This window comes from Opisthocomus hoazin, chromosome 9 (assembly GCF_030867145.1).
Source record: "Opisthocomus hoazin isolate bOpiHoa1 chromosome 9, bOpiHoa1.hap1, whole genome shotgun sequence".
Lineage (NCBI taxonomy): Eukaryota > Metazoa > Chordata > Aves > Opisthocomiformes > Opisthocomidae > Opisthocomus > Opisthocomus hoazin.
In genome coordinates this window covers 641864-785341 of record NC_134422.1, presented here as the reverse complement: position 1 = coordinate 785341, position 143478 = coordinate 641864, and the positions used below count along the sequence as shown (strand labels likewise).

The following is a 143478-nucleotide window of genomic DNA, read 5'->3' as shown; positions in this document are numbered from 1 at the left end:
CTCCCACAGGTTTCTGTGGAGGGAAAGCAGAAAATCCTCATGTTCCATCCTCAGACCCCAGAGAGCTGCTCCTCTGGTCCTCCATGGGGAACTAGTCCTTGGTCAATCCCCGTCTCTGGCCCTCCAGTTCAAGAGCTCACAGCCTCTTTACAAGCATCCCAGTTCCCAAAAGCATCTCCAGTGCTGGTGTTCACAGAGGGACTCCCCATCGCACATCAGAGCAGACCCTGGCCTCTCTGGCACTTCCCCGGAGCAGCACTGGTCCATATCGGAGCTCGGGCACTGCTGGCACTGCTGGCTCCGCTCATCCCCACCGCCCTGCATCAGCTCCGACTCGTGCCCTCAGCCCTGGACTCCGGGCACTGCTCCATCCCGAAGGACCACAGCCTCCGTGGACAGACCCGAGACAGCTTTGGGACAGCTCGTTCACGATGAGTACCTGCTGCTGTCAGACCATGCTTGCTGCTTCCTCGGTGTCGTTATCTCCACAGGCTGGAGATTGCTTTCCTCATCTTTAACATGGCACTCCCGTGGGCTGCAACCTCTTCGGCATTTGGGATTTTGGGTTGGGGGGGGGAGAAATTTTCTGGTGTTATAAATTAAGTTCTTTCACAGGACTCTGGCATACCTGCTCCCTGACTTCGGCCTATAGTTCATCCACATTTCTCAGCCCAAAAAAACTACTTTCAATACTTTTTTAACTTTGCTTGGCTTTCCCACGCGCATTCAGGTCGTGCGCTTCCTTGCGGACATCCTGGCTCTGCTCTGTGTTTCTCCTACTCTTTGTACAGCTTCTTTGAGCTATGGATTTCTGGCTGTTTTGAAAGGAAACCAGAACAGTTGTGACACTAAGGGACTGATTTTGCATTCAAATAATTGGATAGACGATCACAGATTAGGAAGGATTGTATGCATTTAATGAAAAGAGAACTGGGTTCTCGCGTGGTCTGGCTGAAAAGGCAACACGAGGATGCTCCCGTGAGCAGGTCTAACCTGAGCAACTTCACACGTTGTGACACAGGCTCGTTGTCTGACAGCGCACAAACCTCCTCGGGACCATGATGAAATCTGCTGCATGATTTCAAACAAACAGCCTCTCTCCCCACTTTTTGAATACGGTTTTGTATTGTCACGCTTCGACATACTGACAAACCACACCAGCTATTTTAAGTAGCTAATCCTTTGTATCACCAACTTTTCCATTTGAGAAGTAGCTGGTGAGCCATGCGATGACTCAGAGTAACGGTCTGAGTACCCGAATGAGTGTCACCCTGTACGCCTTTCAGCATAGCTGCTAATCTGTGCCCTGTGCTCTTCTCTGCTTTCCTAATCAGAACATAAATTTCTCAGAATTCAGAGCAAATCTTTCAGCAAGTCGGTAACCGTTCCCTTCGGTGTGCACAAAGCAGCCCTCCTCCCCCCCAGATGCTTCACTGAAAGGTTTAGCATGCAGCCAGAGAATAAGGCGTTTGTCGGATATATACCAGGTCTGGAACATGGGCTTAGTGAAGTATTTTAAACAGACTTCAACACAAAGTCCATTGCAATGCTTTGGAAAGTCATTCGCAAAGAAAAAAACTTCATAAAGATATTGCAAGGAAAAATCCCAGCTTCCTTCAGTTTCCTTTGCATTTACCTTGAGCCCAGATCCTAGTGACAGGGCAGACCCTGACTCACGCTGGCATTCAGGATAGCAATATCTAAAGTAAGTTCTCTAATATTAAAGCGACAGAACCTTAAAATACAGCCCCTTGCTTCCAGCCTCCCAAGCAAGGCCAGTCCTCAGACCGCGAGGAACTGAGCTGTGAATTCAGCTCACGGCACGACAAACGCAGACAGGGAACACCGGCTGCAGAGCTCGGCGAGGAGTCGCATCCTCACGAATAAAAGAGCAGCCGTCTGCGTCTCGGCCAGGCTGTGCGTTTGAGCTCACTGTTCACCAACCCAAGCCTCACAGAAAATGACAGGAGGCTCTCCTAGGAGCAGAGCTCACAGAGGAAGCTCTCCTAGGAGCAGAGCTCACAGAAAGCTACCCGCTTCAAAGCATCCATCCTGCTAAGGCTGAGATGCCCACAGGGCGTCTGCCCACGCTCGCCATACCGGGCAGGAGGAAGGAGCGAGGCGTCCTCCTCGGCAGGACACGAACTGCGGCTCCAGGGACTCGTCAGCTGGCTCTCCTCCTCCGCCGCCGCCAGGTTCGGACCGATGGCTCCGGTGGAGCTGGTTTCCCTGAACACAAGAAAATGAAGAATTAGCCTTTTCTCTTTCAGACTCGCATCCTCCACCGAGCAGTTTCACACCTCTCCCCACGCGAAAGCCCTTGGTGTTTTGCCGGCGTGCCGAGCACCGCGCCTGCCGCCGAGCCGGGACGTGACGGGGCCAGCACCGCGCAGGAGAGCAGCCGGCCGGCTCGCAGGGCGAGCTGCAAGTGGGGAGCTCCGAGGACGCGGGGATTCCTCAGGCTGCTGGAAGTGCAGTTTTGCTCTCCCCAGCGACCGGCACCGGCACAGCGCTGCCGGGGACGGCAGCCGACGCTCACCAACGAGCCACAGGCTGCTGCTCTTCTGCTGGGGACCCGCTCCAGAGCCACCGCTCGCCCTGCAGCGATCAGAACCTGCACTTCGTAGCCAGCATCAGACCTGGAAATTAAAACTTTTGTGAAATGTGCAGTTACCAAAAAGTGAGCATGTTTATGGTCCTGCCCTCTGCTGCAGAAGGACCAAACTCGCAAGTAATTGCCTATCATGCAAGGGTCATTTTGAGAAGAAAATAAAAGTCCACACTATCATCCTTCCAAAGCCGTGAAAGTCTTGATATTGTTCGGTAGTAGTGTGGTGGATTTCATTTTGACCTGCCTTAAATTTGATTAAAGCCTGCCTTCAGTCCCTAGGTTACGGTTATGCTCGGGGGTTTCAAGCAAGCAAAGAGTTCAGAATCAAAGCCCTCTGCGTGAGCAGGTCTCACTCGGATTTACACCACTGCAACCCCAAACAGCTGGAAGAGTGGGATCCAGGGACTTTGTATGAAAGGTTGCTCGGCCAGAGTTGACAGCAGCAGCAGTGCAAGAACCTCATGCTCGGGCCGAGAGCAGGCTCTCCTCCCTGCAGGGCCAAGATGTCAGCCCCTTACCTCAGGAAGGTGGCTCTCCGGCACGGGAGGGAAGCGCCGTTCCCCAGACAGGGAGGCACAAGGGTACCAGGAACACTCGGGCTCAGCACCGGTGCTTACCAGCTGCTCATCTCCGTTATAAAACCAGGGTTCGTCCCAGCCACAAGCAGAAGCTGGGTGTTTTGTCTGCTACACCCGAGGAAGAGCATGTGCAAGGAGGAACAGCAAGGCAGAGCCAGTGCCCATCGCTCCCCCCCAGCACAGCAGCCCCGAAAGCAGGCAGGACGCGGCTGTGGCACCGACGCTCCTCCACGGATGGCATCGGCCGGGAGCAGCGATGGGAGGCTGAGGAAGCTTTGCCCAGCAGGATCCTGCCCCTTCCCGGTCCCTGCAGAGCCCCGAGAGCCCTGTGCCCAGCGGCAGCGTCCCCTGCGGCCACGGCCGGCAGAGGCACAGGGGCATGCGCTGCCCCAGAGCTGCCCTCAATCCTTCTCCCCTCACCAAATGAACATAAAAAAAAATAAATAGTTTTACACTTGACAGGAACACAATGGCAGAGTGTGCTTAATTTATTAAAATTGCCACCTCTTTCTGAAAGTATACCGGTACGTAAAATACGCATACAAAATACAACATTTAAACAAATTATTTACATCCAGGAGCAGCTGCAATACCAAGCAATAACTTTAGCAATAATTTTAAAAATAACTTGCTGCAGGGTACACTAGATTAAGTATTTCACAATATGAAGGTTGAATTTTAGCATTGTACTGCTATTCTAAGTTCTACAATATTACAGTACCTCCAGAGAAAACATTAATGCTTCTTTAAAAACCAGACAGCTCAGAAAGTGGTTTGAAGATTGACAAAACACTACACATTTCTCTTTGGGGACTGAGAACCACAGCAGATTTAGACACAAATGCAATAGCTACATTCAAAATACATTCAGTCTATTTATGCCAAAAAGACTTTCAGAGCCTTTGGTTACAATTTATTGCACATTTCTTGTACTCTGTAGAAATATATTGTACCTCTCCATGCTTATTTCCCCACACATTCATAAACTGTGCTGCCCGTTAGAACAGAACACGGCTGCCCTTCCCTCCAAGCCCCGCACGGTTCGGGGTCCCCCAGCGTGTGGGGTCGACCCCCCCACCCCGCTCTGAGTCACAGAATCACAGACTCACAGAATGGTGGGGGTTGGAAGGGACCTCTGTGGGTCACCCAGTCCCACCCCCCTGCCGAAGCAGGGTCACCCAGAGCAGGCTGCAGATGACCTTGTCCAGGTGGGTCTTGAATATCTCCAGAGGAGACTCCACAACCTCCCTGAGTCGCCCGTCCCGACGGGGTGACAGCGGAGCCGCTCCCCGGAGAAGACGGCTCCGGGTGCCGCTGCGGGCAGCACCCGCGGGCGGTGGCACGGGGCTCCGCGTGCCGGCCAGCGACAGCTCTACGAGCCCCGCACCAAACCACAGCAGGAATTGTCGAGCCGCGACCTCCACCGACACGCGCCGCCCCGCACCACCCCGCCGCCCCGTGCCAGCCCAGGCAGAACCCCCGCGCCGAACGTGTCCCCGTGGCGGGCAGCCGGCCGTAGGGGACCGCTCCCAGCAGCGACGAGTGGGACACAGATCCTCCTTCCCGTTAGCACGGACGCGCTGGGGACCGAGGGCGGGCAGAGCCCACCGACGGCCACCGGAGATCCAGGGAGGCGAGGAGATCTCGCTCTGTTCAACGTGACGACCTGTTGTAGGGACTAGGCATGTTTCTGAACAAATTTATTTCTAATTCCCCAATCTGTTACCAAAAGAAGAGGTGACGTAATGATGACTGAAGTATTACAGGCTTCATCGCAGGATTACAGGAGGGAATGATCTCGATTAAGTGCAAATGGCCATAAAAATAGCAAAGTGCAACGAGATTACAGTGTGAGTTTCTCACAGGGTATTTGGGGAGAGCAGGTAAGGAAGCAAAAAAAAATTAGGTGCTAGAGAAAATGTTAATTAACTTTCCCTTTCAGTTCATATTAATGCATTACGTTTTACGTTGTTCTTAAAAGTGAATTTTAAAAAAATTACTCATTCTCCCAAACTAGAAGCATCACTTAGGAAAGGCTAAATGTGGTGACTGATCCTGAACATCCTCGAGCTTGGAAATTTCTATGAGATTCAGAACTTGTGCTTTAAACGAAGATCAGCAGCAACATACGTAACCTCTCCACAAACCTCAGCCTCCCTAACACCGCAAAGAGGTGTCTCGGCACAACCTCTGTTTTTAAATTTGCACAGGACAGATCTACGTCAAGGGAAAGGGCTCCTAAGCTCAGGTTTGGGTTCGGTTCAGAAGGAGCGCACGGTTTACAAAGACTCTAAAGCCTCGCACGACGACATCAGCAGCCTGGCTCAGTTATGCTTAACCCTGGTTTGCTAAAACACACACCTACCTCCCCACAACAGCAAGAAGAAAAGCACCGAGCAGAGTGACAAGCTAGGGCACACAGACCATGATGTCTCACGCCATGAGATACGCACAGGAAAAGATTTAAAGTATTCCCGGGGCTGGAGCTGCGAGCAGAGAGCTGCGGCCGAGCCAGGCCAGCGTCCGGCCGCGCAGAGCATCCTCCCCCCGCCCAAAACACCTCCCCAGCCTGGCACCAAAGGGTCTTTTTCAAATTTCAGGGTCGTTCCACAATTTTCAGAGACTCCAGGAGGGAAACTGAAAAAACAGAGTGTCCTGGTTTCGGCTGGGGACTCCAAGTCACAGGGAACGAATCCCCAGGAGCAGTTATCAAGTACACTTCCAGGGCACGGGTACTTTCAAAGGATAATAAAGAATGCATAGGACTGAATTTAAAATGGAAGAAAACTCCCTAGAAAGGCCATCTTGCACGGCAGCTGATCAAGTTTTCACTAAGGAGCCTTCATGCACCAAGACTGCTGCAAGCATCAGAGGCTTTGCCATCGCGAGGGTTCCTTCACACCACTCAGCACACACCGCTCTTCCCCCCGCTCCCCCGAAGGACCACGAACCTGCCCAGCCACGCACCCCTCTGCCAACAGCAGAGACCGAGCCTGCTGCCCGCCTCGGGGCGGCTGCGCCTGGGAGGGACTCGCTTCTGCTGCATCCTCCCTTTGAGGCCACAGGACTTCTTGTTTGAAAGTTATAGCACAAGGGGTGATGGCTTCAAACTATAAGGGGGGAGATTTAGATTAGATCCAAGGAATGAGTTCTTCCCCGTGAGGGTGGTGAGGCCCTGGCCCAGGCTGCCCAGAGAAGCTGTGGCTGCCCCCTCCCTGGCAGGGTTCAAGGCCAGGTTGGACAGGGCTTGGAGCAGCCTGGGCTGGGGGAAGGGGTCCCTGCCCAGAGCAGGGGGGTGGAACTGGGTGATCTGTAAGGTCCCTTCCAGCCCAAACCATTCTATGATTCTATGATTCCATTATTTCCTTCAGTTATTTCAGCACTATTTTAAACAAGTACCCGTGTTTGTTGTTGCTCTACGGCTCCAGCACGGGCAGGCAGCGCGGCGACTGCGCACCCGCGTCACGCTGCGAGGAGCCGCACTCGGCACACGCCGGAGCCGCTCCCGGAGCTCCTCGGGCTACGGCTGCTCACAGGCACCCTGCGCCGGCCGGTCGCCCGGGCCGACGGCTCTGCACCTTCAGCAGGCGTCACGCCGTGAGATGCTCTTCGTGCTGTTCACTGCTCGAAAGCACTGGCTTCAATGCCTGTTTGAACAGACTGCTCTGGCTGGTCACACACATTTGATCCTTTCTTCTCAGAAGAGGAGCTAACCGGGTCTGTAAGCGCCAGCAGCTCTGGAGAGACGGACTGTTTCCTTTCGGGCGCCTTCCCGAGTGCTCAAGCAATTCTGAAAAGTTCATCTCCCCTGCACAGTTTGAACACTTTTGAAGAAAACGCCTAAATCAGCATACTATTTAAAGTTACTCTTACTCTGATTTCAGACACCTTATTCTACAAACTCAGCAAGAGCTCATTTCAATGGATAAGGTATCTCCTTTTCCCACTTAAAAAAAAAATTCCTTGATTGTCCCTTTTTAATACAAGGGGTTTTCTCAAGTTACAGTCCACAAGAACAGATGCTGGATCTGGCGTTTGCACACCCTTTGATACTCACGTCAGCGTCGCGCTTTGGATCATGCAGTTGCAACGATTACCCCTCAAACAGCTTAGATAGTTTGCATCTCTCGAGCTCCCTGGTGCAGTTTGTGCAGTTAAAGCACATAAGAATTAAAACTATAAGATGACTTTGATTATATCTCAGAAAGCACACTGGAGAAAAATCTGCTAGCAATCTAGTAGAAATATTCTCCACCATTCAGCCAACAGACCACAAAATGAGGCAAAGAATTCTCCACCATAACAGACCACAAAATGAGGCAAAGAATTCTCCACCATAACAGACCACAAAATGAGGCAAAGACTTGCATTATTTAACACGAGCAGGAGTGACGATAAGTTATGCAAACAGGGAAATGCCATTAGAGCCTATTTACGGGGCAATTAACATCCACAAAAAGTCCATGATGTCCTAGAGTGTGCGTGTCAGGATGAAACGTGGAGTACTGACACTACTGACCGTCCCACTCAGTACAAGTTTAACCCATCCTTCCACGGAAGAGCCCCAGTTCAAGAGGTTTCATGTCAAAGATTGTCATCTGAAATACCGTAATTAGCTAACAGCTTACTCCCACAGAGCCGCACGTGCTCCATCAGATTTCTGCAAAGCTTCGCTACTCTGGAGAAATGTCTGAGCTTAATTTCTGTGGACTGCCTGGATTTAGAAACACTGAAAGAACTGTATTATTATGAAGTATATAATTTTGGCTATTAAAAATACTAGAATATTACATTCAGATGTGTGGACCACAGAACGGGGCAGAATTCACAAAATGCGCCAGAGCATCAGTGAATTTTGAAAGAACACCCCACCTTTTACAGCCTGCAGCGTTATGGAAACACGATTGGAGACGTTCACACTTCTCACCAACCTGGTGCTACGACAGAAACCCACACGAAACCTCCGAACAGGCTGCACTGGCTTCGTGCAAGGACATCAGCGCTTTGAATGTACCTTTTCACAGGTCCCTAAGCCGCGACAGACGACAGCGAACAGAGTCCAGAGAGCCGGCGCGTTTGAAACCTCCATCTGAAGCGCCCGAAGCCAGGCTGGCAGCAAGCCCACGGACCTCCCGGGGTCGCAGCACCGCTCCCGCACACAGCCTCAGCAGGAGCTCCGCCGGTCCCCAGCGCCGACGCCGCGGCTCCCGGTCGCGCGGGCGTCCCCGCACCCTCCGACGCAGCGAGGCGGGCTGCACGGGACGTCACCGCGGCGAGAAACGGACCTGTCCGCCAGGTTTCAACTGCTTTCCGAGAGTTAATTTTGTTAAAGCTTCCCCCTAGAACATGAAAAGGCACTAAAAAAATGTTACCAACAAGAGATTGGCAAGATGTCTTTTAAAAATATATGTATTTCCTCAGTTTAGGTTGAATTTCTCCCATTCCATCCCTACGTATCTATCGGAAAAGTATTGCTCCTCTCCTTTTTCCTACTAACTGTTAAAAAGAAAAATTGTCCTTTGATCGATACATTCAATGAGCCAATGAACAGAGTGAAGTAACTCCAAATCCTAACTATAATACTGTATATGAAATCAAGACAATAAAAATAAAAGTTCATAAAAAACTGACTAGATGCTTTTGTTCACAATACACATGCCTAGTGGAATTTTCATCTTTATCTGCTTAGATAAATATAGTATTTAAAAATGCATTTTACTGACACTTTCCTTTTCAGATTCCTGCGTAAAAATATGTAAAAAGCTGGACTGAAGGTGGTGTCTTCCTTGGTTTGAGGCTAAAACCTGCGGTTTCTCTTGCGAACAGGCTTTAACCAATACCAGCTCTTTCTAAGATGTTTGGGGTTTGACGAGAACAAATACCCCGACGGGAAAGGAACCGTTACAGTGTCGCGGTGCTCTGAGCCCCGTTCTGCGGTTAGCTTGGTGCCTAGCTCCCTTCAGCCAAGCCAAGCAAGCCGTCGGCTTGCTGTACGCACCATGCGCCGCGAGCCAACAGCTGCCCCGCCGGCGGCCACACACCGAGCCCGAGGTCAGCGCTCCGCTCTGGGCGCTGGAATGCTGAACCGCGTTAGCTGAGGTAGACCAAAAATAAAAGTAGTATCACATGTCAGCAGATGAACAGCAGAATTCCTTCCCCTCTCCTGCTGCCGGGAGCCCGGTCAGGCTTTGGAGTCCTCCTGGACGCAGAGCTGCGAGATGGTCTTCTTGACGCGCAGGGCGGTGAGCCGCGCTGCGCCGTTGGCGTGCCAGCACTCCCGCATGATCCGGCCCATCACCCGCAGCGCCTGCCGAGCAGAGAGCACAGCCACGGGTCAGGAACAGAACCCTCCCCTCCTGCTTTTCGGGCTTTAAGTGCCATACTGGAAGATGAAACACAGCTCTCACACACCAACACAAGAGCAATATCACAAATCCAGACCAACGTTCCGGCCAGTCTGGTGCAAAGGCAGCTTGCTCCGTCCTGATCCGGGAGCCGAGAAAGAGTCGGACATCTGAAACACACCTAAATTCAGGAGGGGCTGGACATGGAGCTCCCTTTGGCCCACTGAAACATTCCATCTTCATTTAAACATGCTTTGTAATAAACTGGAAAACTGCTTTTACCTCACAGCTCTGCCACTGGTTTGGGATGTTTGGCCGGAGCTTCTGCTCACAAACCACCCTCTTCATGTCTTCTATCGAAGGGTCAGAAGGCACAACGTCATAGTAAGGCAGCTGGTACTCCTCAGTGATCCCTAGGAAAGATTGATTGTGGAGGTGACACAAAACCCAACGTAGCTGCTCCAGTATCAACTGTAATTTTCTGGTTTTACAGGCAAGGAGAGAGAACAGAGGAACATTCGGGGCCACCTTGAACAACTGCTCCACAACAGACTTCTGCCACCACACCCTGCCAGGACAACTGCGGGCGCAGGGGCAGGGACACTGATCCGTTGGTCGACTTTGTTTCACTTACGATCAAGGCGGTCTGGACTGCAATAGGAAAAGGCCAGAAACCTCACCTCCGACCGAGCACCTTCGGGCTATCTCCCAGTACACCAGCCCAAGAGAGTAGATGTCCGCGCGCTTGAAGGACTCGAAGATGTTCATGTTCATCACATCATCAAGTATCTCCGGAGCCATGTACCTGTAAAGCACACAAAGGTCACTTTGCTCAAGGGAGCTGGTACCAGAGCCCACGGCTGCACTGCTGCACGTCAGGGCCAGGTGGCAACTGGTCCTACTGGGAACCAGGGGAAGGGGGACGCTCCTTTCGCAGTGATTCCCAGTGAAAGCAAGAGAGTTGGCCTGGGTGATGAATTCAATGCTGCGGCTGCTGCCGACGGCCACACACATCACCGTGACTCCTCACGGCGTGGGGAGCGATGCCCTGGCTACCTAAACCTGGACGGAGGGTCTGGGTCTGTCGCCGACGCTCGGCAGACGCGAAAAGCAGCGAGGGGAGTCACGGGCGGAGGACAGGGCTGAGCGGAGCCATCACCCACCTCCGGGTCCCCACCCTGGGGTTCTGGGGAATGTCGATGGTGTTCAGCACCGAGTCGTGCTTCACCGCCAGGCCCAGGTCCGCGATGGCGCAGCTCTCGTTCCTCTTCACCAGGATGTTCTTAGATTTCAGATCTCGGTGCGCAATTGCTGGCTTGCCTGTTCACAGAGGGAGAAAGTGCCATCAAATTACAGAATCACAGAATCACAGAATAGTAGGGGTTGGAAGGGACCTCCGTGGGTCATCTAGTCCAACCCCCCTGCCGAAGCAGGGTCACCTACAGTAGGCTGCACAGGATCTTGTCCAGGTGGGTCTTGAATATCTCCAGAGAAGGAGACTCCACAACCTCCCTGGGCAGCCTGTTCCAGTGCTCCGTCACCCTCAGAGGGAATTCCATAACAACAGTATGGATTTTAACATAACGAGCAAGGAGGCAAACCCAGTTTTATTCAACATTCATAGAATCACAGAATGGTTTGGGTTGGAAGAGACCTTTAGAGGCCATCCAGTCCAACCCCTCTGCAGCGAGCAGGGACATCTTCAACTCGATCAGGGTGCTCAGAGCCCCGTCCAACCTGGGCTTGGATGTTTCCAGGGACGGGGCATCTCCCACCTCTCTGGACAACCTGGGCCACGGCCTCACCAACCTCATGGTAAAAAATGTCTTTCTTGTATCTAATCTAAATGTCCCCTCTTCCAGCCTAAAGCCATCACCCCTTGTCCCGTCACGCCATGTCCCAGCCCCTCTCCAGCTCTCTCGCAGCCCCTCCAGGCCCTGGCAGCTGCTCTAAGGTCTCCTCGCAGCCTTCTCCTCCCCAGGCTGAGCAGCCCCAGCTCTCCCAGCCCTTCCTCCCAGCAGAGGGGTTCCAGCCCTTGGATCGTTGTTGTGACCCTTGGTTGCTACACCCTGTAGAAACCCACTGAAGTCTATTCTGCACCAAGTAAAGCTCTGCTCAATGCCAGTGAACCTCGAGGGCATTTTTGTTCCAATAGCTGCATTTCAGGAACAAAACACAAAATGTAAAAAAAAATCCCACCCTCGGAACCCACTGAGAAACCCCTCGGCGAGCGCTCCCCTCGCGCGCAGCCGCTCCCCCGGCCCCCCCCCAGGGACGCGGAGGCAGCCGCAGGGTCTCACCCCTCCGCCCTGCTCACACCGCACGGGCAGCGCGACGCCCACGCTGCTTCTCGCGGGGCGACAGCTCGCCGGACGCCTGACCGCGCCGCCCGCCAGCCCCGCGGCCGCGGCGGGGCCGGGAAGCCCTTGCCTTGCGTGCCGACGATCTCCATGTGGAGGTGCGCCAGGCCGCTGGCCGCCGACTGCGCTAGCCGCACCATGCCCGCCGCCGTCACCGCGCCTCTGTTCAGGTAGTCGAACAGGGACCCGTGCTCGTGGTACTCGGAGACCAGCCACAGCTGAGTCCACGTCCCGTTATCTGCCCGGAGGAAGCAAGGTCGTTCAGATCTACGGAACGCGAACCAGCCTGAAGAGCCGTGCGGGTCTGGCGGCCGGCCGGGGCGCAGAGGAGCGCGGCGCTGCCGCCCGCCGGGACCCCGCAAGGCTCAGCGCGCGGCTTCGGGCGGGAGCCGCAGCAGCTCCGAGCAGACACCCCGCATCCCAGGCGCGGCTCCCACCGTACCCTTGTTGTCGGCAGCAATGAAGCCCAGGATGTTTTCGTGTCTCAGCATCACCGTCTGATAAATCTCTGCCTCCCGAAACCAGGACCGCTCGTCTCTGGAGGAGAAGATTTTCACGGCTACGTCTTCCCCGCACCATTTTCCACGCCAGACCTCGCCGAACCGCCCTTTTCCGACGATTTCCTGCAGGACAATCGTCCTCGCGATGGTTCTCTGCACCAGCAGAGGCAGCCCTGGTTCCAAAAGGAGAGACGGGCATTCGTGAAACAGTTCAGCGGTGACCTTCAGACCCCACAGCCGCACGCCCTCCAGCGAGCCGCACTCGTGGCCGTGCTTCCCAGGCGTGCCGAGGGAGAGCTCTGCTGCGAGGCGTGCCGGCGGCACCGCGGCGCACCGGGAGCCTCGCGGGGACGAGCCGGGGGCTCCCGAGGCAACAGGGGCCAACACCAGGGCAAAACCTCAAAGGAATTCAATAAAAAAGCAGCTTAATTTGGTGTGATACGGACTACAGGTTGTTTCGCAGTCAATTAGTTGACCTGTTCCAGCTAAAATTTTCAAAAAGAAAAATAAATTATCACAGCGGTTTCATTTCGTTTTGCTAGACATAAACCCCCACCTCATTTGATTTGATACAGTATTTGTTTGGGGCTTAAAACAAAGAAATTACTTTTTTTTTTTTTTAGGATAACCTTGCTTTTAACAGAGCAAAATAATCAGCAGGAAAATTTATAGTTTGAAGGTCAGCTTATTCAAATTTATTCAAATTTTCCCTCTGGTTTCCTCGACAGAGCCCCCCTACAGCCTCGACTGCCTTCACCGGGGCTGGTGCCGGCTGCCCGTGGGCACCCCCCAAGCCACCCCCGGCAGCGGGGACCGAACCCGCTCCCGGGCTGCGGCGGGAACCGGCGGCCCCGGCGCGCGAGGCTCGTCCTGCCTGCGGGCCAGCCCCGTTCCTGCCGCGGGGTCCCCACGGACAGCTAACGCTGCTCACCCTGCCTGTGAGCAAACACATCCCGAAGGGTACGCAGTCCGTGGAAAATAACGTAAATTAAGTTGAGCACCATTTGTAAATTTCTCACTTATAAACAAAAGCAAGCACGGCTCACATATTCCGATGTAAATAAAAGTTCTGGTTGCAGAAAGCTGGGCCGTCCACCTGCCACCAGCCTGCTGAGCCGGAATTCCTGAATTCCCGCCTTCTTTCTGCATTTCTTGGATTTGACAAGCTCTCGGTAGCAACGGATGCGTCACACCAGACAGGATATCAGACATGGGAAAAATACCAAAAAGGCTGGCGTTCTGCTCGAAACAAGAATTTGGAGTAACGTTATCTTGGCACCGCTATAAAAATTTCAGGAGCGGCATCCCGAGTCAGTCGGTTAAATTTAGTAGCTTTTATTACCAGCGAGGCCACATCAGCCAGCAATGTTTTGCTTCACGCTTGAAACCAGTTTGTGAATGAAGTCTTTTAACTCTTCCATTCAGACAGAGCATCCAACCTTTGTAATTTGACAGAAAATCAGCAAACAAAGCCCTGTAAGGGCTGTAAGCTGTGGCCAAGCCCACGGGCACGAAGCCTCCCTTGCCATAAAACTTGCCACCGGCGCAGGAGCCTCTGGGCTGACACCCCCACCCGCACCCCACGAGCAAGGTGCCGCGCTCGCCTTCGGTTTAAGCATCAAGAAAGTTTGCTCCGAAGGCCGGGAGCGCAGCGCGGCAGCCGCGCCGAGGGCAGGGCGGCGGGCAGCCCCCACGTACCGGAGCCGGAGCCAGAGGTGGTCATGTCGTAGATGAGATCCTTGAGCGTCTTCCCGGAGCTGCCGAGGTTGCACTCGGAGAGCGGCTCCTCCACGCTGGGCTGCTTGGCCCCGCCGCGGGCGCAGCGCCGGCGTCGACAGGCGCACGCTGCCATCGCCGCCGCGAGGGACAGGACGCAGACCGGCACCGCCACCGTCACCGCCAGCACCACGGGTCCCGCGCCGGCCCTGCCCGCAGGCTCTGACGCTTTCGGGAGACACAAGGGAGAGTGGGGCGGAGGGAAACAGACGGTCAGCGGAAGGCTGTGGAGCAACGCCCTGCCAAGGCTTAATGGTGTCCCGCAGTTGTCCTGACTGGGACCAGCACCAACGGGACAGACAATGTTTCCGTAAGTCATGGAAGCTTCCCCCCATCCCGACACCTTTTTTGAGGTACCTCAGGCTCGGTTTGGCCCCGTGACCACAGATGGACAACACCGTCCCGGCCCCACCAGCTGCTCCTTCAGCAACACCCGTGGGGACGGGCGGCAGCGCGCGGCTGGAGGCAGGGGACTGCAGAGCATCCAGAGCATCGCCGCGCCTGCCCCGGGAACAGCCCCGGGGAAGCTGCCGCGACGCGCAGAGCCCCCCGCGCAGGGTGGGACCGCTTGTGGGACAGCTCCTCTGCCACTGAACCCCTGCAGACCCCGCACAGCATCCCAGCCTCCCAGGGTACCACCCAAGGCGGCGAACGCCCGAAGAACGTCGCGTCACACCTTCCCGGCGCCATGACCGGCGGGTGCAGCGCCCTTCCCGCGCTGGAAACCCGGTGTGTGAATTTCTGAGCGCGCTGTCCCTGCTGAAAACAAATCCTCGGGAAAAGCCATTTCCTAGCACTTCAGGCACCCGGGACGATAAAGTTCTAGTGAATGGGGCATTACAGGGGTTTCTAAGTCAGAACACGTGCGGAGCTTGTGTTCATGAGGAAGAACTTCTTCCCTCTGAGGGTGATGGAGCCCTGGCCCAGGCTGCCCAGGGAGGCTGTGGAGTCTCCTTCTCTGGAGATATTCCAGCCCCGCCTGGACAAGGTCCTGTGCAGCCTGCTCTGGGTGACCCTGCTTGGGCAGGGGGTTGGGCTGGGGGACCCACAGAGGGCCCTGCCCACCCCCACCATGCTGGGATTCTGTGAAGCTGCATGTCACAAGGGTCAGGAAACGGGACTGTCCTAGATCATTCTCCATTTTAAAACTACAGGAGTAGAAAAAGCAGCAGCTATAGGAATACATTACTCAGGTATTTACTTGCACATGCACACACACACAAACCTCTTGGTGCCCCCCAAAACTGCAAATAAGCTTAAAAAAAAAAAGAAATCCACAAAACCAAGAACAAAACAATCCAACAACATCCCCACCCCCAAAACAAAGCAAAGCAGAAACATGACCCAAAAACCCCCTCAGCACTCAGAATCACAAGCACCAAACGGCGGAGCTAAGGGTTGCCAAGGACGTACAACTCCTGAACTCCGCACCACGCAACGTCGCCCTTCAGCCCCTCCAGCAGCCCCTCGCCCTCCTCAGGCGAACACCAAGCAACGTGTGCCCTGCAGTCCCAATGTGGGCAGGACCGGAGACTCCACGTCACCGAAGCGCAGGCGGCAGCAGCTCAGCGCTGACGCTCGCTCTCCTCCGGTGAACACTCACAGAGCCCTTCTCCCTGGCCAGGCACGCCATCGTCCCCAGTGCCAGCAGCAAAGGACAGCGAGGGGCCAGCCGGCAGGCTCGGAGGGGGTCCGCGAGCAGAGTCCCACCTCGCAGCTGCCATGGTCCACCGACACGCCCCGGGTTCCTCGCTGGTTTTGACTCCGTCTCCGGGCGGCAGAGGTTTCCCCCGGGGCGGGTGCGAAGCGTGGCAGGTACAGGAGCTTCGGGGGTGCCGCTGGGCACCACGCCTCGCACCGCACAGGACCACTGAAACGGGTTTTTAGCAAAATTCTAAGGGGCTCATAAAAAAAGCCTAGTGTATCTTCAAAAAAAGCAACAAAACCATTCTTATCAGAATGTCTGCAATTTTAACAGAAAAGTGACCTGATCTGTCTTTACTGGAAGCGTGCATGGTACAGTTTGTATCGTCAAAGACGTGTCCAGCAGGCTCTGTGCGAGAACCGCAGTGGAACTCCGCGTTTCCCTCCCGCCGGCAGCGCGGGAGCCGGGCAGGCAGCGGGGCAGGCAGCAGGGCAGGGCGGCGGGGCAGGCGATGAGAGGCAGGCGGGGCAGGGCAGGGGGACAGGCAGTGGGGCAGCGGGGCAGGGCAGCGGGGCAGGCGGGGGGGGCAGGGGGACAGGGCAGGGGGACAGGGCAGGGGGACAGGTGGCGAGGCAGTGGGGCAGGGCAGGGGGACAGGCAGCGGGGCAGGGCAGCGGGGCAGGGCAGCGGGGCAGGGCAGCGGGGCAGGGCAGCGGGGCAGGCGGCAGCAGCTCCAGCCAGGACACGGCCAGCACAGCCAGCACAGCAGGCCAGCGCGCTGGGGCAAGGCGCAGGAGAGACCCGGGCTGGGGCGGGAGGATGGTGGAGGGCCACGGAGACAAAGATGCTGCCGGCCATTCTGGGGATGCAGAGGGAGACGGCAGAGCGAAGCAGAAGCAAAACTGAAAGACTCTGCCGCGCGCCCGGGAGGGTGACGTCCGGCGTTAGGAACACAAACAGACGCCAGCTTTGCAACTTCGGCAGTGAGAGTTGTTCAGAACAAAGTCAAGCTGAGTGATGCTGACAGGTCTCCTCTGAGATGCCGTTACGTTGAGAGAGCTCAAGGGCAGGAGGCAAGCTAGCAGAGAGACGGGATGCCGAGGGGTCCGGGCCAGTTTGCAGGGGGTCTCCGCCGAGTTCCTGGCAAGCGAAGAGATCCTGATGGTCTGGAGAAGTTTCTTGGAAGGAGTCCGCCGGAAACCTCCTTTGTCATCCTTCGGTCTACTGGCTGTACCAGAGACGAAGCGCCGAGCAAGGCTGGAGGCAACTGCTCAAACCCTTTCCAGTTCTTCGCAGAGCACACGCGGGAGACTCGGGACGCACCAGCGCTGTGATTTCCGCTTTACAGTTGGTTGTAGGCCATCTTCAGTCCTGACCCCTCGCAGCACAGTGTCCTGCAGCCAGGACCACGGCCACCCCCGTCTCGGGGCTGGCACACCACGACCCCCTGGAGATCCTTGGGGCTTCCCACAGCACCAACCACACGCCGGCGGAGCGGCAAACAGCGCGAGTGCAAAACACACGACACGCAAGGTACAAACTGTAACTGCAGGCCACATTCCCAAGTAAGTGTGGTAATGTTTACAGCAGTTGTGCAATGTTAAACTCTTTGGGAAACAAGAAAATCCCTCATGACTACCTAAAACCATCAAATCAACACCATTAATCATAACATTTTGCAATCTGATTTCAAATGTACTACTCAATCACTTGCTATTCAAGAATAGAAGCTGAAGACATGTTGCCATGTATGAAACAAAAATAGCATCTCTGGCAATATTTAGCAGTTTCACAATATGGTATAGTTATAATTCCAAGTTGTGTAAACAAAAGAGGACTTTCAGGCAGCCCAAAAAAAAAAAAAAAAAAGGAAGGATTTTTTTTCCTCTCCAACCGAAAAGACAGAATCACAGACATTCTCACACACAACGCTCGCCTCACTTTTGACATATAATGGGCACCGTAACACTTCCAATAGCCCCGAACCACATGTGTCTAAGTTCCCAAGTTACTCGTGGTAAAAATTATGTCTTCTTTCCAGTGTGGTAAGAAAATGTGTTGCATCTAATGGTGGGCTCTAGTCAGACATACAGAATACTTTAACACAATTTCAGAAACACACAGCTTGTTCTAGAGTCTAAAATTAAGCTTCTCCAGCTTCCACCAGCACTACAAAGCCCATCACCCCTTTCAGGACATTCAGAAACCAGCTGGGAAAGGTCTGCTGAAGGATCCAGAGGTTCAAGCAGTCCCATCAGGGACACGGCTACGAGACAAACGGGCACATCACCTGAACTGCCGTCTCCCCCCTCCCCGCCTCTTCGCACGGCTGTGTTCCTACCAGTCCCTCCAGAGAACACCAATCTGGGACGGCCACGACGGACAAAACCATGTGAAATCTCTGCAGAACGAGACACGCACAGAGCGGCTACGAGGGGCTGGAGGCTTTTGTCGGGGGGATCCTCAGGAGCGCAGCGCAGCCGGGGACGAGCCCAGGAACCGCGCCGGCGGGGCAGCGCTGGACGGCACCGACACGAGGAGGAGACGGGCTCAGCGCATCCCAGGCGGCCGTCCCAGCCCCGAGCAGCTCCGCAGCGCTACGGCCCAAGCCGACAGCCCGCGGTGTGGGCCGTGGGCCGCTGACCCCCGACAGCCCCAGCGCGAGCGCCCACCATGCAGCGGCTGGCGCGCTCGGCCAGCTGTCACTGCGTCGAAGCGCTTCTCACGCCGGCCCACGCAGGTCCCGGTGACCGCATCCTCCCCAGAGCCCCCGACCAGGCTCAGCCCACCCTGGCAGGCACTAGATCCGGGTGGAACTGGTCACGGGCAGCTCTTCCTCCCTCTTTTTTTCGAGTCCCAACCTCCATCTGAGGCTGTCCATGCCACAGCAGACAAACTCATCGTTGCAATTAAAAAAACATAACAGAAAAAATTCAGCTAAATGAGGTTTCTGCCACTGCTTTGCAGCAGCGCAGTAACACAAACTGCTAATGCTGGCCGCTGAACTCCAGCAGTGGCTTTCAGAAACCGTCAGGTAAGAGAAAACAAACCGGCCACACAGAAGAGAGAAACAAATACACTGAAATACTTCCCCTCCTCTTCTTATTTTGGTCCATTCCCCATTCTCCCTGTTTTTATCCATCACTAAAATGTCACGAGAGCTAGTGAGAAGAACCGTGTTTCGTCTCTTCGCTCACCGCCCAACCTCCCTTCTAACTCCACGCTTGGCCCGAGCCTGCGCTGGGAAAGCAGAGCAGCCCTGGTCACCCTGCCCAGCAGCACCCAGGGCAGGAACGCCAGCGCCGACGGGAGGGAGGGCAGAGCCTTGCCCTGACCGGCACCCTGCGGCGCAGCCTCGCGCCTCTGCCCCGGGACAGCTCTCCGGGTCCGCAGAGAACTGAAGAGACCGCCCTGACAACACGTATTCAAACACTGGCTTTTATTCAGAAAGTTATCGGCTGAAGGCTGATTTTTCTCATTTTCTGCAGTAGCGTGTACCTTATAAAACTTCTGGTACAGGAGTGTTCAACTTCTTCAATACCAACACACCCGCGTACACCGTTCTCCTGAAAGGGTTTTAATGTCTTTAGGCATCTTCAGACAGGTCCGTGAACAGTAATTACTTGTTCATGCAAAACCTACAGACAATATTAAAAAAAAAAAAAAAAGAGAGTCTTGCCCAACAATTAGTCTAATTAGTACCATTCATCTCTCTTGGCAATACGAATATACCCAAGGGATTTTTGTCTTAGGAGTTCTATTACGTTTCCCTCTCTTTCATCCCAGCGTGTGCCACTGCAGGTGACATGACAGCCATCTGCGGCTTTGTGCAGTTTGGGCAACAGGAATAAAGAAGAGCGCTGGACATTACTTATTATACCGTTTATTAATCCCACTATTAGCCTAATCTTGTTCCATAAAGCCTCCTTTCTCCTCTGACTCATTTACCATTATGCAAATACAGACCAGAAATCGTATGCTTTTTATCTCAAGTTCTGGAGATGCTGCTGTGCCAGGTCACCCAAAACAAAGCAGAGAGGAGACCGTTCTTGCTGCGTGCTGCTTTTTGCCGCAACCACAGAGGTACCTTTGAAGGAAAAAACCCTAAACCCTTTAGAATTAGAACTTTCACACAGAGAATTCTTTGCTTTGCTGAACTTTCCCACCAGCTCACAGGCTGTACGTACTAAACACATCCCCATGTTTTCTCTCAGAGAGGCTGGTATCTTTATCACCAGTCCAGCAAGCAGCCTGGTCAGAAAGCCCGGGATCCTGTGGCAAATTTGCAAAGCCACCTGCACGAATCCAGCCTCAATCTTCAGCATCTGTAAAGATGGAGAATTAATATCCAGCATCTCCAGGTGTCTTGAGATCAAGAGGTTAGAACGAGTAGCAGCATGAACTTTTCCCCATGCATCTACAGACATGCTGCCAAACTGGACACCAGAGAGCAGCATGAACTTTTCCCCATGCATCTACAGACATGCTGCCAAAACGGACACCAGAGAGCGAGAATGTCCCGTTTACCAGATCTGGCAACAAATGTGAAGTGTTCAGGCTCCAGTTCAACAGCTGCTGAGCCGCTGCCTCCACCTACGAGCTCACTGAAGCCAACATCAGCTTCACTTTTTTGGAGAAGGGATGGGAAACAAGATCCCCAGCCTGTACTCGCTCTCCCTGGAGCCGAACACCACCCTCCACCACAACCAAATGTAAGCACCAGCCTGTAAGCAGCTCCAGCTGCTCGCTCCAGGGCGGGACGTCGAGGTCTGCCATCTCTAAACAGGCTTGTGAGTGGGCCAAACCCTGCTCACGAGCTGGCTGGGGGCAGAGATCGCAGGCACCATCTCCCAGATCTGAAACACGGCCTGGCAACCCTGTGAGAGACAAGCCTACAGCTGGAAGAAGCTTTCCAGATCTTATTAGCAACTCCTCCAAACAGCCTGCCGCACGCCGAGCTGCACAGAGGCAATTTCTGGGACAGAGGCAGATTCTCAGCACGGCCGCTCGAGGAAGCAGCACGCAGTCGCCTCCCGCAGCCCCGTTACGACGTCCCACTGGCAGGGAAGGTCACCTCCAGTCACCCACTGCGGCAGAAAGTATCCTCGCTAAAACAGGAGAGACCTGGAAATAAAGTCGGGGTAACACAGAAAAACACGAATTACTGCAAACTAATCCTGCAATCCTGTAATGAAACCCCTGCCAACAACAATGCGCATATAAAAAGCAGGTATCTAGGTTGAATCGGTCCTTAAAAACATGTGTTTTCACACAATGATAAAAAACAAAACCCCACACCCTGACAGCTCGGCAGAAGAAGGGGCTCCCCTGGCAGCAGGCAGTCCCCAGCGCGCTGCCGCTGCCGCGGCGGGCAATGCCATCTGCAGTTCCGTTACAGAAACCCACGCGCGGGCAACCCAGACCAACTGCGTCCTGCTCCCAGGGATCCGCAGGCTGCAAGGCACTGGATGCCTCCCAGCGCCTCCAGAGCCGTTCACAGCACAAGCCCCCGATAACCCACGCACAGCCGAGCCGGGCAGGCAGCAGAGCTGAGGGACGGGCTGGCTGGAGCGGCAGCGACCGGAGGGAAGAGCCAGGGACGTGCACCATGCTGGACCTTCCCAAGGCTTCTCCTCCTCAGCGAGATTCGCCCCTGCCCAAAGGCAAGCTTTTCACGTCCACATGCTCCATTTTCAAACTAGAACCTGCGTAATGGAGATGTAAGTTCCAGACGAAGGTGCTGCACCAGGTGTCAAGCTGCATGTATTCTTACTCCTGAATAGAGAGGGAGGTGGGATGGCTTCAACAAGTACCTTGACAAAGCAGGGCTATTTTAAAGACCAGGGAGCCCAGGTGCTAAATGAGGCACCACCAGCCCCAGCGGCTTGCTGGGTTCCCAGCCACGGCCGGCAAGGGACAGCCACCACGCGACGAGCCGTGCAATGCCCATGGTGACGTGCCGGAGGAAGAGGTGACGTGACACACAGACCTCTGGGCCAAGCAGTTCTGTACACCAGCACGGTCCGAGTCCCCGCTGCCTCAGTCCTGCCCTAGCCCGTACTCAGTGACGGGAACCAGAGCCCTTACACTGCCAGTAAGATAACGGACTAATGGCTGGAGCTGGAACTGCCCCCACGCTTTGTCCGACCAGCTGACAGCGCCAGTGCTGCTCACTTGCTGTGGTGCCTCCATTTTACACTTCTTGCTCTGACTCAGAGATGAACCCAAGATCTAGACCTGGATTTCCGCGTGCCATACAGGACCAGAAGCGAAAGAAGAAAAAATGCAAGCTGAGCCAGGAGCTGCCTAAAACTGGCATGGAAACCGCCGCTTCCTAAGCGCAGGAACGCACCCACGAAGGCAGCCTGGGTAACAGCACTCAGCGCGGCTCTCCCCGCGGCAGAGCCCACCGCTGCTGGCACGGAGCCCCCCAGCACGCCTCCGGCGCGGAGACCCCGCACGCCGCGCTCGGGTGCTGCGGAGCCGCCCGCGACAGCCAGCTCGGGCAGCCCGGCTCCCGCACCGGCACACGCAGCAGTGCCCCTGGGAAACTCCGTTTTCTCCGGGGCCCAGAGGAAGCTTTCCTGTAGCATTAATTAATGCAAAGAAGGGCTCTCAGAAAAGACCAGCAAACAAATAACACCGGCACTGCCACATACTCGACTAACACGAATTCCTCCAAATGCTCAGAGCAAAGGGCTCAGGCTAGAAATTTAGTAATTTTCTCTGGTACTGAAATATGAAACCAAAGGTTTTGCAACTACCAGTTCAAGCGCCAGGACGACAGACGTGCCTCCACTGCTCCTCTATAAATAGCGGTTTTCTCCCAGGATTCCAGCATCTCCTCTTAAAAAAAAAAAAAAAAAGGTATGGTATTTTATTTCTACATTTCTAGAGCATGACCACTACTAGTATCTCCCTTCTGTTGTCAGCTGAAAGAAAAATACTGAAATAATCCTTACTCCTGCCAGAAGCAACAGGCGAGATCAGGTTCCTGGGCAGAGACGTCCCCGCGCCAGGCTCCTGCCTAGGCTGGCTCCTGCCGAGCGGCTGCCGGGAGCAGACCTTCCTCTGGCAGCACCCAGCATCATCCGCCCGTCCGCACCGGGAGACGACGGGCCCCGAGGCTGCCGCAGCATCTCCCCCACCCTCCAGCACCTTGTCTGACACAGCGAGGGCTCCCAGTAACAGCCTTTTAAATTCTGTTCAGGGCTACATGACAGCAGCTTAAGTGCAAGTTATAGTCGTAAATTATGTATGAATTTCCATCTTTCTCACCTGCAACATCTCTCACTAGTATAAGCATATAAAAAGGTATTATCTGATAAAGTAGTACATTCTACAGCTTCTTCAAGAAAGCCTGGATTGAATGCAAATCTTGGAAAGAAGAGTCAAATAATTAAACCTAAAAATAGTGTAAATATTTATTTTTAAAAAGCACCGAAACAACTTCATTACACAACTCTGAGCCTGGCAGACTCACGCACTGCACCAGCTGTGTCACACACAGAGCTCCTGGAAGTGCAGTTCTTTTTCCTCCCTCTAATTGGGACCAGGAATCTCGCACCTTCTCCTCCCTGCTGGGCAAGAATCAATGGCACCAATCTCACACCGAAGAAGAGCTGCCTCACAGGCTGCTGAAACGAGCTGCAGAACCCCAGAGTTCAAGACAGACTAACGAGGCTGCCGAAACGGCATCAGCCAGAGACTTCCCTGGGCAGCGACCCGGTGCCCCCGACCCCTCTCAGCCCCCACCAGCAGACCCCACGCACCGCACGAGCCCGTGTCGACGGACGGGACGCGTCTGCCCACCACGCAGCCACGGCAAAGCCCTCGCCTCCAGCGCGCAGACGTGCCAGCAGAAGCTGGGGTAACTGCTCAGCAGCCCAGGCCACAAAGACGCGGTGCTCAGGGACGCAGACTGGCCAGGGACAGCGAGCAGAGCGGCTCCTCGCGCGCCGGGGGGCTGCCCCGTCGTGGGTCCAACCTCGCCGCCAACCCAGACGCTCGTCTGCCCGAAAACACGGGTGCATTTCCCACGCACGATTCCCAGTCGGCACCTATAGCTACCCACCTTCCTTCCAGACCTCCCCGGCCCAAATTCTCACCCCAGCCACCTAAAGCAAGTCTTTTAAATTGTTTGCAGAGATGTCCAAGACTGTAAAACTTCAGCCAGTGCACAGTCTTCGTTATTTCCCTGCGATGCACCAGTTAACAGCTCTCAGCTCCTCAGCTGCTAATGCAGAGCCGCTACACCTTGCTGATTCATGCCCCATGGAAAGTCCCCCGCACAGCAGGCACCCTCTTCCTAACACCTAGACTAATGCCAATTCAAATCACCAGCTCCCTGCAGATGTCCCAGCCCATAAAACCTGTGACGTTACCAGTCTGTTCCCTTCAGACGCTGCCTTTCATCTTCACGGTTAATGCCTCGTGGGTATCAAAGACAGCATCTGGGATATCTTTAGGAGATGCAAGAAATTCACTTTTCCCCAGATAGCGCTGCAGTTCAGATTTTCCTGTCTGAAACAAGTAGGGAAGAAAAATAGCTCCTGTTTTACAGAGAGCCTTTAAAACCCCCGTCAGCTGGCTCTCACGGGCGCGTCCTCCGCACAGCATTTGCGCGCTCCCCAGCTGTCGCACAAGCGTTTGAACAGCGTTCTGCACTCGGATGGCACTTACCGACGGGCAGGCGGAGGGTGATGTTGTTGCAGAAGTCGGTGTAGCAGCACTCGGTCTTTGTGATGTTCTTGGAACTGTGGCAGAAGACCTGGGCGTTGAGCTCCGGCAGGGAGACGCAGGACTTGATCACCTCCTCCCGCCCGTTGGTCAGCATGACCGAAGCCCAGCAGGCCCCCTCCGTCTGGCACGTGAAGTTGGTGTGCTCGCACAGCTGGCACACGCACTTCAGACCTGAAAGAGAGGTTCCAGCTTTCGTGAGCAGAGGCTGGGAAGACAGACCCCCCCACGGTGACCGTGCCAGCTTGCCTTGCCAGCCTACACCGATGGACGGGCTCCGGGGCTGCGGGAGGCAGCTCATTCCGGGAGGCCGCCGACAGCACGGGTCCCCAGCACCCCCAGACAACACGTTTTTAAAGCAGGTGGTCCTCAGCCACAGGGAAGTGCACAGCATCTGTCTCGCGTGGTGCGGAAGACTGACCACCCAAGGAGCTCCTGCCTGTTGCCTAGGTGGGCAGACGGAGGTTCAGGTCTTCAGGTTTACACTCTCAGCTCCCACGGGCTCAGGACAACACCCCAGACAACACTCAGGACAAACACGTGGGCACGTGCTCCATCCCCAGATGTGCATTTAGAGACAGCTACATTCATTATGTACCAAATCTTAAACCACCTCAACAGCCGCTGTCTCGGTGGTGACCCTCGAAACTCGGCCAGCCCTCACCTAGCGACACGCACGCCTTGCCAGCGCCGGCCGGCCTGGGGCAACGAGCCTGAGGAATCGCCACCACCCACAGCCCCGGCACGCACCACCCTACAGACAGACACGGGCAGTAACCACGGACTTTCCTTCCCCCCCCCCCCCCCCCCCCATCTTCTGAGATGACGCGTCTTTGTCAGGCACAGAAATGGCTGCCCAGTTTCTTTTGGCGCAAAAGTCCGGTAACTTCTAGGTTTTGCATGGTTTTAACCATATCTGCATGTTTTACCCAATCAAATAGAAACCCATTGAACGACTAGTACATTTTTCAGGCTTTATGGACTCTTGGAAGAAGAGGAGGAAACCAAAGCCACATCATCTCACCAAAACACCAGATGCCGACAATAAATCTTGTTGTCTTCCTTGTTTTCCTCACCTGCTTCATAACAAACAATTTTCGCTTGCTTCACGCTGAGTTTTGGAGCCCACGTTGGCGGTGACACAATAATCAAGATGTCTTAACCTTGTGCTGAAATAAATTTCTAGAGGAAACCCTTCCTTCACTGCACTTTATAGGATTATTCTGTTTCTGTAAAGATCCCTCATTTTAGAGCACAGAGACTTGAACTCTCTGTGGTTTGACTTCAGCAGTTCGTATCCCACCGCAGGGTCCCCAGAACGCATTCTGCACACCTTCCCGGGTCGGTCAGACCTCTGCAAGACTGAACACTGCTCTTATAGGAGCTAGGATATATATAAAAAAGTCATTTTATCCTTAAATCCATCCTGTTTCTTGGGGGGAGGGGGCTCTTTCTTGTACCTGAAGATAACAGACATCTAAAAAGTAACATCCTGAGAGGACCAGGATGGCCCCAGCACAGCAGAGCTTCCTTCTGCGCGCTGGCCAGCCCCCCGCAAGCCCGCGTTCTCCAGTGGCTGCCGCGTTCCTCCCCGATGCCCTTCCCTGATCAAACCGGGACCGAAAGCAGCCTCTGCCATCACCCGAGCTGACAGCCAGCAACAGGCTTGTCACACGCGAGCACCCCGGCTCTCGGTGCCATTTGCCGTGTCCCACGTCCACGGCCGAGGAGGAAGAACGCGATGACCGGTGGCAGCAGCCGCCACGTGGCAGGAGCAGCAGGGACTCGCGTCTCAGAGCCTCCGGAGGAGCGGAGAATCCTGACAGACGTCAGCGCAAATCTCATTTATGTTTCTGTGACACTATTTGTTTTCTTTGCAACAATCCTCATCCTGTGCCACCCTTCTGAAATAACAGCTTGTAGTATTTATCTTCAGCTCAGGCCCGCAACAAACTTCCTTGGCACCATATGTTCGTGTTTATCCTGGCTGCAGGGTACGCCAGGAACCACATCGCTGTCTGCCTCAGCTTCTCTCGGTACGGGGAGCGAGCACCATCAGTCACCCAGCCCCGGAACAGGGGAATCTCTTCCTTAAAGACATTACTGTCATCCTAGAAGAGATGCCAGGAGCAAGACTCATCAGATCTAAATAAATAAGAGATCTGGCAGGAGAAAAACAGACACATCATCCCCAATGCTGCAAAATAAAAGCATTACTTGAGGAAATGAATGTAAGACTGTCGCAGGTGTCTTCAGTGTTTCAGACACGTCATTACAACGATTTTCTCCCCCTCCTCATGATCTAAAAATAAAATGGGAAACGGTCTTTACGACGTCATCCGCAGTAGATAACTGACAGCTCTATCCATATTCTGGTATTTTGCAGATTGCTGGAGGGAGGAGCTGATCAGAACTGTCACTGCAAGTCCTGACCAGCTCCAAGGGTCCTGCTCCGAGCACCGTGGACACGGGGCAAGAAAAGGATGGCAGAGGAGCCATCCTCTATTTCTAACCCGAGCTGGCGGGCAGGGCGGATGGTCGGCAAGGAGCGCTACCACTTGAAGATCGGTATTTCCTACCATTGTATTCAGAGAGTTTTATTTTGCTGGATGTCCTTTTTCCTTTCTACATCGCTGACAGAAAGATTCTAACCCCATTTTTCCTATTAGTTCCTAGTGTGTTGCTTGGAACCTTCTTGTCCGGTCTGCTGCCCACAACTGAAAGTCCACAGACCTATGGAAGTCAGCTCCGTTCCCCACAGGGCTGTTTCTGCGAGAAGCCATTATGCAAAGAAGAACAAAAACAAAAAAATTGGGGGTCAAAATTCTCACACAACTCAACCACATTATTATTGCTTCTGGAAGCGGAAGCATTTCGCCACCAGGCAACAAGCTGGGAGGAGCAGGGAAAGGAGCACGTTGAACTCCATACTTGAGAGAATTTCATGCCCAGTGGAGACTAGAAAATCCTGGAGACCAAGATGGCTTGACAAGCATTCCCTCTCCTCCTTCGGGAACACTGAGCTCACAGAAGTCATGCGAGACACAAACGTCTGAGCAGAACACTTTGTTCAGTTTGGAAGAGGCAGAAGAGCACACGAAGAAAAAGCATGTCCGTACACCACTGCGTTCTAAAAAACTTCTTAATGTATGTTTCTCCTGCCACGCTTGGACTGCTGCCTTTTCAATCATTCCTTTCAAACGAGAGCCACTGCCCCAGCGGGTACAAAGCCTGCAGCCTATGCTTTGCAGCCCAGCTCCTTCCTGCTGTCCCACCCCAGTCCTGACTCTCACCCTCTCCCAGTTCCCGTCTCCCCATCCCTAGGCAGCTCCAGTCTCCCACTGACACCTGATCCCAGGAACTCTCCCCAGGAGCACCCGCAGCTCCCCTCCACCCCATCCTCCCTCCACCTCTTCTCCTCCCATGGCAGCTCACACTCTCTGCATAAGCTCAACACGACCCAGCAGTGTACGCTGGCAGCCCCGAAGGCCAACCGTGCCCTGGGCTGCATCCCCAGCAGTGTGGGCACAGGGCGAGGGAGGGGATTCTGCCCCTCTGCCCTGCTCTGCTGAGACCCCCCGGGAGTCCTGCGTCCAGCTCTGGGGCCCTCAGCACAGGACAGAGCTGGAGCTGTGGGAGCGGGGCCAGAGGAGGCCCCAGCAATGATGCGAGGGCTGGAACCCCTCTGCTGGGAGGGAAGGCTGGGAGAGCTGGGGCTGCTCAGCCTGGGGAGGAGAAGGCTGTGGGGAGACCTTAGAGCAGCTGCCAGTGCCTGGAGGGGCTGCGAGAGAGCTGGAGAGGGGCTGTGACAAGGGCACGGGGTGACAGGACAAGGGGTGATGGCTTCAAACTATAAGGGGGGAGATTTAGATTAGATTCAAGCAAGAATTTTTTACAATGAGGGTGGTGAAACACTGGCATGGGTTGTCCAGAGAGGTGGGAGATGCCCCATCCCTGGGAACATTCAAGGCCAGGTTGGACGGGGCTTGGAGCAGCCTGGGCTGGTGGAAGGGGTCCCTGCCCAGGGCAGGGGGGTGGAACTGGGGGATCTGTAAGGTCCCTTCCAACCCAAACCATTCCATGATTCTATTTGCACCTCGCCAGCTCCCAAAGCCTCACTGAGGCAGCCTCCCAGTCCACACATGTCCTCCTTCACCCTCTCCCGGTTCCTGCTTTACTCCCCTGCTCTTGGTCCCTCTCTCTGTCCCACAGGGCTGCCAGCACTAGCCCCCACAGCCTCTCGGTCCCAGCTCCATCAGCCTCTTCCCCACCCCTCAGCCAAGGCTCCGTCCTCCATCCTCAGCACTGAGGCAGAGAAGCACCATCCTGACAGCTCCTCTGCTCTCCATGGCTTCCAACAGCCCTGAGCTAGCCTGCACCCGAGATCAGCTGCTCCAGCAAAGTCTTCCTAAACCGAGACTTTCTGGGCTGGAACAAATTCCGGCTGTCAGGTGATGTGTGGCAGAAGTCAAACGGACAACACCATGAGAGCTGAGAGTTACACGCTGGTCAGCAAGAACGAAGACCTCACACGTCCCTGCTGCTAACAAGATTCACAGGGGTCCTACCAAGAGTTGAAATCCGAATTCCTTCCCCCCCAGACACGTATTTCAGATTTTCCTAGTGTTGTGTCTTCTGCCATCGTTCACCCAAGGTTAAACGCTGCCAAATTTCAAGCCCTTATGCAGGAAAAAAACCCAGAAAACCATAGCGGTTCAATCTATTCAAAGACAAGATTAGAGTTTGAGTTGCGGGCAAGACGATGCTCTCTCTTCCCAGAAGATTTACATAAACCACTTTTAAATATAATTCTACAAAAACAGAAGCCCAGGGTTCCCCAGATATCTGCCTGTGCTACTGGCTAATTTCTCATTTACAAAAAAGGATAGAAAACTCAAAACAGATACAAATATCTGACCTTGTTTCCAAGAGCATTTATGTCCATCAAGAATTCTTTGTTAGAAGAGCAGAAATATCACCCAAAAATACACCCACAGAAGTACGACCTTCCCGCAGCGTGCTGTTCCAGCTGCCGCACCGCCGTGGATCGGGCGCAGCGGAGCCCGGCCGTTACAGACGCATCCGTGGGCAGATCCGCGCTCCCCTGCTCCCAGCCCCGCCGAACGGGGGACGTGACAATCCCCATCGCTCTCGCATCCCCGCACTGAGCCATGGGAGCTCAGCCACGACGGGATCGCCGTCCCCACCGACATCCCCAGGGACATGGGACTCGCCAGAATTTGCCGTTTATCCACGCTGAGCCACCAGGCACATCCCAGTGCTGCTCCACTTTATTCACAACAACTATTACCCTTTTCTTTTTACGGAAAAAGCTGTCCATATCCAGCTCTACCACCTGGCAATGTACTTTGAACTTTCGCATTACACATCTGAACAGTTTCCACGCTAATTTGACTCCACTGCTGTCCCAGAGAAGCTGGCAAGATGTTCACCCCCGTCTGCAGAGCCGGGGGATAACAGCACGACGACGAAAGATCGTCCTCAGTCTCTCACGATGCTCAAGCCAACACCACCCCTGAACCATGCTTCCCCTCCCGAGCGGCCATTCTGCGGCACGAAGGAAGAAGAAGGATCTGCAGCTACTGATGGAAGTTCTGCCAGCCCCGAAGCAATGCTGCTTCCCTCCCGGGGAGGGCACGCTGCACGGCTCCAGCTCTTCCCAGCGACGGTCCCGGCATCGCCACCGGCAACGCCGCGTCGTGGGGGGACGCTCGGGACTGCCACTGCCCTGGAACCCGGAGAAGCGGGATAAGGTGACTGTGAAGGAGTTCACGGGAACAGCCATCAAAGGGGCAGGAGGAAAGCGTGCTCCCCAGGCTTCAAAACAAGGTGTCCTGTAATCCAGCAGCGAACACGACTCCTTTACTTACTCAAGAACAACAACATTTCCCTTAAAACGCTGCATTCTCTGGTTGAGAAACTAGGAGAAAGTGAACAACTGAAACACGCCATGGCCTCAGAGAGCTATGTCAGGCACCCAGACTTGGTTGCCCACGGTTACAGCTCCCTGAGCACGTAACTCTCCATCAGCCATGAACAAATCTGCCCCAAACCGCCCCAAAGCGCTGCAGCCCCGCGGAGGCTGAAGATGAGGATGAGGAGCAGGGCGTCCCGCCGTGCCCGGCCGCGCAGCCCAAGGCAGAGCTGGTGGGGACGTGCCGCGGGCTCCCCTCGGCAGGGACGCGGCGCACGGCACAGGTGTGCGGCCCCTCTCGCTGCCGAAGAGAAGCGTGGCACTCGGCCCGACCCAGGGCAGCACCAGGAGAAGCCAGCAGCCAGCCGAGGCGGCGGGGGGGGCTGGCTCACAGACCCTCCTTAGGGACACAAGGAAAGCAACCTGTAGATACAGAGAGCACAAGGAACACGTCTTCCCTGGTTTTAGCACTTCTGAGACGTAAGTAGCTTTCAAGGATTATTTTTTTGCTGTTATTGCAATAGCAGTTGAGACTATATCCCAGTTTCTTGGATGAGACCCACGATGAATCAAGGACAGAATGACTTGCTCTTCAGAGCAGAAGAAAACCGACATGACTTACAGAAAAAGTAACATTTTCTTCATCTTAGTTTTCAATGCAACCATAAGAAAACGCGCAGTACAGGCAAACACGCCGCGCGTTAACTTACACAGCTGGAAGAACTGAACCAGCATCCGATCCACAACACAGCAACACGAAGATGTACCACAGAAATTTGTTTTTTTAAAAAAAAAACCAACTTTCACCAGTTTTCCTGAGTTGTCAGCTTCAAACCCATGAATCACTAGACACCTAAGGAACAAGAATGACGCTTCAGGTGAACAAGAGATGGAAGAATGCCAGTTTAGACACCAGCTTAACGAAAGCAGCCAACAATTAAAACAAGTAGATCGACATAGTGCAACCTCAAAAGCTAAATGGAAGGAATTGAGCATATAATGGCCATAAGCTGTCCAGTACTGTGGGACTAAAAGAACATACTAAAAACTCTGGAAAAAAAAAGCGCAGACTTGCTATCTGTCATGCACCACGCAGTATTCTACATTTCAACAGGGACTTCTTACTACACAGATTAATGAGGCATTAATCTTCCATTAAGCCATAATCCACCGCTACCCACAACAGTTAGCAGTTTCTTCTTGTGATTACAGGGCAGTAGAGCATTTCAAAATTAAATTGGAAAGCAAATACCTAACTGGCCTTACAGCAATTAATTGTCTTTAATCGCGATGGGAAGGAACGCTGAACATCCAGAACGCTTCCACCCTCGATCCCTACAGCTATTCTGTATTGTGCACTTCTAGATATATTTTCATTTTATTCGCAAATCCAGAGACCTCACGTGAGCACGGGCACCGTGTTGCCCGGGACCCCACCTCGGGCGCAGACCCCAGAGCTCGGCAGGACGCGTCCCCGGTATGAGCCAGCAGCCGGCCCGTCCGCCTCGCCACCGGCAAAACCTTCACGGCTGCGCAGAGGGGGCTCGGGGGAGACCCCAGAACTACCGACCGGCCGTCCCCCGTCGTCCGGGCCATCGCTCGTGGTGGAGCCAGCACAAGGACCGGCGCAGGCGCCCGAGAAGGGGCCGTGGGGTCGGTGCGGGTCTGGCACAGCCCGTCGGCAGCGCTCTCCGACCGAGTCCGCTGACTGCTGGTACCTGGCAAAGCAACTTCTGCTGCGAGGCAGAGCTTCGCCAGCCCAGGCAGGCTCAGCCGGCGTGGCTGGCACCAGCCAAGATAAAACGTCAGGGGAAGCCACCAGCGTTCACAGCGAGAGACGGCCGTCAGCGGAGTTGCGCAGAAACATCAGCTGCGTGCTCCAGAGACCTGGAAGGGGAATCGATGACGAAACACTATGATTTGCTGAGGATAGAAAAAGTGGAACTGACCTCAGAGCGTCACAAAGGAATCTCACCACGCTGAAAGATCAAAAGCCAGAGGGGAGTAAAACCATACAGGAGAGAAACCATCTTCATCTGCGTATGTGCCATAACCAGCCCCACACCAGCCATCCCCACGCGGAACAGAGACGCTGTGCCTTTCCGGGGAGCTCCGGAGAACATCAGCTCGGCTCATGGAGGGGACACAGTCAGGAGAACCAGGAGGAGCTCCAACACCTCGATCTGCCATCTGGGACCGGTTCCCATCACCCACTTCAAACAGGGACAGGAGAAGCAGAAAGCATTGCAGGACAGACGGCAAGGGTGACTGGACACGGATTAAGAAACCGGGCTCTTTCACGTCAAAGGCAACTTTGGGGAGATGTGAAACTTTTATATAGGAATCACAGGTCAGATGGAGAAGATGAATGGGATGAGCTAATCACCATCTCCCATTAACTCGAAAGCGCCCAGGCTGATATCGTCCCACCGCTCAGGATAAAGCATTAGAATATTCAGAAGGTCCTTGGACAAATCCACCTTTATGTACCAGAAATTTGTAGACATTGCTACGCCTCATGACACAAACACATCTCCTAACCGAGAGCCCTTCACCGAGCGCAGCGGCGGTCGGGGCTGCTGAGCAACCCTTACTATTCTATGATTTGATGATTCTATGACAGGTCTTAAAAAAAGACCTTGATTTTTGGACTACTATGAAAAATATGGAGAAGCACCCTCTGCAGAGAGGGTTCTAGAAAACAAAAAAATGGGAGTAGTAGTAGATTAAAAACTTACTATATAAACATCCTGCAAAAAGGACTGATACCATCCTAGGCAAAAACTAGAAAGATGTAGAGAAGAAAGGAAAAATAATTATTCCAGAACTGAAAAAAAAAGTCTTAGAACAAGCGACATTAAATAGTTTCAGTGTTTTTGTTTCTTAAAACTACGTATGGGAACTGATTTTATTAATACATGCAAGTATCTTAATTTTGGAGGCAGGATACTGGGTACTCAAAATCCCTGTTCTAGAAAAACTCAGCAACCATAACAAAAAACCAGCAGACAGAAACTGAGGCCAGGCATTTAAATTAATATTAACTGAGCAGGGGAAGGGCAACAAAACCCACTGAAATAATTTTTGTCAGAATAAGCTGTCAAAGGACGTTTGCTGATTTCTCATTAGCTTCAAATAGTCAAGGTACCCTCTGAAAAGCGACGCTTTACGAAACGCAAGCTGCGGGGCAAAACACAGGGCAGGCACGACCGTTGTGCAGCACCGCAGACACACAAAGCCAAGGCAGGACCTGCTGGTCTCCGTCCGCAAGGCGCCGAGGGGGATCCAGCGCGGGGCTGAGGGTACGAACTCCGCGATAACGCGGTGCTGACAGCATTTACTGGCTCCGGCTCCGAAACAGCGCGCACAGAACAGCAGCCGCAGCGCTGACAGCTGAGGGCAGCCCACACCCGAGATCAGTCTGACGGGAGAAATCACAGCGACCGCCGTGGCCGTGGCCGTGGCCGTGGCCATGCCGCTCCCTCGCGCGGCACGCAGCCTTTCCGCAGAAAGTACGCGCTGCTGAAGAATGGCGCTGGACTCCGAAGACCAGAATCTGAATGGCTGAGAATCACTGTAGTGAGCAGAGCAAGTGCTTCAAAACAACACCTGGAAACCAAAAATGTCCCCTTTCACTTGGCGGTGGCTGGGTCTGCCCCACCGCGCGTCAGACTGACGGCATGCACTGCCGGAGCAGGGAGGGGACGCGAGTCCGGCCAGCGCTGCTCGTCACCTGCCATCAGCTGCCTGACAAACCGAATCGAGAGAACACCGACTTTCTCATGTACGTTATTCAGCCTTGCCACTGCCGAACTTCAGGCAACCCACGAACAGAAAGACAAAAGCCGGCTGCACGCCGGCAGCTGGACTAGACGACGGCTGCCGGTCCCTTACAACCGAACTGTTCTCTTCCATAAGAAAAACTTCAACTTGCAGAGACCATTTATTCCAGAAAAAAGCACACCTGAGGCTACCCCAGCAGCACGAGGCAGCCGCCTCTGCTGAAGGCTGCCCGGGACAGGGGCGCAGCCGGGCTGACGTCCGCGGCCTCAGGCGGGGACCCTGGCACGGGGGGACACCGGGAGCACGGTGTCCCCGGCAGCGCTGGGGCAGGACCCGCACTGAAGCGACCAAGCCCGCCAGCTGCCCCCAGAGCGACTTGCACGTGTCCGCACCCACCTACACCGGCCCGAAGCCGCCGGGGGTGCGAGCATCCCCCCTCAACAGGTACACACAGCACCTAAATCCCGGGCGTCCGCTGGGACCCCCCTCTCCGCGCGACAGCTAGAGATGATCCAGGATCGTTCAGTGCCTGGCAGCACCTGGGGTAGAGAGAGGACACGGCCTTTGCCAGCTGGGATGGAGTTTTTAGCTCAGCATCTCTTCTTCTCATCATCTGCTCGCTGCTCAACACTTCCGTGTCGCGGTTACGTTAAGTACCAGGTTATCAGAACCTCCACAGCCAGGCAGAAGCTGAATTTCTAGACTGAAAAAAAACGCATGGAAAAAAAATCCCTGAGCCTCTTCCTCCCAGCACCTGACACGGAGCAGAACACGGAAGCAGGCTCCAGCCCTGAGGGGCTTCAGCACCACGTCCGAGGCCCCTTCTTCCAGAGATTCTTGCTGAAAGCTCCGACACCTCGATGCCGAAACCCAGTGCTCAAGACGTGCCTCGGCAGACGCTCCAACACAAAGCTGGCCGAGTCGACAGCTCACCCGACAGCTCGCTCCTGTCCTGGCAGAGGGACGGACGGGTGGACAGACAGATGGACAGACGGCTGCGCTGCCGCACCGCACGCGTTCCAGCAGCACTCTGCAGAAGGGACAAGGTGCGGTGGCCTCATTGAAGCCTGGAACAACCGTTTGCAAGGGACTGGTAAGGATCTAGAGCCTTCTCCAAAAGAGCTACACCCACTCACCCCGCACGCGGTCTTTTATCCACGCGAATTATTGGCAGACTCCTCGTAGCTGTCGGAGTCAGGCCGTTAAGTGCTTATGGGTCTCATCCATGTTGTCTCATCAAAGCTTTTTTACTATTAAAGCTTTTAACTAAAAGCTAAGAAAACGGCGCTTCAGTGACTCACAGAAATTAGAAGATGGCATCACACCGATAATTTGTCACACAGCAGTGAATTAAACTCTGCAGTGAAGTACGGCTTTGCTGCCGCGGTGCTTCTTTCCAGGGACACACTATTCCTGGTGCTCGACAACACGTGGGCTTTTCAATACTACCAGTTAATCAGCACTAAGCAAACCAAGTTGTTAAACTGGAATAAAGATGCTTTTTGCAGAACGTGGCTCTCCGGACCCACCAGCGACACTCACTACACGACGCGCAGCGGCTGGATCACCACTCTCTGTGTGGGCAGCAGCCACCGCCACGCGCTGCGGACCTTGGACCTTTATTCCCAGTTCACATTCTATAGCCAACACTGGCATAAATGGCGTGCTAAAAATTCAGCTTCAGACTGACGGGGCACGTTCAGCGACTGTTTATAACTCAGTACCAGGATATCACACAGCATGGAACCGACACGACGACAGCTGTCTGAAGACGGTACTAGGCATGTAGCAAGAGTCCAATTTTACGCCATTTTCATGCATTTATCCTTATGCAGCAGTTTCCAGCAGCGATCTGTGGTCTCCAACCAGACGTGGCCGCAGGCAGCAGCCGCCGCGCGTGCTTTCCCCCGCGCCGCCAGCCAGGCAGACGGGGGGCACGGCCGCCCCTGCCGCGAAGACCCACGCTCGCCCCTCCACACCTAAGCATCCCAGCCACGCAGCAGGGATAGCTTCTGGGGCGTGTCATTTGCCTTTTGGAGGATTAAAATGCATTTAAGCGGGAAGCAAACTCTCACAAACTTAGGAGAGCCTTTGGACATGTTCTCAGCAATACAACGCACAGTACCAGAGGCGCATGTGCCACCACCACCTTCCTTACCGCAGCCTGCACCGTCAACTCCATTTCTATTTAGAAACGCTACAGGACGTTGCGTGCTCCCTGCTTCCCCTAAATAATGCTGTGAAGAGTACGGAAGAGCATGCGGAGCGTTTGACACAACACAGAGCAGGCTACGCACGGCAAAGGTGGTAGGAGCTGGGGAGGGGAGAAGCAATTCTGAGGAGCCCACGCAGGGTAAGTAGGTAGGAAACAGCAGGACTGTCCACCGTGTCAGCAGCAAAACGCTCTTCCTCTGAACGCTATAAACATTCCTGAACACTGGGGCACAACACGAGTTCCTCAGGAGACCTCCACTGCCCAGCACAGCACCGTCAGACTCGCCTGAGAGAGGACAGCATGCAAGAGGTCTACCAGAGCACGCTTCGTCGTGTGTCTTGACCAGGCAAGTTGTTGGTGGAGCACGAGCAGAGCAGACCCAGCAGATGCACAGCCAGACCCGTGACAACCCACAGCTACCCCTGCCCACAACCCGCAGCCCCCTTCGACGTGCGCAGAGCCCCCCTCGGTGCCTGCCTCTCCTGAGGCCACACGCACACCCACCCTGCCCCATTCAGACTCGGAGAAGACAACTAGCGGGGTGAGAAAAACAGAGGACAACACTACTGCAGCTTCACAGAGCAAAGCAACGCAAGGTCATTTGATATCAACGACCACCAGAGCCACTGAGGCTCGTCAGCGTACTGAACGGTCTCCAGGGGGAAGGGGTAACGGGGTTTCTGGGGGGGAAGGGGTAACGGCCACAGCGTTGGTGATTCCCTTCAAGCACAACAGGCGCAGCACAGGCTGCCCATTTCTGTGGTTCTCTTCCAAACTTGAAGAACAAAGAGCAAGACACGGAGCAGAGCTCGGACAGGTCAGGCTTTACGCCCCTGGAAGGTAACACAGCTGTACAACACCGTGCAGAAGCACTTCACAGCTCAGCAGCGGAGCTTCGCCACTGCTCCCTTCCCAAGAGCAGGGGTCTCAGGAGCACTTTGAGGAGGGAGCCAGCCCAGGGCTGCGACCACCCCTCTCCGCAAGTGCAACGAGCACCACGCCAAGAAACTCCTGCAGAGAAAGCACTGAGAAAAAGGTAAATGGGAGTAAACCTAACGGAATAATTTCAAAGTGTTCTATCCTGCGCTGCCTTACTTTACCTCGAAGGCAGCTGCTGGTTGACAGAGCGCGACTTGAGCACGGGTTCAGTTTTTAAAGGAAAGACGGAGGGGAAGGAGTTTCACACCAGCTCCCGCGTGCGAGGAGAACCTGGACACCCCCCCCGTGCTTTGCACCCCTGCCCAAAGCCCCGCAGCGGGCTGTGAGCTGCGTCCCACGGCGGTGGGTTGGGGTGGGACGGGACGGGCACGCTGCCCCGCACACCCAGGAGGGGCGGACGCGGGGCCCCCCGCCGCGACCCACAGCGCCCGGCCCGAGGATCTGCGAGCCCCAGCGCGGAGCAGCGCTTCGGGCAGACCCGGGACCGGCCGGGTGCCGCCCGCCGAGCCCGGGACCCCGCGGCGCGGTGCCCGCCCGGGCTGGCGACCCCCGTAAGCCCGCGCTGACCCACTTCCCGGGCACGCGCGTCGGTCGCGATTAGGCGCGTTAAGCTCCTCATCCTGCCGCGACACCGCGCTGACCCGCCGGGCCCGGCGGAGCGCCGGGGGGATGGGACCGGGGGGATGGAGGGGATGGGGGTCCCGGTGCCCGGAGCCGCCCGCCCTACCTGCGCACAGCGAGACGGCGGCGCCCAGCAGCGGCAGGGCCGCCCGCAGCGCCGAGCTGGGCGCCCGCCCCATGGCCGCGTACCGGGGCCCCGCACCCGGCCCCGGCTCCGCCGCGTCCCCGCCAGCTGCTCCCGCCCGCCCGGCGCCGCCGGCTATAGCGGGGCGGGGAGGGGCCGCGCCAGGCCCCGCCCACACCTGCCCCGCGGCCGCGGCCACGCCCACGCTGCCCGCGGCTAGAGCGGGGCGGGGAGGGGCCGCGGGGCAGGTGTGGGCGGGGCTTGACGCGGCTCCGCCCACGCCCCTGCGCGCAGCGCTGCGGCGGCCCGGGCCCGAGGACGCGGCTGTGCCTCCGCGGGTCCGGGGCTGGGGCCGGGGACGCGGCTGTGCCTCCGCGGGGCTGGGGCCGGGGACCGGGGACAGGGACCGGGCTGTGCCTCCCCGGGGCCCGCAGCCTGGCCGCCCCCCCCGCTCTTGTCGGCGGGTCCCCGCTCCCCGGGGGGCTCGGAGCGGGGCTTCCAGAGGCGCAGGGCTCACCCCGCAGCCTGCGCGGAGCGGTCACTGCAGGCACGCACAGATCTAGCCCAGAAAAAGCGGCGACTTCTCCCCCCTATCCAATTCCCTCCCCCCATTCCTGTGAGCGCCTGTGGCAGCTCTCCCGCGGCTGTTTCCTCAGGCACTGCCACTTTCTCCACAAACACCAGCACTCAGAACCGTTCGCAGCCCTTCTTCAGTGCCTTGTTATGCTCCATTCCCCATGGAGACCCCCGGCCACCCCGCCAGCCCCCCAGCAGCTCCCTTGCTCGCCCCGGCCCACCACGGCACCGGTTAACGCCATCGTGCCACCGCAGCCCAGCAGCTGCAGCCGTACGTACAGGCACCGCCACAGAATCTGCTGCGTTCAAACCGAGACACCCCCCCCGTCCCTTCTGGAGGCGGCCGCAGAGCAGACTGCGGGGCCTGCGCTGTCCTTGGGAGGGGGGTGTCCCTGCTCCCTGTCACAGAATCACAGAATGGTCGGGGTTGGAAGGGACCCCTGTGGGTCATCTAGTCCAACCCCCCATTTCTCTGTCCTTGTTTTAAAGTAAAAACACTAGCAAGAGCCCCGTTTCCCACGTACTGTTAGATGCATCTCCAGATTTTTAGCACTGCCCTGTAACACCTCACTCGCATCAGGACATCTCTGCTCAGACCTCCCCAGACAAAAGTTTCCTAGCAGTAATTTCCAGTTTTTTGAATACCGAAGTCGGTGACGCTTGTCAAATCAGCCTTTTGCAGCCTACCTTGTTCCACCTGATATTTCCAAACGCGCCGGCCGAGGTTCCGTGATTGCGTTGAAATGCCTGCGGGAGGGGGGAAAAGACAGAAATCACCATCTGCTGATTTTATTGCTGTAATTTTCCTGAAGTGTTTACCCAGGGTTACAGCCCTGGCCCTGTTCACAAGCTCTTTACTACCCGCAGGCATTTCTGCGCTGCGGGAGCGCCACTGAGCCCCCCCCCCCCCCCCCGCGACGCGCTCACTCGGCCGCTCCCACCGCACCGTTTGAGCCGTCGCCGTTCCGCACGCCTCTTCCGAGGCAATTACAGTCGCTGAGGAGTTTCAGCACAGCCCTGGGATCTGGGTATTCCGCGCATTGCGGTGCCTCGCTGCCAGCACTGCAGAACGAGCTCGGGGCTCGGGTCAGGGGAGAGTCTGACGCTGTGGAGACCCAAATCACCCGCGCGAAAACCCACCGGCAGGAACCGCGCAGCACGGGTGTGCTGACACTCCCGCTCCGTCCCGCCGAGCCGGGGCACCACCGCGAGGCATCGCCGCTGGCGCAGGATCCAGGGCCCGGGAGCTGCCGGCATCACCTGTCCTTGGAAATTCAGCAGAGCTAACTAAACCCTTTTGAAACACGGCAAAGGAGGAGTGCCCAGCTGCGTGGGACAGAATCGGCGATGGCAGCCCCACCTGGGAAGGGAGAGAGCTGGGCTTGGTTCCCTCTGCAGCCGAAAACGTGACTGTGGCTGCCAGGGAAGAGCCCGGAGCAGCTGACGCCGGGATGGCACGGCCGGGATGGCACGGCCAAGGGCTGGCTGCGCATCCGAGCGGGGCCCTTGGAGGGAGTGGACAGGACGGGAACACAGCACACGGCGTAAGCCTTACCGGCGACGCGGCACGCAGCTGCAGAGCAACGGGAGACGACCCAGGCAGAGGGCCGAGAGCCCCAGCGTCCCCTCGTCCCCGCAGTGCCCTGCTCCTCTCTGCCTCTCCTCCCTCAGCCCCGGTCTTCGCTCAGCGCCCGACCCGAAGGACGTGGGCCGCCAGCTCAGCAAGACCCGGCTCCCAGCCCAGCCGGCCAAACTGGGCACGCTGTCTGGTTCGTTTCAGTGCTGTGGGTTTGTTCCCTGAATTTTATTACGTGCTCAAATTAATATCACTTGATCTCGGTGTTTCTGCACTACTCTTTCACAAGCAAATACACTTTGACTAAATGCTTTTAGCGAGAAAATGAATGAACCAAGCTATACGGCAAAGATGAAATCCAAATAGTCTAGCATTAAGTAGCCATTAAATAAGACAAAAAAAAACAAATGGTGCTTTTCTACTTTTTTTTTTTTAATTGTCATCCAGATACACTCAGGGAAATTATCTAGAACTTCCATATCACCCCATCATCAGTTAAATGCAATGGGAATTACCACATCTCATTACAACTAAGGCCAACATCTTGCCTGTTTCACAGCAAACGCTATAGATATATGTAATATCATACTGAAATACCACACAGCAGCATATTGTATACCTTGCCGCTTCATAGATAATGGAGAGTGATTAGAAAATACATGCCAAGATCTAACAGGAAAAAAAAGAATGCATATGTGGGTGTCAAAGCAATAAAATAGAGGAAAAATTTGCAACCGCTTCCTTCTGCAAGCAGAGGGTCAGTAACTGTTCCCCCTACGGCTCGCCCAGGCCCTGCTCCGCCATGTCCTACCTTCGCGTCGCTCCGGGGCTGCTCGTGGGAATGCCAGGAGGGAACACCACAGTCCTCACCAACACCCAGCTACTGCTCGTCTTTCTGACACAGGCAGACAATCGTAACGGCGTTCTCGGGAAACCCGTGTTTTCTTTCTTTCCTCCTGAAGACTTACAAATAATTTATTTGCTTGGTGCTACTAGAAAGTGTGAGTATATCTCATTCAGACTCAGCTCTGGTTCATAGCATGTAACAATTTCTGCTGCTTTTTTGTTTGAAGACATGGAATTATGAATTATGCAATTAAAGCAGTTAAGGTTATTCTTCAGTTTAAAAAAAGCATCTATAGAACACATCTGCTCACATTCTACAGAAGTGATGAAGAAAACAGCACCTCCTGTGCTTGTCAAGAACAAAAATGCAGGTTCATAGGAAGCCTGCGCACAGATACTTGCAAAATGTAGTTCCTAGTAAAGCATCCATTCTGGTTTTAAGTAAAAATTTCTGATAAAATAATGGTTAGATATTTATTTTAATAGCACCCCTATATGCACACTTTATCTCATTACAAAAATAAAAGGGAAAGCTTTTGTTCTAGAATCTTCCATTTTCATTACAACTGCTAAAGGGCACCCGCACCCTGCTCCCAGGGGCCAGGCGAGCCGGCGGCAGAGCCGCAGCAAAGCCAAACGCCAGCGGGAACAGAGCCAACGCTCCGCCGGTGCGGGTGCATCGGGCCGTCCCGGAACGGCACGGAGCTGCTCGGCGGCGCTGGCTCCCGGAGCAGCACTGATGCCCAGCAGCCCAGGACCACCCAGATTTGCCCGGAGAAGCAGCAGCAGTGTCCCCTGCCCGGTGGCCAGCGGGACCCGGTGCCCCCGGCATGCCCAGATGGGCCAGCAGCACCCGCCGGCCCCCGCAGCCGTCCCCAGAGCAGCCGCCGCACGCACATGCGCGCTTTCCCACCCGGGGAGCAGAGAGCCAATGCTGGTTACCAGCTCCCAGCTCCTGCTGCCCTCTCCTCCGGCTGCTGTCCCACCGTCAGCAGCCCGGGCCGCTCCCCCCGGTAACGCCTCCGCCGCGCAGCACTCGGCGGAAGAGCCGTGCTCCGCGTTCTCACCAGCGACGCTGAGACCCAGCTCCATGTGTCCCGGTTGGTTTGTCCTTGGCGTACCATGGTTTTTATTAAGCAAAGCTCATGAACGTTAATGTTTTTTCGCTTGATTTTCAGAAATGCAAAGTGCCTGGCCTTGCATTGAAGGCAGTGGGAGCTCAGGTTATAAACAGCTGAAAACACTTGTCTTGTACGTGCCGCCTACAACAAATCACAGAAATTCATACTGGGCATGCTTCTGTCAGAGATTCGGTATCACTAACCCTCCCCTTTCCATCACGCAGATACAGAGCAGCTACTAAATCTTCTGGACAGGACAATGCAGAGCCATGGTTTTCACTCAGAAGTTCATGAAGACGTCAGCCTAACTTTCTGTTCCTGCCCCCTCCAACAGTTTTTTAGCTGCATCTACTTTATTCCTTGAGTAAAACAGCTACCGAGGGTTTTTTCAAGCATTATTTTGTTCTACATCCCGACTTTTGGGTGGGAGTGGGTTTGGGGGTTTTTTTTCAGTATCTCCTTTCCCTCTCACAGCCATTATCATAATTGCCTTTTTTTTTTTTTCCCCCTCGAGAAACCAGAATATATAAACATTGAAGAAACTCTTCCACAATAAGTCTGCCACTTTAATTATGTGTTGTAGCAACCTTAATCCCTTCCTTCCTATTACTCCCTTCCCCAGCACCCCTAACAACATCTGCACACGAGTTTATCTTTACTCACCGAAACCAAGAGGTAGCTCTTGCAGTTACGCAGATCTAGCCCAAGAAACGCTACCTGCAATTAAGTTATTGGATAGAAAAGTCTAATCAAATCGCTACTCCTTCCAAAAAATATGAGGGCTGCTCTAGAATAGATTTTCAAGATAACATTATATATAATGAGCATTGTAGAAACTCATAAAGAAAAAAATTATTTTATCTATACATATTATTAAAAGTTATTTGCAGCCAGTCAGTGATTTTGGTTATGGCACTCCTAGTCACAGAGATCAGGGTATGAAGCAGCTTGTTACTACAGAGTTTTGGTACGTTACTCAGCCGCCAAGTTCTACGTGACTTCTCCTTTGTAAATCTGAGGGCAACCTCTACCCGTAACTTCGTTTCTTGTTCGGACCAAACCTGGCCAGAAGCGTCAGGCTGAGATGATGCACAAAGCTTAAAGATTGCTTTCCACACACGTCAGCGGAGCAGCAGGGCTGCAGGGCTGATCGCTGCCGAGGAGCTGCGCGACCCGCGCTGTGTGACACCGCTACGAACCCGAGAAGCCAGGTTGAAAGCCGGGACCTCCGCCCTCCGAGAGCGCCTGGTCCCGGAGCGGAAGCAGGCTCTCTCAGGTCTGCTCAGGGACCGGCGCTGTCGTGTGGGCCATGTTCTGTTGTTCTCTAGTGCCAGTTTGCAAACCCAGTCCACTTTCGCCCTTGTTTGCAATATTCCCTTTGCATTTTGGCTGCAAGGAATCTCTCAGTTTGCACCCTGGCCGTACAGAGCCAGCAGCTGACGGCGAAACCACCCAGCAAAGGGGCTCCCGCGGCGCGGGGTCCGCGACCACCGAACGGCGGCTGCTGCTGACCCGGTGAGCGAACCGAAGGGCAGAGGGGCCAAAGGAAAAACTGCAGATGCACGCAAGGGCAGCGGGTCGGACTTCAGCAGTCCTGTCCCTAACCAGGACAGCCCCGTCCTCCCCGTTATTCCATGGAGGGCTGAACACAGGACATAAGTCTTGAGCCCGACACTGAAGATGAATGGATACCACACTGCCTCCAGGCTTCCCGTTTCCTACGGCAGTTCTCATCTCAACTTTTCTTTCCTGTTCCCCAGCAATCTCCCATCCCCAGTTCAATCTAACATTTTTAGGGTGAGGAGATTCACAGAAAATCCTTGCTCACCTGGATGTACTCCATGTCAGCACACTTTTGCCTTCGTGCCTTGGCGAGACCTGGGTGGGCAGATCTGCACCAGCAGCAGCAGGCACAAGGGGATGACGACCAAAACCAGAACAAGCTTGAAAAGCAAGCGCTCGCCTAACACCCCCTACTTACCGTAAAGCTGGAACTTTGGGGCCTGCAAACACTATTTTTTTAAAAAACCAAAGACACGAATAGCCCCGACGCGCCTCACCAATGCTGCTGGAAGGGCAGAAAAGCCTTCCACGCTGCTGCCCAGCAGACGCTGCTCTGCAGCGGGCTTTGTGGATGAGTGGGGGGTGTAGCCGCTTGAGGAGAAGCCCCTTCCCCAGGCTCCCCCCCACCCCTGCGAGGATCTCTCCTTGCTCAGAGCCTGCTGAGCGTGAAGCCGGCACTGCATTCGCCTTCCGGGTGCCTTCCTCTTCTATCACGACACCAGCCTTGTAAATGATATGGAAAGACTTGTTAAAATGATAGCTAGATGGAGGGGGCGGGGGGGGGAAGAACCAACCAATCTTTCTTTTTGTGGTTGGAGTTATGATAGAATACCGACGATGCATTAAGGCAAGAAAGTTTCAGTGAAATACATACTTCAAATCTAGTTCCACTACAGCGGACAGCAAAAACTCCACCCAAACTGCAGAGTTGTCCATCTGAAGGTAGCACCCAACAGCTCGAACAAGCAGGAACACAGCTTGCACCTACCCAACCCCCACCAAGAGATTACATTATATTATACACGTGATTTTACACAATTTATGTATACATAGTTTGAAAACTCTGGTTTTACTCGTATCTTTCACACTGGGGGGGAAGAAATACCATGGCAAAACTGACACACCTGTTGATTACTGCAGCTCGCCCCAGGGATTTCAGCCTGCCCAGCCACCAGCACGTTGTCAGGGGCCGGATGCACCCCGCCGGGTTCAGGGACTTCAGCAGCGCTGGCTGCCTTCTAGAACAAGAGATCTGCTGAGCTCAGGAAGAGGTGCCAGACACCCAGTCACTGGAAAACAGTCGGTACTTTTGGCCCCAGCGAGGCGTCTTGTCTGGGCCAGGCGGCCGCATCCTCTGGCAGACTCGACGCCGAGGAGAGCAGCGGGGGGGAAGGAAGAAGCCCCGTGGAAGCTGGCGGCAGGCAGAGCCCGCCCGGCTGGTCGGGACGGCATCACCTCTGCTGCCGTGAGCAAACACCTCGTCAGTAAAGGACGAGGTTACACACCGAGTAACGACAAGTTTGGGGACACGAGCCCCACATGCACAGCTATGAGAATCCCAGCAGGGCAACGGGCCGACAGACAGCGTAACTCCAGCGAGGGAAGACCTGCTCGTGGAAAGCAGGGCTGCAGGTACTTGCCTGCCAAAGCTGAGTGTTTCGTCTGGGACCTCAACACCTGTCTATCCGAAATTTTAAGGCTTGTTGACACAAATCAGCCCATATCCCTTAGAATACAGACATGGGCAGTACATTTAGATATCTGACAAGCCTTTCCACCCGCCCGTCGTTTATATCTGTATTTATGAAGGAGAAGCCGTTTGTCAGAATGCTAATTGCGTTGCTCTATCGTACCTGTCAGGCCCAATGCTCCATCAGCAGCTTTTTCATACACCACGTGGCAATGCTGTCAGTGTTATCCATTTTAAATGAGGCCCCCTTCGCACGATTTAATACTGATCATGCTCTGCGTCTTCAAAACACACTTGGGATCTTTTGTTTCCATCTAGGCCATTAAAAACTGTCCGGGCACTTCACACGCTACTACATTCTCTGTTGTACGATGTCTGCAAAATCTGGAATGACGCATTTCAAACTGTCTGTCGGGTTTTCACCTCCTTCTTCAATAGGTTTCATGTCAATTAATGGCATTATAACTATTATTGATACAGAATTACAAGCCGCTTACATTTTAAAATTGTTTCGAAACTGAGTTTAAAACAAAAAACCACCACTGAACCCATCCATCTTCTCTGAGCCCTTCTCTCCACTTCGTTCTTTGTGTGCCTCCAGCCCCCAGCCTCAGCCACTGTTTCGCAAGTACCTAAGGCTACCACAGTACGTAACAAAGCTCATTGCCACAGCAGCAGTGTATGTGCTTAAATGCCCTTTCCCAAAACTCGTGCTGTGAACATTGGCTGCCTTTTGGATTTTTCCAAAGGCTACCAATGCTGTTTAACTCTACAGCCATGAATTTGGTGAACTGTTTGAGTGCAGCAAGAGTAGACAATCCAACCACCTGAATTTAAATTCAAGTTCTGTGATTTAAAAGTGGAATTCTCTGTGTGTTTTTCATTAGCGTAGAAGTCAGAAGGGAAAGCAGCAGACGGGGTCCGCCGGTGCGGGTGCTGGACGCAGCTCCTGCTGCAGCCACTGGAGCTGTGGCAGAAGTCCGTGAGAACGGGCCACTGGTGGAAACACCACTTCGGAGCTGCTGAAAAGCCCACTTCAGGGCAGAGACGGGGAGGAGAGCCAGCTACTCACCTCTCACCGCGTTTCTAGAGCATTCGGTGATTTGCAGGATTGGGCCCGCAGCTACCCGTGACCACTGCTCTCTCACCCTTTGTCTCTAATCTTCATCAGGCCTTTGACACACCAAATGCCCGCGAAAAACAGAACAACAACAAAACAAGGGATGGAGGAAAAAAGCCCACCATGCTTTGAGGCTATTGTGAGGCAAACGTGCTCCCGAGTCAGACGCTTGCATGGCATGGTTCATCGTAGGACAGAAATAGCGTGTCCTGGGGATTGAAGAGCCTTTGGAAATGGGTAACACCATAAAACCCTCTGCCAACTGGAAGTAGTTCTAGGGTTGGCTGGAAAACAAGAATTCTGTTTTGTAATTTGTTTTGCTCCACACCAGGACAAAACTGAGACCTACTGAAATTTTGCGCAAGCAAAACAAGAGGAGCCCCGCAGCCCTCCCCAAGCGGCCAGGTCAGCCACCAGCACCCACCTCGGCCCTCCGCACCCGGGCCGGTGTCCTGCGTCAGAGCCGTCTGCAGTCTGCCTGCCTCCCACTCTCTTCATCCAGAAACGCCACGAAACCTTCCAGAAACTGCCATCAGAACGACACATTCCTGCAAAAACGTTATATTGACCACGGCAATTAGAAGAAGAGTCAAAAAGTTCCCAAACTGTTCCAAGAACCACTTTACAATTCTTTAGTCCCCACCCCACCCCCTGCTGCTCCCTACAGCTCTGAAATCCATTAAGCAGCAGCCCGTAAATCTACTGACAAGTTCGCACCAATGTGAGTGGACGCTGCTTGGTGAGGCGGGTAGTAATGGAACTTCTCAGAACATTTCAGCATCATTCAGACATCAGACGCGTCCAAAGAGCGAGCATTACTGTAATTAAAACATTAATTCTCTAATGGGACTGCCCCAGCGGCTCCTTACCTCTGCTCAGGGCGGCTGGCAGCGTCCTCCTCTCTCGCCATCCCAGCGCTGACGGTGCCACCTCCTCCTCGCCTGCTCTTGCCTTCCTCCTCCTCCTCCTCATGGTACTGCCCGTGCCGAGACAGCAGTGTAAACAGGGAGACGGCGGCAGAGCCCGAGCAGGACGAAGCTGGCGGCTCCAGCGCTTGGTCCTGGCTCCTCTTTGCAGCAAAGTGTGAAGCATAAGCCAAGCCCAGGCCAGCTTTTTAGCTTGTGCTCTGCTTCAGGCCTGACCTAGCACCGCAGGGACTTGGGGGCTAACCACCAGCGACAAGCAGAAGCAGAGGACAGCTGCTCGAGATGCTCCTGAATTGGGGTCCCCACCGGTCACTTCTACACCGGTGTGGACGCGAATGCGCCATTTCAGTCTTCCCATAGCTCCATAATGCCAGCCCCGGGCTTTGGGTCGGCCGGGGCACGCTGGCCATCGGGCGTTGTTCCACGTATTTTCCACGGGGAGTTGCTGGTGGCCCACGGTGGAACTATCTCCTGGGGGAGCGCGATGAGAGGAGACTCGCCAGGAGCCGCAGAAGGAAAACCGAACCATCCGCTGGGAACTGCTGGGAACGGCCCAAGGAGCAAAGGGCAGCAGCAAGGAAAGGGCCAGAGCCCTTGCCCTAAAGGCTTCCATTTTATTTCAAGATCCTTATAAAACAGAGCAGAAGACACTAATATTGAATTTTGTGAAGTTTCTCAGGCAATTTCTTAAAAAAGTGCTTGCAGAGAAAATACAAATTAAGATTATCTCATTTCAGTGAGCAATTAGAAACAACAAAACACCTTTTTACTGTTATCAATGTTCTGTCTCCTAACGAAGACGAGTAGTCACGTATTTTAAACGCACACAACATCTCATGACAAGAGACCTGACACAGTAAATTTGTCACAGTTCTCAGCTTGTTTTCCATGTAAGTTGAAACACGATCACCTGAACTCTCGCCGCGGCATCGACCGGTTGCCACACGGTTTCGGCATTACGCGAAAGCATACACGCAGTGCTTGAACTCCGGTCGGAAAACACCACCGCCTGTGCTCCACGCTTCTTCAGCAGCTCAAGTCTATGACAAGTATTCAGCTATTTTTAACCCCCTGCATCAAAGGGCGCAAGACCCACCTACAGTACCTAATCAAACCAGGATAAATGGGTACACAAAAGGCATTATTTTTCCTTCCTTGTTTCGCAGCTTCTCCCTACACTGAGCTACAGGGTAAGCTTTTCTTTGTAAGCAGTTCTGCTGTTCTTATCAGCTGCTCTTTAGACCTTTCAGTTCCCTCCTTTTTAGCACTTCTGTTAAAGCTGTGCTCTCTTTATTGGAGGTAGACCATGTAATGTGATCTAGCCATTTTTGCAAGTTTTTAGAATAAAATTCCTGGCTAGCATCCAACAGTTTGCTATTCCCCCCCCACCTTCGGTAGGTATCACGTTTGAAGGGTCCACATCTTCCAGGAGAACGTTCCAAGAACGAAGAGAGATCTATGCCGTGAATCTGAAATATTTATGATATTTATGATATTTCAAGTAGGGATTTTATGGGGTGGTGAAAGATGCAGAAGGCTGCTGCGGAGACCTACGGGGAAAGAGACGGGTGTGACAGGAGGGAGCCCTGCCAAAGGACACCCGGTGCCCACCCCAGCAGCGTCACAGCCCTCAGCTGTCACACGCGTGTCCCGGCGAAACGCTGCAGTGGGGACGGCGCGGCCCCGCTCCCGCAGCCACGCTTCCCTGCGGCCAGCAGCAGCCGGTGCCCACGGCACAGAGCGGCCCTGGGCCCACAGCCCCTCAGGGACCTCACCCCGGCCGGCCACCGCGGCTGCGGCCACGCAGGGCGCTCAGCAGACTCCCAGCACCGCAGGCACCGGTACGACCATCTCCATCGTCGAGAGAGCCTGTCGCGGGCACCCCGTCCCCAACAACAGCAGCGACGCTCCCTGGGCTGCGCACGCGAACAGCCGGACCACGGGCACCCGGCACGCCGAGCCAGAGCAGCGGCTCGGCCGCCAGCGCTCCCACGCCCCGGGGAGCTAACACGGCGTGTTCAAAAGCTTGTGCTGCAGTTAAGCGATTACATGGAAACCAGGTAAAATCCTCAATAACTTCTGAGGTTAGATCTTGATTTTTCACTTCTACACTGACGAGATACGAAGTGGAGCCTTGCTCCACTAAGGCACTCCACTGTCTTTAAACCAGCAGGAAGCACCAACCAAAGCGCAGCATTAACTTCGGACCTGACCCGAAAGCAGCGCAGTCCTGTAACCAGTGCACTCTTTGCCTCTTCCTCCCGCTCCTCAAGTACTGTCTCGCCACAGTTCATCACGTCAGAGTGTGCTGGCTCCTTCTGTGTGCCGTCAAAGTCACCAAAGAAAAAAAAAAACCAACCCCAAATGGAAAAAAAAAAAAAAATTAAAGCTCTCCAAGATGCCTACAGGAAGAAGGAAAACACAGGTGCTGAAGCTGAACGCAGCATCAGCTTTTCATTTTTTTGAAAGGTACAGATTTTGCATAGTAACAAACATACGGAGTTGCTAAAAGTGGTACCAGGATCTGAGTGATGTTGTTTTCAGGAGCTCAAGGCTGCTGCGACAGTGAAACCCTCAGTCGCTGCACTGGAAGAAGCGGTCAGCATTCTGGTGGGGACTGCAGCTGGAAAGACAAATCAGTAGTTATTGATGTCGGGTAATTTTTAAAATCCACCTCCCATGATCTGCGAATCAACTGCTTCATCACTCATGCAGTGCAAAGAGGAAAAGCCCCGGAACAAAACCGCCCGCACGCTTTGAAGCCCCGGTAAGAGGCGACCGCCCGGCAGGGAGGCGGCCGGAGCCGCTCCGGCAGCGGTGGCTGTGGGACGCTTCCCACTCTCCACCCGGCACACCGCTCGCCCCGCGTCCGTGGCACCACACCGCTTGCCCCGCGACCCACAGAGCAGCAGCCTCCGCCTGCGTCGCACCGGGGCAGGGAGAGCAGAGCGCGCGGGCTGCCCAGCGCTGCCCACCCCGGGACCTGCACCAGGCAGGAAGGTCTTCACCACGGGCCGGCAGAGATGCTCATCAGACCTGCAAGGCAAGGACAGCGCTGAGGAGCGGCACCAGGCTGGAGGACAGGAGCTGCGCACCAGCCCTGGTGCTGCTCTGCCAGGGCTGCACCCCCAGGTTCAGAGGCGGTGCTGGGGCAAACGCCACCACGCACTGGCACGTTGGTGCATCGTGGTATCACCGTCCCCAAGAGGCCCACCTCCCTGGACCTCCCAGCAGTTCGGCTGGCACAGAGCAGGCGGACCCTGCGAGCAGACGTCCCAAGCCCCTTGGAAGATCCCTCGTGCAGACTCCACACAGCTCTCCACCACGCCGGATCCGGAGGCAGCGAGACAAGTCCGTAACCAGGGTGAAACTGCACTTGCCACAGAGGTCCCAGCTTCTTCTCCACGAGTAGCAGAGGTCCCTCCTGCCACCTCTCTTCCACTGTGACGGCTGAGACTGACGTAAGCCACGCGTGGCTGCGCTCCGCTTTGCCTGGTGTGCTTCAGCTTGTGTCTCGGCATAGTTTCTTCGTTCAGGCACTAGAAGTGTGGCAGGTTTTTTCCTTCCAACTGGGGATAAAGCAAATGTGCTATTCCCAGGCGAGTGCATCAGTCACAGCACATCATTAACTCTACATTCAATAAAATGCTTACTTTTCCCACACAAATCTTAGCTTTAAAATGTATTCTGTGTTTGAGAAAGATGTCACTTCTCTCTGTACAAACAGAACAGCACCTCTAACATCTTGGTTTCCCTTCTCCAATGCCAACTACTATGCCAAGGCTGATCTTTTCACACAGCAGACATTTCGCCCTGCAGGGAAGAGAACTCCTCATTGTCCCTCCCTATCAAATTAGTCTAATCCAGGTAAATAAAAAAAATCTAGAAGAATTAATACAGATTTTTTCATGGAAAATTCCAGCACAGAAGGCCCACGAGGAAAGCTACAGGCAAGTGGGAGGAAGCCCGTCAGTGACTCTGCTGCAGCAGCGCTGCTGTGAGCCGCTGGCCTCGGGCTGCTTTAGGCAGCCGTCCCCAGGACACCTGTCAAAGCGCAACGTATTCCTAACCAACGATAAACACGCATTCTGCCCATGAAAAAGAGAAATCCAAACAAAAAGCAACAACCTCGCCCAGCCAATCTGAAGTCCCTCTGTGTTCTGCCTGGCCTTCCTCCTGTATCTGGCAGGGGGTCACAGCCACCAGCGGGACCGCTGAACCCGACAGGCAGTGCTACCCATGTGCCCAGGCATCGTTCCGCTTGTTTAATTCTGGGCAGGGCCTCCTCTTAGCAAGGCTCGGATACACAGCCAGGCACTGTTCGAATAACAGCACCCCAGTATGGATATATTGGCTGTGCACAGTGCAAATCCACCAGACACATGAATAATTCAACTATGGAACTGCTTGTGCTATCTCCATAGTAATAAATGCAGCGACGCCCTTAATGCAGCAGATTATGTATAAGCATTCCAAATCTCTTTAGAAGATTAGATTTTACAGGGGTACTAGAGGAACATCGATTAATAAACATGCTGGAAACGCAGCGTGGGAGGTGGGGGTGTTATCTTCACATACACCACTTGGAAACTCTGCCCCACCGCCCAAGCCTTGACACCTCGAGGGGAAAAGCAGCAACAAATTTCTTCCCATGACTGTCCAGACAGGTGCAAACAAGGTCAACCACCACAGACAGCCCCTCAGTGGCTACCACCGAGGCTTCCCTCCTCTGCTCCCAGGCGCACCTCTCGCTAGTTCCCAAGAGCACTGCTCAGAACACTGCTGTTTCTGAAAGCACGGATCGGGACTATCCTCAGTAGCATCCATACATTAGAAAAGCACAGTGCTGAATGACTTCTCCCTAAGTCAAGCGATAAGAAAACGCCAAGAAATGACTTATTTTCCACTCATTTCTCTTGACGCAAGTTTGCCAAATAGTCACCTAATTCAAAAAAGTTAGTTAACATTTTAAATAGTTCAGTCAAATCCTGGACCAAAAATACTTCATTACCAGGGCACGAATGTGAATTTTGTTTAAAATAATCCCTGGGTGTTTTGATATGCAAAAGGAAGTTCCTAGCAGCAGCACCAGTGAAAATGACCTTATTTAGCACATCGATGAGTGCCTGGGAGTCCTCGCACTGGACAGACTTCTTTACCCTCCCAGTAGCTTGCTTGGATAATCTTCTTTACCTAACACAGGATAAACAGGATATTACTGGGGTCGTTTTATGGTTTGTGGTTTTAGCCATTAGTTGGTTATCCCTGCTTTACAGACAGGGAGAGCCAAGACTCCAGTTCTAATTCATGCTAAAACTCCTCTGCCAAGCCTGCACCCAGCCTCGGCAGAGGCCCGTGGCTGCCAGCGCCCAGCCGGGGACGAGCCCCCGCACAGCTTTTCCTGTGCTCTTTGCAGCACTGGATCTGCTCAGATTCTCATCAAGTATCATGCAGAGACCTAGCAACGGGTATCAACTCAATCTGCTCTGCAGAGCTGTTGCACCATGCAGTCTCTTAGCCCCATGCAGTGCCTACCCCGCAAACTCAGCTGTTTCTACACCAGAAACACAGAAAAGCAAGGCACACCACTTGGATGGAGTAGGACAAAGAAGACTGCGGCTGAGAAGGAAAAATACAGAGAAACAGGAGAACAGACTCCATCAGACTTAAAGCACAGGAGGGAATCTCAGAGAAATCTTTTAACCCAGAGAGGGAACCTGTCCGAATGGCTAATTGCTATCCAGGTCCTTGGATCACCTGGAGGATTTCAAGCCCATGAATAAAGGAGTTCTTTTCCAGGGATGAAAGGGCACTGCCACTTCCTAGTTACTCTTCCACTCGGCATAACAAATAAGATGAGAGTATCAAGTGGCACAGGCAGAGAAAACAGTTCTCTGGGTACAAAGCTGAACTATTCCCCATCAGGCCCAGGGATAACTCACCTCCTTCCGCAAGACACGCGCTGGGAGGTCTGCACGGACATGGCTGACGTCACGTCCGAGGAGAATACACCAGCTCCCTGCCGTACTATTTTGGGATCCAGTTCAGCACAGGAAAAACACACCCAGACAAACAACCGTTAACAGCCTCAGTAGCTCAGTGTTCCACCCAGTATTGACCTGGACCAATGCTACTCACCTGCAAGCACACGACTGGAGATGCCCACTGCTGCATTAGCATGCGTACCTCTGTTACTGAAGGCAGTAAGAGAACTAAAACACTCTGTCGTTTGACTTGAAAACATTCTATTTAATTTATACAAATAACTACTAAATAGAAAAAGTAGATTAAAACAAAATAGTTATTTTTCTGGCAGAGTTTAAATGCATATTATATAGCTTAGAAGAAATAAAATGCATTTTCCCCACAGCATTCATGACCTAAAATTCTAGTTAATTCTTCCATTGCTTTCCTGTTCTAGATCAGTAAGATACTAGAGACAACGTCATGTGGGTAATGGCTATATATATGTTCCGTATTTGAACTGAAAATATGTTACAGACCACACACCTACAAATGTGAAGCACTTAAAATGTGACTATCGAGTTGCAATATGATAATACAGAAAACAATTTATGTTTCAGGTTATATTGTGTTACAAAAACATCTGTGTAAGAAATCATGAAAGAGGCCACATAAAAATAAGCTTTAACTTTATGCACTTATTTTACAGTTTAAAAAACTGGCAAGTGCACTAGTAATAAATAATTTGCAAGTTTTGTATAAACGAGAAATTCCTAATGTTCAGCATTATTGTAAACATCAGTACACATGTAAAATGCAGCTAAAATCTGACAGTTACATTTTCAGTTTACCAAATTCATTTCCTATTATTCAGGCATAGATCAATGCAGTATACAGCCAATCATATTTTTGGCAAGTCATGTCATTAAAATTAACAGTGACAGTGCAAGTAAGGAATGCAAAGAATTCCTAGTGCAATAAAGAAGAGAAGCACAGGCAATATTGCTGATTAAAATTTACCACTTCCATGTGTTCACCCTGGGAGTGATTAGGAGAATAAAAAAAAAAAAAAAAAAAACCCACAAAAAGAAAAAGCTGTTCAAAGCCATTATTTAATGCCCTGATCTTGTCTTAGGATTTCTCTGTCTTCCTTCAGGCCACTACCTTTGCAACAGTACATCCAGCGCGAGTCCTGACAGCTTGACCGTTTGTGAAATGCCCACTGTAGTCACTGAGCAAAGTCCGTACGGTTCCGATGTCTCCCACAGAGATGGCTTGGTAAGAACTTCTGCCTCTCTAAGCAGCCAACATGGGGACCAGTCGTATAAACTGTCTGGCCAGACTACTTCTGAACCAGACAAATGCCTTCCCATGAGGAGAGAACCACGAGAAGGTGGTCAACAGTCAGCTTTCAGTTTATCTAAGGAATTATCAATTTTGGTCAAAGTCTTTTTGATTCGCAGGGCTGTTAGTCTCGCTGATGGATTTTGATACCAGCATTCTTTCATCAACTTGGCAAGAGATGTTAACGTCTGGGAAAAGAATAAAAGACACGAGACACGCATGTAAGTACATGAATCGCAAGCCAAGAAAGCACCAGACTGGGTTAAGCACTAACACAGTAAGGTATTATTGCTTTATTAATACTCAATTTTCAGAGAGTTTACTGCTATCTATCAAATACACAGCTTCCAAGTGCTGAACTTAAACAACAAACCCAAGTTTGATGACTTGGTTAAACCAAGCGAATATCTAGACTATGGGCTGACTGGAGTGACAAGCCAGCGTAATTTTGAACAATGGAGTTTAGGGGTTTTTCTAATTAAGAAAACACTCTACAGAATCGCTTTTCAACAAAACTGACTCCTGCAAGATCAACAAAGGAAGCCAGAGAAGGTACAGATTTTCTGCCTGTTCTTTCCTCATATCCAGCACAACTTTAAACGGCTGGGATTCACGGCTGGCTGGTACAGCAGCACAGGTCATGGGTCTGCAACCAAAACTTTACAGCTGGGACTGCTCGTCCTTGCTGGCCCTAGCCAGCTGTACAGACTCAAACCAACCTTCACAGCTTCAGTAACACGGAACAAACCAGCTGGTCAACCTAGAGAGTCCAGACTGATTCTGATGAAGGAAAACAAACTTCAGCACTAGCCTTTCAAATACAAGAACAGTCCCTTATCCTGTAGGCAGGAGAGAGACCAAAAATCTATTCAAATCCACATGTTTATAAGCCACAGAACGTCCTACACAGGCCACCTTCCCCTTAAAGAAATCTCCCCTTGGAGAGAGAATAACAACGTAGGAAGCACAGCTTTAACATAGTTCTTGTTAAATCACGCTACTAAAAGGCTAATCTGTGAATAGCTCAGACTTCACCATCGTAAGTCTGCTCACTGCAGTTTCTTCCTGCTCCAACATAAAGGTCCACGCCAGCTTGCTTCTGAAATCTGTACAGGTAATGCTCCTGACAGGTAGCATTGAGACCATTTCAATTTCACGTGATAACTGAAAATAACTTCCTTGACTCTTTCGAAAGAAGAAAGGCCAGCTTGTATCTTCTGCAAACCACCCACAGGCACATCCACTTACAGGGTCTGAGAACCATCTGTTGGGAATGTTCGGCCTTTGCTGATCTACACAGACCACTTTTCTCATGTCTTCAAAACTGGGATCGTTTGGAACCAAGTCATAAAATGGTGGTTTATAGTCTTCCACAATACCTGGGGAGACACAAACAAGAGAGGCATTAGTTAATGACACTGTCAGTGAAACAGCATTTCTGCACAGAGAGCGAGAACACACGACCTAGACAGCTGAGAAGCACAAAAATCTTTCAAAAAAACTAACAGCATGCTGTCAAGCAGCCATTAAACAACAGAATAGCACTCAATATCATAGGAACAGCTTTCTCTACCCAAAATGCTAATTAATTGGCTGATATTACAATTGCACAGAGTAAAAACTATATCCATTTTGCAGACGCTTGAGCGGAAATGATGAGAAACAAATTCACTTGCCAAAACACCACCTTTTATAATGCCTGGAGGTTTTACTGACTACCACAAAACTGGGATTTCTGCTACCAAATTTAAAAAATTTAAGGTCTGCATTGTGGTTTTTAATAGGCTTACCACACACTTTTCACAGTTTTATGATTCCTGAAACAGTCCAATAAGCACGTCAGCACCTACAGACCCTCACACTGGTGCTTCAAATAATTGTATTTCTTGTCATTAAAATAATAAAATACCTTGGGTAATTGGCTCCACATGCCATCACAAAGCTAAACACCTGAAAGCCTGTGGCACTCGGTGTCTGAACGCATTTTCTAGGATTCTGTGTTGAAAAATGAGTTAATGTGTGCGTTCGTTCCCACGACTTGCCACTCAGCTTACACAAAACTGGCAGGCTAAACAGCCTTTTGCCTACTCTCTAAGGCATGCAGGCAGCGTTGCTGTTTCATCAGTGCATTAAGCTCACAACTGATCTATAGGGAGCTCGACTTTCTTAGGAAGCCAATTTAAAAACTGGTGTTCGAAAAAAGGCATTCGGGTCAGCAGCTTGGAAAAGCACCAAGCAAATGAGGCCCTCTACGTACAGTAGAAACACGAGCGGAACAATCTTAAAACTGCTTTTTAGCAGACAGGCAGCTGTCCCACAGTCAGACGTACATAAAATCCAGGAGATTTTCTGTTGCTTTGGATATATTCAAATTGCAAAGAGGTTCTCAAACTTTATGCTACAGCGTTGAGTTTTAGTTTCTTGTTCTGTTGGAGATGCCACAGATACTCTGTAAAATCCACACGCCCCTGTCTGTGATGACTAGTCATAAAGGGAACTGGTCTTCAGGAAACCACAACTCCCTTAGAAAACAGCAGGACAGCTCAAAGCTCCGGCTACCCAAGCGAGTCACCATAAAGTAACAAGCAGGTTGTCGGCTTTGCCCTGTGGTGTTCTGACACGGATGCAGAAGCACAGACTGTGTTACACGCTGCGTGAAGCAGCATCACCCACCCTCCTCCTCTGAGCATTTCCGAATTGCATATACCAAACATCACCCGCAGGGCTGAAGTCTTGTCTTTACACTCCTCCTGCTTCCTCCCAGAACACAGAATAAAGTTAATCGTGAGAACTCAAGAATACAAAAAACCTCTCGCATATCCACACTGTCTACACTTCCATCTCAGATATAGTAGTGGCTTTATACAAGTCAAATACAGAACTTCAGAGCTACGTCATACAGCTCTGAAAATGTTTCCAGGGGTATTAGGCTATTACAGATGAACTTTAACACTAGAAGAGGGAGTCTGGCTCTAATTTACTATTTTCATGCGGTCTTTCCAAAGTGTAGGGTACATAACCGGCTATTTCAGATCAGACATATAGCAATAAATGCGAATGAGGTGGGTTTGGCCTTTACCCCAGAGTGACTCCGGAGCTCTGCCCTGCCGCAGCCGAATGCCTGGCCCCCGGGAGCAGCGCCGGCTCCGATCAGCGTGGCCGGCGAGCCCTGCAACCTCTGCCCCACACGGGACGCGCTGCGAGGGACGCCCACGACATGCTGCCCGCAACGCCCACGCTCCCTCAGAGCAGCCCCGAGCTCGCCGCGCTCTGGGCAGCTCCAAGATGACTTCCGTCACCTATAATATATTACATTCCTTCCCCCTGCGGTTGCTGGCTCTTTGCTACTCAAACCAACTGGAACTCACACACACAGTAGTGTTTTCTCCACCTTTGTTCCTCGTTGCTTCAGCACCAGCCCGTCCTACACATGCACGAACCTAACTGCTGGAGCAAAGCAAGATCCACAGAAACACCTACACAACAGCCACAGCCTTGCAGATGTAACAGTGATCCCACCCGGGGGTGGCTTTGAGCGTGACTGTCTTTGCGCCTCTGGTGCTACTGCCAGCACCAGACAAGATCACAGTACTGGGTCCTGCAAGCACCAGGCATCGGGCAAGCAAGGATGCAAGGCACTGTGCAGCAAGGGAGCACAATCAAGAAGTCATGAACAGCCACTCTACAAGCACAGGTCTACTTAAAGAGAGTAAAATACTGATTTGCAGGCTTAAATCGCATTTTCAAGTACAGAGCCACATGCTGAGTGGCTCCTGCTGCAGCACAAAGACAATATGCAACTACACTGAGTTGTGGCAAAGGAGTTTCCTGTCACATTTTCCTCCCCGTACTGAACTCTGACAGGAAAGTACTGAGAATCACTGTGTCACCTTAAGGACCAGTAGGTAAGTAAAAAAAAAAAAAAAAAAAAAAAAATTAAAATTTTAAAAACTTTAATATGTATAAATAAACATTACAAAGTACACATTTAAAAACGAAATTTTAAAAACTATCAGACCTATCAGTCAGATTACAAGAACTTCAGAGTCTCCACGAACTGCAGTACTAAACCAGGCTGACTCGCTGGACTAGGACTCTGCATTTCCACGCAGTAAATGAGACAATTGTCCAGCAGCATGGGATAGCAGCAATAATTCCGAGCACACATAAGCAACAAATGCCTCTAGCCCACCTAAGGCAGACCATCACCCGGTTCACACGAGCACGCTACCTTGACCTCAGGACGCCTACTCCCAGTGCCAAAGTCTTACTACAAATCAAACAGGGTTATCTGAGTGACTACCTGATGAAGTGACGATTTCCACACAGCTGAACACTTGGATTTGAGATAAAATGTTTACTCAATTTCAAACCAGTGCAAGGAAATATAATTACTTATGGCAACACCCAGAAATACCGAGCAACTGGAAATAAGTACTGTGGAATTAATATCAGCGCCATCTTCAGACTTTATTGACACGACCAATGTCATGACATATCTGTAATACCGTTAAAAGTGCTTCCATGGTGGCACTGAGCTCAGCCTGAACAAAATTACTGAAGCATTTACCTACTGTCTTTGGTGGGTCTGCAGTCCATGCTGGGTTTCATACCACCCTGGTGAAGGTGCCAGCACAATCTCAGCTCACTAGTTTAAACATAGCTCAGGTGAATTGTCTGTGAAACGCAGTTACTGCAGCAATACATACGTATCAAAACTTCAGCATGGGAATATTTAAAAAACAGGTACTGTTCCATGGGATTTTCATTTCAAGAGGTAGCTAAGACTGTGTGTATTTCTTTATGTATATTAGGTACAGTATACACACACACGCATATGTAAGTACAAACGTATATTCACATACAAAGAGGGCAAGACCTCTAATATTCCACAAAGGATTACCAGCCTCCAAGACAGCACTGTGGCAAGACAGATTCCAGACGAGCTACTCAAAATTCAAGACTGGCAATAAAGCCAAGCGTATCAAAAGCTTACACGTGAAGTTTTGTCATCACATAGGCCAACGGCTACACTCAGCCAGACGACGCCCTGCACGCAGCCCTGTACGCAGCGTGGGCCTCGTCACCCCCAGCCACCAGCGCGGCCCTGGGCAGACGGTGCGGGGAAGCCGACTGCTCCTCTCCGCGCTGGCTCCCCTCCCCACCGCAGCCAGCATCACCCACGGCACAGTGAATTCATCAACCCCTGCCCAGCACGCCCATCAGACTGCGGCAACTGGTACGCTACAGTGCTGCAGACTGCTGAGACAGACAAAGCGCAGAATATAAAACTGTGCTGAAAACAATAAAGTTACAGCTTAAATTCTCAAGGCACTCACACTGACGTGAACTGCAACCCAGAGGTCTCCAAATACTGGGAAATACAATGAGCAAGTTGTCGTAACTGTCTACGACACACATTTGCCAATAAACAGAGTACATCCTAAGAAAAATCAACACCGTGAACTCACAAGACTTTCCTCCTCTCTCTGATTAACCACGTACACCTTCACCCGAGATCATCATCATGCCGTCATTCAGCTGACACATGTTCTTGTATCAGAACAATACCTACGTCTCCAAGTAACTCCTCTGACAGTGAAGGGAGGAGGCAGGCGAGGTCATGAGCTCAGCACCGGCCACCCGTGGAAGTTCCCTTCGGCTCCTGGAGCCAGTCCTGCAACTGCTGCCAGCTTCTGCAAGACAGGAGCTGCTCACTGCAGGTCCTGCAAGTGACCTGCACCGCCTCACAACAGCTGACCACCCGCACACATCACCCTGCTCTCTCCATCGCAGAGAAGCCATTCTGAAGCTCTTGACAGCTAACAAAGCAAGCTCTCAGGCTTACAAGATGACTTAAATCAGCCACCTGAGCCTACCTGATGCATTCTGCTACCTCCAAGTCAGCTTCGTTCAAGCACCCTGTAAGTATCCTAGAGGAGACAGGGGCTTGGGACAGTGCTCCAGGACCCAGGGAATCTCCCAGCAAGCTTGGAAAGTCTGCAAACGTTCTCAGCAGTGCTACCTTCCAACAGCCTTCTCCCAACAAGCCTCACTGCACTGCTTCTGGAGACAACCAGCTGCCTGCGGCTGCTGCGCTGAGAATTACCCTGAACAAGGAAGCAATACCTTTTTTTTTTTTTCTTTTTAACCTTGCAGTTAAATTCTTATGGCCGCCAACTGATAACAGATGAAGTAAAAGGTTCATATTTAGAAGGTGTCCTGTACTTTTAATAGAATAACAGTATTTGTTTGCTTCTAGAGCTTGTTGCACATGCGCCTGTCCTCTCCCCATATTCCAATGTAACACCATTTGGACAGGATTTCCACTGGGGTCAGGGAACAGTGGGCAGGTAATGCATGAGAAACAATGCGACGTAAGGACCTTAACTTCCACTGGCACTTGAGCCAAGCTTTGTTACTCTGTACAAGCTACTGTGAGCCTCCACTGTCTCACCTTATTGCAGCCTACCTCTGTCCACTCACTGCTCCTTCATATCCATCTCTCCCCAAACCACTCGTACTCCCTCCTTTGGGTCTACACAGTTGCTTTTTGACAACATACCTCAGGCTATCTTAATCCTTTCACAGCATAGTGAAGGTTGGAAAGGATATTTACAGGCCATCTAGCCCAACCTCCCTGCCACGAGCAGAGACATCTACCACTAGATCAGGTTGCTCAGGGCCCTGTCCAACCTGACCTTGAATGTTTCCTCTCTGGGCAACCTGTGCCAGGGCCTCACCACCCACAGTGTAAAAAATTTCTTCCTTATATCCAATCTAAATCTCCCTCATTTTAGTTTAAAGCCATTACCCCTTGCCCTATCGCATCAGATCCTGCTAAAAAACTTGTCCCTGTCTTTCTTACAAGCCCCTTTATACATTGAAAGGCTGCAATCAGGTCTCCCCGCAGCCTTCTCTTCCCCAGGCTGAGCAGCCCCATCTCCCCCAGCCTTTCCTCCCAGCAGAGGGGTTCCAGCCCTCGCGTCATTGCTGGGGCCTCCTCTGGCCCTGCTCCCACAGCTCCAGCTCTGTGCTGTGCTGAGGCCCCCAGAGCTGGACGCAGGACTCCCGGGGGGGTCTCCTTCCTCCAAAGTCTTCCCTCAAATTGTGACTTGCAATAGCTCCCACCAAAAAAAAGCCCTCAGCTGGCTTGGAGGATCCTCAGCCAGCAGTAACCCGGGCTGGCACCAGCCCTACCTGCCTGTGGGGTTCCAGCCTGCCCTTGGGGCTCAGAGGTACCGCAGCAGCAGAATGACTAGCTGTCTTTTCCTGAAGAAGATAAACCCATTGTCCGATGTCAGTACAGAATCCCAGATTTCGATTTAGTGGGAACAGATAAGACACAGAGGAAATAAATGCCTATGATGGGTCAGAATTTCTTCGTGTTTAAACATGTCACCGTTAACAATCCATCCCTGCCAGTGTCTGCAGACATGCCTGAAGGCATCTTCCGTGTTCTCCCATCCGCTTCGGTTCAGAGAGCACAACCTGATGTCCAGAAGTCAGAGAGGACTTCTGAATTGATAAGCACAAGAAATCACACCAACAGATAGGTCCTTAAATTCGGACCTCCTTGCCAAGGAAACACAAAGCAACACTTTGCGCTACGAAACCCCATTGCAGTGGCACTTTTCCCAAGCAGAACTGTACTTTGACCAAGTCCTGCTTTGTGAGTGCATTTAACTTGGTAAAGCAAGAGCATCCCTCAATTCTGATCACTTCTTCACTTTCCACACATTTTCCTTCTGTTCCTCAGGTTTTGTCACGAGAAACAGCCACCTAAAAGTACTCACGATCGTTTACTGACACATGGAAAATGCTCAGAGACTTTACAATCTAAAATTTTAACTGAACTGTTTGGTATGAATTATTTCTGATCACAACTCAGAATGTAGCAGCGGATCACTCTTTCTTCTCTATCTCAACAGAAACGACAACAATACTCAGCCACTGCACCCAACATACCAACAACTTCAACACAGGCAGCAAAGCGTCAGGAATCAAAACACTCTGGAGGTGCAGTGTTTGACTGTGCATCCTATGCATTTGTGCGGCAGGTGCTTCACCGTGAATTACCATTTGCTTAACCCCTTCTAAACGCAAGCAAGGGAGGCCCAAATACTTACCGTTGCTAACCATGCGTCTAGCTACTTCCCAAAGGACCAGCCCAAAAGCCCAGATATCGACCCTTTTATACGAGTCAAAGCAGTCTGCCTGGATAGTTTCGTCCAAGACTTCTGGAGCCATGTAGCGCTTGGTACCCACACGGGGATTGTTCCCCACATCCAACTGATTCGTGCTTTGGGAGTGCATTACTGCAAGGCCTGGAGGACAAAACAACAAAACAACAAACCACTGTTAAGTCTTCTTTAAAACTATAGCAGCATGTGTTCAAAATCACACGTGAGCAGTGACACCCACCAGACAGTTTCTTAAAGAGAAAGAGCTGAGAGTCCAACTGTCCAAAGACTAACTGGGTCAGCTCCAAACCATCTATCAAAACAGCCACTGTGTCCTTAGACTTAGACCAATTATCCCCTCAGGGATTACCATTAAGCATGTTATTGCACTGTTGCAAAATGTTGTCATTAAGTGTTTTGCAGCCACTGGATGTCACCAGCGCTCTAGGCACGTATACACAGAAGGCCAAGCATCTGTTACTTACAAGAAAACAATTTTACACAGCATTCAAATTTATTTATAGAACTTTTGGGTAGGTGGATATATCCGAACTGTGAGGAAGAGAGAAGAAAAACACTGCATGATGGATATAAACAAGTTAAAAAAATAAAGCTGGAGAATAAAAAACACCATATTTGCAGTAGCTTGAAAAACAAACATCCTCAAGCTGATCTAAAATGAGTCAGTCAAAACCACTCTACCTGGTTTCTACTAATTGCTAAACATTTAAGCAAAGAACATTATGTGAGGGACTAAATTATTGTAAATTTGGAAACACACAGAGTACTCGTTCTGCCATGGTAAACAGAGAGCACTGCAAATTGAACAGCAACAGGTGCATGACATAACTAAGCAATAGAAGAGAAGACACAAACTCTCCCTAATTTCTTCAAAAACTCTTGTAAGAATAACATACGCCATTTACATTTAACATGAGTTCATTTTAGAGGAACTTAAAAAGCTTTTTAACTCAGTTCCACAAAAATTAACCTATCACCAGATCATTATTTTTTTCTCTTTCCAAAACAGTCTGTACTCACCGTAACAAAAATTTGGAAAACACTCTCCTACAATTTAATTACTTGAAGTAATTTCAAGCTGCTAAGAAAACGTGTATGGCACCTCTAGAAAGCTAACACCTACTAACCGCATGACTACCGAGAAGATAATTTGGAAAGCCCTCTCTGCCGACAGAAGTATTTTTTTTATTTATATATATATATACACACACACACAGAGGACATATTTACATACACACTTATACATTTACATATTTGTTTATATTAATTTATATTATATGTGTGGATTATGATATTTAAAAAAAAACAACTTGCACACTGGAAATAAAGGTTAGAAAAGTTTCCTGGCAAACTCTGAAGACATCAAGACTCTGCAGAACGCTTTGATAAAAATCGTAATACTCCATCCAAATTGGGCAAAACAGATTCAACAGATTGACAGGTCAAAGGTTTAAGGCTGAGGGATGCAAGTCAGCATCCCGCACGCTACAAACTCAAAGTGTTGCAATAAGGTCAGGGGCCAGCAGTGTTGTAACCAGGGCCTCATCATGGCGGCGTCGGTGCTGTTTACGAGTTAGGAACCAGATCCTGCACCGCTGCAGTTTCTTTGCACTGCAGGAGATTTAATGCACATTTAACTTAAGGGCACTTACGCGCTCATCAGAGAAGCTCTTACTGTAAGACACTAATTCTTTGAATTAAAAAAAAAAAAAAAAAAGAAAAAATACAAATTGATGAAACACATTGGTTTTTAAGACACCGAAAAGCCCTCCTCAGCATACTGAAGTATCTGCTAGAAACAAAAAATTGAGCAAATATGTTTTGTTAGCATTCTTTGCACCTTTTGCACAAACACCACTGCTTGTTTCAAACAGACATTCACTACTCTACCTGCTCAGGCAAAGGGAAGGAGGGAGTAAGAGGAGTGTTGGGCTTTTTCTTCTTTACGTATAAGCATTATTCTCTAGTTCTATAAAGGTGCTCAACTAAGACCTATCACCATACACGTGAATTGCTTTAGAAGGGCGGAAATTTTCCACAGTGCTGACAGATCGAAGGACTTTATCACACAGCTTCTGCTTAGCTAGAACATATTTAAAACAGCCAGCTCTGTAACTGCAACTCTGGATAGCTGGGTTGCTGTTCGAGATACTAGCTTCCAGCACGCCTGCCGAAGGACAAGCAGCCAATTCACAGCTCTTGCTCTCACTGCCTTTCAGAAGGACGAGGACTGAACAGCCACAAACACCAAGCCACACCGCTGTTCAGGCACACAGCGCTCAGGCTGCCAGCAAAACAGACAATCACAAGATGAGCATCAGAGCACTTTAATTCCTCTTTGTTTTCAGAGCTGACACCTATTCTGAACGGGTACGTTGCAAGTCCAGAACCTGGTGTGACCAACCGAACAGCTTAGCGCTGGGCAGCTGCAGTGCACCCCTCCATCTGCTCACACTTACCAGTCTGTGTGCCATTTCTTGTATGGTGCACATGTTGAAACAGAGAAGGAGACCAGAGAAAAAGACAAAGCTACACAGAAAAAAAGGGCACAAAGGCATGCCAGGAGCAACAAGCTCTGTGGTAACTTTCCTTTACAGACACAGAACAAACTAAGAACATGTCAGATACAGCCGAGTATTTCACGTTTAAAAAAACAGCTATTTTACCACTATAAAAATTAACTGGGAAATGTTTATTGCTGTGCTCTCTCAGAAAATCTCTTGACTACCTGAAGCCTCTAGAGAAATGAAGTAGATTTCACTTCATTAGTGTGATGTCAGTCAGTGCCAGTATGTGCTGGCCCCTCCTCAGCGCGAGGCACCCGCTCATTTAAAGGCCAGTCTCTGAAGTTTTCTATGTCCAACTTACTGCTCCATTTTTCTCTTACCATTCCCTCTGCAGATGCTGACAGGCCTGGGTGCGTGGCCTTCACGCTGTCCCTGTGCGCACCTCCCGTCCCTCAGGCCTAGGGGACAGGCACTGCGCAGTGGAATCACTACTGGAAACACTCCCACCTCCCGGCACTCTTTCTGCCTAGCCAAGACTGCCCAGTGCTGCTGCTCGGCTGCTGTTTGCTGCCTCGCCTTCGGAGAAGGACGAACAGCCACTACCAGAGCACCCCGAGGCGTGAGCGGGCCGCGCTGCTGGGCCTCTCCCAGCCGGTCGCCGAGCGCCCGGCCTGTGCCTGGCGGAACCAGGGGCGGGCGGCTGCAGCCGGAGGGAGCGGCGGGGCTCGGGACGGCGCGGAAGGCCGCGCACCGGGTCCGCAGCCAGCTGGGGCCCGGTCCCCGCTGCCCTGCGGGGAAGGCGAGCGGCACTCCCCCCACCACGGCCCACGCGTGAGACAGCCCGGACCCGCGCCCCCCCCCCCCCCCCCCCCCCCATCGCCATGGTCCAGCCCGCCCCACCCCGCCCCGCCCGCGGGCAGCGCCACGGCCGCGCCCCCAGCGCCCCCTGGCGGCGGCTCGGCCCCGGGGCGGAGGGCCCGCTCACCCAGGTCGGCGATGCAGCACTGCCCGTTCTTCTTCACCAGGATGTTCTTGCTCTTCAGGTCCCGGTGGGAGATGGCGGGTTTCCCCTGCGTGCCGAAGATCTCGATGTGCAGGTGGGCCAGGCCGCTGGCCACGGACAGCACGATGCGCAGGCAGCTGACCGTGTCCAGGGTGGTGAGCTGCAGGTAGTCGTACAGGGACCCCATCTCGTGGTAGTGGGTGATCAGCCACAGCTGGGTGCTGGAGTTCCTGGAAGTCATGTCGGAGGCGATAAAACCTAGGAGGAGGGGAAGAGGAAAAGGAGAAACCGCAAAATAAAACCACAGAGCTCCTTCAAGGCTCCCCCAAGAAAAGAACCGACACTAAGCCCCTCTCGCAATTCAAAACTCCGTCTAACTACAGCCCTTCCACCGTCGCGCTGCACTGGAAACAGGCTGCAGGCATCACCCGGCGAACGGAGCCGACGCGCTCCGCAACTCTAACTCGAGTCTGCTCACAAGAACGTGTTTATGTGTTTTGCCAGTCACACCAAACATAACTACTTGTCAGGACCACATATTTAAAAAAAAAAAAAAGTCCTTTTTATATTTTTTCCCTTTCTTTTTGAAGGACCTGGGGGTGGGGAAGTTCCCAGTTAAACAAAAAGCATCTGCAGAGAGGGACCTGAGAGTGCTGGGGGACGACAAGCTGACCATAAGCCAGCAGTGTGCCCTGGCTGCCAAGAAGGCCAATGGGATCCTGGGGTGCATTAGGAGGAGTGTGGCCAGCAGGTCGAGGTTCTCTTTCCCCTCTGCTCTGCCCTGGTGAGGCCTCATCTGCAGTACTGTGTCCAGTTCTGGGCTCCCCAGTTCAAGAAAGATGAGGAGCTACTGGAGAGAGTCCAGTGGAAGGCTACAAGGATGAGGAGGGGACTGGAGCATCTCTGCTATGAGAAGAGGCTGAGGGAGCTGGGCTTGTTCAGCCTGGAGAAGAGAAGGCTGCGAGGGGACCTTAGAAATGCCTCTAAATATCTGCAGGGTGGGGGTCAGGAGGACGGGGCCAGACTCTTTCCAGTGGTGCCCAGCGACAGGACAAGGGGCAACAGACACAAACTGAAGCAGAGGAAATTCCAGCTGAACATGAGGAAGAACTTCTTCCCTCTGAGGGGGACGGAGACCTGGAACAGGCTGCCCAGAGGGGCTATGGAGTCTCCTTCTCTGGAGATATTCAAGACCCACCTGGATGCAGTCCTGTGCAGCCTGCTCTGGGTGACCCTGCTTCAGCAGCGGGGCTGGACTCCATGATACCCAGAGGGCCCCTCCAACCCCGACCATTCTAGGATTCTATGAAAAAGACCACCAGGTTGCAGCACATCTGCTGCTGTCTGTCCACTCAACAGGACCACACTGGAAAGAAGCAGTACCTCAAATAGACAAGTCATAAGTAATCATTTCCATTTTTCAGGACAACAAGCAGCCAGTGCAGGCTGCTGAGAAAAGGACTAAATGCATTTCACGTACGCATCACATCCCAATAAACAGACACTATACGCTGTGCCAGCTTCACGCTTCCATCCAAGGTAAGTCCATTCAGAGCACTGCCAACAATCAGCCTTGACATGTCAAGAGCTTGCTGTCCCCACAGGAAACATCACGCCCTGCTGACCAAATACCGACTGAAAAAAGCACATCTCACCACAGCAACAACTTGTTCTCCCATGATGTCTGACTGCTTAAAAGGCTGCAGAGGGATTGCTGCAGCCTGGTACATTGTCAGACCTATGGGACTGCTCTAAGTTGCTGTAGGTTCCAAGCGCCTGATCTTCTTAACTGTTCACCAGCTCACAATGGAGCCATGGCACCTAAGCGTGGCAGGTAGCTAAGGAGAGTGTGGCAGCACCAGAAGAGTGGCATTGCAACAACCAAAGAACAGTAAACTAACCAGTTCAACTGGTGGGCAACCTGCTTCAGTGGTGAAGTAAGGCAGAGCACCGTGAAACACGGCTGTCATGCATAACAATGATTTTCTACAAAGGAACAGAGAAAAAATTCTCTTCAAAACTCATGAACCTCAAGAACTGCTTTCCAAAATGTGGTGTCTTAAAATTGAACCCAAAATTCAGGAGCAGCTCCCTTCTTGTTACCTCTGAATTTACTGTGTATCAGCACACTGCTGACCTCAACAGCTTTAGCTGGGAAGCAACAAAACTTTTATTCCCAAGTTAAAGGAACAAATTGTGTTTATTAAAAGCCCACATATGACATTTGTCAGAAGGAACACCCACTACTTTCTCTCCTGAAGTCAGATCTCTGCACAATGTGACACTTTTGTAATCTGTGATATTGTTTAATACTGCATCTAAAAGAATTCTATAAAATAGCCAACAAATTTGAGTTATCAAGAAAGACTAAACACAAACAGAGGAACATGGGAAACATGTAATGTAATTTCAGCAAAGTTACTTGCTCTCTCAGGAAGCAAAGTTCAATAACCCAAGTTTCAGGAGGCCACCAAATTGTTTTTCTAGTAACAAAGGTACTGCTTCAGGAAGCATTAGACAAACGGCTAGCAGGGTGAGCTATAAAGTCAAGGAATATTCTCTGACAGGAAACAAAAATAAGGAGCCCAGGTAAAACTGATTGAAGGCAGACAGATTGCAGGCAAGGTAATGTCCGCACTCAGGAACATCCTGCTGCTTTTATTCGTAAAGGTGGTAGACCAGTGAAAGAAGGTCATGGCTACTAGGAATTAAGAGGGCTGCTTAAACTTCAGCCATGGCTCACAACACAAAAAAGCCATTTCCTAATCTCCCAGAACAGAGCACACAAGGTACAAGGGATGCAGAAGATTCAAAATCATTGTACTTTCATATTTACAGGGAAATTAGATAAATACCAAAGGAGCTTAATTTGACCCTGAGCAGAACAGTTAAACACAAGAAAATAATGGATTCATACTGCACTGTATTCAGGCACAATGAAAAGTATTCAAATATTTAAATCTCATTATAAACTCCTCCCCACTTCTCCCTTAATTTCTCCCAGGTAAACCGAAGTTGTAAGAAAACGTAGACCCACTAGAATTTCCCCACCCAACACACTGTGCAATACTCTGTCACCATTTGGCTGCCCTGCAACAGGAGCTGCAATGGTGAGTTCTTAGCATGCGGGTCTGTGGCACCTCCGTTCCCCTCCACACACTGTGCTGCCAACAACTGATCAACCTGGTTGAGTGCTTCTTGCTAGAGTATTACAGGAGGACAACGATTCATGGTTGCTATGACACTTTTTCCAGTTGAGACTCAGATTTCAGCACCCTCTTGTCAAGTCTCCCCCTTAAAATTTCACTTCAACTATTTATCAAACACACAACAACCTAATCTCAAAGACTGCAAGCTATCTGCCAAATCGGCAGTGCTTTGCAAGCAAACTTTACACCAGCTACACTAGGATACGTGAACGTGGTTATCCTACTTACCTAGAATATTTTCATGCCGCAGCAATACAGTGTTGTACAATTCAGTTTCCCTGAACCAGGATTTTTCATCCCTGGAAGAGAAGATCTTCACAGCAACATTTTCTCCTTGCCACTGACCCCTCCAAACTTCTCCATAACGGCCCTTTCCTGGTGGGGGAAAATACAAAGTAGAAGTTGTCAACTAACAATCTTCATAGGGCAGAAGGACAAGACTAGTTAACAGGATGGAAACTCAACAGTTATGGTCCAAGTATCACACTGACGTAGTTCGGTAATGCCTGCATACACTTTTTACCACTTTTACAGTCATGCTGTGCTCCACTGTCCCTTAATTCTTCCTGTTCGTTACACCTGCCAGCTGTGAGGGTATGGATCTCTCCTCCTCGCACGCTGGTACACGATCCTGAGTGTTTGGACTGGGCAGGTGTAATCATTCAACTACCAGCAACGACTGCGCTTTTCCACCTTCAGCGACTTCAGCCACAAACTACAAGGTCAGTGTCCACAACACAAACCAACCTATGAATTCTGAAGTTTGGAGGACAGGAAGGATACATAATGCTGAGGATACAGCCTTCTCATTTCTACTACACCATCGGCCCTTGTGAAAACAGCCAGCACGGCTAGACACACAAAATACAGAAAGATGATTTTAAAACAAAACAAACACCTACAAGCAAAAAAAAGTAATTAAAAAAACCCACCCCATAAACCCCCAACTCTCCCCCGGTCCTGTGGAGATCAGGACACGTCATCTGCATGCCAACCTTTTTACCCAAATAGCTTAGAAGAAATGTATGAAACTATCAAGTAACCAAGAGCAAAGCAACACCCCAGACAAGGCACACTGGAAAAGCTCTGGTCGTTGCCATTTTCATCACAGCCCGAAGACAACAGCCTCAGGCTTTGGGCAATGAATTGTGCTAGGTGTGGCAACCATAAATACCCAGATTCTGCTCTTCATTGCTCTCCTGTTCAGCATTCTTTAGAGGCACGTGTGAATCAGCAGCAGGTATAACCAAATGGAGAGATACCCGACACAGACGTCTTGGTGCCGTCACACGCACTTTCATCTGGTTCTGCTATACTGGCTACAACACACGGCCTCTGGAAATAGTGCCAACCTGAGCTAACTTGGGAGCAGGGGCCATTCCAGCGAGAGACACTTATTCACACACATATACACGCACAAAAAGATGTCTCTACTTCATGTGTATTATATTCTGCAGTTTCGGATGAAGAGAAATTGCAGAGCACCAGAGGACGTACACTTGGACATTTGTGCCTACTCAATACATACTATAAGCCAAAAGCAAAGAAACAGTGGTAAAACATAAGCCCAGTCCCTGCAGATTCACAGACTCATCTGTTTTAGTATGGCTTGATTTAACACCTTGATGAGTTAAAACTTCTAGCGACTTACAGCAAGGTGTTAACCCGTTCTGAGCTCAAATCACTGAAGCAGCATAAAACATATTTAAAACAGTCTTTTTCCTACTAGAATCAATCGTTATCATGCCTTCCTCACCTCTATAGTGCCAGTACAGCATCTTGGCTCAATGTCACTGCCTCAGGGTACCTCCGACCCAAATGCTTCCTAAAATTACTAAACTCAAATTTAACACTATTCAATTAATAATATATATATGCTGAAGAAAAAAATTAATGGATCCTTAAAATTAACACTGAAGTCTTGCAAAAAACTGAAGGCTTAGAAGAGTTTTACAGAAGAATTACTAGAAGAGAATCTCTCTAACCGGCAAAAGATCAGCAACAGTACATCGTTGCCTGCATGGTCCCCAACCAACAGTGCAGAGCAAGTAAGCTACAGAACGTTCGTGTTCCCATTCCAATGGCACAAAATCACGGCGGTGTGGTTTGGGTTTTTTTGTTGTTTTGTTGGTTTTTTTTGGGGGGGGGTTTGTTGTTGTTGTTGTTTTTGTTGTGTTTTTTCTTTTTTTTTTTTTTTTTTTTTTAAGTGCCACATCAGCCACTTTGCTTGATACTTCAACTCCAGATGATCCTTTTCTAATGCAACACCATTTATCAAGCTTCAAAATGAGCTTACTTTTCTAAAAACAATTTATTTACCTTACAAAGTACGCAAACAAGCCTAGCTTGTATTTTCTAACACTGCCTTACTGAACAAAGCTTGAATTTTTCAATCATAAAGTACAGATGATATTTGCCCCTTCCTTCTGCATAGATCTGAAAGGAGTTTTTTTTCACTTGACTTTTGAAAACCAAATCTGTTCCATAGGCTGAAGCCTGAAAAGTATCATCATTATACAAGCAGCTGAGGAAAAACAGTTGATTAGGATGGGAGATAAAGCTTTCTCTCCACATTTGTAACTAAGACTTGGCAAACAAGAATTACACTAACCTACACACTCTACAAGCGTGATCTGGCGAGCCACCGTTCTTTGCACCAAGAAAGGAAGTCCAGAACCACTTCCAGATGTGCAGGAATGGTCCAATAAATCCTGTTCAAAAGGAAAAGCAGAAATTTACAACCTATGAGAAACTACATTTTTTCCTCATGTACACATACAAAGGTACACCACTTCACAGGACAGGTTAAGTTCAAGCTCCCTGGTATCTCAGGGGCTCTGGTGATGCCATTTGGTCACTCCGGATCAAGACACACCATTGCCATCACCGTACAGATGGACAGAGAATGCTCTTTGCAAGACTGTCCCCCTCCAACGACCATCCCACACACAGAAGAGACTGGCAGGGGACCTGTAACTCAGGCATAATCACTTTCTGTGGGAAGTTTTACAAACAACACAAGAAGGAACAGCAAACAAATCCAGCATCATTTCACTCTCAGATTTCTTATTTTGTCTCCATCTTGTATTTGGCATTACAGTATCATTTTGTTTAATCAATAAATCATTTTGTTTAATAAATAAATGACAAGAAATTTACTGCCTGTGAACCCAGAAGCTCACTTGTAGCCTACAAGCTATCCTCTCTAGTGAAATTCCACCCTTTTTCAGCACATTGCTGTTCTTGCATAACTTCAGCGCTCTTAATTCTGTATCTGTCACATATTTCAAGTCCATTAATATCAACTTTTTTCCCCAAAAAGTTTTCTATGTCTTACAATAATCTGAAGCGCCTCAAAAAGAAATACACTTCCTTTCGCTGACATCTGTACTTAAAACCTTCATCCCTACACAGTTAGTAGAAAAAAAGCCCGCATTTACTTTTGAACTCTCCTGCAGACTCTTCCCGTTCTTCCAGTCACCTGTGGTTTCTTCCTAGTAAAGATGACTAGCAGGGCACAGCAACACAAACGTGTTTTCACTGATCAGAGCTCAGGTCACGTCCCAGCCCCTCCAATCTAGAGTATCTGATACTCTCAAAATCTATTTTATGAACTCTATGAATAAATGTGTATTAGAAAGAAACACTCGGAACTCTGACCTTTTTCTATTACTATAAACAGACTCTAGAAACAGCCACAGCTGAACGTTTCTAATCGAAGTGGTAAGACGGATAAACCCAACATATTCCTGTGATACAACCTGCTTTACCAGCACCTTTTTAAGTAACAAGGGGAGGGGAGTCAGACCCCACAGACAGGTGTCTTTTGGGTCCACCTGAGCCGCGTGGAGAGGTGACAGCCTACAGCTCATGTCCCGGGGCTCACAGCCAGGGATGCTGGATATTCGAGTTATTTATCACCGAAAAGAGTTTTAAAATAAACAAGGTTACAGGTGTATTACCTGCATCACCTACACTAGATCTGTAATTGATACTCAAGCAAACTTCCCGTGACAAGTCTTTCTTAAAAGTTTTTATTAGTTTCTGGTATTTTTAGTGCATGGAAATCAGATTTTAAGGTTATAAAAAAACATGACTAAGATTCTAACTGAATGTTAAAATCCTAATAGCCTTTTAAAATGCTATTACCCAACTACTTTGACAGCTAGGACTTCCGTACTAGTTCAAAGCATTAACAACTGGGTACACTGTATTACTGGACTTTTTTTCCTTTACAAAGGAAAATAGGATAAAAAAATGCATAAGCATAATCAACTTTCTAGTATTTCCAGCAACCCACACTACTGGGCTTTAACCAGATCTGATGGAATCTAATTTCTCCTAACAATTTTTTAATGAGTGCTCAAGAACAGGATAATTTAGGAATAACAGGAGACTGCTATTTTGCTTTTAATACAAACCGAGAGCTCATTATCCTTCCTGCTTGTATCAGAAAGAGGCAAAAATTTATCTGCAGTGACCATAAAAACAAGATTTGAAGAGGCCACAGCTCTTTCCATTCCCCATTAGGAAGCTTACGGCTTTAAGTATTTGCTACACTATGGAGACTAATCCTAAATGCAAACTAATGTGTAACAAAACCTGCGATTTAAAACACACACTGGAGAAGAAAAATCTGGAATTTAAAAAAGACTTCCTGTTTAGCTGAACATTTAGACAGAAGGAACTACCAGAGTGTTTCCTCACATCACCAAAATTGAAGAGGCACACCGGAGGCACTGCCATGGTAAAGCTACCAGGGTCTGAGAGCCAAGGACACAACAGCTCCATCAGACCAAACCTTCACAGTTCGCAACTTCTCCAGTTTCTTTTAAATATAATTTTGACTTATTCTTCTCAGGTTTTATCACCGTTTCCAAGTAACATTAAATGACCTGAAGTGCAAAAAGTTTGCAAATGGAATGGAAAGTCTTGCACTGCTAAGAGATAACAAGCTGGTAAAAGCTGGAAGTCAGTGCTTAAAGACAGATAATCAGTCCACACACGCCTAGTTCATGGTGAACTTATCAGAACTGGCTGTTTTAAAACAGGAACACAGAATCAAGACTTGTGGGCTAATTAAAGAGAGCCAATGGCATTAAGAACAAGATTGCAAGTACAGTTTCCACAGGGCCAAGCTGAAGCAGAAGAGCAGGGCAGCAGTCGAAAGCCGCTGCAGTCTGCACCACGCTTGATCGCGCAGTTACACGAAGCACCTGGATATTTCAAGCTCCAAGAGGGAGGCTGTTTCCACTGCTCCATCCTACCGGGGCAGCTACCATTTAAACACCAAAACTCTGTTATCAGAGTGGCCACCCTAAGGTCCCTCTAGATCCAAAGCTTGCCTCTGACTGTACCCAAAAGCAGTGCCCTTTATTAGAGTATTACAAGTGGAGTGAACTGGGGTAGGGGACACACAGGAGTATTGGCCATCTGTTAGTATATAAGGGCACTGGGGTATTAGAATACTGGGGTCCTAGAAGCAGAGTGAATCAGAAGTGAATATGGAATACTTAACACACTTGCTACTCTAAAGCTCTCCCAGCCTCCAGCCACATTCAGTTCAGCATTAGACACTGTCCTGCACAGCACCCTTGTCTCTAGACTGGAGAGACATGGATTTGATGGATGGACCTCTCGGTGGATATGGAATTGGCTGGATGGTCTCACTCAGAGAGTTGCGATCAACGGCTGAATGTCCAAGTGGACACCAGTGACAAGTGGCATTCCTCAGGGGTCGTCAGTATTGGAACCAGTGCTGCTGAACATCTTTGTCGGTGACATGTACAGTAGGATTGAGCACACCCTCAGCAAGTGTGCTGATGACACCGAGCTGTGTGGTGTGGTCGCCACGCTGGAGGGAAGGGATGCCATCCAGAGGGACCTGGACAGGCTTGAGAGGTAGGCCCGTGGGAACCTCATGAAGTTCAGCAAGGCCAAGTGCAAGGTCCTGCACACGGGTTGGGGCAATCCCAAGCACAAACATAGGCTGGGCAGAGAACGGATTGAGAGCAGCAGCCCTGGAGAGAACGATGTGGGGATGCTGGGGGCCGAGAAGCTCAGCACAACCCACCAGTGTGTGCTGGCAGCCCCGAAGGCCAACCGTGCCCTGGGCTGCACCCCCAGCAGCGTGGGCAGCCAGGCAAGGGAGGGGATTCTTCCCCTCTGCCCCACTCTGCTGAGACACCCCACCCACCCCCCGGGAGTCCTGCATCCAGCTCTGGAGCCCTCAGGACAGACCTGGAGCTGTGGGTGCGGGGCCGGAGGAGGCCCCAGCAATGATGCGAGGGCTGGAACCCCTCTGCTGGGAGGGAAGGCTGGGAGAGCTGGGGCTGCTCAGCCTGGGGAAGAGAAGGCTGCGGGGAGACCTTAGAGCAGCTGCCAGTGCCTGGAGGGGCTGCGAGAGAGCTGGAGAGGGGCTGGTGATAAGGGCATGGGGTGACAGGACAAGGGGTGATGGCTTCAAACTAAAAGAGGGCACATTTAGATTAGATCCAAGGAAGGAATTCTTCCCCATGGGGGTGGTGAGGCCCTGGCCCAGGCTGCCCAGAGAAGCTGTGGCTGCCCCCTCCCTGGCAGGGTTCAAGGCCAGGTTGGACAGGGCTTGGAGTAGCCTGGGCTGGTGGAAGGGGTCCCTGCCCAGGGCAGGGGGGTGGAACTGGGTGATCTGTAAGGTCCCTTCCAACCCAAACCAGCCTGTGATTCTGTGACTTCCTTAGCTGGTTGGGGTTTTTTTGTTTTGTTTTGTTTTATGTGATTAACAACATGCAGTCTTCTCATCCTGTTGCTCTTTGAATGTACACAAATCTTTAGCATCTGGAAAAACTGTCAGGCAAGCTGTTCCACTGGTTCAATTACCACTCTGTCAAGAGCCACCTTCCTTATTTTCATTCTTGCTCTTCTTTGCTAATATCGATGCCTCCCTCTGTTATTGCACTGCCGAAGGCGAACAACTGATTCCTGTCCAACCTTTCCTTACCACTGGCCATGTTGTGTCTCCCCATCATGCCCCCATCCCCTAAGGAGAACCAAGCTCTTCTTCCTGGCTGAAGCATTGGTTTACTTACTCATCTGCCACATCGGGCATTTCAAAAAACGCATACTGGGCATCCAGATTTCCAGGAGTCCGACTGCTCCTGGAAATTTACCTGTCAGGACATACTGTCTTGTGAACGAAAGGGTTTGCTATGTGAAACATCTCTGCCTCAAAACAAAGAGATGCAAGAAACAGTTTCCAGCTCCACAGAATAGTTCCATATTTTTAACAGTCCCATGGATCTTTCTTTTAATAAATCCCCATAGCTGGGCGTGCAAAGTGGTCAGCTTTCAGGTGAGGAGGTGCAACTGTTTTCTGGGGTATTTTTTTGGACACAGTCAAAACTGCTTCCCTAGTTGGTGGTAACCAACACTTTATAAAGAAGTTATCAAAGGTTATTCCTCACTTAAAGAAACACCCATTACCATTTCTCTCTCCTACAGAGAGAAACACAGTCCAAAACACAGAAAGAAAATACCTTGTCAGCATATTTAAAAATATTAATATATAATAATATATATTAAAACATTATTAAAAATACTTGTGTTTCTTTAGCCACTTCTCAACCCCACAGTGAAAGCAATATGGCAGGAAAGCACCAAAACGGAAAATGTTTTCCAATCTCTTAATGTTGAAGAGATTTTATGTCCGAAATGCAAGGAGAAAACTTCTCTTTGCACTGGTTTCAGAAACAAATGTCCAAACTGCCTCTGAAGCCTTACTCGCTCCGTTTCGACTAAGCATGGGAAAGCTGCTGGGAACACTTTCTTCTGGCCCCAAGTGAAAGGGTAAGATACATTAAGACTTTAAAATGGAAACACTTCCCCTGTCAGTTTATTTTCAAGAGACTGCATGAACAAGAACTTATTTTAGAAACTGAATTTTGAGTAAGCGGTTCTCATTTCTTAAAATTCCTACTGCTCTTCTGTCAAGAAAGTTTCACTAATTTCCTAGTCATCCAAGAGCCCTTCTACTAAGATGACGGGAGTTAGGTTTGAACTTTTTGAAGTTAAAAATAGCTGTATTTTCTTCTTCCCCTATCATTACATCTCTTCCCACCTTTCAAGCTGACTTTTGTGTATCAGAGATGCAGCACGTTTTTACACCTCTCCTATCACTTCAGGTGACACAACAATCAAAGACTCTGTTTGCTGTTTCTATGTTGCTTTCAAGAACATAAACAGTTTGCCTACAGTTTATAGCAATTCTCCATGTCAAAGGAGCTACACTTGCAAAAGCTACCTTTTGGTTAAACTGCATTTAATCTACAGCTTTGCGAGCACAGGAGTACCACCACAGCAGTCCTGATGTTAGGTGGCATCCCCCGGCAGCACAAGGTCCTGTTACTGATGCAGCCATGTCTGGAGGGTACGAGAGGGGAGTTCGGAAGCGAAGAAAGCTCACACCAATTTTCACCGTGCTCACAGGCTACTTACTGCCAACGTGCTGTCTCCAACATTTGATGCAATGAGTCCCTCAATTGTGCCATATTCTGCATCTCTAGAATTGAGCCTCTCCATATGGTTTTTCTGTATTCTTCGGATGATTAGCACAGCTACCGCAGAAAAAACTATCAACACTATCACAGGAGCCAGTATAACAATGATTAGTGTTTCCATGCTGTAACCTCCAGACTCTCCTTGAAAGGTTTGCCCTTGGAAAGGAGAGGGGAGAGGAGAGGAAAAAAAACAACAAAAAAACAAAAGAGAGAAAAAAAAATAAAATAAGTTTGTGCATTCCCAGAGAAGTATTTTTAAAAGCAGCAGCACTGACACCGGTGCTTAGCTTGGTAGCCACCCGGGCTGAACAAGCGGCCGTGACAGAGCCATGAGCGTGCACTCACACAAACATGCCAGTGCAGCAGGCCCCGGCAGCGCTGTCGGAACCACCCCGGCCCCTTCAGAACAAATCCCACCTCTGACTGTACAATCCACTCATTGGCAGCAACTCAGTCCTGACCCTGACCGTGCACTTGGACCCCTACTACTCACCCAGCAACACAGATCACCCAACCTGGGGACCTCAGATGGGTGCCCGTGGGCCCCAGGGTGGGGAACAAGGTGGAAAGGGCCTTACTGTGCTGATTAAATCCTTCCTTCCACTGGCACAGAGGCCATCTCACGCCCACCACATCAGATCAAAGCCGAACCACTTTTCTTTCTCAAAACTCACTATTTATTAATTAACCTCTCACCTTTGGAAGAAGGCAACTGTGCAGTGATATTCATGTTGCACAAGTACCCTTGGCAGCACTCAACAGCTTGGTCAGGAGAGGGAGGTGTTTTGCACGTCATTTTCCCTTGTTCATAGACTTGAAAGCAGCCTTTCTGGTAAACCTTAGCACCGTCATTAATGCTCAGGGAAGCAAAACATTGCTGGCCCTGGCAACGATCTCCATTCCCACAGGACATGCCTTCACACACGCATTCGTAGTGGACCATATTTCGCTTCAGTTCATCATCTGTAGAAGGGAAGAGTTGAGAAAAAAGACACCATTGTATTCTTAATAGCCTCCGTTATACAGAGATAACGAAATCATTAGGCAATAGAACCTTCTGCTTAAGGGAAGAAATACTACCTGCAGCTAGCGCTGAAGAACCACCAAGTACGAGCTAATGATACTATTTTAGCCACTTCAGCAAGACAAAGATACGAGTTTGCACCATCAAAGAAACACCAGTCATATCTGCTCACTCCAAGTACTCAAATTTAGAGAGTTCAGTGACATTTTACATCATCTCTCTCACACACACACTACTGCCAGTATACAACACGGGAGGCTCATCCACACATGGACACTCAGAAGAGGGGAAAAAACCTAACAAACAGTGTACATTTAAAAAGTTTCGCTAAACCACGTTATATTTCTGTATGGAGATGGGTTATTTTCAAGCATTCCAGAAATCACTTTAACTAAATCAAATTAAGGCTGTTTAAATTTGCAGTAGACATAGCTACGCAGGATTTAGTCGGTTTAACTAGCTTGCTTGAAAAGTAGATCTGGATTGACTTTCCCAGGAAGACAAGCCTTCGAAGAGTAACTTGTGACTCTGAGTAACCACGGAGATAAAAAGTAAAGTGAGAAGCAGCACATGCTGTCAGCAGGCACAACACCTCCCTTCCAACTCCAGGTGCTTTGGCTCAGTAGAGGGAAGAACTTTTAAGAGAATGCACAGAGTAGGAAACTAAATTTCTAAGTCTCCTCAGCAAAGTGTCGGGAGCCCCCCAGCTGGGAAACACGCCCCGTCTCTGCGCAGAGCCGCAGACGCTGCCACTTCAGGACGTGCCTTTGAACGCACAGCACTGGGTCGCGCCGGTCGCTGCAGGAGAGGACACCGCTCTCGACTGGCTCACAGGGAACACTGGGAGCTCCTCTGTTTGCTGGAAAATACAGGTGCCGGCGGTGTAAACCGCCAAGTGCACTCACAGGTGGCTGAGCAGAGAGGCACAGCTGCGAAGGACAGAACAAGTCGCTGCTCTCTGTTACACACATCCCACGCATACACACGCTTATGGCAAGTGAACTCAGATTTACTTTCTCTTTCTTAGTTCTAACACACAAGAAAAATTTCCAGCCACAATACAGTGGATGTTCCTGAAACAGCAGCTGAGCATACCACGCATTGGACTTTTTCAAGCCTGTCATTAGAGTCTGCCTGCTGGGAATATAATTCAATTTGTTTTCCGCTTTGTTTTCCTCCCCTCCTCCCAGAATGAACAAATACACAGATATAATTTTCCATTTTTCAACCACATACAAACGAAGTCAGGGAAAGAATCCTGAAATCAGACAGCATCTGTCACACTGATTTCAAGTACTGGTATGCACAATTCAAGTCATACCCATACCGGTATCTTCACTAATTTTGTGGAACGGTTTTCAAAAAAAGTAAGAAAAAAAAATGCCAAACTTTACTGTAATCATCGTTGTGCTCGCTCTCGTCCCCCAACAGCGGCAGTGAAACACAGCTGGTGCTGCAGGAGACCGCCCTTTGCCCTGGCTGGCACTCTGAGCCGGCCAGCGGCACAGGGACCCCTCCCCAGGCACGGGACCTGTCGGGAGCGGTGCGGAGCCTACCGAGGTCCCTCGGCAAGGGCAGCCGGCCCCGGACAGCCCTGGGCACGAGGACTGCGGTCCCTCAGCAAGCCAGGCGTTCCCCCAGTCAGCGAGGAGCACGGTATGCGAGGACAGCGCCAAGGAGGCTGGAAGGCCACAGTCCCGGCCATGGCGGCTGTTCGGTAACCACAGAAACAGCTGCTACGCCGGGCAGGACAACCAACCTGCCATCGAGAGCCCGACCGAGCCCACCAGGAAGACCGTCCGGCCAGCAGCCTGGCCCAGCCTCATGTCTCCCCCCTCCTGGCCCCGGGACCCCGCGGCCGAGCCCACCCGACACAGGCCAGCGGAACAGCCGTGGCAGAGGCCCCTCCCCGGCGTCCCACTCCGCAAGGAGCCCCGCAGCCACGGAGCCACGGCCCCGCCGCGGGGCAGGCAGCCGGCCCACAGCCCTGCCAAGCCGCGCACTGAGGCACCGCACCTCCAGACACGCTGCCAGTCTCCTGGACAGACCGCTGGAGCCTGCAGGCAGGGTCTGACGCAGCACACAGGCCGTGGACCCATTCAGCAGAGCGTGGAGACAGAGGAACGCTGACTACGTACAGGCGAAGTGCTGCAGATCCTGACGTGTCCACAGAGCAGTTATCTGCTGTCAAAATGAAACTTCTGTGGTGAAGAACTCCTGGGCTGGAAACAGAGACACGCTCCCCCGCGACTGCCAGGGCTCCTCCTGCCCAAACTGCCCCTTTCTTTCCTTCACTTAGTCGGTTTTCCAGCTCCGCGGTGTATCACCACGCAGCAGCCAGCCCTTCCCTCGCCACTGCTCCTGCGGAGCCACACTGGCTCCAAAGCCAGGCGGAGCTGCACCAGCCAGGAGGGCCTCTCCCGGCTGCAGAGCCAGGCAACGCGCCGATGTGTGCCCCCCCCGCCCAGTGAGCACGTCCCCACTGCACCCGTGAAGCATCCCCCCACACACACCCCACTGCACACCCGCACAGCATCCCCCGCACACCCCCTACACCCGCGAAGCACCCCCCGCACACACCCCACTGCACACCCACTGCACACCCGCACAGCATCCCCCGCACACCCCACTGCACACCCGCACAGCATCCCCCGCACACCCCACTGCACACCCGCACAGCATCCCCCATGCACACCCCACTGCACACCCGCACAGCATCCCCCACACACCCCACTGCACACCCGCACAGCATCCCCCGCACACCCCACTGCACACCCACACAGCATCCCCCGCACACCCGCGAAGCACCCCCCGCACACACTGCCAGCTACGCAGGGCTGGGCGTTCCAGCCAGGCGTGCCCGCCGCTCTCGGGAGCGCGGCTGTGCGAGCCAGGCTGCGGGACAGCCGCCACCAGCAAATGCCGCCGGCCAGCTGCAAGCAGAGGTCACGGCGGGAGCAGCCCAGCTCCCGACACACGCGCTCCGGGGCCAGCACCGGCTCAACGGCAGCTCCTGCCGCGGACGGCTGGCAGGCCAGCTACGCACGCCGCAGTCGTGCGACGCACGCAGGCAAGAAGCCAGGCTTAAAAATACTGCCATGACCTAAACGCGCTCGCTGCCTGTATTTTTGTTTCGTAACAGGGAGACTCACTGCTGCACTTCTGCCCATATACACTGCACACACATGCACAAAAACATCTGACTGGGCGCACAACGATGCAGAGATCCGCAGGGACTTCTCATTAACTAGTTCATTAGTCCGTTATTATGGAAGTGTCAAAACTGAAGCTCCTTTATTCAGTTTGCTTATTCACTTTGTGGAAGCACACGACTCAGAGTGCTGACTCTAATTGCCTTGGCATTTCAACGGAACAAGCACCAAGACGCCCTGCATCTTACCCAGCGGGCTGGAGGGCCCAGCGTTTGCCCCTCGTGGTCACCGCACGGGACACGCTATGCCGTGCGCAGGGCTCATCTGCGGGCTCGCAGCCCCGGCCCCTCCAGCCCGAGCCACCCTCGGGACACCGAACCCTCGGACTCGGAGAATGCGGGTTAACGACAGAAGTGTACAGGCACGAGAAAACAGGTAAGTCAGTTACTCCTGTGTGAAGTTTATTTCACACAACCAGTTACCAATGTAGATAGTTTTATTTCATATTTTATATCAAATTCCTGGACTGCAAACATTGCTAACAGTTTGGGAAAACACCAAACTTCTGCCCAAGGAGAAATACGCTAGGTATGTTCTTGGTAACACATCTTAATTTTGAGGCGATCTCTCCACGTTTAGGACAGCGGTTCCTCCTCCACCCCAACAGCCAGTACAACAGGCATTTGGCTACCTTTTCTTACCGGCACTACAGCAACACAGTTTCTTCAACTACCTTTGACTTGAAAAAATGCCTACACGAACTACGTGACGTGGTCAGCAAATACTGAACTGAAATAATTTTTACAAGCACAAAAAAGTAAAACCGTATATATACCATAAGAGGCTCGAATTCTTTCTAAAGGCACAGTGTCTAATTACACTAAGTGCACCTTTTAAAGAAGGATATTAACAATAACAAAGTCCCTTCCTTCCAGGAGGCACCACCACTGCACACCCTCCCTTTCACCTTGCAGATAAGAACTAGCACATCTTGTAACACAGATGTAATAAAGATTTAGCACACGCACACCATTAAGTGTTGGGAGCGATACAGGAGTGACACAAGACCTCTTAACACGTGGCTGGAGACCAAAGCCAGGTGGCCAAGACTGGACAGAGGCAAACAAGCCTTACGCAAACCAGTCCTCTGCTCACCAAGACATGACTTGTTAGCAGCCCAAGTGCAAGCGGCACGACTCCACGTCACGGATCCCTCTCTGCGGAGGGGCGAGGCGAGGCAGCGGGAGCGGGCAGGGCTCCGTGCAGCGTGCTGCTCCGGCCCGGCCCACAGCTGTGCAGCAGGACGGCCGTGCGTGCCGCATACTGAACATGCACAGACGCTGCAGTCATCGGCTAACCCCGGGCACACGCGGCCGGCCCGGCCCTCAGAGCCACGGGCTTCCCAGCCCAGCACCTCGGAGCCGCACCACGGTCATGATCCCCTGCGCAGGCTCGCTGCAAGACTTGGCGTGGGACCACCGGCTGCGTGGGATCATTCTTTCCAAAAGGGAAACCTTGGAAACAAACAAGCAAGGCTACAAATCCCAAGCAAAGCTTACTTCAGAGCTCTCAGAAGCCATGGAGTTGCTGAACTCTCTACTAGGGGTCTAGGAGCGACTTCACACTTGAAGGCCAAAGTGTTTTAAAGCAGCAATATTCTTCTTCTTTTTAAATGCCTAGGACTGGGGGAAGAGGTGGGATCTCCCAGGGCTTCATATTATAATGAGTTGAAAATGAAGGAAGGCAGACCTGGAAAAATTAAAATCTCTTTAGCGTCCACTTAATTGTGCATCAGACAGCTCTTTTCTGGCGGTTAGCTTCACTTCATGATTCTCAGCCATTTCAGGGAAACAGAAAACAACATGCTTACGGAGATGACTACTCCATTCAGAGCTTTATTTTCTCTTTCTCAATGCATACAGTAACATTATACAACAGCCACAATAATAATGACAGAATCACAGAATCATTTAGGCTGGAAAACACCCTTAACATCATTGAGTTCAGCCCTAAACTTCACACTGCCAAGTTCACCACTAAACCGTGTCCCTCAGTGTCACGCCTGCGCATCTTTTACACAGCTGCAGGGTACCTAGCGGACCCCTTCGCCCTGTCACTGGAGCTGGCAGAGCCCCGGCAGCACTGCCTGCACCCTGCTCCCAGCACTGCCAGCCGGCTCAGCAAACGGCATCTGCGCACGCCCACTAGCAAGGGAAAAACCTCGCACTCCTCAGCACAGGCATTACATTATTTAGAAAGCGCTCTGCTTCAGTCAGGGTTTAGCTTCTCGGGAAACGAAGAACAGCCTCTTTCCCCACTTCACAGGGCTAATAAATATGTAACACAGAAGTAAGCACTGCAACAAACTTTTAGAATAAAAGGATTTTCTGGACACTCAAGTAGGGATCAGACGTGTTTCTGAACCTAGAATTCTATGCAGTGTTCGAGATTTTGAGTCATGTTGTGGACCGCTCATCAAAAATGCGGATGGGGGGCCAGAAAGTGGGCCAAATCCCAGTGAAAGGGAGTGATCTGTGATAAAATACAGGGGGGACAGAAATCAGTAGGCAGCGCAAGTGTCTGATTCCACACATCGTATGAGAGAAACCATCCAGAACTCCAGACCTTAACACGCACCTTTCCCCGTTTCATTTCTCCATCTACTGCTCTTCGTGTTAAAGATGTGAACGACAGGTGGCTTAACTTTAAGATTTTTTATATAAGCAGCTGTGAAAGCTGAAAAAACGTCTTCAAAAAGCAGATATCTGCACTTCAAGAGTGATAAGAAGGTACAGTGTGATAACTGCTACCAAACCTCATTTCAAGATAATATTGTACCAATAACATTAGCAGTTTAATGTATTTCCACCAACATTCATACAACGTTCCTCCCTTTCTAAATTGTCTCAATTTCCTATTCAGAGACACGACCAAAGTCAACCACTAGACCTCCATGGATTTTCAGTCTTCACCTTCCACCATCCATTCTAACATTCCATTTAATATACTCTGCCCTTTATTATTTGCATCAACATTTGAAAATAAATGTATCTCAGCAGAGTACTTCAGAAAGAGATTTCACAAGGCAAATACAAAAGGGCACAGATATGCCGTTAACAAACACCAGATACACCTCTCGAGTCACTTTAAATTTAAAATTGAGAAAACCAAGTTAATCACAGAAAACCTTTATCAACGCTTTTAAAAGGCTGCTTGTGAAGTCGCAAGCATGCATCTTTCAGGAGGTCATCTCCCAAAACACCCAGCAGACCTTCAAATGAACCACTCCTGCCTCGCCACAGCCTTGGAAATACCCTTCTCCCATGCGGCTGAGGCAAACCTTAGACATGCTGCATGTCATAAAACCTTTACGTGCATACAACGGCGTAAACGATGTACGAAAAAGTCACTTTCCATATCCACAGACCGTACCGGAGCAATCGTGGAAAAGCTACCAAACACTATCCTATATACCCCAAAGAGCCTTCTCCGAGAAAAAACTTTGCTGTTAAGAATGCGAGCAACACACCTGCACCTCGGCCCACGGGCTAGAAAGGCGCGCTCGTTTCTCAATAGCTCAGCAATTTGCCATTCCAGCAAGGCTTCCCACTTCCCTCCCCAGGCCCTGGCAAGGCCTATGCCAATCGCACACGCTATAAATTTTATACATAAACGGGCAACGAATATTCAAGTTGAAGCAACCTGAAGTGGACAAGCACGCATCACCTTCCCGAGAGGAGCGCGCCCACGCTGCCCGCTCGTGAAGTGAGCGGGGTGTGCGGAGGCAGCGGTGCCAGGACCCGAGCCGGGGCTGAGCCCGGCTCCTCCGGCCGCAGACAGCTCCCACACCACCGTCACGCCACTCACCTTGCCGGCTCGGGGAGGGAAACACCAGCATCACCAGCACGGGAAGAATCATAGCTCCATCCACCATCGCAGAGCTGCAGAGAGAGAAGAGACGTGAGAGCTGAGTACACTGTCGCTGTTGGCTTAAAACACAACCCCCAAAATCAGTGTTTAGCAATGTCTTTCATCAAGTCGTTATACAAAGCACAAAACAACCAAGGTCAATTGGTCTCCTTTTTACTGTGTCTTGTTTCCTTAGTCCTTTCCTTCATTTATAAGACTCATAATTTACTGCAATTTCTTCAACCTGATTTTTTTTTTTAGTCACAGAAGCATCACGTGCAACTACAGTGCATACTTACAAACACACTAACAGGAAAACATGAGCCCTCTCAGGACCAAGCAGGCATGTAAAATAGAAAATAAGCTCTTTCAACCAGGTATTAAAAAGTTAAATTACTGTGAAATGAAAAAGGCAGCCCGTAAAACCGTGTATTACCTAGGCTTTGAGAGGCAACAGAAGAGATCTCAGCCAGAAAACTCTGAATAACTTTCCGTAACCAGCAGAAACCATTGCTAGATGGCAAGCAAACAGCAAGATGTATTTAAGGGAGACACCACTCTCAGAAGAGTAATTTCGCAGTTTACGCTGCGTTTCTAAGGGTTTTCCTTTCAATGGCCCAGCTTCATTTCACTGCTGCTGAAGACAGGTACATACACCACACATTTTGTATGAAAACTCGGGCTGTTCCCAGCGTATCAGTAAAGGCACATGCTTCCTCTAAAACAGTAAATACAAGAGTGAATTCTCTTGTGTATTTCAAATCTTTTCCAGGAAACCTGGTCTTCACAAGAAGATAAAAACTCCACTGTTTACTACGAACTTAGAATTATTCAACAGGCTTCTGAAAAGAAACTTTCCTGTAGTTTCTTAAACTGTGCACTCAAATGATCACTATTACCAAGGAACAGAGATCAACCATAATCAAACTGCACAGGGCTTGAACTCGACAGGCAGGGCTGGATGACTCGGAAGTGCCCGTCTGCCCTGCGCTGCCCGGTTCCCGCAGAGACTCTGTCACAAAAGCAGCGGCAAGCAGTGTGTGCAAAACAAAGCTGCTCTCCTTGACCAAGGGACCGAGCCACTACTATTCTTCTGACATGGAATTATTTGTCTTCCTTTTTCAGATTTAATTCTAGTGAAGTAGATGAAACTTGAAAATAAATTTGTTGTTGCCATTTTTCTTTCAGATACCCTCTGCCACTGCCTTTTCAAATCATTATCAGGCTACTTAAGGACTTGGTGACGAAAGCCAAGCCATTTACTTCTACATTTATTTCCTGACAGGGACTTATTTTGCAGAATAGGACAAACATGTCAGTAATTGCTTCACCATCAGTTACAATGATGAAAAACTTCTGAAGCCAACTATTCAGAGTTTCCGTCCGTACAGAAAGGATCAGGCAGCGGGCAGCACTTCACCTCCAGGAGTGAAACTCTCCCTTTCAGACGCCCATTCACCAAGTAACTTTGCCTTCCTTGTTCTCGATACACGTCAGTGCGTTCTTAATATGCGTCAATATTTAACCTTCAACAATTATGCTGGAAACACGAAGAAATGAAGTTACACAAGCACGATGACTGAGAAACCAGCATAGGAAGTTCAAAGCAGGAGAACGCTATCCCAGGCAATGACCAGTTGCTTCACGCTCCGGACCAGGGCTAAGGGTTCCGCTGCTCCGGAGGGCAGGCAGCTGCAGGACTCGAGCGCGGTACCGTCCTCCCCAGCCACCACGCACGTGTCCGCTGGCTGAACAGCGCTGCAGCAGCGTTTTCCTCGGCGCTGCACCCATGTAACTCCCTGCAAGCCTAGACAAAGGCGGCTCGGGAGACATGCCCTCTGTCTTTCAACACATCAATGGTTCCAAGAGCAGAGGCAGAACGCTTTGATTTTAACAATGCTGGCCAGCAGCCTCGGCGGAGCTGGGCAAGCCGGCTGCCCTGGGGGCTGCTGGGCGGGAGGCAGCAGAGGGGACACCAAGCACAAGGAAAAAGAACTCTAAAGAGAGACAAAATTGAACTTAACACCACAGAGTGGGTTAGGACATTAAACAGCAGCACGCTGCCGACACGCAGAGTGGTTGCCGAGTTTTCTACTCATGGTTGTACCCTCCATTTGTTTTCTGCCGGTGGGGAGCCATCACACAGCTTCCAAGGCTGCACGTCGGCTGGGAGACCCATGCCTGTCGCAGCCTCCCCTCCGCGGGGTCCCTCCAGCCCTCTGCCAGACCCTCAGCCTCGGCCGCACCAGCCCTTCCTCCCGGCAAACCCGGCTGAAGCAGCGAGAGCAGCAGAGGAACCTGCCAGGAGCTCCGTGCGGTTCTGCCAGGAAAGGAGGCTGGACACAAGAAACGAGCTGGCTAGCGCGGAGGAATCGAAGGTACAGGAACCAGATAACAGCACAGAATCCAGGAAAACTCTGCCAGCTGCATGTGCCTATTTGTTTTCTTTTTAAACAGTTAATTTCAATTCCCTAAAAAAATCATATATACACACACATGCGCGCACATGCCCCTGCCCTGTATTTCTCAGGGGGAAGAGGCGGAAGGAAACCCAAACTGCCCCCCCCCGAAGCGGCACACAGCCTCCCCTGGGAGCTGGCCCATGGTGACTAGTTCCCATCTCAGGAAGGGGAGTTCTAACACTCTTGGGTGGCTAAAACCAGCTCCCCGTCCTCCAGTTCCTAAAACCAGCTCCCCAAGTATGGTGAGGACTGGTAAAAATCCTCAAAGGGATCAAATACGGCAAAAAGCCACAAATCCACGATCACAATCCTTCTCCAGCCCTCACTCCAAACGCTGCTGAGAGCTCCCCTTCAGCCCAGCCCGAGGATGACTCTGCTGCATGGCGCACCCGCCGTCACACCCGTTTCTTTGCCCCTCGCACTGCAGTGCCACACACAGAACACGCCGGCACCCTCGCCCGGCTCCACAGCCGCAGGAGGTCTGCGCAGCAGGGCGAAGCCGCCCACGCTGACCCGGCGGGGACGGGCGGGAGCAGGGCCAGAGGCTGCTCCGGCCGGGATCTCAGTCCCGTCGGCCGGGAATGGCTTGCCCAGCGCCTGTGGAAAGAGCTGCTGAACACCCTGCACCCAGCCTCGCGTCAGCGAGTGATGGCCCGCGCAAGCCGCTTTGGTAGAGTTACGTTTATGAACAGACTTGTCCTATTCTAAATGCAAACAACCACGAAATCAGACTATTAACAGACTTCACGCATTTCACAGCATGCATGGTCCTCTCAAAGAAAAAAGTCAAACACAAAGAATTTAAACCCTGCTTCTACAAGACTTTGTTCCCGTAGACATACACTTTCCCAAAAGCCTCAAGGAGTATCTTGTCTGCTTTCGCTGAGCAGTGCTGTGCACACTTACAACAGCCTATAAAAAACCCCACCCCGTGAGTACTTATCGCCAATTAAAGCCCTGTGCCATGTATGTGCAGACTCGGCACAGCCCCTGGGCTTTGGGCAAGCTGCCGGCACAGCTCTCAGCACGGCACAGCCCAGTCACAACCCCAGCAGACCCCGCTGAGGTGCTGTGGGACCGACAAGGGGAGGAGCTGGTTGGGAGGGAGCCTCTGACATTCACAAGAAACTTATTTTGCTTCAAAAATTATTTGAGGGCAAGTGCATCCACTCTCAAAATAAATACAGTGAAGAGTTTTATTTGTCATTTTTAAAAACCATGTCAAGTCCTTAATCCCCGCTCTAAGACAAACAATGGTTCAGGCGGGATCACGCCGTCGCCAGCGCGGCCGACGCACTGTTCGGACAGCCGAAACCCCGCCAGCGCCTTGGAGGAGGTGCCGCAGTCCCTTGCAGGCTGCCGTGCTGCTCCGGGAACGCCGTGCCCACGCACACCGGTGAGCCCCGCGGTTCACAGCGAGCCGAGGGAGCGCACCGCTGGCGGCAGCCGCAGGCCGGGCAGCCCCCCTCCAGCGTCCTCCTGCCAGGCCCTGGCCCCGCTCGGGGGTGCCGCAGGCGCTGGGCAGGGACAGAGCCGCGGTGCTGTGCCACTCCGGCTCCTGCAGTGCCCTTCTCAGTGAGGGCACAAAACCCACGGGCAACACTGCAGCCAGGCTTCTGCTCCGTCTCAGGCTATCCCAACTGCCAACTGCAGACACGGCAGGGAACGAGTTTAAAAGTCTTGTTTCCATTGCTTTTCTTTTTTTTAAAGCAATTAGTAATACACATACGTAAGAAAAAAAAATCCGGTTCTAGTGGTACCAGCAAGCACATCTCTTCCACTCACTATTTGTTCAAGAGAAAGAGAACGTAAGGTTTAGAACAAAACATGCTTTAACAAAACTCTGTAGCAAGTTGCTGTGGCTCTAGAGACCCGTAAGAAACCCAGTTACTATCTGGTGTCTGAATTCACAAGAACTTCTTCCAAAGGGGAGGATGGGGATTTAATCTGGACAAAGAAAGAGGAACTAGAAAGCAGCCAGCACACAATTTGTTTTCCTCCCTAGACACAGCCATCTCTGCCGTCCCTTGACGGCCCCTCTCCAACGTGTCCCAGAGCAGAGCTACTCCAGCCACGGCAGCCACCAGCGGGCACTGGAAACACCAGCACCCATGACTGGGGCACGCCGTGCCACGCTCCATCTGCGCCATGCACCACACCACGCTGGACCTGCGTGACAGAGCGCAGACGGGATAGAGCACCTCTGAATTTCATCCATGTACAGCCAAAAGAAGAACAGTTGGGTTTAACTTTTTCCTACAGAAACAACAACTAGAAAACATGAAATTTGCTATAAGTCAGGATGGAAGAGTCTCTTCTAAAGTGGCAGCTAACAGATTTCCAAACAAGTCTGTTGTGAAGTGCAGACAACGAAGCCAACCCAGCTCCAGGGCAGGCTGGTATCTACTCCAAAAACAGCTTTGGATTCCAAAGAAGGAAGCAATTAAACTGTTTTCAGAAGCCTAAATGAACAGTAATAAGCATATCATACAGCAGATATAGCACTTGCTTAGGACACCCAGCTTCATACACAGGTGCACAACTAATTGTTTTAGATCAAAGAATTGATAGAATTCTTAAGGCTTGCATTCATAAAGTCCCAACACTTTAGAGAATCTATCCTGAAAACCCCACTGTCTTTCCCCCTCCATGGCAAATACAAACTGCTTTCTCTTTTCTTCTTCCGTTGTCTCCTGCCAAATCATTCCTTTACGGCCTGGCAGCAACGCGGGGTGAGGCCGACCTCAGACCCACAGCTGGGACGGCCAAGACCGCTGCTGCGACGAGGCGCAGGGCAGAGCAGAACCGGCGGTCGAGCCGACGTGAAACACCTCTCCAATGCCCGCGCGGGCCGTGGGGAAGCTGCCTTCAGTGCCGCCTTCAGTCTGCAACACCACCACCCCGACAGAGGGCAAAGACCGCGCCAGACAGAAGAGCAAGTCCAGTGAGTGCAGAAATTTAAGATGACACTTCATCTCGGTATGACACAGGCATGGGAACGCGAACCAGAGGAGCTCAGAAGCACCCACACTACCGCTGACAGTCCTGGTGGCAACCCGCCAAGAGCCCAAGGGCGGTACATATTTTGTATGTACCTCACCAGATTTGTATCAGAAGAAAACATCCATAACACTGGATCGCAACTCTACCATCCACAATAGCCACACGCAAGCTAAATTCATCAACAGCCGTGCCTGTAGAAGGAAAGATGTGCGTTTAGAAGCAGTAATTCACTGCTTGCTTTTTCTTTTTCTTTTTTTTCCACTGAAACTCACACAACCAGCTAACACCCTCGGAGCAGCTCACACAAAGGCATTCCCAGTGTCAGAGAATGGCAGCCTTGAGTATTCCTTTCTTCAGGTCTGAACTTTGCTGCCAGAATTCAGGAAGATGGAAGCCAGCCACCAACTCCATTTGGCATCCACCTGCAAGAGCACAAGGCATACATCAATACACTTCAGCTCAAGAAAATCTGCAAATGATCGCCACCTTGGAAGGCTGAATGTCTCAAAGGACCACAAAAATGTGCGAGCTACTGCTTCCCCTATACTCTCCACATACAAAGCAAAACCACAACACTGCTGAATACAAATAAAGCCACTGGGAGAAAAACAACCTCTACAATGTAAAATGGCACGAAAGTTTCTCCTGACTAGGTCGATAGCTCTGAATATGCTCATGCAGAGCCGCTCCCTAGGTTCTTCAAAGAAGAGGGAGAGGTAACAAAGCACGAGCACCACTTACAGAAATCAAACCCTGCTTGGTCTCCCTCCCAGCATCTGGAAGTCAGAACCCACCTCTCGCCTACGCTGTCACCCAAAGGCTCCAGCTGGCACACCGGCTGCAGAAACAACATAGCCGGGGACAGCACATCAGTGACATCCACAGTGTCGGGGTGGGGGACAGACACCTGACGACACGGGGGGACAACACAACCACTTCTCCAAGAAAGAAGAAGAAACTCTCACCTAGGCCACGAAGTGACCCAGAAGCAGCACCAGCCCCTTCCCGAGCGGGACGGGGAAGCACGAGCCACACACACCCCCCAAGCCTCCCCTTCAGCGGAGGGGCAGGCAGGGCTTGTGCCCAGAGCACGGTCATCCCCGGAGAACAGGCCGAGCAGCTGAAGGCCCAGGACGCACGAGGGGCACGGAAGAGACCAAAAGCAACGCCAGCTTCCCCGTGTAGGTCAGCCAGTGAGCAGGCGGGCTCGCGACCCTGCACGTGGGCAGCAGAACGGCTCTGTGTGGTTGAAGGGGACAGCAGACAGGAGTGGTTCATCGTTAGAAAGCCTGGGTGTAAAAGTTCAGGCTGTGTGTAGGGATTGCACCAATATGAGTGTCTTGGGTGACCCGATGGTGCATGGCTTACTCAAATGATGAGGTAAGCACAGACATTTTTAAATTGGTCTAAAAAGCCCAATATGTATTGCAACTTCCTGGTGCCTTTGAAGCCACATGCATATCTTGCCATATGATTTATTGCCTTGCAGGGTAAATAAATTAACCAGGAGACAGCTATCAAGGGTTAACGTTGCACCATGGAACACTCTCCTCTGCAGAGCCTGCACACAGCAGCATCCTTTACAAACGCTCATTCACTAAGGTACGGCTTAGGGTTCACTGACCTTGTCATCGCTGTGAGCATCTTGAGAGCCAGGCAGGCAATTCCACACGTGCCAAGAACCAGCTACACAGTTTCGTTTATAGGGATAAATTCACAGACATGAATTTGCAATCAGTTTCACGAGACAGTCCAGTGAACAGTCAAGCATGCAGCAGCTCCATCTTGCAATGTATGTGCCTGAAGCACTGAGTGCTTATCCGTTCAAGACACTGTTAGATACACGAGTTCTTGTGGCTTCTCATATATTTCACATACCAACAGAAGATGTAATTCTATCATACTACATACATTTTATTGCTACACAGGTATTATGACCTGGCACACAGACAGCTCCCACCAGAGGGGAACACTGCATTGTGTAATGACCATGAAAAAGGCTCCACTGCACAGCTGCAAAGTTTCTTGGACATTTTCCCTAGTGGAAACAATTCAGAGTTGTAGACAAGCTTGGGTACCACTCACTTGGCTAAGGCTATTCCAAGTGCCCACACAAAGTGGAGACAATTTCCTTTAACATCCCGTGACTTAACCTGTGCTGGGGCCTTAGGCATAAGGGCCAAGCAAAATACCCCTGCAAACCTTGCTGCGAGACACAGAACTCCTTCCCCTAGAACAGTTCTTTCTCAGAGGCCAGAATGGTGCCCAGGGAGGCTGTGGATTCTCTTTCTCTGGAGATATTTAAGACCCACCTGGATGCAGTCCTGTGCAGCCTGCTCTGGGTGACCCTGCTTCGGCAGGGGGTTGGACCAGATGACCCACAGAGGTCCCTGCCAACCCCGACCATTCTGCGATTCTGCCGTCAGATCTCAGCGCAGAACTTACAGTGAAGCAAAACTCCCTCTAATCTGAACAGAAAACCTAGACTTACCCATCAGAGGCAAGTAAGACCCAAACACAATTATTTTCAACTGACAAATTATCAGAAATGGCCTGTCAAAGCTGTTTCTGCTTTCTTTAGGAAAAAGAAAATAACCACACAAACCCAACATGCACACAGTAACAGCTACTTACTTTTAACTTACCCAAAGCCTACCTCTTTGAGACTTGGCCTGCTTCCATCCAGCTAGCAATACTTTATTTATTAAAGATTTTATCTGTACAGTATGCGATGAAGGAGTCCGGAGAGGAACACACTTTCACAGCTTGCAGGCATTTCAAAATTGCCTATCAAACACTGCTTATATCACATCCTGGGCAAGTCTGTCTTGACAGGTGATGAAAACAAGAAGCATGGGCAGAAACGCTGAGCTTTATGCTGTTTCTGTGCGGGTACGAGCTGAGTCTGACACAGGATCAGGGTCAGGTTTCACTTCGGTACGGTTTCGCAGCCGGTGCGGACCGACGTAGGACACAGCAGTGCCAACCGTGGCTGCCCGCCCGCGTGCTCAGCCCCCTGCCATCGCCCCAGCAGGCTCCCGCCGCTCCCTGGCTGCGGTGATGGGGATGCCATGGGGTGAGCCGGAGCAGCTGCCGTCAGCCCACACGCTGCTCCGTCCTCACCGCGGCTGGACGAGCGAGGCTCAGCCCCGTGGCACACGCTGCCGGTGCTGGCAGCAAGAGGCGCTGGGAACAGAGCTGATCTCAGAGCATCCCTTCCGCGGCAGCAAAATCTCAGGTCGACTTAAAAAACACAAACAAAAGAACAACACACACAAAAATCCCCAAACAAACAAACAAACCACAGTGAAAACACACCTTCAGTCCCTACAGGAGAATTAGCAAGACAGACAGCAGGGTCTTAACAATCACCCCCCTAGCTCTCCAGGTGAAATACACTTTTTAAAGCAAAATCCTAACCATCTGCCAAGTAAAGAAATTATTTTCATACGAACATTCCTCTGGGCTTTTTTGTTTCCTTTTTAGCCTAAAACAAAGTTCCAACTTTTATCACTCACTGTCACTTCCCCTCCCTCAGGCACCGACCAGGCCCCGCTGCGGACCCTGGCTCGGCCCAGCACAGAGCCCTCCTGGCAGGCTGGTCCCTGCCGTGTCGCAGGACCCCCGAAGAGAAACTGCTGAAAGGTCCCCAAACGATGCTTGGCTCACGGAAACCTGAGCCTGGGGGAAGCTCCAGCAGGCGGCCTGCGTGACAGGACGTCAGCACGACAGCTCACTCCGCACCGCGACGTCAGCAGATGGACAAACACGTTGCATCACCACGCTGGACTGAAACCAGGTACCCAAACCGCTGCGCCTACGTCCAGCCCTACAGAAGCCCAAGGCCGCGTCACGGTGTGCGTACGCTACTGAGACAGCGAATCTCCCCGCACAGCCCCGTCCTACGGTTTGCTTTAGCTCTTCCAGAGAGCCGGATTATAATCTTCACAAAAGACTGAGACAGTTGAAGTTACGGTCTAAATGAGATCAATGACAATTAACCTAAGATCAGGATTTTTAAATGTTTTTCATTAGCCATCTAAGTATTACATAGATTGCCTGTTAAAACTCTGTCACAGAACACTTTTGCCAACACAAAACAAACATTTCTGAAAACAAATATTTAGCTTCAGTTTCACCAACAGAAGTCCCGATTTTTCCTCAAAAAGTTTTTTTTTTCCCCCCTCTTTTTTCTTTACACAAATTTTAAATACTTCTTTCTTCACTTTGGCTTGTTTTGTGGGTTTGGGGTTTCTTTTCTCTTAGTAGAGAAGCTAGGGTCTGATTATAGACTGCGAACAGCATTTAAAGACCATCTCTAACTCTGGCAAGCCCTGCTGAAAGGTAAGAGTGTAGTCTAGCTCCCACAAATGTATGAATTAAGCAGTGTCTCACTACAGGCTTGTTCCGCGTCTTCACACACGCGGGGACCCGATGAGGTGCAAATGCTTTTTTTCTCAGCCCGTGATGCTCTCAGGCGGATCGCGGGGAGCCAGGCTGGCCAGGACTCGCTGCTGAGCCCGCACCCGTCTCGGCCTTCCGCCGCCAGCGTGGACCCTCGCTCGCACACCAACAGTCCCTGCGGCATTTCACCCGCCCGGGGCCATCTCAGCCGCTGCAATTATTCTCACAGGGTCATTACCACCAGAATACTGTACTTACATCCCTTCGCCCAAGCATCCTAACCAGAGTGCAACTTGTGGTACTGTCATAAAGACTAGCTAAGAATGAAATTTTTTTTAATGCATTTCATATCATTGGTAGAATAATCTACCTGCAGCATGACGCAGCAAACACACAGCGCTGGTTACAACAGAGGCGCCAGCTCTACAGAAGCGAGCAGGGCCAGAGGGGTGACGTAACCGCTGCCCACCCGTGACGGGGGGCTGGGACAGCGTCCTGTGGGGCGACTGGTCGAACGCCCCGCTCACTGCCCACCAGTGACGGGGGGCTGGGACAGCGTCCTGCGGGGCGACTGGTCGAACGCCCCGCTCACTGCCCACCAGTGACGGGGGGCTGGGACAGCGTCCTGTGGGGCGACTGGTCGAACACCCCGCTCACTGCCCACCAGTGACGGGGGGCTGGGACAGCGTCCTGTGGGGCGACTGGTCGAACGCCCCGCTCACTGCCCACCAGTGACGGGGGGGCTGGGACAGCGTCCTGCGGGGCGACTGGTCAAACGCCCCGCTCACTGCCCACCAGTGACGGGGGGCTGGGACAGCGTTCTGCGGGGCGACTGGTCACAAGCCTCGCTCACTGCCCACCAGTGACGGGGGGGCTGGGACAGCGTCCTGTGGGGCGACTGGTCAAACGCCCCGCTCACTGCCCACCAGTGACGGGGGGCTGGGACAGCGTTCTGCGGGGCGACTGGTCGAACACCCCGCTCACTGCCCACCAGTGACGGGGGGGCTGGGACAGCGTCCTGCGGGGCGACTGGTCAAACGCCCCGCTCACTGCCCACCAGTGACGGGGGGCTGGGACAGCGTTCTGCGGGGCGACTGGTCGAACGCCCCGCTCACTGCCCACCAGTGACGGGGGGCCGGGACAGCGTCCTGCGGGGCGACTGGTCACAAGCCTCGCTCACTGCCCACCAGTGACGGGGGGCTGGGACAGCGTCCTGCAGGGCGACTGGTCGAACGCCCCGCTCACTGCCCACCCGTGACGGGGGGCTGGGACAGGGGTTCTAGGGGGCCGGGACAGCGTCCTGTGGGGCGATGGGCTGCGACACAGGAGGAACGGTTAAGGGACACAAAAGAGTCAGGCAATTGTTTTGCACATCACTTAAGGCTTAACTGCTCCCAAACACCAGCGAGCCAAAGGAAGCCAAACACAAATTCGCAAAATAGCTTTAGAACAATTGGACTGAGAACAGAAGTTCCTCACACTCCACAGGCACTTGTTGCTGAACAGCCTTTCACCTCAGATTCTTTCATTAACTATTACTTTGGAGTCCAAAAAGCTGGATGCAATTAGCAATCCAGGAAAGAAGGAAACACCCTTCTGCACAAGAAAGTAAAATTCTTCAGAGATTGTATTACCCCACCACAGAATTTTAAAAGTATTGTTCTACAATTTGGTCTTGCTTGTTTGGACAGGCCAGAATCATTTTATTCTGTTTTTAAACATAAAGAACAGACAAAACCAAGTTTATTATAGGCATGGTGGTCCGCAACCTTTCTTCTGCTGACATGCAAGTTGGACACTACTGCGCAGAAGCATGCAGAACTTCATTAAATCTAGAAACATAGCATCGGGAGGTCAGTCATCGCTTTAAGATGAATGTAACTCAAAGCTGAGTAAGGTAGGGAACAGTTAGGGTTTTTCTCCATCCTAGAACTCTCCAATGGCACTTCTGTCGCTCCCACACTGGCGACATTAACCTCAAAGTTACCTGTGCTGCTGTTCACACCACAGTTTTACTCTCTGTCCTCACCCTCCACCACGATCCTCTCCCCCTGCTCTGCTCCATTTCCCTGGACATATCCTGCAAGCTGTCCTTTCTCACCCAAGGCCTCCTAGGACATCATAACCTCCGTCACCGGTTTCTGCTCCTCTCGCATCCTACCCACGGCAGCCTCACCTGCCAACACTAACCCAGCTGACATTCAAACCTGGATGCCTGAACAGCTCGAGATCCCTCTTTCCAGATCACTCCGTCCTGACATTCCTCAGTTGCTGTTTCAGCCGTGTCTGTCTCGATCTCACAGGCAAACCTCCTGGTAATGGAGCTACCCTCTCAGTCACAACTGACGTTCATCGTTGCTATACCACACCTAACCATGGGGCATCTTGTCACCTCTCCCTACACGAAATTTATTCCAAAGACATACAGTTCTGACACTTCTTTACGTAGCTGTTATAAGTGCTCCCTTTCCACCTATTTAGCTGTAAGCTTTCAAATTCACGCATCTCACAGCCTTGCCAAACCTGACCGTACCTGCGTATCTTCAGAAAATTGTTCCATATATTTACCTAGACTTTAGTTTTAATTGCTGTTACAGACGCCAAAAGCAATCAATCAATTTACTATTTAACAACTAAATTACCATGGCTGACCTCACACATACTCTTAGCTACAAACTGCAAATATGAAGTAAAATGCAAGCTAAAACTCTCTTTACAGACAAGATTAACTTTGGATCTCTGAATGAAGGACCGCCTAAGAGCAACTCATCTATCATCACACAGAAATGAAGGCATACTCTCTTGATTAAAGTGAGCTTATGACATGCATCCACCAGCAATTTCTGAGGTTCGGCACCTCCACAGAGGATCCAGCATGACTGTTAATACAGCAGACTGCAGGCAACAAGTCAAAGATAACCTCTACCAACTGCTTCTGAAAACGAGAGCACCCAGGTGTGCTTTGGGCCAACAGCCCTCCTCACTAGCAGGAAGTTACAGAGCAAGAGACCATTCTGAACAGGACACACGAAAAGACAGTACTTGTTCACACAGAGTAGGTGTCCACACAACTTTTTGTCAATGTCAGGAAGTATTTGGTATAAAGCCATTTTCCTCCGAGATGAAGATGCACAAATTAAAGGAGGGAATATACTTCCCACAAATAATATTTTATGGAAACTGTTCCTACAGAAGGGGCAAAAAGCATCACCAGAAGACTAGGAACTAAAGTTTAGATGCCCTGGACAGTTGTCATCATCAACCTGTTAGCACAGACAACACTGACAGTCAGTACAAAAAGGTTTCCACGTCCTTACCACGGCTCAGTGGAAATGGAAAGCCAGATGGGTCAGCAAGGCCAGATCTACCTCCACAGGGATCTCTCGAGTTTTCACTCATCTCCTGGCCACAAGACAGACTCCTCTGAGTTTCATGCTGCAAAACTTTCCACTCAGAGAAAAACTGTAACAAAACCCAGCCTCAGGTTCTCAGCAGCATGGATCTAATTCTGAGCGCTCAGAAGTTAGCAGGAACACAGCTGCAGAGACAGAGCAGTAACTGCCATGTCTGCCCACGAGCATCCAATTAGGCCAGGAATCATCTTTACTTCAGCTGGACTAGACGCTAACAAAAACCACAAGAAAATGGACGGAGGCATCCAAAATTATCCTCAGAAAATAGGCCAGACCAGGCATGAAAACATCTGGGCTTGGCTGGAATCGTGAACCACATGAGCAAGACACCCCACTGCTGCCTCCGGGCAGCAGAGCGAAGGAATGCAGAGCAGTGCGGGGAAGCAGCAGGAGTCTCCTACACCCGGATTTTCTTCCCATGTCTTCCTCCACCAAACGTGCAACAGCCCATTGATTCTGAAGCTTTTCCTCCAGCCCACTCCCGCAGGATTTCCAAGGCCGGTGTTTCTGGCGCACCAGGCAATGCTCACACAGCCACAGCTGGTCAGCCAGCCGGCTCCAGGCACGTACTCCCACCTCTGTGGGAAAAAGGGTCATACCACGACACTCCTCGCCTACGCTAACAGGCCTGTCCAACTGGCTAAGACTGTACACGCTCCCAGTTTCTCTGACTCCGCGCCACCAACAGGCACCAGCGCCCTCCCACCCACTCAAAGCACAAAGCCAAACCCTTGTTTCCAGAAACGACACAGACTGTGACACGGACAAGTCTATCCCAGTTCCAAGCAGCAAACGGACAAGACTCCAGACACCAGAAGAGCTGTGACAGCCTGGCTCCCCCGCAGCTTAGGTGACTCGGTGTCAGCACCGCTAACTTTCAGCTTCATAGTATTCAGCAAAGCGAGTGAACTGAGCATTCCTACAAGCGCTGCTCACTGCGGTCAGAAAAGCCTGACACCCAGCTACACCACACTGGAGGGACAGGCGACGGGGAAGCAGGCCGCTGACCAGAAACTGCTATGTCCTAGTCTCAACAAGGGGGGGAGAAAGGATTAAGGAGGAAGTCAGCGGAACTACAGCAATGATTTAAAAATAAACTGCTCATATGTTTTAGAAATAAGCAGGATTCTCTGACAGGAGGAACAGGTCAGGAAGGGACACAGGACACAGTGTATTTATATATTTAATATAGTATAATATGGAAAATGGATAGACTATTACACACATAACCTGTAGACTAGTGCAGGAACTTGCATTCCTGGCCACCACGCGGACACTTAGCAAGCATTTCAGCAGTTGTACTTCAGCATGGATTTAGCCTGGTCCCGTTACCAAAAGCTGCTGCTACCCACACGGCTCAGAGCCGTCCAGAAGAGGCTGAGACCTTGACGCCCACATTTCAGGATGGAACACTTTCGGTACATGCTGGAGACAGAGCTTGCACATTAGTTTCCTCCAGAAGGAATCCTGCACATGCGCCCAAACCACTCCGCAACTCGCAATAAATGGAGCCCAACGGTGGATGACCTTCAAAGCCACAGTGGTGCTCCAAAACAAACCTCGGGTGTTGTTAAGAGCCACAAAGCCGTCTGACCCTGAAAGCACGTTTCAGCGACAGCCCTTCACCCCAGCCTTGCACCCTGCACCCACCTTCCACAGCCAGCTACCGAAGGTAAGGCAGCAGGACAAGACGCGTGGCAGGGGGGAGGGGATGGGGACAGGCACACCGAGAATTAACTCCTAACTGAGAAAAGGGGGAGGATGTGCACACCCGAACAAAACCCCACTGCTATCCAAGGAAGTTAACATTTAGTTTTCCTTGCATACTTCGCAGCCTCTGCAGCTGTCTCCTCTCGCAGTTGGCACTGATCATTGCCAATCTGGGACTTATTTCCAGTGAAGACAGCATTGTTTTATTGGCTACTTAGGCAGCGCATGCACCATTAACGGAGTTTTTATCTCTCCATTTTCCTGTCAGTACAGAACCAGCCACTCTGACTCTGTTAACATTAAGAATGCTTATTTTTCCCCCGTTCACTATCTCCGAGCCAAAACAACATCTGGAACTTCAGCTTGCCATACGAAGAAGAGAGGCAGATTAAAACTGGAAAAAGCTACACATCAGCGTCCAGAGCTTTATACGTTTCTGCTCTTATCCATATTTCCCACATGTACCTTCCAAAACAGCTCTACTGGGAGAAAAACCAAGTCCTTTGTTACGCAGACTCCCAAACACAACGTAAAGCCCTTTCCACTTCAAAATAACCTCAAGAAGGATTATCAGAAAAATAACAGGAACAAAACTGATAGGAAAGTTTTGCTTTTAGAGTAAGAATTCACCATGGCTCTTTAAACAAAACAAAGGTGACATACCAGTGACCTAGAAAAGGAAATCAAACAAAGAATTATTACTGGTGTGTGTTACTTGATAAAGTAATGGAAAAAACCTGGCGCCATTTCAGCATGTATAAGTGTCCCACTTTAACAGACAGCTGTCTCCAGTGTCATTTAAGTATGCTTTTTGCTTAGATCATGTTCAATGAATCATGAAAATCAATAGGGGGGGCGGGGGGAGGAGGGGGGACAGCACCAGAAAACCACACTGTAGACACGCACAGAAATGAAGCATGTACCAACTAGCACCAGCCTTTTCTGGAGAAAGACGTGCCAAATAAACACAGACCAGTTTTCCCAACAACATTTATTTAACTCTTATAATTAACAGACACCATGACTACTGGTTATTTTCTAAGCAGCTGTCATGCTGTAGAGGACTACAAACCGAAGGCTAACCGCCCCAGAGACCCTCTGCCCCTCGTCCTCCCGCTTCTCCCCAGACAGACGCACGCCAGCCCGGGGAAGGCCTGGCTGCCGGCCCAACACCAGCTCCCCGCCATGCCCCGGGCACACTCCGCAGAGCCAGGCAGGCCGAGCCGGGCGCGCGCGGCAGCGGTGCTCCCCACCCGCAGCGCCCACCGCGCGGGACGGGGCCGCGGAGCCCGGCCACGGTGCCGGCAGCAGCGGGTGCGCTCGGCCAGCCGCCCGCCCGCCCGTCCCCACAGTGCCGGCCGCTCCCAACAGCCACGCGGCTGCGCGCGACGCAACCAGCGCTGTCAGTGCAGGAATTCCCATTTCTGTAACACTCAGCCCCCCGGACACATTATGCAGTTTATAGTCCCAGGCCGCACGACGCTGCCTTGCTGCTGAAGTGCTGCCAAAGCCGGTATTTTTTTCAGCTGACAATCACATAAAACGAATTTGAATGACCAAAGCAGAATGAAGTCTATGTTTTCAGGAACAAACAAAACATGTCATGGGTTTCTACATCTAGCAGCAGAGTTTTAACATAACGCAGAGTGGAAGCCAATTAAGACAGTTCCTGTTGAACAGAATCCATCGTACCGCAAGTGGAAGGACAGGCTGCCAGCCACGACACCGTGCAGCCATTTTAACCAAGTCTCCCAGCAATGACTATCAGCTTCAAATAGGCGTCTCCTGCCAAGGCTGGGGAAGTAACAACAGCATACGCTCACATGGTAATTTGCTACTGAATACGTACAAAAAACCTCTACGCAACACTTCAGGAATTACTACTGTTTTAGCAGATTTTTTTTGCTTTGCACCCAGCTGCTGCCTATTCCCAAGGCATCTACCAACTTCGGAGCCATTTCCTTTCAACAAGAAGGATTAACGGCCAGCAATGCCGCTCAGCAACACTGGCACGGCCGTTGCCCCCCCGCACGCCCAGCTCTGCCAGCAGCAGGACCGTGTCATCACCCGGAGCCTCCCGTCCACATCGCAGGCAGCCTGGCACTCCGACCACAGCACTGCACTGGTCAGTGAGCAGGTCAGAGCTGAGGGAATGCATTATTTAGCGATGCTTTCAGTACAGGATTCCTCTGCGTCACTTGGCCGACTACACACAGAAATTACTAAAACACCTCCAGAAGTCCTAGAATTGACTGAATGATACGAACGAACTTGACAATTTCAGCTGGTGAAAACAGAAGTCATCCCTCCTGATGCGTGCGACAGTCATTCGACTTGTGTCTGTCACACTCACCACAGACGTGGATGAGACTGCATTCGCTTGTACTAGAGCTTCGGGCTGCAACCGCCTTGCTGCTGCCTGATGGAAGGGAAGTCCTGCTTGTCCTGCCAGCAATTTTCCAAAGAGACCATCTAACACTCCTCACGGGTTCCCAAAGAATCAAACCAGGGCTAGGGGAGCCTGAAGCTAGGAAACTGCTGAACAGCTACTGCACCAAGCTGTGGGGTCATCAGGTTTGTTTTTCAGGAAGAGCCATTCATACAACCAAATAAAATCTTCTCCCTGCCTAGAATTTTCCTGAATCAGAAGAGCAATGCAGCATTTTCTTAATACCTAGTTCACGACAATGCATTAAACTGAAATTCAGCCAACTACAAAAGTTACACGGTGTCAGTTATTTAAGAAAAGCACTTTTTTTGTTCCCTTACCAACACAGTGGTCATTTTCACTCACTCCCAAGTCCTTCAAAGCAATCATTTTCACTCCATTTTCTGGAACCTCCCCTATTCTTCACCTTCGCATCTGCCTCCCAACCCACGCGCTCGCCTTTCAGCCACCTGCTCCCTCGGCTATCTTCTGCTCTAGACGAACTCACACATACCACACACCAGACAACTTTCAAACATTGCCACCTTGCTTACAAAAGGGTTAGACTGAACTTGTGCTAATGTCAGAGAAAGAAGTTCAGAGAGGCAGTAATGAATGGTGCCTGAAATACCTCCTCCTTCAGCCGTGTAGCTGACAGGAATGTGGAGCCTGGAGTAGATCTCACGCGGGGCACCTCAGCAGCAGAAGGCTGAGAAGAGAAGGTGACTGACTGCCTCTTGCACCCTTACTCTTTTTTTTTTTCTTCCCCAAAGCAGCTTTTGTAACTGAATGCAATGCATTACCTCAAACTATTTTTTTCCTAGCTAGGACCAGCAACTTTTTTGTTCCCTTTTTTCCTACAAGGTTCCGAAGGGCACAGCCAGGGTGCCGGTCAGCTGTATCTTTAGCCACAACACTAAATGTTTAACACCACGGCATCTGAGTTTTGGTGCAGACAAGCATTGCTGGACACAAGCGAACACTGATGTACAGATATAAAAATACTGCTGAAAGAAACATAACTACTAACAACAGATGTTTAAACAAGATACAGCCCTTTATGAGAGACGACTTCTCACCTGCAGCTGTTTATAGATGGTCATGGATTTCTGGACCTGCAACTGTACGTTACCTTCCAGTTCCCCTTCTCAAGCAGCAATTAAACTGTATGTCTCACTGCTGCACTTCTCAGCCCTTTTTGTTTCTTTGAAGTCCTGCAACTGTTATACCTCTGTATGACCAGAGGCAGACAACCTCCTATGGTCACCACATGCAAGCCAGAGAGCATAAGGCAGTTCCTCTCTACAAACTGCCAGGAACGTTAATTCCGAGCCAAGGCTCTGCTTGCTGCTCTGCATTTGAGCATATTAACACAGCCTTAGCTCACCTGTCACCACCTGGGGAGGACAGGGCAAGAGATGCAAGAACAGCTCTGCCCTCGCCCCTGCAAAAGCCCGCGCTGTTGCTGCACCACAACATGGGCACCAGCAGCAACACCAGCTCAGCGCCGCGGTACAAAGCCCAGGAACACTGAGGTTCCCACAAGCAGGACTGCAAAGAAATCAAACGGCTTCCAAATAATTTTGTGGTAACCTTCCTAAGGGCAGAGTTGCCAAACTAGCAACTCTGGGGAGGGCCGTACGAGCTAGGGTTCTTTGCAGGTCTGCACTGCTCCCCAGCAGAAGACAATCCCTGGCCACCTGAAAATCCAGCCAGTCTGCACAAGCTGCTTCAGGCAAGCAACGCTGCCCAGAAGTATTTTAGCACTATATAGAGAATCTCCATCTTTCCTAGACAGTTCCAGATCTCTGCACCACTGCTCTAGGGCCATGTTATGCCACACTGGATTTAGAGAAATTTTCCTACAGAACGGTAAAGGACTCCTTGGACCTTCCACACAGCTTTAAAACTTCACTCCACCTTCATCCCCTTCCTCCTGTCTCCTCTTTCCAACTCAACATCTTATTCTTAGAAATGCGTAAGACGACAGAGACATTATTTCAAAGCACTTCATAACCCCAACGCTTCTCAGCTCATGTTGGATAGATCCACAGAACATCCAGCACCCCTGAATAATCGCCACACTCGCTCCCTTTGCTGCAGCCACTTCACTTGAACAGGGAATTCTGTACTCAGAATGGATGCACGGGATGGAAGTTTCTTTGGACTACTACCAGGAAAAAAAAAATAGCTCCAGAAATGTAAAATAAACTCTAGTGAGTAATTGTGTGAGCACAATGATTCAAAGAAAAGCTAACCAAAATTCAGGGTTAAAAAAACCACCACCCCACTCCATTTTGAACATTACCTCAATTTTCAAAACAGTATTTTTGAAAGTTTTCTCAAATTTTCAAAACAGTATTTTACATTCACACAGATGGAATACTAATGTCAGGTTCTGGTATGTATTTAAACACTTTCAAGTTGATCAAGGTGATATAAATTACCAAGTTGAGTCACAATTTAAATAACCAATTTTAGTTCTGATTCTGCACTTATTTTTTGTTCTTTTCTAAAGAAAGGTTATTTATTGTCCAACACAAATGAACATATGGTTGAGACTAACTAAATACAGACTTAAAAGACCATTACTCTTGTTAAGAGCAACAGGGATGGAAGGGAAGAAGATGACTTTTGACTGTTATTGAGAGCATGCTGTGCTGGCTTGCAGTAGTGGGGAGGGTCAGCCCCCAGAGTTACTGCTGCTTATCTCTGCTTAGCCCAACCAAGAATTCAGGCAAAAGAGATGCAGGAAGCGCGTGGAGTGATGGACAGCGAGCGGCAGAGCGGGCAGCACACAGCACGCTACGGAGAGGGGCACAAACAGCAGCTCACATCAAAGGGCAGCGCAAGTCCCAGCTGTCTCGGCAGGTCTGCTCCACACTGCATTCAGCATATTTCACTAACCGAGCCTCAACTAGAGCAGCTCCACGCCTCTAACATCCAGGCACCCAGGTTCCTCGGTTTTAGAGTTCATGTTTTACCGTAATAGAAAGCCATACATTTATTTCGATTATTCACTCTCTTACAAATATTTCAAAAGTTTACTTTTAAATGGAAAACAGGCTTACAATGGCTTGAGTGCACTAATTACGCAAGAAAAATTATCAAAACGTTTTGCTATTAAAGCCCATTTATTACACAAAGTACACTGCACGTTTAGTTACTACAGTTTCTTACTATGCATGAAAACCCACTGTACTAGTAAGCGGTAACTAACTCATGGTTAGCCATACAAGCCCAATTTCGTTCCTTTGGTGCTGGTTTGCTTCCTGACACAGTAGCTACTGTAGCCTTCTTGACCTATCAATACTAACCACAAAGAAGATAACATACTAAGCATACTCTTTTCTTTGGTTGTTATAACGAAGATGACTGCATATCAGCTGCACTCCTAAGATCAAGTTGAGTGAAAACTGTAAGCTGCATCAAGTTGTCAATCAATCAGTACATTTAACAGACATCTTTGTCACACAGTTGTGATATGTAAATTGAGTGCTAAATCAGACATTTATGGCTTGTCCAACACTCATTTTTTAACTAATATGCCATTACGAGCTGAATCCGGGACACTCCTCATCCTGCCGCAACGTTCCGCAGCGCCGACAGCGCGCACACAAGCCACCCTAGGGCACCTCCCCACCTCTGGTGCCCACCTCTGTGCAAAGCCACCCGGAGCACAACACAAAGGACAAGCAAACCCTCAATATAAAGCTAAGACAAATCTTAAGCTAAAACGTGAACCATTATCTACGCACTTTTTACAGGCAGGCTGTAACTCCAAGAGACGAGTTACAGAGAAATTGGAAGAACCGATCTCCAAGCACCTCGGAAAAGCAGGCACATTTTCAGTACATTACATGTTTATGTACCAATTTTTACAGCTGCAACATGCTCATTTTCAGAGGAATCCCTCACTTCACATACAACCAAACACACCTGTGGGACTAAAACAAGATCAGTCATGCCAAAAAAGGCTTAACATTTTTGGAAGAATATTTCAGAACTTCGAGGAAAAAAAATAAATTTCATATCCTTTCACCCTCTGTTGGCACACCAGACCCTCAGAGATTTCATTTTACAGCTAACTGTTCGCCTCTGTTTGGGGCTTTGGTTTGGGTTTTTTTCCTTCACACTCACATTGGTCAGCATTTTAGAAAGAAACCTCTTCCAATGCACACCTAACTGCCACGCAAGAATCCAGTGGATGCCCGCCAAGCCCTACTGCTTTGAGGGACCTTGACGTTCAACCTGCCAAGGGTCACTGCCAGTGCAATGCCAGACTGCAAGGCCTCCAGCGTTCGCACCCTGCAGAGCTGTTCCCTCGCACCTCCCACCGACAGAGAGCTGCAAAAAACCACAGTACTGGCCCTGTGAGACATGTTGCACGTGCTACTGTTCAAGCACAACAGTCCAAGTTCAACACGCAATGCGACACCATCACGCCTCTTCTGACTGGCCGCATGGTGCCACGGTACGGCAGCGTACCAGTCAGTGCACCAACCAGGGCACAGCAACTGCAGGGCAAACACCGAGACAGCCCAACGCTTTCAGCCACCATTTCGCCCATATTCATGAACACTAAGTGTACGCAGAGAGCTGAACAGCACCAATTAACAGCTGATAAGCAGTAACTTATTTTGTTATGGATGCTCAGCCACCTGCCTGGCCTTTTGCCATTAACCCCCTCACGATGACACACAAGAGTCCCAGCAGTCTGCCGGAGAGTCCCCCTTTCACCTCTGCCCCCACCAATTCCTCGTAGCGGTGAAGAGAGCCAAACTCCATCTCTGTTCTCCACAGCTGTCCTGTAAGAGGCCTGACAGAAGAGATCTTCACTCCCAGCACAGGAGTTCTTCACCCTGCAAGTCCTGTGACCCCAGTGCCCAGGCCACTTCCAGTTTGCAGGCGTCTGAATGCCAAGCTGAAGACCCTACACAAAGCAGGTCGCATTGGTTCTCCAAGTTCCAGGCTGGTTCCGGTCTCACGTCTACAGGCAGTTTCTACCTACAGCCAAGTTCTGCGGTCCTCCTTGCCTAATAATCCCTCAGGCCTCCCCCAAAGCTTGTTGAAGCAGGCTCCTTTGCTCTCCCAGACTCTCCACAAAGTCCTCCAATTTCCCCAACTGCTGTGAAGTCCCACAATCATGTTATCTGAAAAGAAGCCCATCCTGTTATGAAACTTTCACGACCAAAAAAAGCAGAGACAGTACACCTTAGGGAAAGGACCATGTGCTGCCCTCAACTAGCCAGCAACAAGAAAAAAAAAAAAAAAAGCCTTCTCCACTCACCCTGAACTACCAAACCACAGCACTCCTACCAGAAGGCAGTCAACAGCTAGGAGTTATGCTCCTTCCCTCCCCAGAAAAAGTGGGTTTTGCCAATTTATTTCGCTTTCGGTCAACCTGTGGCACACACAAGCCTGAGGAAGCAGACTTGCTTCTCTTTCCACATATTCCATCATGGCCAGGAAAATCTGTAAGTCTCCCTCTTCAAAGAGGGAACCTGTTGATTTCTTCAACCGGGTCTCAAAAGAACCATCAAGTACCATAAAGACCACAGCCTTTCAAAAGCTGCAAGTTAAAGGCTTGCCTCTATCAGAAAACAGCCAGGAACACTGTGGGTGCGCACGGGGAACTCGCTTAGGCCATGCAAGGACTGATGCTGAGGAGCAAGGACGACAACAAGTGGCCTCTGTGCAGAGGAGCAGCAGCCTCTGAATTGCACCTACTTCGCTTCTGAATAGCCTCAAAATATAAACAAGCTCACAAAATCCCCTTCTTTTTTGTCTGCATCTGCCACTGTGTTCACGTGCTGTGGCTCTATTAGCTCAGCTTTGCGGAACAGCTTCAAGGTAATTCACCTTTTCCATTTGCTTTAGTCCACTCCCCAGAGCTCTACATCCAGTAGATATTTATTATAAAGCTAAGCCAAAACCATTCCAACACTAACATTTCGGAGCCTTCATACTCTTCTTTGCATGCAGCAGGGCCTCTTTTAGAATAAAGAGCATCCACTTTGGGAACTAAACCAACATAATTATAATTGGTCTACATGTCAAAGTTTTACAAATCCCCAGACTGGGAATCGAGCGAGTTTTACTCCTAGCAGACCCTTTGTTAATAAGGCAGGCATAAAACCACACTGCCAACTCAGAAACACTGATTTCTCACCAGAGACTCCAGTAACTGCGTAAGAAAACGGACAGCTTCTAAAAGCGAGTTTGGTCTTCTGGCTCCTAACTGCATGTCATTTTGGCCTTCCTAATGGAGAAACAAGATAAAGTTCCCTCAAAATCCTGGACGTTTTTGTACATTGGAGTCCAATAAATGTTTTATTTGAATGCCTAACCAACACTCAGGATCAAATCCCCACCAAAACGACGAAGTCAAAGACTTTTCCACTCATTAAAAAAATGCCACTTCTGCACAAGGCATGGAAATACCATATTTCTTTCATGCAGTATTTTAATGGTGCTTAGGTTTTTATTTCCATAATTTAGGAACAGTCATATTGATGCACTCGCATTTCAAAATATTATTTGTGCCGTATGGAACACGTATGGAGGGAACGGTCTAAATAGCTTCAGATTTTAGAACAGGTTTTGCAGAACAATTATGCACAAGTTTGCTTCAGAGGTATGGACATGAGTCTTACAAATGTGTAAAATGCCTACACAAAGACAGAAAAAACACCCTATTGTTTAGGCAAGTTGGAACATGTTACTCATTTAGATTCTTCTCTACTAAAGGCTGATGCAAACATGCCGGGTCCACAAACACACACAAAAGTGTCTACATGGCATTTCTGGCACATTTGTAAAGGCCTAATTGACAATCAGCTAATGTGAGGTCAAGACAGACAGCAAAAACAAAGCCAAAAAGTTGTTCAAGAGTTTTTCCGAAGTGCACAGTCCCGACACCAAAAGCCAAAGGGCTGGATTCATGAGAACAGCCATGGAGGAAAGGCCAAGTCATGACACATCTGAAAAATAGGAAGCCACCAGCCATATCCCAGGCTGCCCCTTTACCGGTGCTGCACGCGCATGACGCGGGAATTCGCAGGCACAGGCAACATACCCCAGGTTTCTTCGCAGTCTTTTAGGTGGAGCTTTTTCTTCTATCCCAGCGACTTGAAATAACTTGCATGTTTCTTTCCGGACAGAGAAGGGTTCAAATTATGCAAAGATGTTGGAGGACAGCCAATGCTCAAATGATTTAACCTTCACCGTAACCACAAAGTAAAGCCGTACCTCTGCTCTGACACAGACTCCTGTTTGGTTAGCTAGTCTGGACAGCAAGGGCTTCGAAACTGCAGCAAAAGGATTCTGCCCGAGAGGAAGAACTACATCAAAGCCAGACCCTATGCTACCTCTTCAGAGAAGACAGCTCCTGAATCGAGATAAGCAGAGATGGTTCCACACCACATTTACGCCTAGTTACCCTGGAGATGAAACACGGGCAGAGTGCCAACTGCCAGGCAAGCACCTTTTTATCATCATCGGTTCATTTAGACTCAGAATATACACAAGTTTTACAATTCAGTCCACAGGCCAAGTGGAACAAAAATTACTCAGATCAATGCCCAATAAGTAAGAATGAATGTCCAGAAAAGAATTCCAGCCCAAGTTTTCCAAATATTTACTTTATTTTTGTACTGTAATCACTCACCAAACGCACACCCTCCCCGTTTGTTTTTTTTAAGTCAGAAGCATCACCACCTTCTTCATGAGCTAAGAGTACTTCTAAAGTACTTTTTACCATCATTTAGCTTGAGGCAGTTTTTGAAAGTCAAATTGAAAATAGTTTTTTTTTTTTTTAATATCTACAACTTATTTCATTTCTACTCCTAAGTAGGTATGAATTAGCTAATTTAATACTCAGACCAGTGCACTACAAGTCGTATATCTTTTCATTCTGACAATAGAAAATAAGGAGTCGCAGACATTATAATACTACAAGATTGACTGCCACATAAGATCCATAGCCAAATCATCCTACAGCCTGGGATTTGTCCAGCCCATGCAATCAAAATTGACGTTTTTAGCAGGCTGCTACACAGGACTGGAGCTTCAATAGGTAGTTACACTCCAGCATCGGTAAAGAATGTAATTTAACAGATTAAAACCTCACAAAATATTACCCCTTCTGAAGTTAAGAATAGTTTCAACATGCAACATAGACGTGACTTTTACTAATAATAAACAACTGTAAGGCACCATCTATCTTCTCTCTAACGTAACATGATACAATTAATTTACTCTCTTAAACCAAACCATTATCTTTTAATTTTATTTTCTCTTTTAAGATTCAGCCTTAAAATGACTTAATTGTTGCAGTCCACCCACACAAACACAAGAGACAACTTTACTGCAGTGGAGAGCCCTAAATAGCACAGTCTGTTTCAGGCTAATACAAACACGCATTTTGTTTAATTTTACATTTGTTCCTAGGGAGATTTAGATCTTCTCTCTTCTACCTCCAACTCAATACGAACTGACATCGTAGGAAATCATCCAGCCCTAGAGGGATGAGTAACGCGGGCAGATCTGCCATCGTACGTGGCATCTCTCAGAGGACAGCTGGCCACCACGCGAGTCACACAATCCTTACAAGACGGAAGGACAGGCAGGCCTTGGAGCCATGGTGGAAGAGCCCCGGTGCGCAGAGCTGCCAAAAAACCATGTTCAAGCATGACCCGGTGCAACGACCAGGGCCGAGAGCAAGCTGGCAGCAAAGAAACCCGCAGGAGCTCTCCCAGGGGCCGGGCCGTGCTGGGTCCACTCCGGCACCAGCAAGCCAGGCCCTGGCGCTCTGCGAACGGCCTCGGCCGCAGCCAGCACTCTGCACGCCCATGGCGCGCCCAACCCGGGCAGCGGTTCTCACAAACACGGCAGGGTAGCACACACGGTCCTCTGCCTCTGTCCAGCCCCTTGCAACACCCTCAGAGACCCCTCCTCAGCACCGGCACGAAAAACAAACCAGGAATGAATCTGGGTCGGAACTCATCTGGCAAAGACAGACTGAGTTCTGACCAGATTAACGCCTCATCCAGTTCACCGCACGGCCACAGCTACGCTACAGCAGGAGAAAGAACAGCACGGGGAGAGGGGCAAGCACAGCTCCTCACTTCCCCGGCATCAGCAGCCAGCGAACAGGCCTGTGCAACCGCAGCACCAACCGCCCACCACGGCGCAGCCAGGAACCCCGGGCCATGCAGAGGAGGGCTGGAGGGGCCTGCTGGGGCACACCGACTCCTGAAAGCAGAGATCAGCAGCTTGCAGGACTTCAAAAGGAAGCCACTTCTACCCTCCAAGCTACCCGCCCAGCCAAAGGCAGCTGTCGAAAAGCTGCCAACCTGCTCCTACTGTTACAGGATACTTGCCAGACAAACAGCAGACCTGCAATTAGAAGAGGTGTTTGTTGGCCTCTCCTCTGCAGCTTATTAACGGAGAGGTAAGGTGTGTAGTCAGAACAAGAAATGCCTGACCTCCAGCGAGCACAGCTAGTTACAACTGCTCTGTAAGAGGAGGTGGAGGTCCTCCTACCAGCTTCCATTCAACTGAGGACAACCCGTGGCTTCAGCATGCTGAGAGGGAATGTTCCAGGTACTTAGGACAGCAGGTTAAGAGCTGCGGAATTGTCTCCTCCTCTGTAAAAAGGCCTAGGTAACAGCTGCTGGCGTTCTCCTCCACCATCTCCTACCTGCACCTCTGTTCATCTCAGACAAGGCAAATGAAGAGTCCAAAGTCTGCCTTGGACAATCACCAAGCTGGAGGTCTTCTGTTTTAATAAGCTTTTCCTAACCAAGCCGTAGCCCTCCTGTTCCTAGAACGGACTTGAGTTAATTTACAACAAGCTACTGACACTGCCACATGCATCTTTTCAGCAGCACTGCGGGTAACGGAACAGCAACACAGTTTGACACTGCCAGGAGCATTTCAAAAGGAGGAGACGCACTGACAAACACGACTTCTAGGGACCAGCAACCATCTAGCTGCCTTTTCAGGTCACAGGAGAAACAGAAGAACAACAAAACACACACCTAACTCAGCAATAACCTGCTGACTCCAAAAGAAGCTAGCAGCAGATGCTTAGGAAGAAGCATAAGGGCTTAGCATGCAAAGGTCATTCTTCCACCCTCCTCTGCCCCACGTCTCCACGCTTCCCAGTCAGAGGCAAATTCCCAAGTGCCAAACTGCATCTGGACCACTGCATTTAATGGTCCATCCACAGACCTATGAACATAACCAGTTCCTTCCTTAAAAAAAAACCCACAAAAACCACCACTCTTCAACGTCCCATGCAATCATTCTGTAATGTAAAACACAAAACACACATTTTTTTTAATTTTAAAACTGCTGGCTATCGACTACATATTGTATTCCCTATTGCTTACATAATAACAAATAATGTAAAATCCTCACTTCCCATTTACTCACATTTCAATTGTGACTTTAAGACCTCCATAGTATTTCCTTTCAAACATTTCTCTCCTCAACAGAAGAGCCCGTTTATGTACACACGGTGCATCTACACCATCTCACAAAACCTTATAGAGCAAGACTGAGTCAACCCCACATAAAACTAAAACAGCAGGTCCTGAGCGTAAAGAAAGTGCTGATCTGAAGGACAATGAGCTACCCTAACTGCTTGGAGACTTACGCTGCCTTTGTACTCACACAGAACAGAGCACGATGGTCACTGCAGATGAGGGACACTGATCTTCGGGGCTTCAGAGGTGTTTAGGAGCTGGGGGCACCCCAGTGTGCAGGCACACAGAATGCAAAACGTGTTCTAACCAGAGCCGGGCAGAATCCTCCCTCCGAGCGGCCCTGGGATCCAGCACACCGCCCGGCCTGCCAGGCACAGCCACCACACCACAGAGCACCAGTCACGCCAGCAGTCGTTCAGCAAACAAGGTGGAGCACCGACAGCCGGGATGAATTCAGCTTGAAATGAAAGAGCAGATCAAAAGAATCCCGCCTAAAGACAGGACCGTGTAATAACTGGCAAAGACCGTGGTGCAGCACCTGACGTTGACTGTTCACCGGCAGTGATGAATCACAAGGTCAGTTCTGGCCTTCCAGGGGAAAGTCAGCACCTGAACACCATCACATTCCTAAAATACACTACTACTTTCTTTCACATAAAGTAGCAGCACTGTATTTATTTCACTAGGAATTTCAACACAGTCTTGACGTTCCTTCTAGAGAACGGCTAGTGTCCCAAAGGCTAGATTCAATGCCGCTTCGTAATCACAGTTCATTCTAGATCTTGTTATGAGAGTAAAATTTTGAGAGCATGTACCGAATATCAGTAAGACTTACACACGCAAATCACTCTGAAATAGGAACCTGGGAACACTGAGCTGTATACACGTAATGGTAAAAGCCCACATTTTAAGGAAGGGATTACCCACCAGCATACTCACGGTCCGATATAACAAAGAAAACTATCTCATCACAGCTACTTATTGCTGTTTGACTACACTTACATGCTTTTGAAAGCATTAGTCTAAAACTGTGTTTTGGCTGCAAACATGGTGAAGAAAAAAAGGATTTTCCTGAAAGCATTTCCATGGAATTCCATACATTTCATATTCAATAGCATTTTCTAAATTCGTGCTCTGAAAACACTTTGCAAACTTGCATGAGTTCACCTTTCCAACACTGCTAAGAAACACTATCATTCCTCATTTTACAAATGTGTACAGATACATAAAAGATGTTAATGGCGTATGTCCTTAACGTGTAGCTGCTGAACTTGTCTACCACAGGATTTAACAGGCGCATTTTCAGACAGCGTTGGATACCTCTGTAACCAACATGCTCTTACACTCTCCCAAGTCTTGGCTACCCTCAGGTCTCCAAGCAAATAAACTATCCCCTAGTACACGTGCACCCAACCTGCAACCCACCCCAACGGATCGCCATGAATTCTCATGCACAGGGAGCTGGAAGACAGCAATACCGAGATGCCCATTTGAGAGCTGAAATACCTCAGAATGCAACTGAATTCAAACAGGGTTTGTTTGGGGGTTTTTTGGCAGGGACAAGAGGGCTAAAAGGGTGCCTAATTATTTTACAACGGCTGTCCCTAGATCTTATTTTAGCATCAGGCTTTCATTAAATTTAAGCATGACTTCAGAGTACCAGCTGGCAAAAAAAAAAAACAACCCAAAGAACAACAAAACCCACAAACACAACCCACCCACAGACACCCCAGTGGTGCTGTTTCCCCGCCTATGTTCTCCTCCTACCCCACCAGCTTCTGCGCTGCTAGCAAGCCCGCTGCTTTCTCCTTTCCCAAGAAGCACGCAGCTTCTGAAAGAGCAAAACAAGGACAGAGCAGGGGCTGAGAGGCTCATTTGCATTCCTCCAAACAAGCTGCTCGATGCCTCCGCTGCTGCTGTGTCCAGCAGCTTTGGCAAGATGATGCAAGTCTCTATTCCTTCCGTGCTGGACACGGACTGGAGACAGACGACACTGCCACACGCCTTCCCACCTCCCCCAGCCCTGGCCACCAGTCCCGCTGTCCTCCCTCACACCTGCACTGGGACTCACCGACCGCAGACAGGCTGCTCGCAACTACAACGTGATCCGTGAAGAGTCAAACAGGAAAATAAAACCTTTCTGTAGGCTTGGGAAGACAAAATTTCATTGGAGAGCTAGTCTCAAAATTAGATAAGTTTTGCAGGAAATGGCTATATTTAGCCCTCCCCTTTCACCCCAGCTCCTGAACACACTCACATTCTCCAGCGGAAGAATCTTTCTAAACGGCATTAGAGGGGAGCGTTAGCAGGTCACCTGAGCAGAAAAAAAATGCAACCCACTCAATATACATTAATATCAAAGAGTGTAAACAATCAGCAGAGTATCAAATAACCAGCTACTAAGGCATAAAAAAAAAATTGTCATGTCGCAGAGTGTGTTAAATTGTTAGCTCCAAGAACATAATACGGCCGAGGTTACCCTGCGAGTTAAGTCCATGGAGGGTGAGGCTGAACTTCTGCATGCACAATTCGGGTGCTAACAAATACTTCTGTAAGTAACTAATGCCGCCACAGTATTCTCCACAGAGAGTACAAACGCTCAGTAACAACCTCAGCAGCTCCACAACCAAAACGTCATGAGAAAGCAAGTTAACAGCAATTACTGCGCTGTGGAACTTACGCAGAGGCTGTCAACGTGGTCTCTGGAAACATCAACAGTACCAGGTGGGGAGGATTTCCCTTCCTCAGCTTGCAACACCCAAATGCATTACAAGACTCAAAACTAAAAACATGTAACAGTTTTCTTCCCCCAGGCGGTTTCATTTAAATAACAGCCTCACCTTCTATAGTTTTGGCCTAACTACGGTTCAGGCCTGTAAAAGCCGATTATTTACAAACTGAAATAGCTGAGGGTGACCTAAGTCACGGCAACAGACCTGAAAGTCTGTCCTGAGACAGAAGCAGAGGAGGGAAACACACCTGCCATGACAGCGCGGGAAGGCAAATCAGCAGCGGTTTGCAATCAGCAACTACTCCCAAGCCCCGCGCCACTGGGCAAGGAGCAGCACCCCCGCCCCGAACCACCAGGGCAGAGGAATGCAGGCCTTATCCCAGCAAACAAAACGCTGGGGTGGAAGGCAAACCTCTCCACCATCACACACACTTAGCACCTCTGAAGGAGGGCGCAGCACATACAGGAACTTTTTGTTCCCCTAAAATAGATCTGTAACACCGCCTCCAAACACAAAAAAAGCCATGGTCATCAAAGGAGCCGGACGTGCTGGAGAGCTTTCCACTGCCGGGACTTCAGCTCTCACCATCGCAATCTCGAGGTGACCCAGCGCTCTTCACGCAGCACCAGACTGGCACGGACAGAATGTGGGGAGCGCTCACAAAGGAGCCGCAGCACGCCAGGTTGCTACCCTTTCTCTGAAGGTGAAGAACAAGGATTGTAGTAAAAATCACAGAATGGTGGGGGTTGGCAGGGACCTCTGTGGGTCACTTAGCCCAAGCCCCTGCCCAAGCAGGGTCACCCACAGCAGGCTGCACAGCACCGCGTCCAGGCGGGGCTGGAATATCTCCAGAGAAGGAGACTCCATAGCCCCTCTGGGCAGCCTGGGCCAGGGCTCCGTCACCCTCAGAGGGAAGAAGTTCTTCCTCCTGTTCAGCTGGAACTTCCCAGGCTTCAGTTTGTGCCCATTGCCCCTTGTCCTGTCACTGGGCACCACTGGAAAGAGTCTGGCCCCGTCCTCCTGACCCCCACCCTGCAGATATTTAGAGGCATTGATAAGGTCCCCTCGCTACAATCTGACTACAAGAAACAAAGGAAAACTGAAGATTTAAAAACAGACCTGTCGCCGCCACAGCCAACTGCCACAGCCACGGGGAGTCTCCTTCAACGCAAGGCCCAGATACGTGACAGATGAGCTTCCACGCACCCACAGAAACACGTGAGATTCGGGCAGAGAACCTGTTCTCATCCGAAAGCTGAACGCCTCCTTTCTAAAAGGGCGTTTTCGTACAAAAAGTGCGTTCTGCAGCCTGGGAGGTGAAAGCTTCCCCCTCACGGTGCCACCGCCAACGCCGAGGGACCGGTCCCCCCAGCGCCCCCGCACCGACCCCGCTCTGCTGAAGGCGAGCTGCCCCCTCAGCCTGGGGAAAACCGACTGGTTCAGTCCCGGTTCTGCGGGAAACCAGTTCTTTTCACCCATTTTCACAGGCGCTCCCAGCCACCCGCCGAACCCCTCGGCACCGCGCTCCCGCCGGCTGGGCCCGGACCCGCGTCCACGCCGCGGGCCCCCGCGGCCGGGGACCTTCCGCGGGGGCCCGCGGCGTGGACGCGGGTCCGAGCCCAGCCGGCTCCTCCCGCAGCCCCGCGGTGCCCCCCGCACTCACCCCCTCATGGCGGCGGCGGGCTCGCCATGGGCGTCGCGGCGGCCGCGCTCCAGGCCCGGCGCTCGCCCTGCCCGCGGCGGCGCCGAGCGGCGCTGACAAAGGGGACGGGGCGGCGGCGGCGGCGAGGCCCCGCCTCGGTAATGGCGGCCGCGCTGGCGTCACTCCCGGGCCGGCGCGTCACTTCCGCCCGCCGGGAGCCCTCAGAGCGGCGGGAGCGGAGGAGACTGTAGCAGTGATCCGAGGGCTGGGAGGCAAGGGTGGGAGAGCTGGGGCTGCTCAGCCTGGGGAAGAGAAGGGGGTAATGGGGCAGGTTTCCACAGAACGTGAAGGCGGGAAAAGACTTCTGAGATCCTTAAGTCCAACCGTCCACCCAACACCCCCATGCCTGCTAAACCATGTCCCCAAGTGCCACATCCACACGTGTTTTGAACCCCTCCAGTGATGGGGACTCCACCACTGCCCTGGGCAGCCTGGTCCAGTGCTTCAGAACTCTTCCAGTGAAGAAATTTCCCCCAATACCCAATCTTAACCTCCCCGGATGCAACTTGAGGCCATCGCCTCTGGTCCTGTCGCTGGTTACCTTGGAGAAGAGACCAACCCCCCTCACCACACCCTCCTGTCAGGGAGCTGCAGAGAGCGATGAGGTCCCCCCTCAGCCGCCTCTGCTCCAGACTGAGCAGCCCCAGCTCCCTCAGCCGCTCCCCATCAGCCTTGTTCTCCAGACCGCTCTGATGCAGGGAAATAAAGAAAGAAATAAGCTTAGACAATGCTTAATGCTAGTCTAGCTCAGCTCGGCAAATTCCTTAGTTTGGCAAATTACTTAGCTCCGCGAATTTTGTATCTGTTTGAGTGATAAGGCCGGAAAGAAGAGTTACAGAATAAGAAGTCTACACATAAAGCCAGCCGTAGCCAGCTCTGTAGTTTGGGTAAAGGCCAAGAAGTAACTGAGCCTGCGTGAAGTTAAAAGGTTACTAGCGGTGACGAAGAGGAGTCACCTATCTTCATCCCCACGACCCCCGACGACCACCACAAGGAGGCACCACGCAAGCGCAGTCGAGAGGAGTTTATGGAAATAACTTCTTGGAACTAATTTTAATACAAAGCGGGAAAGGTTATGCGTATGTATAGGTGTCTATGAATATGCAAAATAGAACTGTATAAGTTATAGATGGCTTGGCGATATTGGCGCGCACGTCTTTGGCGGTGCTAACCCCCGTGCGCCCAGCGCTGAATAAAACATACCTACTTTACAACCGGAGGATTGTGGAGTCTCATCTTGTCCGCAAGTCACCTCCCCAGCCTCCGTGCCCTAACAGAACCGTTGCACGCAGTCGCTGTCAGTGAGCATTTAAACTGCCCGGTGATGGTGAACACCTACATTTTAAACAAGCCCAAACAATTCCGAGCAGACCGACGGCATCAAAACCCCAGGTGACACCGACCTGACGGTCCGTGGACCCTCCTGGCATCAGTCCCCTGAGACAGGGCTTCCCCGCGGCCCTGCGCGCTTCCCCAGGGCAGCGCTGCGACGGCAGGGCGCTGGGCGAGGACGGCGAGCCCGCGGCACCGGCAGCTCGGGCCGCGTGAAGCCGTTCCGTCGGGACGCGTCTGTCCAGCCCCGTCTCAAGCACCAACTTTGTTCCCAAGACCTCGGGCTCTGTCAGCTGTTGCGTGTCCCTCTGCCATCAAGACGGGGCTGCCCAGGAGCGTCATCTCCTGTGTGACGGAGGACGTACTCAGTTCTTTTTCTCAATACGTGCGGCACTCTCAGTGACATTAGCATCTATGAGACAGGCGGCGAGGGACGAAGAGGAGTGAAAACAGAAGACCTGGAGCCGTAGGGTGAGTCAGGCGGGGACAATACGCGTAGCAGTCACAGCGGCGGGGTCGGGGTGGGCAGCGACTGCGGGTTCCCTCGGGAAGGGGCAGGTACACAGGGCTTTGGGAAGTGCTCCCTCAGAAGCTCCTCTCTGCATACTGCCCATTCACGCGCCACTCTCCGAGTGGGGCCAGGATTTGACTCACTATGAGTAACAGAAATGTTGTAAACAGAGAAAAGAACACCAATTCTTGTAAAAATACAGATAGGTCTACATTTGGCTCAACAGTACAAGGCCAGCAATTTTCCACAGTGTACTGCCAGATAACTGAATGTGACATTCAAGTAGCTCATGTGTAGGTGTCCCTCAGGAGAAAATACAGCTCTAATGGGGACCATTTTCCAAAGGAGAAGACTAAAGGTTGGGTGTCTAAATACGACTTTACTGAATCTAAGTAAACAGCTACATTCCCAGAAATGCCAAGCTTCTCTTGAGGCTCCACAGGTGGTGCTGACAGCCAACATTTCTGAAAATCTAGCTGCTTATTTGCAGCTGAAAGCACTTTCGAAAATAGTAGCCCACATGGTTACTAGAGCTCATAACAAAGGGTGACACTGGCAGGTTAAAAGCCGTCTCTAACTAATGGCAGGCTGCAGGATTTCCAGGCGACATGAGAAACTGCATGGGTTAGAAACACTTTGCATGAAAAAGTTTCTGCTCCACTTTTGGTAGAACAACATGAGCTTTGGAAACTGTCGTTTTCGAAGTAACCCACGCATCGCTTGCTAAGGGACAGCTGTTGCTAAGTGCTCCTTCAAAGCCACAGAAGGAACCAGTGCTAGACAGTGGAATTAGGGCTCAGCAGCTCCTGGCCACAGCCCAGTGTGACTGGATCACACACAGTTTACATGTGGCTGATTTTTAACGAATGGTGAAGATGAGGGAGGAATTAGGTTAGTAAAGTTATCTCAGTGTAACATGCAAACACGACTATTTTTCTGTCCTTTTGAATACCCCTCCTTACTCGTCATCATAAGCATCCTTACAAATAAATTCACTTCCCAAAGGGCACGGGTGTTTTTAAATTGTCTTTTCTATCAGTATCATACGTGTTGATAGGACATTCCAGCTGTACGTAGAATTTTACCTATAATAACCTTATCTGGGGAGAAAACCAGGCCTGAAGTCTAAGATGAATACCAGGACAAGGTGTTCCGTGTCACGGCTGGCCGTGGTGTCTCAGAAGCAGGACCGCGGGCTGTGCCGCTGCCCGGTGCTCTGGGGAGGATCCCAGGGCCGTCCCTCTGCGCCTCAGCCGCCGAGATGGCACCGGGAGGGCAGCAAACACCTAGCTGCGCCAGTGCCTTACAGTCCCCCAGGGAAAGGTGCTGTGGAATGAATGCGTGTATCCATACATGGCTGACTTTGCACAGCTGTACAAGGAGCGGAGCGTGATTCAATTTGGGGTCTTCCAGTTCACGGCGGAGTACCTCTTGCAGCTACTCCTTCCATGCCAGCTTACAGTTTGTAGCTTTTTCCCGGAAAATGTTTGTGTTAATCAAGGTGCAATAACGGCACGTCATGTGAAAGGAGTACTATGCGCATAAATTGCCGCGCATGGACACTGGAATAAAGCCATTGATGTTAAAGCAAATAGCATGCTCTTTAGAAGTACGTGGGCCCCAGAAAACAACTGCAAGCGGAGCGCACCTTTTGCCGCAGAGCAGGTTCACCCTGTCATCCTGCCGCATGGAAAACTTTCCCAACAAGACAGCAAGTGTGGCAAAATCGGGCCTCTCTGTTTTGAAGTTATTGCCATGGTAACCTGAACCCCTTTGTACTTCATAAGTTCCGCCTCTCTCTGGAGCAGCTGAGATTTCAAGTAAGACCGCTTCGCAATGCTTTGTGAGTGCAGAAACAGCTCATGCAGTTCAAAGATGACATAGGGGAAATTTCTGGAAGACTAAGGAGTTGCTGGACCCCAGACCAGTCACCTCGTTTAGTAAAACCATCTCCCTTCGGACTCCTACGTCTTTTCAATCGGACTGGAGATCTGCCATTCCCACGAGCACGGCCCCGGCTTGGCACGCGCAGCAATTAGCCAGACGAGTCGGCACTCTGGAAGCAGATCTACTTCAGGAAAGTTTGTGGGACTTTTCCTGTGCCGACGCAGCTCCGCGCGACCCCGCGGGCAGGAGAGGAGCGGGCAGGGCTGGGGGATGTGCCCAGGTCCAGGCTGCCTGGATGGGCACCGCTGCCAGCCAAAGCGTGGTGGGGTGGCTCGGGGTCAGGACGGAGCCGAACAATGAGGCCTGCTCAGCAAAAAAAACAAAACCAAAACCCAGCACTATTATTCCTGCTAAAATACACAGTAAAAGGTATTTTTATTAAAGTACATGAAATGAGGCCGTACTTGAAAAAGTCTGCCTAATAATTACTTGGAGCATTGCTGATGTTTTAAGCTCTTTTAGCATTATTAAAATCAGTACATAAAGACTTTGCTTATGTGTCGGAGGTGAGCTGCGGTACAGAAATAATAATCCAGATGACCTTCCAAGCTGCTGCTTGTCATTAATTATTTTCTTTTGCCTTGGGGAAATTTATGAAACCACCCCCCCACACACATATATATACACATGCAAATAAGCAAATCTTTCAGTTGTAATGTAGCAACGGTTACATCACCGCCCCTTCCCAAGTGTACGGCACAGCATCATTCCGAGTGCAGCTGCTGAGAAAACCCCGGGAAGTACTCGGGTTTGAAATTAAAGAGCTGGTTTTAATATTTAGCTGTGATAAATTTGACTGAGAGCACACGTATTTCGTCAGGCGTCTGTGAGTCAGGCGCGTGAGTCACAAAGGAGCCGCGCTCGGGCTGCTGCAGACAGCCGGCCAGGCCTGTCCCAACAGTTCCAGTGCGTGCGTGCAAGACTCCCATTACTGCCTTGGAGGAGATTTAATTAGTGTGAGGATGGGGCGCAGGACGTGTGTGCTGTCCCCGCTGCGCTGAAGGGGCCTGACCCCGAGCACCTTCGTCATTTCTCCTTGTTCCAGTCGTTATGTGGCTCGCGCACCTTCACGTCGTACGTCCCACAGACACCGGTGGCACCGGGGGCCGGGTGCCATTCAGTACAAGCACAGAGAGGAGGACCCAGCTCCAAGTCATTAACAATGACATATAATTGCTAATAATTCAGTTTTACACAAATTACACGGTACTATTAAATTAAGCAAACTGTGTTCTTGCATCTGAGCATCAGCAGCACAACTCATGGTCGTTCCATTTTTTAACACAGAACTTGTCATTAGCCCTCACTGCTTTCCAGGCCGATCCCGTGCCAGGTTGCGTTTTTACCAAAACACCCCCAAAAAGGGTGCACGTTCTCCGTTTTTGGCCTCTGCTTCTGTCACCGGCATCAGAATGTAACACGATCTCTCGCTGCTGACGTTTATAGCAGCAAAACACCCCAGCCCAGGGCTCATACCGCTCGTTGCTGATGTCCGACTGCCGAGCCCCGCTGCAGGCTCCAGCACACTCAGAACAGCCCACCAGCCAGGGAGCAGCCCACGGCGGGAGGAACAGTCCCCCGACCGCAGCAGGCAGACGGCGATGCCCCAGTCCCACAGATAAAGATGTTCCTGGCATTTGAAAAAGCCTAAAGAGACGTCAGATGCTACCAAAGAGTCTCTTCTTCCTGCTCCTGTTTCATGCTTTATTATGTATCGTGGTTTAACCCGGCAGCTGAGCCCCAGACAGCCGCTCGCCCATCCCTCTCCTTCCCCCAGGGGGATGGAGAGCAGAAATGGGGTCCTGGTTTTGGCTGGGATAGAGTTAATTTTCTTCCCAGTAGCTGCAGCGTTTTGGATTTAGTTCGAGAAGAAGGTTGGTAACGCTGATGTGTTCAGTGGTTGCTGTGAAATCAAGGACTTTTCCAGGTTTCCCACATTCAGCTGACGAGCAGCTGTGCTGGGGCTGGGAGGGAGCATGGGCAGACTGCTCGCCACACCAGGCAACAGAAATATTTCATACCATGGACGGCACGCGCAGGTTGAGAATGGGGTTGGCTGGGGCGCAGAAATCCTTTCTCTTTTTTTGCTTTTCTAGGGGTTTGAATCCTCTCTTGTCCAGGAGTTTAAACTTTTCCAGGAGTTCATTTTTTTCCAGGAGTTTTACAAAATTTGCAAAATCCGCCATTTCCAGATTCCGTGATCTCTGCTTGGCTGCCAGTGGGTCATCAGACAGTGAGAAAAAGGTATATAGTTTGTTTTGCATAGTCATTATTATCATTAGTAGTATGATATGATCCCAGCAAGGAGCTTGGAGGTGTAATCCCCCAAGGCTCATTCAGACAACAGAGCAAAGAACTCATTTCTAAGCCTGCAGATTTTTGAGCCGGACCCCAGATCTGTCTCCTTGGGTCCGAAACCCCGGGTCGGATCGAGGGAGCGCTCGCCTCTGCAGGAGCGAAGCACCCAGGCAGCAGCTGTCTTGGGCACCGGCGTCCTCTTCTCCCGCTCGACTTTTTCAGGGCTTCCCACCTCATGGTGGGCTAAGGAATCCCTCAAAGGTCTCCTCACCTGCGCCACCCCGACAGACCCACTCCGGGACTGCTTTCTGCAGCCTTGGAGGCTGTGGCCAGGCTCTAGCACAGAGCCGAAACCCACGCCGAGTATTTTGGAGCAGCTCTTGATGCACGCTCTTCTATTTGAAGAGTAGGCACAGGAAAGAGAAGTGGACTGCAGTCGCCAAATGTAGACCTAGGAGTAAGAGGAGGTGTGGGACATGAGCTCTTGGCCCACCCTTTTACAACATCTGCCAAACAGAGACGGCGACTCAAATGCCTCTGAAGTACAGGGCGTGAGATCAGGGCAGCAAAGGAGAGGTCCTTAGCAGCTCCTCTGCAGCAGGGGCTAAAAGGGGTGGCAGCCTCAGCATGAAGATAGCTCTCATAAATCAATTCTCATACAGCCAGGCGCCGTTTTTATTTTCCTCTCCAACAGCTGATTAAGTCGCTGGTGAAGGGGAGACACGTAATTCACCGTCTGACTCAGGACAAGGAACCGGAGTCTGCTCGCTGTGATGCTTCTGAGCAGCTGGAAGGGAAAGAGGGGGAACGTCTGTTAATATTGGAGGCAACAGAAATAGCCCGGCAATATATCAGAGGGCAGACAGCCTCACGCAGTTAAGGGCAGTGTGTGCTGTGAGGTACCGCTATATTTTAAATAACGCACATGGGAAAGTCCCAGATTTCTTCAGACCTTCTTGTGACTGCCATGGACGAGGCTACAGCCTGAGTGACGTCCTTCTCTCTTGGATGAGCTCAGAGCGATCCAGCTGGCTGCTAAGCTGCAGGGTCCTTTCTGGGGAGCGCAGTTGGCGCGTGTGTGATGAAACACAGCTGAAATACACTGCGGGACCCAGCTCCGCGCCCAGGAGCGCTGGGGGGAGCCGGGCAGAGGGGCCGCGGGGCAGTTATGAGCAGCCGTGGAACATCTCCTCCCCGAAGCAGCTGCTTCCAGCAGATAGGAGTGCCAGCGTGAAATAAGAAATAAAGCCAGGTCATCACCGTAAAAAGGATGAATTTCTTGTTTTAGACTTTTTATTGCAAAGCAACAAGGAAAGTTTATAGATTTGGTGATAACCTGAGACTCAGCTAAATGACAGAATTGCAACGGCTGCCCAAATAAAGGAAGTGCTTTCATAATTTAGCAAAGTGAGAGGTATATGAAAACAAAGAACAGCTACACAGAAAATATACTACATGCATAACTCTTGCCACGTTATAACCCTGCGTAGCTGGCTATTTGGGAATTAGAGGACTTAACAGCTCGTATACGAATTGTCCTGAGTTGTGAGTGCTGGAATCAGGCTCTCCTATGGACCGACTGGTAGGCTGTCCACCCTGACATACTGGATTAAATTGACTTTATCTCATTACCTGAGATGAGAAAGGAGCCGGCAGAGCTGTGCCAGGCATTCTGTTCCCTGGCTTTTCAGGCCCGGCACGCAGATTTGGGCACTGGAAACGTGGCGGGAAGCCAGCGCGAGCTGTGATTTTGCTGGGCTGCCGGGACAGCACCCACCTGCTCTGGGGTGACGAGCACTGAGTAACCACGGGTGGCCCTCAGGGTGCCCTCAGTGCCCAGAGTGATGTCCCTTGGCGAGCTGGGCATCTCCTGCGCACCGCCTGCCCCCGTGTCGCACACCCTGGCCCCCGGCCCCCAGCCTGGCACCCCCGGCGTGCTGCTGTCGGGCCCCCTTCCATCGCACAGCGCTGGGCTGGCGGACCTGGGTTGGACCCCGCGGTGCGACGCTCCCGCGCCGGGTGCTGCCTGCAGCCTCCCCGGCACGCGGGCACCGGCGCTGTGCTCCTGCGGGCGAGGGCCACCGAAGGGCCTTCTGTGGGCAAAACCAGCACTGACTTCATGGCACGGCAGCCCAGCGAGGGATCTGTCGCCAGCGGCCCACCTGCCTGCACCCTGCCCTCAGGCCGCTGGTCCTGGGAGCAGCAGCAGCTCCCCGGGCACCTCATGCCCCACTGGCACATCCCCGGCGTGGTGCAGGTGCTGTGGGAGGCAAGGGACAGACCCACGAGCGGAGAAACGAGGCACAGCGCTGGACAGTGCAAACTGCTGCCTCCATCACCGCCTCCGGGACAGTGGCTCTGCACTGCCGTGCGCGTCTGAGCAGCTGGGACGATCTAATAAAGAGCTGGCTGCGTTTCAGGGAGAACTGAAGAGTTTATCAAAGATGCGACCAAAACAAAAAGAAGGAAGAAATTCTCTGTCTGTGCCTGCAGCATGAAGAAACATTTCCACACAAGGTGGCACCTGTCTCCTTCCCTTCCAGCCTCTCTCGGAAGCAGCTAAAAGGCAGCTGAAAACGTTCTCTGAAAACTAACTCCTAGCAAATAAGATGCGTAATTTGTCATTAATTCACTCATTAGTGAACATTTTTTTCCTGAGCACTAATAATCAGGAACAGCAGTAAATTTTTCCGTGCTCAATGCTGGCACCGAGCAGCGAGGAGCCGGCGGGATGGATGAGGCTGACAGCAGCGGAGCCAGCGCCCGGGTGCCGCAGCTCTGGGACAGGCTGCCCGGCACCCAGAGCGTCCCAGCGAGCGGAAGTTAAGTTTCAGTGTTTCTCCTAAAATCAGAGTTGGGTTGGGGTAGGGGTAGACTTCAGAGTGTATCAAAGCACTGTGCTCCAATTTCAACCTTTAAAACTGGCCTTTTCTAATGTAAAAGGAAAAATATTTCAAAGTAATGAAATCCCTGCGTGGCAATCTAGACACAAAGCTCCGAGGATGGCAGCTTGGGGTGACATTAATGGATAGGGTTTTGTCTGGGTATGTTGCTGACGTGGCAATCCATCCAGTGGGCTGTCTTCGCTGAGAAGAAGCCAACAGGGTGCTGCGGAGCCCCGTCTCCCCTCGCGACGTGGGCGCTGCTGGCTGCCGCCTGCACGCGCTCGCCGCACCTCGCCCCGCGCGGCTTCACCAGCTCCTGGGCTCCCATGGAGCACCCTAAACACCCCAGCTCCGAAGATGTCCCGGCACCCGCTGCTTCAGAGGTGAACCATTAACTCCGGCGGCGACGTCTGCTGCGTGCAGAGAACCTGGGCTTCTGCTGGGCTGCTAGAGGGATGTGTTCTATCTCAGGGCACCGACTCCGATGGGTTCGGTTCTTTCACAACTCCTCTGCGGACCCGGGGTCGGCTCCTGGGCTTGCAGGGGCTGCAGACGGGAGCGCGGGCGCAGGCTTGGGCGGAGGGCGAGTGCCACGCGGCTGCTCTGTGCTCTCCCTTGCTCGCACCCCGACGCCTCAGGCACGGCGTTACTTTTGATTCACCATTTCAGCACACAAAGCTGCGAAAGGTTCATTTCAGATCTCACGAGCACTGGCAGGGTGTTACTGCGTGGGAATTGCATGTATTTCAGCTGAACTGGTGCAGATCTAAACCCGCGTACATGAGGGCTGGCTCTGGGTCTGAGAAGTAACTTCTCTGAATTCCTGTCTCATGAAGTGTAGCTACCGCTAAGTGTCCCATTTCAAAATCTTCAGAAAAATCACACCAGTCCTTACCAAATGCTACTGCTGCTGCCGTAAAGTGAATTTTTGTGTTTCTCAGTTGCAGGAAACAGAACTCTTGTGCTGCAAATGGATTTGAATATAGCATGAAGAAACTCATAGGAGAGTGCTCTTTCTGCGGCTAAAACAGTCTTTTTTCTGGCACATGGCAGCCCGTGAAGGTACTGAGGAGTTTCTGTGGTGGCTTCTGCATGTTTAACTAACGCACACATCTGCAGAGCAGCTGGAGCGATGGCATTGAGTTGAATTGCTGAAATACTTGAATATACAAATATACATACACAGTTTAATTTGTCCAAGACTGCAGGTGAGTGAGGTCTGACCTCACACGATAGCCCCGATGCGGACGGGGACTGGCCCAGGCTATCTCCTCGGGTCCCTTCCAGCCTGGCCACCGAATGGCTCAGCGTCCTCCAGAAACTGCCGTGGGGCCAACATCTGCCTGAGGCAGCAAGATGCTCCAGCACACAGGTCCTCTGGTGACCAGCTCATCCCCGGTGCCGAGCGGCGGCACGTGGCCGTGGCCCCAGCAGTGAAATCACTGCAGCAGCCTCCCCGTGCCGTCCTGGGGGATGGAGATTCAAACCTCTTCTCTCCTGGGGCTGCCAACAGGACAGGCTCCTGGGAAGGGTCTCCCTGCCAGAGGGATTCCCCCATCCTGTGCTGCTCATCCACTCCTGGCAGCGCCGTGCCCGGGCCTTTAAGTCCCGTCACCACCAGCCGTCGCCACAGCTGCGCTTAACCCTGCAGCCCCATAACTCTGGAGGCTGAGCCCCAGCCGCTCCGCACAGCAGCCAGCCGGGACCAGGCGATGCAGGCTGGTCACCCAGATTGTGTGACACCACACTCCCGCCCGTGGCTTCGAGAGCAGGACTGGTGCCCGGGAGGGGACACGAGACCCTCTGCCCCTCTGCCTCTCCGCTGCTCCGTAAACCTCCGGCTTACGTCTGCGGCACAGCGGGGCCAGCAACAAGGAGCACTGCCGTCCCCAGCCTGGGAAGCTTACAGCCAGCTTCTGACAGGCTGGAACTCCAAAAGAACATAACAAACCGGTGAATAAAGTTACTGGAAGGCCCACTGATGCAGGCATTAAGCACACATACACCCGCAAAGAGACTTTCCTCTGAGCCAAGGGGGCTCTTGATTTGGGAGCTTGCTTGGGCGAGCAGCGGGTGCCTCAAGGCGAGCTCCAGCCCCCTGCCAGCTGTGCCCAGTTGGGGTTTCCAGCCAGCGTTTCCAGCTCGGCTTGTGCCGTCATGCCGGTGGGCCCCGATGCCAGTCGTGCCGGGAGAGCTGCCTGCCGCTCGCCTGCCCAGCTCAAAGACTGCTGGTTCATGCGCTGATGCCAATGCGACTGATGTGAAACAGCAGGATCTAACCAGCTGCCAACCACCGGTACCTCTGTGCGTGCAGGAGAACCCCAAAGCCAGCCAGTATCGACTGGTCCACAGCGCTTTTCGTGGCTGCCGCCCCCCGCTGCGGGTCAGCCCGGTGGGCAGTGTGCCCGTGCCCAGGGGTGGGCACGGCCCCTCAGGCAGGGTTTGGGCAGGAGGGTGCCCGCAGAGCAGCCAGGCTCGCTGCTCGGCCCCGCGGGCAGCTGCGCTCAGGGCTACAGCGTGGGTACGGGGGGGAAAAGGCGACTCGGCCTTGCCCACAATGCCAAGAAACATTCCTGCAATGAAAGCAGCAGTGCTCAGCCCCCCTGGCACAGCACACAGAGGGACGGGCAGATCAGCGGCTCCCTCAACAGCGACAGGCGTGAGGCAGCTGATTTCTGCCTGAAATAAATGGGTTTATGACAGTGTTTCACCTCAGGGGAAAACATGTCCTGACAAGCTGCAGTTACTTGCGTGCCCTGAGGATTTGTGGTGCCTGGTTTCTTCAGAGAGCATTCACTGACTTCTCCCGAAGCCAGGAACAGATTTATACCAATAATAAACAAGGCAAAACACAGAACCAGAGCAAACAGTTGATAAAAACCTACATTTTGCCCACCTTGTTGGCAATTCCGGACCTGCAACACAGGGAAGGGAAGGGGCCGGGGAAGAGGAGGGGGAAAGCTCTGTGCTGTTGGCATCGAGCCTTGTTCCTGTCAGGTTAAAACCCTCCCTGGTGCTTCTTCTGCTCCTTTATGCTGATTGCCAGAAATCATTACTAGAGGAATACACCAGACACCTCTCAGATGGAGAATTCTCACAAGCTCTCTGCTAACGAGCCAGAGCTGCGAATCTAACAGCTGACACGACCGCGCTGGTGTGAGCACGGGCTTGCACGCGCCGCTGCGGCGGAGGTGGGAGAGCCAGCTCCTGCCACGAGCACCATCTGTCCGCTCCCACCCAGCGCCGAGGCCCGCGGCCGCGGGGCCACCTGCCTTCGCCCGCGCTCGTAGAAACCAGGGCTGCGCTCCCGGCTGTTGGGACACCTCGTCTACGGGCAGCGTCAGGCAGCGCGGCGTCGCAGCCGAGGAGCCAAGGGAGAGAAGTCAGAAATGAGCTGGCTGAGAAGGAGCTGCTCAGGCTTGTTCGCAGCAGAGACTGCAGCAGCTCGGCAGGACGCAGCAGGTGGAACGGCGTTCTGCCCTGCAAGGACTGACATGCGGCTGTCTGTGTTAAAATAGCATTTAACATGACGAGCGGTGTTGGATGGGTGCAGGAGCACCGGCTCTCCCCAGCTCTTCTCTTGCTGAGAGCCTGTCTCGATTGCCATATGTTACTCTGCCATATACTGCATCCTGCTTTATTTGTCATCCTTTAGCACGTATGCTCGCAGCTCCACTGCCTGGCACTCGGAAAGTCTGAGTTTAGCTCTGAATCAGTCACAAACAAACACTCGCTAGGAGCAATGGTCTCTGCTTCTCACCATCCTCACTTCAGCAGCCTGCCTCGTGAGAGAAGAAAACAACCAGGCAGTTGGACTAGGTGATCTTCGTGGGTCTCTTTCAACTGAAAATCATCTCTGTTCTGTTCTATTCTAGTCCTGCAGCCTCTACCATGTCAGGCGGGAGGGCAAACCGTGCCTGCAACACACGAGTTGCCCTACAGTCAGCAAGAGAAGCAGAGCTGTGCTTCAGTTTGGGATGTAGAATCATAGAAACCATGTCCCCAAGTGCTACAACCACGCGTCTTTTAAACATCTCCAGGGACAGGGACTCACCCTCTGCCCTGGGCAGCCTGTTCCAGTGCCTGACAACCCTTTCCAGGAAGAAATTTTTCCCAATATCCAATTTGAACATCTCCTGATGCAACTTGAGGCCATTGCCTCTCGTCCTGTTGCTGGTTACCTGGGAGCAGAGACCAACCCCCCCTCACTGCACCCTGCTGTCAGGGAGCTGCAGAGAGCGAGAAGGTCTCCCCTCAGCCTCCTCTGCTCCAGACTGAACAGCCCCAGACACCATCCTGTCTAAAGCCATCCTACAGGAGAACAACCACGGGAAAACGATCACAGAGGAGGAAGGCAAACGTGAGGGCCTTTTTGCGAGGCCAGGCAGCGAGCTGACCTGCGTGGACACAGGCACCAAAACCAGCGCAGCCGCAGCCATCCCTGCCCTTCACCATCGGTTCTGGGAAGCCAAAAGCACAAGTCGCCTGTCTCCCCTGGTGCAACCCTGTTTGCTTAACACAGACACGCTTATTCCTTTTACCTTGGACACCACAGGGACAACCGCCACCAGCAATGTGGCTTGCGCATGAGTTCTCCGCCTACCTTTGCAGGCAGACCTGTGGCTGCGGGGGATTTCTGCCTCTGCTCGCTCAGCAGGGCCGCTCTCCAAATTCTGCCCCTTTGCCAGATGCAGGGTGCAGGGGTCCCTGCCCGGAACAGAGCGCAGCGGGGCAGGGGGCTGCGGCATGCGGGGACGGGGCTTCGCCGACCGCCACGCGAGGACGTCACGAACGGCCGTGGGGTGCGCTGGAATATTATTGTTAGTTCATAAGTAAATATTTAACTTGAGAAGCTGCCTGTGTGCTCCGGAAAATCATTTTATTGCGAGGGGGCTTACAGCCGCGCAGGTGCAGACCTTGCAGGCGTGCCTAGCAATCGGGGGCACAGCAGGCGCGGGGGGAGGCGGGGAGCACTGCGTCGGACAGACCAGGCCAGCAGCCCCTGACCGGGGCCGCGCAGGGTCAGGGCAGTGCCCGGGGATGCTCCTTCCCTCCGGCTGCGCTCCTGCTGCAAGCGGGTCACGCGTGTGCCCACCCATCCCACGGACTCTGCTGGGCTCCACGCACGAGCTGTGCCTTCTCCTTCGGCATCACCACCGACGCGGGCCCCGCGCGCCGAGCCAGCCCCTCACCGACGGCTGGGCCACCGCCCCGGCCCTGGTGCCGACAGCGGGGACGCGGGAGCAGAGCCCGGGAAGGCCCTTCTGTGGGGCAGCCGGGCAGGCTACAGGCATTGCTCCCGAGCAGCGGCACTGCGGTCCTCTCCACCGAGCAGCGTGTGCCCAGGGAAGCGGGCGAGCCCATGGGAAGCCTAAACCGTGATCTCACCTCTACAGCCGCCACTTGCGAGTGGCAAACCTTCCTGTCGTGCTCTCTAAATCAAGTAATGCTAATTGGACAAAACTGTGAAGATCTGCCTGGTGATCACTGCGTTAACTTCAGTGGCCTGAGACATTGAATTTTTGCTGAAAACCACAGCAATTGCACTGAGAGATGCAGGCAGATCCAGGCCCCAAGGAGACTTTTTTCTGTGCACCCCACGGCGCAGCCTGGTGTGCTCTAAAAGGAGAAAGAGACTCCAGATCTCTGTTCCTCAGCAGCGCTGTGGAGCATCAGCAATCAGTCATCTTTGGCAGGCACATCTTAACAGCACCCAGGGAAGGGAGAACTTCATCGTAGCAGAGAAATCATTCCCACTTGACTTTGGTACGACTCCAACACATCTAAAATATCCGTCAGGGCTCTGCTCCCAGCCCTCCTCAGACCCATCCTGACCCTGTCTTGGGCAAGATGCCCAGCTCACACTTTCCTGTACTGCTGGTTTGCAACCCTTATTTGCTTTTCTATAATGTTTTGCAATGTTAAGGGTTTGGACATGTATTTGCCCAGCGAAAGGCTGCCTCAGTTACGGCAGTTACCCTCGCTGCCCCGTTAGAGAAACAGGACCTCGTCACTGCCTGGATGCTGGGCTGCAAGTGGGCCGCACGCAGCATGTCTTTAACTAGGGCTGCAGGTTTGAATGGATGGCAGTTGTGCTTTCATTTCCTTTTCATTTAATTTTAGTGCTCGTTAACTGGCTAAACAGCAAAGCAGAAAACCGCCACGCATGAAGGGTGAAGGCATCTGGAAGGAGGGAGACTTGCAAACCCCTTTGAAAGAAGCCGAAGCCATTGTCACGTATCAGTCCACAAGAAGTGGGGATGCCATGGTGGGCAGGAGCAGGGGGGTGAGCCTGGCAGCCTCATCCCCTGGCCTCACGCAACACCTCACAGCCTGGGAAGCACAAGACCTGCCTGCCCAGCCCGCATCGGGATTTTGTCCTGGTTTTGAGCAAAGTCTGGACGGCCGGCTGCCTGCTGCTGCGAGCCTGGCACTCAGCCCAGGACCCCAGGGATGCGGGCACAGCCGGTGACCAGCTGAAGGCAGGATGGCCAGGGACCAGCGACCAAACTGGGGGCACAAGGGGCATGGGGAGCCCACCAGCATCCAGAGGATGCCCGGCCCCCACCCCGGATCTGAACAGTTCAGTCTGCAAAGTTCACGGCCAGCCAGGCCCTGCCTGGCGCACTCCAATCACAGAAGTTGTCAAAGCTAAAAAGAGAAAATAATAAAAACCTGTCAGCAATTAAGGTTGCCCCGAGGCTGTCAGGAGCACGCTGGCTGCTTCTCCAGACTCTTGGTGCTTCTTGGCAGTTGGCTGCTAGGACGAGCGTTTGCCATAACAGCTGGGGACCTGTGACAGCGATCGCATAAATCACAGAGAAGGGATCCGAGATGGCAGCAGATCAAAAGCATCAGTTGACAAAATCTGCAGTGAAATCAGATACGTTTATTAGTTCAGTTCACCATGGTAATTAATTACCTAGCACTTACCTGATTAACCGGAGCTTTCATCTACCATTCCCAGAGGCCGATCGCGAATGCCAGATTCTGCCCCTCCAGCCGCTGCCTAAAACAGTTCCAGGGCAACGGCTCGCATTGCACTGGGACAGGCAGCAGGACCAGCATCTCCTCTTCTCCTGCTCCCGAAGCAGAGGGCGCGTGTGCAGATCTGTCTCGAACGGCGGCTCGTTGTGATGAGAGGAACCCGAGCAGCAGCGAGGTACAGACCCGGCGCCCACAGCCCCGCTGGGCATCCAGCAGGTCCCACCGCGAGGAGGGGGCACCCGCCCCGTGCAGTGCTGCCTCACGCTGCCCTTCGGACCGAGCCACGGGCAGGGGCTGCGGTGGCTGTCATGGCACTGCCGCCCACTCCCTGGACCCCCCAGCACCCCGAGGCATGCCTGGCGTCCCGCCACAGGCTGCGTGCCCCGCAGAGCATCGTCAGCACCGGGGCATTGCGTGCGAGGATGGGCACCGGGCGCTGCTGTCGCACCTGCAGCTGACACCAGGCCTTCAGGTGCCATGGGCGGCCCCGGTTCCAGCTGGGGTGGGGTTAATGCTCCTCCCAGCAGCTGCTGTATTTTGGATTTAGTTTGAGAAGAAGGTCAGTAACACTGATGTGTTCAGTGGTTGCTGTGAAATCAAGGACTTTTCCAGATTTCCCACATTCAGCTGACAGGCAGCTGTGCTGGGAGGGAGCATGGGCAGACTGCTCGCCACACCAGGCAACAGAAATATTTCATACCATGGACAGCACGCACAGGTTGTGAATGGGGTTGGCTGGGGCGCAGGAATCATCTCTTCTCATTTCCATGAGCTGGAACCCTCTCATGTACGGCAGTTTGAACTTTTCCAGGAGTTCGGTCTTTTTTGGGGAGTTTTGGACAAAATCCGCAATTTCCGGCTTGCGTGATGGCTGCTCAGGGACTGGCTGCGAATCGGGCATCGGGTGGTGAGGAAATTGTATATAGTTTGTTGTGCACATTCATTATTATCATGAGTAGTATCATTGTTACTATTTCCTTTGTTGCCTTATGAAGCTGTCTTCACCTCAGCCCACGAGTTTCCCCATTTCCCCTTCCCCTCCCCACGCCGCTGCGGGGACAGGGACGGGGAGGGGTGAGTGAGCGGCTGTCCGGGGCTCAGTTGCCGGCTGCGGGTTAAACCAGGACACAGGGGAGCAGCCGCTGTTGACCTTGGGAGCCGCACAGAGCCAGCGCGGGCGTGTAACCCCCGCAGAGCCCCTTAAGCCCCTTCTGAGCTCCAAACCCAGCAGCTGAAGGAACAGCGGGGTGTTTTCCTCACCTTCTCTGCAGGGTCGCTCTCAGCTGACTGGCAGGGCCATTAGGGCTGAAACAACAGGTGATATCGGGTGAGCAACAGGGGAGGGTTTGACTTTGTTTTAATAAGACAAGAAAAACGTTCTCTGGGTTTTGTTTAAGCCTTATTTATAAAACTGGCCTGCATTGTTACTGAGTTGCTTTCCATCCATTAAAGCAGGTGGAAAGGGAAGGCAAACTGGCCTCCTGCTGTCTGCAGAATCGGAATTTAATTTGTACTTGCAGCGCTAAGCAGCGATTTGAGACAATGTAAATACAAAATCCCGATTTGCTAAGGGCTTAATAAGCTGCCACATACAAAACAGAACAGTACATTACCTGCTAGGTATTTCTGGCAGAATTATATGAAAGAAAGAGCTAAGGTTGCCATTGACAAAATCGATGACAAATACCGAGAAACATTTTTTGCCAAACACGCAGACATAATAAAAAAGATGTCGAAGAGGTTGCTGATCGCGATGGGTGTGAAGAGGAGGACAGCCTGTGTGACAGCAGAGTTCCGACAGAAGCACAGCCACCCTGGACACCACCCAGAGCTGGCCCATCCCCAACACTGTGCCCTTGCAGGGCGTCCTGGACTGCCCCGTGCCCCGTTTGCCCTCGTGTCTCCCCACAGCCGTGGGCTTGTCCACATTAAAATTCTGCACTGGGACTCGATGGAGGAGGACACTCTGTGTCACCTGGGCTTGGGAACAAAGACGCTCAACCTGCTGGCAGTGGTTGGGGACAGAGGGTGAATCGCAGGTGCAACAGCCAGGAGCAGCTCCCAGCCCCTCGTCCTACAGCTCTGCCATCCCGCTCCGGGGCCCACCGCTGTGGGTGCTCCCGCCAGGGACAGGGTCCGGCTGCTCGGCAAAGGGACCCGGTGACCTGGAGGAGCCCGGGCAGGAAGGTCATCTGCCCTTGCTTGTTTTGGGCAGAAATCCCAATAGAAAATTATCCTTTTAAAATCCTGTAGTTCTATAAAACCTGACTTTATATTGGGCCCCGCGTTGGAGGACAGATGGAGGAAACATTTGTCCAGAGCATCTGATCACCGTCTACTGGAGACAAGGGAAAGAAGATGTATTTTTGGCTGAGACCTGCTGTCAAAGCCAGCCTGTCAGGACCTCATCCCTCTTCCGTTTCAAAAGGGAGCAGTTCCCCAGCGGCGCGGGGAAGAGCCGCAGTGCCCGGTGGCTGCAGGCTCGAGCAGCTGGCTCAGCCCTGCCAGTGCAGGCCCCCGCTCCCCTGCGCCGCATGCTGCCCCCACCCCCACCTTCAGGGAGCATTTTTTTCCTTTAATATGCAAAATTTGTCCTTTCTCCTCCCTGACTTCATGGCCTCTGTGTCAGCAGCAGGGCTCACTAATTGCAGTCAGCACTGTTGATAGAATAAATTAAACGAGAGGCTGCTCTAACATCTGGTTTTGCTTTGCTGTCAGTAGGAATACTCGCAGCCTTAATTTGCTAAATTATTTTAGATTTTCTTGGCCTGGGAGGATACCCAAGTATGTGCAGCTGTACAGCTGCCCGGACCCAGCACAGTCACAGCCCTGAAGGAGTGACAGCTTGGCTTTCGTGCTACCTCCTGTTCTCAAGACCCTCCGCTGCTCTGACGTCCCTTCGCTGTGTGCGAGGGAGCGGCATCCCGCTGTGCTAGCTGGGGAGACGTGTCCGGCGCAGCCACCACGGCCGCGTTAGGGCTGAATCTTGACACCTATTTTAGCTAAAACGTACCAACACGTTCCTATTTCACAGCCGGCTCGTCTGCGTTGGCGGCAGCCAGCAAGCAGCACGAGGGCATCTGCCCAGTGCATGCAGTGTAGGGACTGCGCCGCACCACACCGCACGCGGGTTCCGTCCGGGCACCCCGAGCAGCCCTGCCCGGGGCCCGCTGCTGCCGGCGGCAGGGAGGGTGGGCGCCTGGCCGGCACAGCCTCGCCCTCCCGCAACACCCACGGGCAGATTTTTTTCCCCTTTTCCAGTTTTCAGCCATTACCGCCAGTGCGACCTTTCAGCCATGGTAAAGCTGCTTCTGTCTGAGTGATGCTTCTTGGCACCCCACACGTTCCGTTCAAAAAGCATCGTATTCAAAATGAGCGTGCGTGTATTTTGCTCAGCTCAGCAGCCTGGCGATCTGAGAGGCGAAGACCACTTCTCACCATGCATGAACTCTGAAATAGTGCTGGGAGTATTACATTGACGTGAGCTCTATAGTAAAAACCTTGCTTTGTTATTAATTATTCTTTAAGAGCAGCAGTACGTTTGACACTGCACAAAGGAAAAAACAAATACAGGCTGTGCTGGGGAGTGCTCATGCCCCAAAGCTCGCTCCTGCCGTCATTTCTTCAGGCACGAGATCAGTCTTACACCCAACTCACGGGAGACAGCATCACTTACACGGCAGCGCTCACCTTTGGTCCCTCTGACAAATCCAAACCAAACCTGAGCAAGGGAGAAGCTCGAGGGATTCAACCTGACAGGATCCGAGGGGAAAAGCCCCACAGGTTTTGCAGTTCCGCAGCCTGGCGGCAGTTGTGACACAGCTGGAAGAAGAGCCAGCGCTGAGCTTGTGGCCACGCGGAAGCCACGGACCCGCGGGCTCGTCCCTGCGAGGGCAGGCAGGGCAGAGCATGCAGAGAGCCCCCCCAGAACGCTCGCCGCGGAGCAGCGGCCAACATCGCCTTTCTGCAAGTTGCTTAGAAACAGAAATGCACTCAAACATACCGGAGGCAGGAATGCAGTCTCCTGCTTTGAATATTTACAATGAGAATAAATTTCTTAGGCACTGGCAAATAAGTCAGGCTGATGTTCCAGAATAACAACATGCAAAATGTTTTCATATTTAAAACACGATACAAGCCCAACAGACCATCCGTCTCACAGCCGAATGAAAAGACGAAGCAAAGGCAAACTGACGGCGCGTCTGAAATGAGCTGTGCTTCGTTACATACGCTCCCCTCCGGTTTTGGAGCACAACAGCAGAAACAAAAATCGTGAGGCATTCTTTGTGGGGAAGAAACAAACCCCACAGCACCAAACACCTTTTGTTTCCAAAGGTGAAGCCGAGAAAAGGCCAGCGGTCGAGCAACGGAGCCGGCAGCGGAGACGCTCATGTGAGGGAACAGCGGGCAGAACGCAGGGGCAGCCGCGACCGCCTGAGGCCCGCGAGCCGGAGGGACGCCGGGGCGGGTGATGCTGGCTGGGAAGCAGGACAGGCGGCCTGCGAGGCACGAGGCCACGGGCAGCAAATGCCTGACCCCGGCACTGACCCCACCATGGGGCACAAGCCCACACCTCGCCCTCCGTGTGGGGCAGGGACGGGCTGGAGGGCCGGTGAGGCGGAGGCTGCGGTGGTCCACACTGAAATCCAGCGCTCCAGGAGTTTGAGCGGGACGCGACAAAGCACAGAAGTCGGCGTGTGGCACAGGACAGGCAATGCAGGGGAAGGTCTGGAGCACGCTGCTGCTGGGACATGTCTGTGGAGAGGCTGTCTGCAAAGGAGAAACGGCATCTGCGCGCCTCACATACGGGTCCCCGGGGATGAACGCCGGCTCTGTCGATAAGAGCAGCCTTAGAAGCGTCAAGGGGAGGAGAAGAGGGTTAGACGCTCTCCCTGGACAGGCTACCAAGACCCTGAGATGTGTCTCCTCCCTCAGAAAATCGCTGTTGGACTCATTAGTGGAAAGAGGCCTCAGCGTAACCCTGAGCTCACTGCAGTCACGTACCTGCCACCTGCTGCAGCATTACGGGGAACGACATTTTTATTTTCTATTTTCCCAGCAGCACGGGATGGGCATCCCTTCCCTTTCCTTCGTGCTTCACAGACTCACCAAATTGCTGCACCGTGCAAAATGCCGAGACGCATCAGTGCTTCTGGAGGCTTAGGTAAGCTATCTATGGTCTTTCTTCAGAGCAAAAAAGCTGTTAAAACAAAATCCTCAGCAATAGGTCATGCAGTTATGAGCTTTAGCATTTTGTCAGGTCCCCAAACATCAAACAACATGATATTTTGTTTTGGGTTAAAACCCAGCAAACTTCTAGCACGACCAGCTTAGCAGCGTGCACACTTTCATCAGGAACAAAGGCTTTAAATCCACAGCAACTGGGTATCGCTCTTCACACAGACAACGCTTGAGGGGAAGTCACGCTGCGCTCCGAGACCCTCCCAGCTGCCCCAGAGCCTGTGACCCTCCGTGCTGGCGGGAGCCTGGCTGGGCGGCAGCGTTGCCTGCACCTGCACAGGCCGGTGGCAGGGCACCATCTCTGCAAGCCAGAAGCAGTTAAAGCGCTGTCGCTCAGAACGCTCCTGCAGTCACTCACCGTGTGCCGAATCCGTACGTTTTACCTGCACATCTGTGCCACTGCATGAATTGCAATTACTCTCTCACTTCTGTTCTACTCACCAAAAAGAGCAACCCCACAGACACACACGCCTGTCCACAGAGACGCTCCCGCCACGCTGAAGCTCTGCAGCAGCTCACAAGCGTTGTGAGCTCCGGCTTAGCCCCAGGCCCTGTTCCCAGCAGGGCTGAGGCCGGGTCTGCTGCGACCGCGGGCAGGGCGGTGACGACTCCGAGTCACGGCTCGAGCAGCGGTGCTGGACGTCACGACGGTGCAGAGCACCGAGCTCGACAGGGACCTGGTGGAGCAACTACTCGCCGGCAGCACGGAGACTCCTGACTGCCCCACGCTCATCGGCCACACCATGTGCGCCTACGACTTCCACGAAGGCAAAACCGTCTTTGACCGTCCTTCCTCCCCCCAGACCTAACGCCAAGTCTTTATGTTCTGACGTAGGCAGAACTACTCACGCTGCCACGGCCGAGGAGGGCTTCAGAGCTGACCCAGGCGGTCCATCAGGGCTGGCTCAGGGGTCCGGGCAGGGTGCACCTGCAGAACACCCAACACCCATTTTGGCACCGTGCCGGGTGAGGCCTCCTCTGCTAACAGGTCTATCACGCATCTGACCGCCCAATTTTGCAGTATCACCTGCAAGGCCCGCGCGGCTGTCGCCGGCGGTGGGTCAGGCGTGAAGAACCACCCAGCCATGGCTGCTCCCGGGACCAGGCGGCTGCCGGCGGGTCCGGCCGTTACGTGGGAGCCGCGCGCAGCCACAGACCCTCCGGCAGCAAAGGAGGCCGCCCCTCGACCACAGCCTGCAGCCAGCCCAGCAGATGGGCTACGCCGAGCTGTCTCCTGCAACGAGATTGTATCTTCGGAACTACCAAGCACTGCAGAAATGTCGGGAAGTGTGTGACATTTATGTAAACAAACTTTGGTTACTCTGGAATTGTTTCCTTTGCAAAATTAAATGCTGATTGCAGAGTAGATGAAATATAATAAATGAAGAATTAATAATCTGAGGACTATTTATAAACCTCTGGATCTGCTTGCAAACACGACCATCTGTGTATTGCCCAAGGCCATTTTTTATTTAAACAAAAAGCCATTTGAGAGGATTACCAGTAGGAACAGCAATAAAACAAAGCTGTCCCCTGGTTCACACAGCCACAGGCACACGCTTTGCTCCACACCGTGCGGGAGGAGTAACCCCGAGCGCAGGCCCGCTCTGCGTGCCCGGGTGCGGCTGCGGGACAGCCGAAGCCACGAGCAGAGCTGGAGGAGAGGGTTGGGATGGGTGCCGGTGCCTGGACACACCGGGCACGGCACCGTGTCCTGCCTGCGGCGACGCCCCGGGGCTGCGGCGGGAGCACCAGCACCGGTGCCGGTGCCCCAGGGACCCGGCTCCCCGGCCGGCGCCAGTGCCACCCAAGCTGGGAACCTTGCTCACAAGCAGCTCCAGCTGCCTGCCATCCATGGCAGCCCCTTGAGAAAAACTAAACCTAAATTAAGGGGGTCTTCCTCTCCCCGATTTTCCCATCTTGCACAGCTTGCTAGCCTCTTCCACGGTAACTTGGCATTTTTTTGGATTTAACCTGGTAGACCTTCACAGCTGACGTACACCACCGACCTCAGAGGATCTGTGATGACCTGCCCCTGCAACGATCCAGAAAATCATCTCGAAGTGTCTCCACAAGCTGTAAGAGACTAAACTGCGCCTGGGTTGAGCGGAGGCTTTTTTCCCACTTAGGATCACCTACAGCCTGAGGAATTTCCCACTGAAATCACTTCCAGTTCTTAACGTTCACTAATAAGCTTGCTTCCAAACGAATTTTGACACATTTGGAACAGTAACTTAGAGAATTTAAGAGTTCTGGTAAACAAAATTTTAAGATATCAAAAACAATGGGAGAGGATCTTCAAATACCCATGATATTAAGAGCACAGATCTCTAATGTAGAGTCTGGAGACGACACTTACAGAGATGCCAAGGGCCATCCCCGAGGTGCTTGTTCTCCAGCCAGCATCCTCAAGTCTGCTTCCTCAGCAGCCTCAGAGCCCCTCGGGTCCCGGAAACACGCCTGGCTGGATTTGCCCCCACGACATGCGGTTTCCCTCGGCGTCGCTGTCGGCACCCCGCTGTGCTGTCACGACGTCTCCCGTCCGCAGAGCCTGGGGTGCAGGGCTGGCGGCAGAGCGGGTCCGGCTGGTTGCTCCCCCGGCACCGAGACCCCACTTTCAACAGCCCCCCACAGCATACCAGCACTCTGATCTGGGACACATTCCATTTGCTGCCATGAAAATGTAAAGTCCACTTTTTCCACGAAAAGGAGATTGGTTCCTAGTTTTTAGGCTCACATATTAATCTGACAGGGGAGGAAGCCCAGGACAGGAGCCAGTGTCCTCCCAGACTAGAAACAAAACCACGCCAGTCACTTCACATTCAACCCAACCTACCACTCAAACTCAGTGCTGCTAAGTCCAAAGTCCACTGAAGAAACTTCTACACTAATAGCAATGTCCCTTCAGTCCTTTGTGAAAATAATTTTAAACCACTCCAGGAAAACAAATGTGATACTTCAGCATTTTGCCTCATTTGATAGGTGAGGTCTGCTCTGCCGTGGCTTACAGAAACACAGTCCTGGTCATTAGCTTTGCAGGAGATGGCAAGCTCTCTGTTTTCTAGAACATTCTCCAGTGAAGAGACTCTTGTTTTTCTTATTTTGCTTTTATTTAGCTTAATGACTATGTTGTTAAATGCTTTTTCTGCTGCACATTGTAAGTCTGACACTCCTTAAGGGTTTCAGGCGAGTCAGTCGTGCGCAGAACGCATGTCCTTGGTGAGCTCCTTCTCAAAATATTGACTGTCACTGCAAAGCCCTCTCCATTCCCAGCGGTCAGAGGGGTCAGAACTGGCTTCGCAATCATTCACATTTTTCTTTTTCTGTATATACACACCTGAGTGTGCGTATAAGCTCACGTCCACATAAGTTGGCACAAATGTCAAGTGTTTCGAACAGCTGGATACCACACCAGCTGCTCTCGCCCCAGCTGCGTGCTTGACCTTCAGGCGCTATTTAACACCGAAGCCACTTTTCTGACTACCAGACTTC

General features: G+C 51.7%; 2 protein-coding genes across 4 annotated transcripts; both read right to left on the bottom strand.

Moving 5' to 3' along the window:
• Positions 1–8462: 8462 nt before the first annotated feature.
• ACVR1C (activin A receptor type 1C) lies at positions 8463–39471 on the bottom strand. The gene is made up of 9 exons (XM_075430612.1): positions 39434–39471; positions 24497–24727; positions 14092–14337; positions 12336–12566; positions 11964–12131; positions 10697–10853; positions 10214–10338; positions 9816–9946; positions 8463–9496 (listed from the first exon to the last, which is right to left on the bottom strand). The coding sequence occupies exons 2-9, from the start codon at positions 24648–24650 to the stop codon at positions 9371–9373; spliced, it is 1338 nt and encodes a 445-aa protein (XP_075286727.1). The 5' UTR covers positions 24651–24727; positions 39434–39471; the 3' UTR covers positions 8463–9370.
• Positions 39472–53816: 14345 nt separating this feature from the next.
• Positions 53817–118840, bottom strand: ACVR1 (activin A receptor type 1). 3 transcript variants are annotated; one of them, XM_075430538.1, is made up of 10 exons: positions 118747–118840; positions 86397–86470; positions 79050–79316; positions 78292–78509; positions 72431–72530; positions 70048–70194; positions 66593–66868; positions 63026–63223; positions 56145–56275; positions 53817–55084 (listed from the first exon to the last, which is right to left on the bottom strand). In XM_075430538.1, the coding sequence occupies exons 1-10, from the start codon at positions 118752–118754 to the stop codon at positions 54950–54952; spliced, it is 1554 nt and encodes a 517-aa protein (XP_075286653.1). In that variant the 5' UTR covers positions 118755–118840; the 3' UTR covers positions 53817–54949. The 3 variants fall into 3 exon arrangements, with proteins under 3 accessions (XP_075286653.1, XP_075286654.1, XP_075286655.1); XM_075430539.1 differs by lacking the exon at positions 118747–118840 and adding an exon at positions 118203–118314; XM_075430540.1 differs by lacking the exons at positions 86397–86470; positions 118747–118840 and adding an exon at positions 84089–84186.
• Between the last annotated feature and the right edge of the window lie 24638 nt (positions 118841–143478).

Coding starts and splice junctions, on each gene's coding strand:
- ACVR1 (XM_075430538.1), bottom strand. Junction 78,510..79,049: donor ACAGTTGCCTTCTTCCAAAG/GTGAGAGGTTAA, acceptor CTCCTTTCCAAG/GGCAAACCTTTCAAGGAGAG. Junction 66,869..70,047: donor GCGGCATGAAAATATTCTAG/GTAAGTAGGATA, acceptor CCCTCCTCCTAG/GTTTTATCGCCTCCGACATG.
- ACVR1C (XM_075430612.1), bottom strand. CDS start 24,650: ATGCTGACCAACGGGCGGGAGGAGGTGATCAAGTCCTGCGTCTCCCTG. Junction 12,567..14,091: donor CACCTCTGGCTCCGGCTCCG/GTACGTGGGGGC, acceptor TTTTGGAACCAG/GGCTGCCTCTGCTGGTGCAG. Junction 12,132..12,335: donor CATTGCTGCCGACAACAAGG/GTACGGTGGGAG, acceptor TCCTCCGGGCAG/ATAACGGGACGTGGACTCAG.